The sequence below is a fragment of the Microcaecilia unicolor genome, chromosome 11, assembly GCF_901765095.1.
Source record: "Microcaecilia unicolor chromosome 11, aMicUni1.1, whole genome shotgun sequence".
Lineage (NCBI taxonomy): Eukaryota > Metazoa > Chordata > Amphibia > Gymnophiona > Siphonopidae > Microcaecilia > Microcaecilia unicolor.
The window spans coordinates 85,366,326-85,510,504 of record NC_044041.1 but is presented as its reverse complement, the minus strand read 5'-3'; the positions used below and the strand labels follow the sequence as shown (position 1 = coordinate 85,510,504).

General features: G+C 45.0%; 2 protein-coding genes and 2 non-coding genes across 6 annotated transcripts; 3 read left to right on the top strand and 1 right to left on the bottom strand.

Moving 5' to 3' along the window:
- Positions 1 to 54,246: 54,246 nt before the first annotated feature.
- TRNAV-CAC lies at positions 54,247 to 54,319 on the top strand. Its single transcript has one exon. It is a non-coding gene; the product is annotated as a tRNA-Val (tRNA).
- Positions 54,320 to 54,922: 603 nt separating this feature from the next.
- Positions 54,923 to 54,994, bottom strand: TRNAG-UCC. The gene has a single exon. It is a non-coding gene; the product is annotated as a tRNA-Gly (tRNA).
- A 315-nt stretch (positions 54,995 to 55,309) lies between these two features.
- On the top strand, positions 55,310 to 114,837 carry DPP9 (dipeptidyl peptidase 9). Of its 2 annotated transcripts, none has more exons than XM_030220174.1 (21): positions 55,310 to 55,429; positions 57,452 to 57,541; positions 59,236 to 59,489; positions 60,081 to 60,193; positions 63,357 to 63,530; positions 72,472 to 72,640; positions 72,721 to 72,834; positions 75,914 to 76,042; positions 93,326 to 93,387; positions 93,951 to 94,051; positions 100,985 to 101,162; positions 101,274 to 101,439; positions 101,542 to 101,621; positions 102,329 to 102,481; positions 102,944 to 103,079; positions 103,644 to 103,789; positions 104,287 to 104,433; positions 104,585 to 104,737; positions 105,600 to 105,742; positions 112,972 to 113,083; positions 113,523 to 114,837. In XM_030220174.1, the coding sequence occupies exons 2-21, from the start codon at positions 57,486 to 57,488 to the stop codon at positions 113,613 to 113,615; spliced, it is 2,679 nt and encodes an 892-aa protein (XP_030076034.1). In that variant the 5' UTR covers positions 55,310 to 55,429; positions 57,452 to 57,485; the 3' UTR covers positions 113,616 to 114,837. The 2 variants fall into 2 exon arrangements, with proteins under 2 accessions (XP_030076034.1, XP_030076033.1); XM_030220173.1 differs by having other exon boundaries at positions 63,354 to 63,530.
- Positions 114,838 to 116,194: 1,357 nt separating this feature from the next.
- LOC115480524 (cathepsin L1-like) lies at positions 116,195 to 141,011 on the top strand. Of its 2 annotated transcripts, none has more exons than XM_030219261.1 (8): positions 116,195 to 116,304; positions 122,473 to 122,608; positions 130,437 to 130,559; positions 131,770 to 131,919; positions 133,607 to 133,831; positions 137,247 to 137,415; positions 137,842 to 137,956; positions 140,534 to 141,011. In XM_030219261.1, the coding sequence occupies exons 2-8, from the start codon at positions 122,483 to 122,485 to the stop codon at positions 140,631 to 140,633; spliced, it is 1,008 nt and encodes a 335-aa protein (XP_030075121.1). In that variant the 5' UTR covers positions 116,195 to 116,304; positions 122,473 to 122,482; the 3' UTR covers positions 140,634 to 141,011. The 2 variants fall into 2 exon arrangements, with proteins under 2 accessions (XP_030075121.1, XP_030075120.1); XM_030219260.1 differs by having other exon boundaries at positions 116,195 to 116,321.
- The last annotated feature ends 3,168 nt before the right edge of the window (positions 141,012 to 144,179 follow it).

The window sequence follows — 144,179 nt, the reverse complement described above, 5'->3', positions numbered from 1 at the left end:
AAGACACTCGCCTCCAGTTTCTCCCTTCCCTCACACAGTGTTCCGCCTTCTGCGATGATGTATTTCCTGTTTCCATGAGGGTGGGACACTGTGAGGGGAGAAGCTGTAGGCGAGCCTGCTGTGTTGTCTTCTTCACTGCCATCACTGCGCCTGAAAGTAAAAGAGTTAAACGCATGGGGGGGGGGGGGCAGGAAGGAATGGAGAGGAGGGCTGTCGGGGAGCTGAAGAAGGGCAGGGAGAATCGCTGGACATGGATGGGAGGGCAGAGGGAGAGAAGAGATCACTGGACATGGAGAGGAGGGTAGGGGGAGAGAAGAGATCTCTGGAGAGATAGGGAGGGCAGGGGAGAGAGGAGAATTGCTGGACATGGATGGATGAATTGGGGGGGGCAGGGGAGAAAGGAAATTTGCTGGATATGGGTGGATGGAGGAGAGGGCAGGGGAGAATGGAGAGTTCCTGGGCATGGATGGAGGGGAGGGGAGGGCAGGGGAGAGAGGAGAATTGCTGAACATGGATGGATGAATGGAGGGGGCAGGGGAGAGAGGAAATTTGCTGGATATGGGTGGATGGAGGAGAGGGCAGGGGAGAATGGAGAGTTGCTGGACATGGATGGATGGAGGAGAGGGAATCAGGAAGGAGATGCACATGGATGGAGGAGAGGGAAGAGAGGAGAAATGCTGGACATGGATGGAGTGGAGGGCAGGGCAGTGAAGAGAGGAGAAATGTTGGACAAGGATGGAGGGCAGGAAAGACAAAGGAAGGAGATGCACACGGATGGAGGGGAAGGGAGAGAGGAGAAATTCTGGACATGGATGGAGGGGAGGGAAGACAGAGGAAGTAGATGCACATGGATGGAGGGAAGGGGAGGGGAGTGAGGAGAAATGCTGGATATGGATGGAGGGAAAATTGCTGAATTTAAGGGCTGGATCGGAACACTTTGAGGGCAGATACTGAAACTAGAGGAAGAATAGGGACAGGGCTACAGATGGTAGACAGAACACAGGAGGATGGTGGACATGGTGAGAGAAAAAATATCAAATGGAAAGAAGACACTGGGACCAAAGCGAATAGAAAAACTAAATGATCAGACAACAAAGGTAGAAAAAAGTATTTTATTCAGAATGTAGTAATTGGAATATGTCAGCTTTTGGAAATGTGCATCTGTGATATTTTGCATGTAAGTTTCAAATTTTCTAGTATTGCTGCATGCTGAGTCTGACTTCTTGAGGTAACTTTCCAGTTCAGTATTTTGCCTTCATATCTGTTGTGTCGTGTGTTTTTCATGTGTAATCAAGGTGCAGTATTCTACTAGTGTGTAGTATTTACAGCCCTTTTTGGTTTTTTTTTGTTTCACTAGGTTTTAGAGCCCGGTGTAATTACAGTGCTGCCTTTCCACACATAAGGTTGTAGCTCGTCCTGTCCTTGGAATTAGTGCTGTTATGGTTTGGTAAGGTTATGAGTGTGTTTTTGCACAAGTTTGTGTTTAGTGTTTTGCAGTGGAGAGATTGTATATTGGCCTTACTGAGGTGGCACCAAAACATCAGAAAGGGTTTTAGAGCCTAAATCATGACACACTACCTCTTGAAGGATCTACATATAGTCGTTAATAAAAGGAGCTCATTGTGAACACTATCCACCCTAAAAGGGTGTTTTGTGGCTCTACATGAGAATTGTGATATTATGATCCCTTGTTTCATATTGTTGACGGTCTGCATTTTCCATATGGGTGGTATATTGGTGTATTAGGGTCTGCCTAGTGTTATGGTACAGTAAGGTTCTGAGTGTGTTTTTGCACAAATTTGTGCATAGTGTTTTACAGTTGAGCGATTGTGGTTAGTATATGCTTTGAGCAACCACTTTATTCTTTGACATATGATACATATCTAATATCTAAATTTAATAAAAGGTATTAATGTGACTTTTACTTTTATTTATTTATTTTTTCTGTGTGTTATCAGACAATTATGGATTTAAGCTCCACCCCTAACCCCGCCCCCTTTAGCCTCCCCAAACAGTTGGGCCACCGACCGCCTATGGTGAAAGGTATTCCATAGTTTGTGCTGCTACTATTCCTTCTATCACCTTTATCATCAAAGGAATGGAGGCTACTGGTCTGTAGTTTGTTACATCAGTTATGGTGATCAAATTGTTTTTTGGTATTGGTTTTAGGATAAAAGAACCTTTATTATCAGACAAAGTGCCATGGAATAGTAGGAAGGAGATATACTGCTAAAGCAGATTGATGAATATATTAGGAGCTTCCTTCATAAGGTAACTGGGACAAGGATCTAGTATGCATTGTGAGGTTAAATATTTTAGGAGGTAATGTTTACTGCGTCTTGGGTTGGTGGTTGGAAGGAATACCAGAGTCTGTTAGTGGCTATTCCTGTATGTGTGTCTGACTGTTTTTTGTAAATATCATGGTTGATTTTTAATTTGAGGACTCCTTCTTTGATTTTAACTATTTTTTGTTCAAAAAAAGTAGCCAGTTGCTCTGCTGTTGATGGAGACTCTGTGGTTGTGATTATTTCTTTTGTGGATAATAGGCTTTTTGTCAGATTGAAAAGTTTACTGGTATTAAGGAAATTACCACTGATTATTTTGTTATAACATTGAGTTTTTGCAATTTTGATCTCATTTTTATATGTTTTGATGGCAATTTTCCAAGTTAATTTGTTTTCGTTTGATTTGTCTTTCGTCCATTTTCTTTCTAGTTTTCTACATTTCCTTTTGAAAAGAAGGATAAATTGATTAAACCAAAGTGAAATTTTTTGGGTTGGTTTGGACATAGATTTGAGGGGAACTATCAGGCTTATTTTCGAAAGAGAAAAACGCCTATAGTGCGACCTAAATCGGGAGATAAATGTTTGTCTCGCAAAGGCGCCCAAATCGGTATAATCGAAAGCCGATTTGGGGCGTTTCCAACTGCACTCCGTCGCGGAAACGAATAAAGTTGATGGGGACGTGTCGGAGGCATGGTGGAGGCGGAACTGGGGCGTGGTTATCAGCCGAGGAGAGATGGGCGTCTTTAGCTGATAATCGAAAAAAAAAAGGCGTTTTGACCGCGATTTTGGGTCACTTTTTTTGGACCCTTTTTTTTCACGAACTAGTCCCAAAAAAGTGCTCCAACTGCCCAGATGACCACTGGAGAGAATTGGGGATGACCTCCCTGGACTCCCCCAGTGGTCACTAACCCCCTCCCACCAAAAAAACCCCACTTTAAAAACTTTTTTTCCAGCCTGTATGCCAGTCTCAAATGCCGTACCCACCTCCATGACAGCAGAATGTGTTCGATCCTGTCACAGCCTTTCTCTGGGTCAGATGTGGCTCTCGGGAGCAGTACAGGGTCACATCAGCATTGCATTGTGGTGGGTGTAGGGTATTGGGCTCCGTGATTTCATTAGCTTGTGTTACAGTCTCACGATGTTGGTAGTTGGTAGGCTCTTCTCCCATGGTGCTTTTCCCCCTGCCTACTGGGTCAGAGTGTGCCCTGTTGTGTTTCCTGTTGCAGTCCATGCGGTAGTGGCCATTTTTGTAAGCCAGTTTTACTTCCCTTTCCTGTGGTAGCCACGTTACAGAACTTAGTTCTTACCTTGAATGTGGCTGAAAGAGGGCATTGTACAGCATTCTGCCAGCTCTGACCTACTGCTCATCTCAGTACCAGGGAGACTCGTTGCCAGTGGGGCACAACCTCTGATCTGCAGTTAACTGTGAGTAAATGCGGTTATTCCAATAAAGGACGTTTTTGGAGAGATTAGTCTTCAGGTGTCAACTGGTGTGCCAATGTTATATAGCAGCAACCAGTCCTAGAGGCCTGCGTGTATGCAGGTCCCTGGAGCATTTTTAGTGGGTCCCGCATGCACTTCAGCCAGGTGGCCCCAGGCCCATCCCCCCCCACCTGTAACACTTGTGCTGGTAAATGGGAGGCCTCCAAAACCCACTGTACCCACATGTAGGTGCCCCCTTCACCCCTAAGAGCTATGGTAGTGTTGTACATTTGTGGGTAGTGGATTTTGGAGGAGGGGGGTTGGGAGCTCAGCACCTGTGGTAAGGGAGCTATGCATGTGGGAGCTTTTCCTGAAGTCCACCGCACTGACCTAGGGTGCCCAGTTGGTGTCCTGGCACATCAGGGGGGTGAGTGTACTATGAATCGTGGCCCCTCCCACAACCAAATGGCTCGGATTAGGACGTTTTTGAGCTGGGCGTTTTTAGTTTCCATTATCGCTAAAAAAAAACAAACGCCCAGCTCAAAAACGTCCATTTTTTCGAAAATACAGTTCGGCCCGCCCCTTCACGGACCTGTTCTCGGAGATAAACGCCCATGGAGATAGGCGTTTCCGTTCGATTATGCCCCTCCACGTTATTTAAGACATTTTCGCATAAGTCATTCCATTTAATCATGAAGTTGTTATTGTCTGCTGGAGGAAGAGCAGGATTATTCAAGATGTTAGACCAGAAGGTTGTTTTATTTTTCCTCTAGTTTTGTGAGGAGTTGTATTTTTATTTTTCATTGAGTTTGTATTTTCCCTTCAATAGAGGGAGAACTTGAATTTACTGTGATCTGACCAGGGAGTTTGAGTCCAAGTATGGTTACTTAGATGAAAGTTGTTGGTGTTTGCAAATTTATAAGCTAATAGGTCAAGTAAGTGACCTTTATTGTGAGAGGTATGGCTGAACGGTTGTGTGAAGTGCCAGTAGTTTAAAAAGTCAAGTTAAATTTTTGTATTACTGTCATTCTGATTATCTAGGTGTAAATTTATGTCCTCTGTTAGTAGGACATTATCATGTTCTTCTTCTAGCCATTCTCTGATTTGTTTATTGTAGGCTAGTAAAAAAAGGCTCGTTTCTGACACAAATAAAGCGGGCGCTTGCAAGGTTTTCTTCGGCTCCCCTGCAGCCACCCATGTCCAGCGACCCTCCTCTCCCCCTGCAGCCACCCATGTCCAGCGACCCTCCTCTTCCCCTGCACCCACTGCAACCACCCATGTCCAGCAACCCTCCTCTCTCCCCTGCCCCCCCTCCAGCCACCCATGTCCAGCAACCCTCCTCTCTCCCCTGCCCCCCCTCCAGCCACCCATGTCCAGCGACCCTCCTCTGGTCATGGATCAGCTGTGAGGCATGTTTTTTTTTTTCCCGGATTCTGAAGTTGACATTATAATGGCTACAGTGATGTCAGCCTGATCTATGGAGCCTAGCAGACCAACTCGGAAGGAGCCACGGTCCCAGGCAGCAAGACAGAACGTTGGAGGTGAGAATTATTATATAGGATGTGGCATTAACATATCCATTTGGGACTGGTGTAAATGAGAGTGAATTATGAGTGTTGCATTTAACATTTATGAGATGTTTTCTTGTTGAGAAAGGGTTATTTTAGGTTGGTATTATCTACTCCCATTAAGGCTAAATCATGGGCGTAGTTTGGGGGGCGACAGGGGGCATTGCCCCCCCCAAACGCAGGGCCAGCGCGGCACAACGCAACAGGCAACTCTCGGACGGTCCCTCCTTCCCGACCGACAGCCCTCCTCTCTGTTCCTTCCCCACCACACGTTTAACCCTTTTACTTTCAGTCGCAGCAACAGCAGTGAAGAAGACACTCGCCTCCAGTTTCTCCCTTCCCTCACACAGTGTTCCGCCTTCTGCGATGATGTATTTCCTGTTTCCATGAGGGTGGGACACTGTGAGGGGAGAAGCTGTAGGCGAGCCTGCTGTGTTGTCTTCTTCACTGCCATCACTGCGCCTGAAAGTAAAAGAGTTAAACGCATGGGGGGGGGGCAGGAAGGAATGGAGAGGAGGGCTGTCGGGGAGCTGAAGAAGGGCAGGGAGAATCGCTGGACATGGATGGGAGGGCAGAGGGAGAGAAGAGATCACTGGACATGGAGAGGAGGGTAGGGGGAGAGAAGAGATCTCTGGAGAGATAGGGAGGGCAGGGGAGAGAGGAGAATTGCTGGACATGGATGGATGAATTGGGGGGGGCAGGGGAGAAAGGAAATTTGCTGGATATGGGTGGATGGAGGAGAGGGCAGGGGAGAATGGAGAGTTCCTGGGCATGGATGGAGGGGAGGGGAGGGCAGGGGAGAGAGGAGAATTGCTGAACATGGATGGATGAATGGAGGGGGCAGGGGAGAGAGGAAATTTGCTGGATATGGGTGGATGGAGGAGAGGGCAGGGGAGAATGGAGAGTTGCTGGACATGGATGGATGGAGGAGAGGGAATCAGGAAGGAGATGCACATGGATGGAGGAGAGGGAAGAGAGGAGAAATGCTGGACATGGATGGAGTGGAGGGCAGGGCAGTGAAGAGAGGAGAAATGTTGGACAAGGATGGAGGGCAGGAAAGACAAAGGAAGGAGATGCACACGGATGGAGGGGAAGGGAGAGAGGAGAAATTCTGGACATGGATGGAGGGGAGGGAAGACAGAGGAAGTAGATGCACATGGATGGAGGGAAGGGGAGGGGAGTGAGGAGAAATGCTGGATATGGATGGAGGGAAAATTGCTGAATTTAAGGGCTGGATCGGAACACTTTGAGGGCAGATACTGAAACTAGAGGAAGAATAGGGACAGGGCTACAGATGGTAGACAGAACACAGGAGGATGGTGGACATGGTGAGAGAAAAAATATCAAATGGAAAGAAGACACTGGGACCAAAGCGAATAGAAAAACTAAATGATCAGACAACAAAGGTAGAAAAAAGTATTTTATTCAGAATGTAGTAATTGGAATATGTCAGCTTTTGGAAATGTGCATCTGTGATATTTTGCATGTAAGTTTCAAATTTTCTAGTATTGCTGCATGCTGAGTCTGACTTCTTGAGGTAACTTTCCAGTTCAGTATTTTGCCTTCATATCTGTTGTGTCATGTGTTTTTCATGTGTGATCAAGGTGCAGTATTCTGCTAGTGTGTAGTATTTGTAGCCCTTTTTGTTTTGTTTTTTTTGTCACTGGGTAGTGTACTTGTGTTTTAGAGCCCAGTGTAATTACAGTGCTGCCTTTCCACGCATAAGGTTGTAGCTCATCCTGTCCTTGGAATTAGTGCTGTTATGGTTTGATAAGGTTATGAGTGGGTTTTTGCACAAGTTTGTGTATAGTGTTTTGCAGTGGAGAGATTGTGTGTTGGCCTTACTGAGGTGGCACCAAAAGATCAGAAAGGGTGTAGAGCCTAAATCATGACACACTACCTCTTGAAGGATCTACATATACTACTACTACTACTACTTAACATTTCTAGAGCGCTACTAGGGTTATGCAGCGCTGTACAGTTTAACAAAGAAGGACAGTCCCTGCTCGAAGGAGCTTACAATCTAAAGGACGAAATGTCAAGTTGGGGTAGTCAATATTTCCTGAATAGAGGTGTAGTGGTTAGGTGCCGAAGGTGGCATTGAAGAGGTGGGCTTTGAGCAAGGATTTGAAGATGGGCAGCGAGGGGGCCTGGTGTATGGGCTCAGGGAGTTTATTCCAAGCATGGGGTGAGGCGAGGCAGAAAGGGCGGAGCCTGGAGTTGGCGGTGGTGGAGAAGGGTACTGAGAGGAGGGATTTGTCTTGAGAGCGGAGGTTACGGGTTGGAACGTAAGGGGAGATGAGGGTAGAGAGGTAAGGAGGGGCTGCAGATCGAGTGCATTTGTAGGTTAGTAGGAGAAGCTTGAACTGTATGCGGTACCTGATCGGAAACCAGTGAAGTGACTTGAGGAGAGGGGTGATATGAGTATATCGGTCCAGGCGGAAGATAAGACGTGCAGCCGAGTTCTGAACAGACTGAAGGGGGGATAGATGGCTAAGTGGAGAGCTTATGCATTTCTAAGGTCTACACTAGCATGGTATGGGAAAGGGGGTGGGGAAATACTACTGGAGAGGAAGAGGGAGTTCTGGATAAGGAAGAAAGAAGGAAGGAAGGAAGGGAGAAAGAGCTGGCTTTTTTGGGAATAACCATAATGAATATGTATGAGATATCTCATACATATTCATTATGGTTATTCGCAAAAAATTCATCTCTTTCTCCCTTCTTTCCTTCCTCCATATTAGCATATTCATTTGCATATATATATGTATATGGAAATGAATATGCTAATATGCCCCACCCCATCCTTTGCCGCCCCCTCCCCCCCCCAAATGAGACAGACAAACTACGCCCATGGGCTAAATATTTATCAACATGGGAAAGTGCATTCTTTTGGCTGGCTCAGACATTATGGAATAAGTTACTGTGAGGGGAGTCTGTAGGACATTATCGCTTCCCCTTAGTGACACTTCCTCACAATAGCAGAATTGCCATAAATCTCACATTCCCACCCAGGGGGAAAGTGAAATGGGAAGGGCAGAGCCAGGAGGGCATGGCTCAAGTAGTATAAAAACTCAGAACACAGCTAAGATGATGAAGCTCAGAGGGAAGAATTGGAGCACTATTACCTATGCCTCCATTACCTAAATGTGACTTCCAGACTCTTACAGACATTACTCCCAGGTAGACCAAGTTCATCTTGGAGCCTTACAGAACTGTGTGCAAAAATCTGACCAGTGGCTAGCCGGTAATTGGTATCTAGCGAGAGACAGAACTTTATTTCAGGGTCCCAAATCCGAAACAAGCTGAATACTATTTTGACAGACAGTAATGCACCCCATGACCCTGCCAAAGCAGGCAACAGGAGGACACTTGTGAGTTAAGAACTAGCTGCTGTTTTGTTGTGTATTTTGGGCTTTTCAGTTAAGATGTATATGGGTAGACCTTGAGTATGAGAGGTTGAGTGGTTGCTCTTGTGATGTATGTACTTTCCTATCATTTTTATGGTGTTCCTTTCTTTTTTTTTTTTTAATTGAATTTTATTGTAAACCACCTTGATTATTAGAAAGGTGGCATATCAAATTTTATAAACTACAAATTTTTTATAAACTATTTTCTCCCTACCTGTGAAGCAAGCAGGGTTTTCCCCAACCCCAGCACATTAATAAATTATTTTTATATTTACCTTTAACATAGGGTTACCATATGTCTGGATTTACCTGGACATGTCCTCTTTTTGAGGACATGTTCGGGCGTCCAGGCGGGTTTTGCCAGTCCGCCCGTTTGTCCGGATTTCTGGACAAACGGGTGGGCAGACGGCGGACCTATCCTAACCTCCCCTCCCCTTCCCTTACTTACTATCTACTGCCCTGGTGGTCTAGTGACCTCTTTGGGGCAGGAAAAAGCCCCCTCTTTCCTGCCCAGGGCGCTGCCCTTGCTCTGCATCCTGTTGCTGTGTGATGGTTTCGGGATTCCAAATGGTCGCCGAGAGTTGAAGTGGCCTCGCGAGACTTCAACTCTCGGCAGCCATTTTGAATCCCGAGACCGTCACAGCAACAGGATGCAGGGCAAGAGCAGCGCTCCGGGCAGGAAAGAGGGGGCTCTTTCCTGCCCCGAAGAGGTCACTAGACTACCAGGGCAGTAGATAGTAAGTAAGGGGAGGGGAGGTGACGGGGGACAGAGGAGGGGAATATGTGACCCAGGGGAGGGGAGGGGAGGGGAATATGTGATAGGGGGTGGGGCGAGAGCGAAAAAGGGCGGGGCGAGAATGCGAAAGGGGTGTGGTGTGGGTGGGGCAGGTTGTGGTGTGGGCGAGGCAGGGGCGGGGCAGGGGCGCGACATGTGTCCTCTTTTTCCGAGGACAAAATATGGTAACCCTACCTTTAACCCATTGTGTGGCTCTGTTTACCAGGGCTCTGGGTCTACCCTCATCCATGTTCCTACAATTACTTATCTTCTTTAAGAGAAGAATTTTTATATAAGAAATTCAGAGCGCAGTTAAAGGCACATCTGTTGCCACTGCTGAGGGGGCGTTACAAGATGGCTGCCTGAGCACTGCCAGAGGGAACGAATGGTTGCTGAAAATTTTTTCCTTCAACAATATGCCACACACCAAGAGAAAAGGGGCGACGAAAAGCGTGATGCCGAAGCCTATGGCGTCGACCCCAGTGCAGCAATCGCTCGATAGACTCTGGCAGAATGTTCCACCAGTGACCGGTATGGCAAGCCCGCTGTTGAGCCCTGACGGAGGAGCGTCGGCGTTCCTGGGCTGCTAGGTATCTCTCACGCCGCCGGAGTTGGTCCCGCCTCCTTGCCCTGCTTCGTCTCGAGGGCCTGAAACCCCGCTGGATGCGGAAGGCGCTGCCGGTGGGATTTCGGTCGGCAAGGCACCTCGAAGATCGGACAGGGAGGACTTAGGGTCCCAGGAAGAACTAGGAGAGATTACCCTGATGGCGGTCTGGAAGGCAGTACAAGCACTGACGTTAGCTGTTTCAAACTCAACAAAAGAGTTTGCTGTAATAGTGAGTAAAATTGAAAAATTTGATCAATCTTTGGAAAAAATTAAGAACGATGTGGATGCCCAAACACAAAAGACACATGAGGAAATGACCGGTTTAAAATCCTCAGTGACGGCTTTAATTAAGGACAAACAAATAATTCATAGGAAAATTGAGTCAATGGAGAATTATAATAGACGTTTGAATTTGAGACTTTTGAACTTTCCCATTTCTTCTTTATTGAAAGCGAGTGAGCTATTTTCAATGTATTTGAAGGATATCCTGCAGTTACCAGATTCAACTTTACCTCCTTATACAAAAATATATTATTTACCCCAAAAGAAAGTTTCATCTGTGGACCCTGTAGGATTGTTACAAGGGGAGGCTCAGAAACCTCAAAATTTAACTGCATTTCTTGAGGACTCAAACTTTGAGATTACAGACCGAGGAACATTGTTAGTTCAATTTGTATTTGAGAAAGATTTGAATCATGTGTTTAAGTTATATTTCAAGAATTCTGTTAAATTGTTTTATGGACAAAAAATCTGGATGTATCCTGATGTTGCGAAGGCAACTCAGGAGAGAAGGAGACAATTCTTGGATTTAAGAAAGAATGTTAAAGCATTGGGAGCATCGTTCTTGTTAGCTTATCCCTGTAAGTGCAGAGTTAACTTCCAGGGAAATAAGTATGTTTTCTCTGAACCATATCAGCTAAAAGATTTTTGTGGAAGCTAAGAAGATTCAGACCCCCACGGTATAACAACATCAGACCAATTAAGATAGTATGTGGAATAAAGGCTAGCCGATTTATTCAACTAATAGTTATGTTTAAAAAAAATTTCTCCTCAATGTTTCTTAACTCCCCCTCTCTCCCACATTTGAGGTCTAAGGAAGAATGAAAATTGTCATATTTCAGACAAGGAAATGTATTGTAATTGATTCTTGAAATTATTGCCTTCTGTGTTTCCTATGCAAGTTTGTTGTACTTGTGAATTTGAAAATCAATAAAGAGATCTAAATATAAAAAAGGCACATCTGTTTACTTGTGCTGTTGGCCTCCAACCTGAGGCCTTACAGTAAGACCAGAAAGAGTAGTTTAATTATGGGATATGCCTGTTTTATTTTGATTCTAATCTGTTTTGAGAGGTTTTAATGAGTATGTTAGTTTAGTTGTGTCTGCATGATTGGAGTTTTTACTTTCCTATCTGATATCAGAGTTCCTTTTCCCTACACTACCTAGACCTATTTTTAAACTGTGTGGTTTAGCAAGTTTGAAATAAACCATTAGTCAACAACTGCATTCCAGCTTCTTGACACAGAAACATCTTACGTCAGGTGCCACTAGTAAGCCAACAGGTGAGGTTAGAATTTAGATTCCATACTGTGTCAAGCTCCTGTTTGTGCAGTTCATGAGATGTTCAACATCATTTAATGTAATTAGTAGGCAAAGCATATAGAGGAGCATGCTGGACTTTAGCCCTAGCTGACCCAGTCTGTTAGAGCACATCTGATTAAGGTACCCGATCACATGGCAGCTGCCAATGACTTGTTGCTGGGCATCCAGTTGTTTCCATGGAATTTCCATGGGAACCGCTCCTTCTCCTGCGGAACCTGTCCAACAAGAGAGAGAAGGAGAGAAAGCAGAGGTACAAAGGAGTCTGTGCTTGACCCGAGGAAAATCCAACCAAAATGCACACACACAGCCACAGAACCGAGAGGACAAAATAGGCAAAAACACATCCTGAGCTATTAGGAGAGAACAGGCAATTCCTGCCCCTTTTCATGTACTGAGCCCAAAACCCACATATACCAAGCTAAAGGGAAATAACAACAGGCAATATCCCCCTACTGCCCACATATGCACTGAGCCAAGGAACGAGAACAGGTAGACATAGAGAAACTCAGTAAAAAAAGAGGAAGTAAAACACACAGATTGAGCAAGAGCAAAGGTTACAGGTTTAAGGCCAGAGCAAAGCAAAGGAGGGCCAGACTGTTTTCATTGGTGCAGAATGGGGGAAGAAACTTTATTAAATTAGGCCTAGCCACCTATGCAGTCACTGGACTGTATTAAGTCTGCAGGTCACTTGGCAAAAAGGAAGGGAGTGCTTCCCACTGTTTCAGCAAAAGATAGTATAATCTCTAGATAAGTTACTACCTGCTGCCCCCAAACCTGATACCACACATTATCTTCCCATACTTCCTTTCATCATAGGTGCCGGTACTGCGTGTGCAGTAGCCGCTTGAGCAAATTCCTTCATTATGTCCAGAGAAGGGTGATTTGTGTTGAGTGCAGCACCCAAATGAGTTTGGAAAATTGACTTCTATGCTGCTCAGTGAACAGGGGCAGATTTTTCTATATACCAATTCACATGCATGAATTTGAAAGGAAAGCCACACGTTATTGTAATCTTTCACCTTATACACAAAGCAGTACTACTTTTCTCATGTGGCATATTTCCTTTAGAGAGGATTCTTCAGTCCTTCCCTCCTACTTGACTCTCCTACCTCCTTTTACTCTCCTCTCTGACCCACTTTCCTTCTCTCTCTAGCTTTCTGCAGTTTATCCAAAACCCAAAGTCTGGGTTCTTCTTGATAAAACTGAGGAAAGACATGCTGAGAGGTGGTGTAGCCAAGGTCTCATTCATTAAGGTAATAGTCTCCTATGCATTTAGGTAGCTTATCAGTAACACTCCAGAAGAAAATGGGGCAATTAACTGTAGGTGTTTAGTTCTTTGTTCTCCATGTGCTACCATTTACTCCCACATGATTGTGGGGATTAATAGCAGGAGTTCTGAGAATTCCCACGCATTAGCAATGAGTACTTAATTAATCTGACCCTTTCATTCTTATAAAAACAGACTTCAACTAGAGAAGAGCATACAGACAGAGGCTCTTAACCAGAAGAAAGAAATGACTATGCAAAATCCAAGAGCACCGGTCTTTCCTGTCTGGAAAAGGGCTGTGGAGATGGAGAGTCACTCAAGGAGTAGACAGGTAGCAGAGGGTAAAGAGAGAGAGAGAGAGAGAGAGAGAGAGAGAGAGAGAGAGAGAGAGAGAGAGAGATACAAACATGTAGACATCAATGGGTACAGGGAGAGACTGAGACAGAAGGAGAGCAAGTAAAAATGAATAAGAAAGACAAAGTGACAGAAAGGCAGGCAGCATAGCAGGCTTAAATTGCCTACCAGTGCTAAGACAATGCTACAATTCAACCTGCTACTGCTGAACACTGCTCTGAGGAATCTCACTGCACTGGAGTCTGAGTTCAGTACTACTGGCATGGAGATGATGGTGCTCACTCCGCTGGAGCCTCAGTTTGCTACTGCTAAGGCAGTACTAAACCTCAGTTGCTACTGCAGGACTCTGCCCTTCACAGGAGGATCACAAATAAACCAAGCAGTGAAGGGGGTGGGGCTCTAAAATAGTTGAGTGAATTAGAGACTAGTTGAGCGATAGACAACAGACGATAACTCAGGATACTGGATACTACTGATCAAGTAGACAACATGAGGACTGACCTAAGAAACCTTGAAAATCCAGTTAAAAAAATGCTGAGTCATGCATTTGGGTGCACAAATCCAAGGGTGCATTATTGGGGATGACAGGAGAAGAGATGGAATGAGATATTGGCGAGGACAGTAACCTCAGAATAATCATATTTAAAAAGCTCAAGCTAACAAAGCAGTGGCCACAACCAAGAAATGCTAAACCAGGAGCATCCAATGTGCAGACCATAGGCTAAAGGTGGCCCACCTGACCGCAGGATGTGGCCAGCTTACATTGTTAGCAAAACTAGTTTTTTGCTTGATTACTTAGCACTTGTGATTTTGAAGAACTGCAGAGCTGTTTGGTGGATAAAAGGTTCCAATTTCAAAAGAAATTCACAGATTTTGAATACTGTGAATATGCTATAAAATGCTAAAAAATGCATGCATCCTAAATACATATAGATCATAGCGAGAATTAATGTTAAAATTCCTCAGGAAGAGAAGGTGATCTGCATGTGTTTGCATGACTGACTCCAAATTTCAAATCACCCATCATCTGGAAAAAGGTGCATCCTTCAACAGCTGCAGTAAAGGTAGGTGGATTAGGATTACACAATTGCCCTGTCTGTAGGAGCAGCAGCAGCAGCAGCAGAAAAGACCTTGCAATGAGTGTCCTAGGCCTCACCAGGCAGCTGCAGCAGGAGGAGTACCAAGTACATCAACCATAAGAGTAAAATTTCTCAAAATGATTGGGGTTGCTAGATACAACACAAATGACTCCTTCCTGGACACAATGAAGGAGCTTGTTCAATATTAGGGGAGCTCAGCATTTACTGCACCCACAGAGCTGACTTCCATGGCATCAACAACCACTATAGCTACCTATTAGGTGACAGTAAATGCTGGAAATCCAAGCCACTGATCACAAACAATGACACAGATTTGGAGTGCATCCTCCAGTAGCAGTTTTCCATCCCAGCTTTCCTTTAATTTACACACCATCTACTATAATAAAACGCACCCTCAACGTTCTGAGGACACTGACGTCACTGCAGGCACTCAGACACTGGTTCGTAAGTTCATGGTGGTGAAGCCACAATACTCACCATGTCTTCATGCCCCGCCCTCGCGTCACACGTGATGACATTGAGGGCGGAACACGTACACAACAAAGCAAATGAACGCATGGGGAGCAGTAGGGAAACACGCGGAGCGTGTTTCCCTACTTCTCCCCTTCCAACAAATCGCAGCCGCTGAGGACGTGCCCATCACCCCGCCCCTTTTGCCCCATCGCCCCACCCCTTTAAAGGTACCGCCCCGCCCCCGGTCGCCCCCTCTTCCCCTCATCACCTTCTCTCCCCCCTGTCACCTCCCCTCCCCTTACACCACTATCCCTGGTGGTCTAGCGGTACCTGTTCACTCGGGCAGGAACGAAACAGCCCCCGCTTTCCTGCCCGGAGCGCTGCTGCTAGCTGCCCGGCTGCATCGTGTGTGAGTCCGGCTCTCGGCGTTTCAAAATGGCCACCGAGAGTTGAAGCTGCCTCGCGAGACTTCAACTCTCGGCAGCCATTTTGAAACGCCGAGAGCCGGACTCCCACACGATGCAGCAGGGCAGCTAGCAACACCGCTACGGGCAGGAAAGAGGGCACTCTTTCTTTCCTGCCCCGACCGAACAGGTACCTCTAGACCACCAGGGAGACTAGCGCAAGGGGAGGGGAATGGAGTCCCGTGCCCGCTATCGCCCGTTTCATCACAGGCAGGAACGGGCCTTTTTTACTAGTTCTCTAAGAAAAAGTTGTTGCTCTCCTAAAGAAAGTTCTGTAATTTTGTGTCATAAACTATGGAAATACCTAGCATATTCCTAGTTCATTTATTTTCATGAGATCCAAAGTGTCACTAACATGTGAAATAATATATATAATATAATATATTATTCTATTTTCTATTCTCCACCATTTACATATCTATATAAATAAGTCTCACCTCAAACATTCTGAAGCTCACTCTGTGCCAGGGAAACACTGAAGCCCTGCAGTGTTGGTAGGCTAGGCTGTTAGCACCACTCACTTTCACTCATGCACCACTCACTCTCACTCATAGACCCGCCCTCAGTCACGCCCCTTCTGCACATAATTCACAACCCCAACATTCTAATGCAGCTCCAACTTCCGGTTTTGAAGTGGCAGAGATCGGAATTTTGTTTTTGAGGTGACAGAGATCGGAATTTCTCCCCATGAGTGTGTGCCCCGCCCTCACGTCACAACGTGATGACGTCAAGGGTGGGGCTATCACACTCAGCGAATTGTGGCCCGCACTCCATCTCTCCCCTCCCACTTCCCCCACCCTCCGACGCTCCATCCCCCCAGGCCGCACCTAAACCCCCACACCTGACTCATCCAATCGCACCGCTCAGCCGTTGCTAAGCGACGAACCATGATGTCAGACGCAAAACGGACCCATGTGAACGACCTGCATGAAAGAAGGGAGGAGTAACAGCAAGTCACAACAACGCATTCAGAGAGTGCGAGCCGGCCCACCGAACAGGGGCGCTCCAATTGCCCATCGCTACAGCCAGAGAAACAGACGGCAGGTGCACGCCTGCGGCAGGTGAGCAGTGCACAGAGGGCTCGGGGCGGCCTCGCACAGTTGTGCTATGTCCTCGGGTCCCTGTTGAGTCTGCTGTGTGTTCAGCAGTTCGTGTAAGAGCAACATCGCCGAAGGAAGGACAGATACTCAGAAGGACGCACACAGAGCGCGAGCCGGGGCACCGACGAGCAGCGCTCCAATAGACCATCGCCGCAGCCAGAGAAACAGAGGGCAGGCGGGCGCGTCCGGCAGGTGAACAGTGCACAGAGGGCCCGGGGCGGACTCGCGCAGTTTTGGTGTCTACTCGGGCCCCTGCTGAGCCTGTTGTGTGTTCACCACTTCACCCTGTGGCTTTAAATTACATGGGGTGAGTGAAGCGTACATTACATAAACAAAAGGGGGTCGGGTAACTTGGGATAACCGATGCTTGGGATGAGGTAGTTTCTTCTCACTCCTTTCCATAGTTTCGCAATGTCCTGTGTCGCCCACTCACACGCATGGCAGAAACTCAACACCCTGCTAGCGCCCGTTTCCTTTGTTTCGGAAACGGGCCTTTTTTACTAGTGAGGTAATATGATAAGAATAAGAATATGTAAGAAAAGGGGGAATTAAATACTATATTTGTTGAATTACATTAACCTGCACTGCAAGGTTTAAGGACGTGCTCAGAACATAAAGACCATATATTTAACTTTAAAATGTTTATTTACAATACAGGTAATATAATAATGTTACAAGAGAGAGGCAGTTTTAAGAATCTTTCACAAGGGAAATGTGCTTTTCAAGATTAAAAGGTCTGAATTATAAATTATGCTGGATAATGGTAACTCACTTCGATAGAGGCTGCTGAGTGGAGTGATGAAGGAGATCCTTGCTGAAACAGAAGTCTTTTGTTGCAGAGTTGTTGTTGGAGCTTGAAAAAAATCTTATCAGGGTGTGTGTGAAGTCCAGCAGAGAGGCAGGAGGCAGAGCGAAGAGAACCAGATCCCAAGAGAGCGAGCTGGGCATTTTCCAGGCTTTTTATATTTTCTTGATGGACCATAGGCTGAAGTCAGGTGGGGTGTACTCGATCCAATGAAAACTCAGGGATAGCTGAAAACTGGTTTCATCTAGTTTTGAGATGGAGCATGGTAACTGGTCACATGTTTGATGACATCATAAGACTTTCAGTCTGGATATCTGCTGGTAGATACATCCAGAAGGCTCTGACAGGATTAAAACATAGTAACTTGGAGGGGCATAATCGAACGGCGTCGGCCATCTCTATGGGCGGCCATCTCCGGAGCCGGCACCGCAAGTGGGTGGAGCCAACCGTATTTTCGAAAAAGATGGCCGGCCATCTTTTTCTTCGCTAATACGGTTGGGCCCGGCCAAATGTCAGAGATCACCGGGTTTGAGATGGCCGGCATCAGTTTTCGGCCATAATGGAAAATAATGCCGGCGATCTCAAACCCGGCCAAATCCAAGGCATTTGGTCGTGGGAGGAACCAGCATTTGTAGTGCACTGGTCCCCCTGACATGCCAGGACACCAACCGGGCACCCTAGGGGGCACTTCTAAAAATTAAAAATAAAAATAGTTCCCAGGTGCATAGCTCCCTTACCGTGGGTGCTGAGCCCCCCAAATCCCCCCCCCCAAAACCCACTCCCCACAACTCTACACCATTACCATAGCCTTTATGGGTGAAGGGGGGCACCTACATGTGGGCACAGTGGGTTTTGGGGTTTTTTGGAGGGCTCCCATTTACCACCACAAATGTAACAGGTAGGGGGGATGGGCCTGGGTCCACCTGTCTGAAGTGCACTGCACCCACTAAAAACTGCTCCAGGGACCTGCATACTGCTGTCATGGAGCTGGGTATGACATTTCAGGCTGGCATAGAGGCTGTCAAAAAATTATTTTTTAATTTTTTTTTTGGGTGGGAGGGGGTTGGTGACCACTGGGGGAGTAAGGGGAGGTCATCCCCGATTCCCTCTGGTGGTCATTTGTTGAGTTGGGGCTACTTTTTGAAGCTTGGTCGTGAAAAAAAAGAGACCAAGTACAGCTGGCAAAATGCTCTACAAGCCTGGCTTTTTTTTCATTATTGGGCGAAGCCAGCCATCTCTTGAGCACGCCCCAGTCCCGCCCCCACTACCCTACCGATATGCCCCCTTGATGTTTCGCCAGCTCCGTGACGGAAAGCAGTTGAACCTGGCCAAAATCGGCTTTTGATTATACCGATTTGGCCGGGTTCAGGAGATCGCCAGCTATCTCCCAATTTGTGTCGGCAGATGGCTGGCGATCACTTTCGAAAATGAGCTGGATAGTAACATAGTAGATGACGGCAGAGAAAGACCTGCACGGTCCATCCAGTCTGCCCAACAAGATAACTCATATGTGCTACTTTTTGTATATACCTGACCTTGATTTGTATCTGCCATTTTCACGGCACAGACCGTAGAAGTCTGCCCAGCACTAGCTCCGCCTCCCAAACACCAGCCCCACCCCCACCACTGGCTCTGCCACCCAATCTCTGCTAAGCTTCTGAGGATCCCTTCCTTCTGAACGGGATTCCTTTATGTTTATCCCACACATTTTTGAATTCTGTTACTGTTTTCATCTCCACCACCTCCCGCGGGAGGGAATTCCAAGCATCCACCACTTTCTCCATGAAAAAATACTTCCTGACATTTTTCTTGAGTCTGCCCCCCTTCAATCTCATTTCATGTCCTCTAGTTCTACCGCCTTCCCATTTCCGGAAAAGGTTAGTTTGCGGATTAATACCTTTCAAATACAGTGGTGGAAATAAGTATTTGATCCCTTGCTGATTTTGTAAGTTTGCCCACTGACAAAGACATGATCAGCCCATAATTGAAGGGTAGGTTATTGGTAACAGTGAGAGATAGCACATCACAAATTAAATCCGGAAAATCACATTGTGGAAAGTATATGAATTTATTTGCATTCTGCAGAGGGAAATAAGTATTTGATCCCCCACCAACCAGTAAGAGATCTGGCCCCTACAGACCAGGTAGATGCTCCAAATCAACTCGTTACCTGCATGACAGACAGCTGTCGGCAATGGTCACCTGTATGAAAGACACCTGTCCACAGACTCAGTGAATCAGTCAGACTCTAACCTCTACAAAATGGCCAAGAGCAAGGAGCTGTCTAAGGATGTCAGGGACAAGATCATACACCTGCACAAGGCTGGAATGGGCTACAAAACCATCAGTAAGACGCTGGGCGAGAAGGAGACAACTGTTGGTGCCATAGTAAGAAAATGGAAGAAGTACAAAATGACTGTCAATCGACAAAGATCTGGGGCTCCACGCAAAATCTCACCTCGTGGGGTATCCTTGATCATGAGGAAGGTTAGAAATCAGCCTACAACTACAAGGGGGGAACTTGTCAATGATCTCAAGGCAGCTGGGACCACTGTCACCACGAAAACCATTGGTAACACATTACGACATAACGGATTGCAATCCTGCAGTGCCCGCAAGGTCCCCCTGCTCCGGAAGGCACATGTGACGGCCCGTCTGAAGTTTGCCAGTGAACACCTGGATGATGCCGAGAGTGATTGGGAGAAGGTGCTGTGGTCAGATGAGACAAAAATTGAGCTCTTTGGCATGAACTCAACTCGCCGTGTTTGGAGGAAGAGAAATGCTGCCTATGACCCAAAGAACACCGTCCCCACTGTCAAGCATGGAGGTGGAAATGTTATGTTTTGGGGGTGTTTCTCTGCTAAGGGCACAGGACTACTTCACCGCATCAATGGGAGAATGGATGGGGCCATGTACCGTACAATTCTGAGTGACAACCTCCTTCCCTCCGCCAGGGCCTTAAAAATGGGTCGTGGCTGGGTCTTCCAGCACGACAATGACCCAAAACATACAGCCAAGGCAACAAAGGAGTGGCTCAGGAAGAAGCACATTAGGGTCATGGAGTGGCCTAGCCAGTCACCAGACCTTAATCCCATTGAAAACTTATGGAGGGAGCTGAAGCTGCGAGTTGCCAAGCGACAGCCCAGAACTCTTAATGATTTAGAGATGATCTGCAAAGAGGAGTGGACCAAAATTCCTCCTGACATGTGTGCAAACCTCATCATCAACTACAGAAGACGTCTGACCGCTGTGCTTGCCAACAAGGGTTTTGCCACCGAGTATTAGGTCTTGTTTGCCAGAGGGATTAAATACTTATTTCCCTCTGCAGAATGCAAATAAATTCATATACTTTCCACAATGTGATTTTCCGGATTTAATTTGTGATGTGCTATCTCTCACTGTTACCAATAACCTACCCTTCAATTATGGGCTGCTCATGTCTTTGTCAGTGGGCAAACTTACAAAATCAGCAAGGGATCAAATACTTATTTCCACCACTGTATTTGAACGTCCGTATCATATCACCCCTGTTTCTCCTTTCCTCCAGGGTATACATGTTCAGGTCAGCAAGCCTCTCGTCTTGTAACGCAAATCCTAAAAGAGTCTTTGTCTGAGAGTAAGTGGGCTGCTTTTGTCAAATAGGTAGATGGGCTTTTCAGTCTGAGTCATTGTCTGAGAATAGGTGGAGTTTCACTGTCTTTAGTTAGCTCCAGTCTCTGTGATTGCTGTCCATTTTCAGAGTTTTGTTCTTTGGAGATGTGTTGATGGACTTAGGTATCCACTCAGCTAGTTTTTGTTATCAGTAGTTTCCTAGACAAATGGACTGGTAGAGTGAACCAATCAAAACCTCAAAAACGTCCTTCATATGCATGTAAACAGCAAACAGGACAACTGGTCTGCCCTTCTTCCTTGGGCTGAATTTGCATACAACAATAACCTGCACGAGTCCTCCTGCATGTCTCCATTCTATGTAGTCTATGGTCGCCATCCTCATTTACCTCTGCCCATTCCTGGAACTTCGGAACCTCCAGCAGTTCATCAAACTCTCCAACACATCCAGGACATCTGGAATCAGGTTCAGACTCATCTCCAGCAAGCTGCAGCCCGTCACAAACGCTTTACGGATCAACAACGTAGACCAGCTCCTGTCTTCCAACCTGGACAAAAGGTCTGGTTAAATACCAAATACCTGCGCCTTTGGCTACCCTCCTATAAATTTGCCCCTAGATTTATTGGACCTTTTACTATCCGGTCTCGTATTGGAGCCCTTACGTACTGACTACATCTGCCTTCCAACTCCAGGATACATAACGCATTCCATGTGTCACTCTTGAAGCCCTTTGTACCCTCCAAGTGGCATCCTGAACCTACATGACCCAATCTCCTTGACACTACACCAGACCCTGAATTTGAGGTAGCAGAGATCCTGGACTCTAAAAGCTGGGCAGGCAAGCTGTATTACTTAATATCATGGAAGCATTACGGTCCAGAAGATAATTCCTGGGAACCCGCTACTAACGTACATACTCCTCACCTGCTCAGATACTTCCACTCCTGTTACCCATCCAAGCCCGGTCTGGACCAGAGGGGGGCTGTGAAGGGGGGTGGGGGTACTATCACAATCCTGGAGTATCAGACGTGGAACTAGAGGTACATACCTGCGATGCACATAATGCTTCTCTTCTGAGTATCTACACTTTGGGCGCACCTACACTTTAGCACACCTACACTTTGGGCACGCCTACTCTGACGTCAGACGCCTTCACTTTAAAACCAGGAACTTCTCCCTACTTCAGTGCCTCAGCTACAAACTTCTTGGTGTCTGGTGTGTTTATCTGGTTGCTGTTCTGTCTGATCTGACTACTGCCTGGACCTGACCTCTGCTGTATCACTGCCTGACCTATTGCCTGGTCTTGACCACTGCTGGATAGCTGCCTGACCTGACTACTGCCTGGAACCGACTACTGGATCGCCGCCTGCCTTGACCACTGCCTGGTACTGACTTCTGCTCTGCTCTGTCTTTGCCTCCTTCTGTCTGAGCTGAGTCTTCTGCCTCACCTGACTTCCTAAGTCCTGTTGACCACCTAAACCCAGGGGCTCAACCGCTGGGGAACGGTGGCCGCCGTAGGTGAAGCGTTGGGTTTCTGACTGCTGGTCCTTGGATCAGCACAAGGGCTCACTTCTACTCCTGACATTGTGACACAAAGTGCTTTTGGCAGCTAGGTTGGTCGAAGGTGTTGCTATGAATGAGAGGATTCACTCCAAAGGTATGTGTGATAGTCAGTCCATCCATGCTGTTATCCCTATGTTCACTGCTGGAAATCTAAGGGGAGGTCTCAGGCCAGGTGCATGGGGGAGTACCAGCATGAGACAAAGTAATAGAATTCTTACCTGGTTGCCCTTTGGATGTCCTGAATTGAGAATGGCCCAGAGCTGCATGAGGTGATGTGATTATCACTAGAAATTTCTTTCCATGCTCTTGTGCAGCATCTGCTAATGGTAATTTAAGGTCTGATTCACTGAGCTTTTTCAGAATAGATACAGAATGATAGAAATTTCTTTATTTCCTTATTGGAATTTATTAACTGCCTTTATGGAGAGATTCACCCAAGCAGATCCTTAATGTGGCAGTCTTTCAGTTCATCTGAAATAATTAACATTAAAATTAGTGGACACCAACAGTGCTGCTCTTGTTGTCAAACATCCATTACAGAAAGGGGCACATCACCAGCTTCACACTCTGTTTTCTAGGGATCCACATTTATTAGTGGACGTTTGGGCCTAGATTCTATATATGGTGCCGAAACATACCCACGTAAGCAGTATTCTATAAGCTGCACCTAAAGTTCAGCATCGTTTATAGAATACACACTTAAGCGGAGAGTTGTTCATAAATTTAGGTGTGGCCATTTCCACCAATGAAAATGTGGTGCAAATGCCCGCGCCTACATTTACACGCAGAGCACTATTATTCTGTAATTATGAGAGTAACTCGAAGCCATCCACCATTCTACCTCAAAATGCCCTTGACCCTTCCATGTCTACACCCTTTTTTTGGACAATGTGGAAATCTTAGGCACGGATCCTGTACATAGCTTTACACACGTTGGTCCCAATTAAATCTAATTAGTGCCAATAATTGCTTGTTAAAAAGCCAATTATTGGCACTAATTGGCTTGTTATTCAATTAAATTGTGTATGCAAATCAAGAACATGTCTAAAGATTGCATGTGCAATTTTGGGCGACCTTTATAGAATCAGGGGGTTGATTTGTTGTTGCACCTTAAAATAGTTAACATGTACTAAGTTGACTTAACACACACTAAGTGATGAATTAATGCGCACATATATTGCACATTAAAATTTTTCTCTTAAAATGCAATGCATCAAATGAACTGAAAAAATAATCACAAAAATTTCAATTCAATTGTTGTATACCGCTAATATCCCCTTTCTAGGGTTCAGTGCGGTTTACATTCTAGGTGAGACAAAAATAGATAATGTTAGTGTGAGGCATGAGAAACATTAGAGACCATTGAGGAAAAAGCCAAACACACCAAATACACAATGGAACAAACATGTTTGGCCTGTGCATATCCCTATCATTCTCCCTAGTTACTGAATTGACATTTTTAAAAGAGTGTATTTGTCCCTTCTCTTTTCTTTGAACTCTGCCCCTTTTGGTCCTTGATGAAAAGACATATGTAATACCTGCAGGGCCAGCCCTACTATTGAGTGACTGTGTTTTACACACATAGCCCAGCTTTTCAATCCCTACTGATTTATGTAAATGAGGCTCCATAGTGAGTCTGTGCATGTGGCTCCATATCCCTCAGAGGCCACCCCTGGATGTCTGCATCTCACCCACCAGTTCATGTAGAACATTAAGCAGCAACTGGCAATTGTACAGGTCAACGACTGACAGCAGGTTAAAAAAATGTATTTATTTATTAAGATTTATTAAATGCTTTATGAAGAGATTCACCCAAAGTGGTGTACAACAGGTTTAGCTTGATAAACAACTTACATTGTGTTAACACCATAATATTAATACAATTACCAAATGTCAGCATAAAACACAGTTAAAATAATGAGGTAAACTTGAAGATAGATAAATTAAGTCCTAATAAGAGTAATAGTGTGAAACAGTGTTTGCAATATACAGATTAAAACATCACAGTGGAACATTCATATAACAGAAATATAATATATGTCAACAGAATACAAATGATATCCCATAATACCCATGATAGGTAGCTTAGTAAAACATTTGACAGGAGAATACAAGGTAACATTGTAATAGGCAGCAGAGAATGGACAAGGGCATTTGGGATATGTAGACAGACCAGATGAGTAAGACAAAGGCAATGGGATTCATAAGTGGGAGACTAGACTGAAGGCAAATTATGTGTACAGTTGAATGAGATATGTGGAAAATAAAACCTCCCAGCAGTTCACAGAAGCTTGAACTCCAGTAAGGATCAGCTTGAAGTTTTCGCCTTCTAACCTCTCTCTGCTCTGTCCCACCCCCCTCCCTTTTGTCTAGCCCTTCTCAGGATGGACATTATCCCTGCATCTTTCTTTCTGTCTGTTTCTCTCATAGACTCCAGCTCAGGAGTTCACAAGCACTCTGCTTGGAGAGGACTGATGCTCAGATGTTGGCAGAATTCATTCTGAGCAGGTACAATGAGAACATCCAGAAGAGCTCTTGAAGGAAATGAGAGGTCCCTCATCTCAGCTCAGAGCTGCAGCACTGAAAGCAGCAGGGCTCTTTGGCAAACCCAGGGAAGGTTCAACATACTGAAAGCCACAGCTGTTTCATCAAGGAGAGAAAGAGAGAAATACATAATAACAGAAAGAAACTGTTCCAGTTACTGTTAATGACAAGCACAAAGGAAGGGAGAAAGATGCAGAATAGGAAGATTGTTCTCTTTGCTGCTAGTGTCATTGCAACAAGAGGGAGGGAGAGAGAGGGAGAGAGAGAGAGAGAAGAAAAAAAGGAAAAGAGACTTTTTCCTTATCTGCCAATGACACACAATGAGAGGAAAAGCTAATACCAGTTTCTGTCTTCTTCAGTCTAATGAAACTAAATGGTAGCCAGAAGAGTCTTTCCATTTACTGCCCATAGGTCGATTACATTGAATTGACAGTCGGTGCCCCAAGCCCTGTCCTTGGTGTATAAAGCCCCAGTGGGAGACACTAGTGTGAGGATCCGTGCCCTGCTCTTATCAGAAGCCGTTAGCACAATGTCTGCCAGAGCCAAATGAAGGGAAGCATGAGGCACGCACAAGGTTGGAGTCTGCAATAGCAGCTTAAACTGTCTCTAAATGCACACGTCTCTTCAGCATAAAGCTACTATCCAGTCACTTCCCCCACCTCCCGGAACATGCCCTACTACCATTGTGTATCTACTGAACAATAACACCCCCCTCACTTTTAACAGAGAAGGGAACCGTTCACCAGAGAAGACATTAGAGCAAGTCTTAATATATTGATTTTAGATCTGGTTAAAAACCATAATCAATTGCTGCTTAAGGATAAGATGTGACCAGAAGCAAAGGTAAAGTAACATCAGTGACAGTTGTGCACTGTCATGTGGAGGGACCTGAATTTGATTAGCAGCTCAGGTTATCCACTCTATAAGTCAACTGGAACTGAGGATGCTGCAGAAATAGTGTTTTTTTCACAGCCTCTGACATGAAGGGAGTCAAAGTTATCATGCAGTGGCGACACTTAGTGGCCAGATTTAGTGACTCATGACTGCAGAGTTCTGGAAATAGCCTTGTTGCATGGCGGTCAAGCCAGGACTGTTGCTGTGATAACTAACATGAGCAAGGAATATAACATACAAAGACAATCCTAAGGTAGTTGCAAATGAAGTCTCATAGTTCCTGATTCCATCCTCAATTCCTATTGAGCTGGAAGACCAAAGCAGCAGGAAGAAAACTACGGAGTCAAAAATAATAGCAATCAGATTAAGGGGTGTAAACCAAGAAATGAGCTTATCCATAATTTTGTCCAAGATATCTGAACAATGAACAGATCACATCAAGGGGCTTAAGATGAGCTGTAATGACCAAGCCTATAAACAAGAACCAGAGGGATCATGCTAGAGTATGTGATAAATTAAGATGTAGGAGTGAAGAAACACTCACGCCAACCTGCAGTGAGGAAGAGGAACAAGAGAGGAAAAGAGACAGTACAGACTAAGGATCAAGAACCCAAAATAAAATATAGAGGTTATGGGAGAGACAAAGTAGATGCAGCAAAACAGTGAAGATGTTTTGCTGCATACTGTGTATCCTGTGGAGATTTGTTTCTTCTGTGTATACAGAGACAAAGAAGACACAGAACAAATAAAGAGAATGACAGCAAAAAGCTTTCTACAATTAAATACATGACCATGGCTGGCTAAAGATTCAGAGACCACTCAAGGTCAATAACTCTCATCAGTTATCCTGAGAAGTGACCAACACTTGGAGAGCAACTGAAAAGAGGGGAACTGAAGATGGTGTAATCAAGTTACCACAGCAGAACAAAAATGTAGAGGAAGGGGACAGACTACCCAGAAGTTGTAAAGGAGAGAAAGAAATAGGCTGGATTTGTGCCTCTACAGGGATTGCTGGTGGTGTTGATGTAGAAAGATTAGCTCTGTTACTGGTGTCCAGCAGAAAATGAAACCCAGCAACAGACTAAGTCTTCTCTGGATGAGGCAGAGTGGCACAGCATCTTTTTTTTCTTTGTTGTCTCCAGTGCTTTCCCTCTTTTCTCCTTCATGCGCTTCTCTCCCTTCAGCTGTTCACATGCCCAGGAGCGCACTGGATCCAGTCTCCATGGCTGCGCTCCGGCTGCGCAAACACACAGGTCCCATTATCTGCAGACAGTGGGACAATAATGTTTCTTTCCCCCTACCCTGTCCTCCCCCTATCATCATTCACCCTGACAAAAAGCAGGAAAGCTCTTCCAATAAATCAACCTCCTGCTTCCCTTGCAGACAGCATACACAAATTCTGAACCTGTTCAAAGCAAGGCTGCCTATGCAAATTCAAAGACCAAGACCTGGGAGGGGGTAGATCTGCTGTTCCTGTTCCCTGCTCTTCTCTCTATCAGATGGAGTGTCCACAAGGATCACTCCCACAAACTGGGCTCTTGTCCTGCACCATCTGTGCTGAGTTGAACTCTGAGGTACCTACATCCAGTGCACCTGCATTAGTGAGGCGGCAAGGAAGGACTGACCATTTGGGCAACTGGGCAGTGCCCAAGGGCCCAGAGGCTCTAGAAGGCACAGAGGTTCTGCCTAGATGCCCACCGCACACTACAGCTCTCCCTGATCCTACCTTTAAAGGCACATCACTGGTGGTCTAGTGGCCTCTGTGGGGGGGAACATGTTCTTTCCTGCCTGTTGTGCTGCTGCTATTCCCCCTGCCTGGCACTGCCGTATTTTTAAAATGGTGGCCAAGACTCCCTGAGGATGTCTTACGAGACTGTCAAGACCTGCGAGACTACTGCAGGAAGTCTCGGCTGCCATTTTGAAAACACGGCAGCACCGGCAGGCGGGGGAATAGTGGCAGTGCAGTGGGCAGGAAAGAACACCAGGGCCCTTCAGATAGGATCGGGGCAGTGGGGGCATTGGCTGCGACGGTAGGAGAGGGAAGCAGCGCGGCGGTAGAGAGGTGTTGGGCAGCGGCCAGGTGAGGAGGCCCAGACCACCCTCATTGCCCTGGGGCACAGACCACTCTCAGTCCACCACTGTGAGGCAGAACTTAGGATATCAGTGCCTAGAGTAACCATTTCTACTGGCACCCAAGAGGCATAACTCCCAATAAAAAGGGAATGGAATTCTTACCATTGCCTTTGCCTTTTTAGATATTTGAAAGGTTTTCTCTTGGTGATCTGCCTAACTTTTTAGAGCCCTGAGCTGCTAATCCATGGGGCACTGAAAGTTCCCTCCAAAGTCTACCCCAGCAAGTCTCCACAAGCTCCATTTGGATAAAAGTTATGAGAGCGGGAGTTTAAGCTGCTCCACTTCCGTCCCTTTTACAGTGGCACAGTGTCCAGCATTTGTCTCCAGTCCCCTCACTGTATCATGCTGTTTAGAATAAATAAAGAATAAGAAAGAAAAAAACATCCCTGATTGTTCTGATCCTAGTTGAGATGGGTTTTTTTTGTAACAATGCAGTTGGGTAATATGTTTGTTTATTTTTCATAATTAACAGTACGCTATTGTTTTGGTAGGTCAGGATAGATCCAGTCATGAATAAACTGGACAGACCTTGGATATTAACAACCAAAAAAAAGCTGACTCTCTGAAATCTCCCTTATGGCTCTGCCATTCTAAAATCAAGTAGCCCACAGCTCTCTTGGCTATTGCATCTACATAGGTCCTGTCCGAAGAGCCTCTTCCCTGTCTCAGCCTTGCAGCATCTGAAGTTGCCTTGTCCTATCTTCCCTTTTGTCCCCTCCATCTGTCTGAGGGTCAGTAATTGGCTTCTGCTGCCATTGTGCCGCCTCAGCGATACAGCAGCTCTTCTGACCTAATTTGAATCAATGGCCCCTTTGTGCAGTCTCAGTTTATCTACTAGCATAAGAGAGCAACTCAGGGCTCTACAGGCACCGCAAATGAGCGTCTAATGGGGGTTATTGTCAGGGCCAGCCAGCTTTCATTGTCACCCAGCCTCCTGCTTTGTATCAAGTTCCTGGGTTTCTTTAATGATTGTCTTAATTGCTTCTCTGTCACAATCACACTAACTGGTTCCTAACTGCTGCCCACATTATGGCCACAAAAAAGGGACAGTTTGAAGTAGCCCGGGCAGTTTAGTTTATTTTGAAAATGCAGACTATTGAGGGCAGAAGGAAGATGAAGTGAAAATGGATTGTTTCTCTTTCTACCCAGGCATCTGAGAACAATCCTCACTACCTATTTTCCAGTCTGCCCTGCTTTTATTGTGCTTTATTTTGAATATTCTAGGGGTTGCACCTGTAACTGACTGTTTTATTGGCAAAATGACTAAAATTAGATATCTAGGACTAGATCATATATATATGGTGCCTAAAATTTCTGCACAGAAAGGTTATCAATAGAAATCAAACAAAATAAAACATGGAAAAGAAAATAAGATGATACCTTTTTTATTGGACATAACTTAATACATTTCACCTGCACAGAAAGAAAACTCGCCTAAGCATATTCTATAAAAGTTAGGCACAGTTTACAGCTAGGCACCAGCCCTTTGACTAAATATATGTATAATGCACGATTTCCCACCTATGCACATAAAATTCTACGCCTGCCCTGTTCCACGCAGTATATAGAATATGCCTGGAATTGTGTGCATTGGATAGAAATCGGTCAGTGCTGATTTGACATCAATGTGTAAACATGTCATGATGTCACAATGTCATCATCATCATCATCACCATCACAATGTCATATCCATGGGGACATTTTGCAGCTATGCCTTCCTGCAGGAGAATGCCTAACTTTGGAGATGCAGACTCCAAAATACTGGCCAGGCTGTTTTTCTGCAAGAAGAAAAGCTACTTTGTCCTCCCAGGCCACAGAAGATCGCATCTAAGGTACAGAAGGGCCTGGGAGAGACTCACAGTGGCATACAACTCCCAAGCCTCAATCACTAGGGATGTAAGTATACTAAGTACTTTACCCAAGTTATGTTTATGATTGTATGGTTTCCTTCCTCCCCAGCTTAGGGATGCCTATTAGGCATGATGCATCAATCCCAACAAAGTATATTCTGCAACATCAACTGAATGCTTCATATACTTATTACTGTTCTCACAGATCCTCAGAATGAATGGCGTACTTAAAGCGCAAAATTCTTTTTATTACAGTAGTAATTAAGTACTTAAGTTCTGCAGTAAGATTTAAATGGCTGTTATCAAGACCGGATCTTCTGCCAGCATGGCAGGGTTTCGTGCTGCGGTTATGTTATTTGGACTGCTACCCTGATGAAAAGCACAAAACCTGGCCATGTTGGCAAGGTCAGGTCTCGAGAACAGCCATTTAAATCTTACTGCAAAAGGTAAAAAGTATGTTTGAGGTCTGAAAACAAAGGATAAGACAAGTGTTCTAACCACTCCACCACCTCCTTCCTTGAGTACCAAACCCTCTGATTGCCACCTCCTTCCTTGAGTACCAAACCCTCTGATTGCCACCTCCTTCCTTGAGTAACCATCTGACCATGGGCAAGGCTGTGTCCATGAAGAGGGATGATCAAAATAAATGCAGAATGGGGGTATGCAGGCACCAGTGACAGGATTTGAACTCCCAACCACAAAGGGCTAAGGAAGGTATTCTAACCACTCCTCCGCCTCTGACCAGGGAGAAGGTTGTGTCCATGAGGAGGGGTGAACAAAGTAAATGCAGGTCTGGCTCCTAGTGCTGGGACTTGAACCTGCCGCCCTGGACTGGTAAACCTTCTGTTCTAACCTACCTCCTGTAAGGCATAGCAATGCCTCTCAGAATGGTGAGGTTTAACTCCCTGGGGGGGGGGGGGGGGGGGGGGGGGGGGGGGGGGGGTGGGGGAGGGGAGGAAAGTGCTAAATGCAACCAGGACAAGTAAACAGCTCTGGGTCATAGTTCACAGTGGTGGGATTTGAACTGGCCAAGCTGGACTGATCAATCATGTGTTCTAACTACTAATCTATCTCCTTTAAGGTGTCTCTCAGAAATTGTGAAATGTCATTCCCTGGGGTGGGGGTGGGGGGGGGGGAGGAAAGTGCTAAATGCAATAAGGTCAAGTTAACAGCTCTGGGTCATAGTGCTGAGATTTGAACAGACCACCCTGGCCTAAATCAATCATGTGTTCTAACCACTAGCCAACCTCCTCTAGTGTGTAGAGATGCCTCTCAGAATGGTAAAGTTTACCTCTCTGAGTGGAGGAGGGGGGATGAAAGTGAAGTGCTAAATGCCACCAGGTCAAGTAAATAGCTAGCTCTTTGTTATAGTGACTAGGACAAGGCTTTGAATTAGCCACCCCTGAATAAGTCATGTGCTTTTTTAACCACTAGCCAGGAGAATGAGGAGAAAGGGGAAAGTGAAGAGGACAGCACCTCTCCTGCCCTGATGGCCATAATTTTGCCTACTGCCACCTGCCCATTCTGGACCCCATCTCCCACCTCAGAAGCAGCTGGACTAGCCTCAGGAGAGGCTTTGAGACCCTGCTGGAGGAGTAAATGGCTTCCTGCATCCTCCTCCCTCCTCTCTAATACAGAGAGCTGAGTCTCTGGCGCTTCCAGGAGCAGATACAGCTGCACCTTGCCCTGCACGCTGCACCTGTCCCTAGAACTCAGGCTGCTGTATTAGAGAGGGTGGAGGTGATGCATGAGGCCATTGCTTGGTGACTAGGTGCACTGGAAGCTGGTCTGGCCAGGATGGAGCACACAAGAGTGCATCTTATCTGTCCTTGAGCATGCTGGCTTCCTGGGCTCAGGCCCCTTGCAGGACCTTTAGTCTGTCCCACCTCCTGAGGCAGCTCCAGCAACTCTTGGGTGGGGGCCTTCCTGCACACAATGGTCCTATCCTCTTCCCTCACCCTTTGGGTTTTTAATCTTCTTTATTATTTTGGTTTTCCCTCTGTAAATATGGTGCCCTCAGGGTTTGTATTTGGCCCTCTTCATCTCATATTTATACTGATATGTTGTGCTTTAGAATCCAAACCTCCTTTATAGTTATAACATTTTATAGTTGAAGCGTACACGGGTGTCCTGTGTTTTTATTTTGATGGCCATGGCCGTGCCCCTGCATCCAGACTCACCTTTTTCCAGTGATCTGGCTCTGTGACTTCTCCAGACTGCCTTTTTCCTGTATTGATTCATCTGCTACCTATTTCCCTGTTATCCAAGCCTCACTCTGGCGTTGTGACATTATCAGCAAAGTCTTGTCATGAAACATCTAGCCACCTGCCTGGGGTTACCCTGCAGCCACTCAGAAGGTCTATCCCCAGCACAGCTCAGCTCCACCTGCACCTGCCACTTGTGCTCTACTGTAACACCCTCCTCCCACCGACTGGGTGACAACCACCTCTGGGTGAGTCTCCTGCTCTCCAATTATCCCCAGTGATTTCTAGGTTACTGGAGCCACACTCCCAATGGTCCCAAAGTTCCCAGAAAGCACTCACAGACCCAACACACAATCCACCAGGATTCTATATCAGTCCAGACAGGCAGAATGAAAAAACAAATGAGTTTATTCTCACACTGGAACAATGAACAAAAAAAACATGCAATTAACATACAATAACAGGTAACTGAAATATGGATCAATTATAATCAGTGCTTTTTTTGTGCCCGTACACGCCGGTACGGTGTACCGGCACCTTTTTTCTGTTTTTCCATTTTGCCCCCTGCAAATCTAATATTTACCGAAGTCGCAGCACGAACTGGCGGTAGTGAAACCAGCAAGCAGGCAGGCTCGCCTCCTCGTCGCTTCCCTGTCCTCTTTCAGCACAGCGTCTCGCCTTCGTCGCTTCCCTGCCCTCTTCAACACAGCATCCTGCCTTCGTCGCTTCCCTGCCCCCTCAGCACAGCGTCCCACCCTCGCGGAAAGGAAATTACATCAGAGGAAGGCGGACCGCTGTGCTGAGAGGGCAGGGAAGCGATAAAGGTGGGACGCTGTGCTGAAAGAGGGCAGGGAAGTGATGAAGGCAGGACACTGTGCTGAGAGAGAGAGCAGGGAGGCGATGAGGAGGCGAGCCTGCCTGCTTGCTGGTTTCACTAGCGCCGGTTCACGCTGAGACTTCGGTAAATAATAGATTTGCAGGGGGTAGAACAGAAAGTTGGTGAGCTGAAGGCGGGCAGGTGGGGATTGGGTTGGAACGATCTATGGGGGCAGATGGAGGCTGGGGTGAGTCACTGGACATGGAAGGGAGGGGGAGGATGGGGGGAAAGGAGAATCGCTGGACATGGAGGGGAGGGCAGAGAATCGGTGAACATGGTGTCACATCCATCGCTCCCTCCAGCTGCTCCTCTGCGGGAAGCAGGAGCCGGCGTCCGCCACGACGAAGGCCGGCTTTCTTGAGGCCACGGCGGGGAGCCGGGGCTCGCCGTGGTGATGGCCGCCCTGTCCGGGGCCGAGGCCGGAGGCCGGCGATCGCGGCTGCCGGACTCTCGATCGCCGGCTATGGGGGCTGTGTTTGCGCCAGTAGGGGAAATGGTGCCGAGGCACGATGGCCAGTGTCTCCTTCACTCTCGGGCGCGGGAACCCGAAGCTCCGCCTCAGAGGAGTTAGATTGGGAGGCCAGTATGGTAGTCCAGCCTGGGAGGTCGGACAGAGCCAATCAGAAGGGTTCTGTCGATAACCAGGTTCTGATTGGCCGGCTATGTCTACGGGGGCTGGGCGGTTGAATGCTGAACAGTATTTAAGGAGCGGGCCTGAGATAGGACATTGCTTCAGGTTCTGTTTCCCAAGGCCAGTCTCTGTTTGTTCCTGTGCTCAGTTGGTTTCCTTGTGCTTCTGGTTTTGACTTTTGGACTGTTCCTGGTTTACTCTGCTAGCCGCCTGCCTTGACCTCTTGCCTGATTCTGACTACGCTGTTAGCTGCCTGCCCTGAACTGTTGCCTGTTATTGGACGTCTCCATTTTCCATCTGCCCTCTTCTCTCCTGGTCCCAGTCCTGGTCAGTTCGTCAACCTCGCTGTTCCTGAAGTCTCGTTGACCGCCTGCAGCTGGGGGCTCTACCCTTGGTGAACGGCGGTCGCCGCGGGTGAAGACTTGGGGTTGCACGGCTGTCCTTTGAGGTCCTTCGGGGCCTTGCGGGACCTAAGGGCTCACCTTCCTTGCAGACAAGACACATGGATGGGAGGGAAGGATAGGGGCAAAGGAGAATCGCTGGACATGGAGGGGACGACAGGGGAGAGAGGAGAATTGCTGGACATGGATGGGAGGGAACAATAGGGGCAAAGGAGAATTGCTGGACATGGATGGAGGGGAGGGCAGGGGAGAGAGGAGAGTTGCTGGACATGGATGGAGGGGAGGGCAGGAGAAATGTTGGACATGGATGGATGAGAGGGAAGACAGGAAGGAGATGCACATGGATGGAGGGGAGGGGAGAAAGGAGTAATGCTGGACATGGATGGGATGGGAGGGCAGGGGAGAGGAGAATTGCTGGACATGGAGGGGAGGGCAGGGGAGAGAGGAGAATCACTGGACATGGATAGGAGAGAAGAATAGGGGCAAAGGAGAATTGCTGGACATGGATGGAGGGGAGGGCAGGGGAGAGAGGAGAGTTGCTGGACATGGATGGATGGAGGGGAGGGCAGGAGAAATGTTGGACATGGATGGAGGAGAGTGAAGACTGGAAGGAGATGCACATGGATGGAGGGGAGGAGAGAGAGGAGTAATGCTGGACATGGATGGAGTGGATGGCAAGGAAGAGAAATGTTGGGGAGAAGGAAAGACAGAGGAAGGAGATGTACACGGATGGAGGGGAAGGGAGGGAGGAGAAATGCTGGATGGAGCAGAGGGAAGACATAGAAAGGAGATGCACATGGATGGTAGGGAGGGGAGAGAGTTGAAATGCTGGACATGGATGGAAAGGAGGAAAGAGAGAGGAAGTGAGATGAACATGGATGGAGGGGAGGGGGAGAGGAGAAATGACTACCCCAACTTGTCATTTCGTCCTTTAGATTGTAAGCTCCTTTGAGCAGGGACTGCCCTCTTTTATTAAATTGTACAGCGCTGCGTAACCCTAGTAGCGCTATTGAAATGTCAAGTAGTAGTAGTAGTAGTAAATGCTGTACATGGATGGAGGAAAGGGAAGACAGAGGAGGAGATGCACATGGATTTAGGGGAGATGAGAAATTCTGGACACGGATGGAGGGGAGAGAATTGAAATGCTGGACATGGATGGAGGAGAGAGAAGAGAGAGGAAGTGAGATGAACATGGATGGAGGGGAGGAAGAGAGAGGAAGTGAAATGAACATGGATAAGAGGCGAGGACAGAGGAGAAATGCTGGACATGGATGGATGAGAGGGAAGTGAGAGGAAGGACAGGAGATGCATATGAATGGAGGGGAGGGAAGAATAGGAAGGGGATGCATACTGACGGAGATGAGGGAAAGGGAAAAGAGGAGAAAAACTGCACATGGATGGAGAAAATAGGCAAAACCTGGATCCACTCTGTACCTCCTCCAGTCAAGTCTGCGGAGGACCCAGCTTTTACCTATGGATGTAGAGCAAGAAATGAAGAAGAAAGGAGGAAAGTAAAGAAATAAATGGAAAGGAATCCCTGGAAACAGAGTTAAGGGAACAGATAGAGAGAAGCAGAATCAGAGACTGGGACCGCCATGATCAGAAAAACAAAGTCACCAGACAAAGGTAGAAAAAAAATCTTTTTATTTTCATTTTAGTGTTTGGAATATGTCCAATTTGAGAATTTACAATCTGCTGTCTTATTTTGCACTGGGTGTAACATCTTACAGAAATTATTTATAATGAAAAAAATTCAAGTTATTTTTTTCTCCTATACTGGTATAATATTTTCAATGATGCCTGTTTATATGCACCATGGTTGGTGTAAGGGGTGTGGCTAACACGGGTGTGGCTGTCCTAGGGGTGGAGCCATAGGTGGTGGCCCCGCCCATAATGAGTACCAGTACCCTTTTTCCTACAAAAAAAGCACTGATTATAATACTAACTAAACATTTGCATACTGGCTAAACAGAGCCTTAGCAAAAAGATCTGTCTCTTCTTCTTCCAGGCTAAGACTGAAACAACAGTCAGCATCTGCTGGGTAATTTCCAAACCTCCAGGCCAATCAGAGCCCACAACAGTCATGTTTCAAATAAAAACTGGTTCCATCTGCAGTGCCAATTAGTGCTGCTAATTGCTTGTTAGCATCCAATTAGTAGTGCTGATTGACCAGTTAACCAATTAGGTTAGGAGCATTATATAGAACATGCTTTGATTTCCACGCAGAATATTTGGTGCACTATATAGAATCTGGGGGTTAACAAAGGGTGTAGTTTGGCTCATGCCTTTTTAATGTAGCTCAAGAAACAGTTACATTCAGGTACAGTAGATAGTTTCACTATCCCTGGAAGGCTTATAATCTGGAGCTTGATGCTCAAAACTCTGGTGCTAGAGGCAAGAGTGCACATCCCATAGAGCAAGAACAGCACTGAAAACTAGCCCCCCAATGTTCAAAGCAAATGGGATGCAAAATTTATGCACTCTAGTAAAGCGAAAGCAAGGGAGAGGAATGTGACTGATGCATGCGGACATGATCTATGCATAACGCGAAACTCATGTGTGCATGCGCCATGCAAAACAGGAAGTGCAAGAGCACATCAGCACCCTTCCCCTGCACCATGAAATATAAGCCCACCCTAAAAGTTTTGCAGTTTAAATCCCCTAAGCGCAGGAAAACAGGTGCCAATGCCTGACCACATCACCAACTTTGCTTGGACTCGCAGATATGTTTTTATTTTCACTATCAGCAGTATAGGCTGCACAGACTTCATTCTCCTTTCAAAAGAAGCCAAAACCCAGCAATTTAATGTAAAAAATGCAGAAAAAAATCCTCTCCTTAAAACCCAAACGCCATCCCCGACCTGGCGGTGTGTTTTCAGTGTTAAGGCCAGCATTAGTTTCTGCACTGTCTTCTGATCGTCGGAGTGAATACATAATCTCCTGATTTGAATCCATTTCAATGCATTTAAATACAATTTGCACTGATCTTTAGTGCACAGATTAGCACACACGCTGGAGGGTTTTTTGCATGCTGCACACATTTACATGTGTGCAGTTCTGGCGCTAATTGTTCCTAGTGCTGGCATTAGGTTTTGAGCATATGGACCTAGGGTTGTAATTGAGGCAATGGAGGATTAAGCAAATTAACCCAAGTCTCAAAGAGCCACAGACTTGTCATGGTTTTTAGAATTTTTATTTAATAGATGCTATACAGTGAAGATGAAGGAAACTTTCTCTGAGAACTGGATCCCGCCTTGTGGAGTTTCACAGGGCTCACCATTATCTCCCATTTTATTTAATGTCTATATGGTGTGTTTTGATTCTGAGTTTTCACCCTTAAAAGTTAAGTGTTATTGATACGCAGAAAGGAACATATAAAAATAGCAAAGTGATGCTCAAAAGAAATTTTATGCAAATGATATGCATGGTTAATAATTGGCACTAACAAATTGAGGGGTCCTTTTACTAAGCCGCGATAAAAAGTGGCCTGTGGTAGTGTGGGCATGTGTTTTGGGCGCGCACTGGGCCATTTTTATCGCAACTGGGAAAAAGGGCTTCTTTTAATGGGACGGGCAATGGGCGTGCACTGAAATTAAAAATAGCACGTGCCTATTTACGGCCTAAGCCCTTACCGTCACCCATTGACTTAGCGGTAAGGGCTCACACCCTACCCACATGGTATCCATGCAGCACACGCCACCTGCTGATTACCGCTACCCCTGTGGTAGAAAATCGAAAATTATTTTCTACTGTGGGATTCAGTGCACGCCAAACTCAGAATTACTGCTGGGCACACATGCTAGCCTGGCAGTGGTGCTGATTTGGCTCATGCTACCCATGTGCGTTAGCCCTCCTGCTGCACTTTAGTAAAAGGGCCCCTGAATGCAAGGGCACATGCACACAAAGGATTTGTGGTAAGCATGGCTCTTGTGCACATGACCAGACAAACCTGAAAGTGCAAGTACACAACTGCACTTTTTCCTTTGCACTTTAATTTTCCCTTTGCATTTTCATTTTTTGAAAGGCTCATATTTAAGTGCAGTGAAAGAGGTGCCACTGTTTGCTTTCACTTTCGGTTTTTCTCAGACTCATGCACATGCTTGTTTCTCATCATCAGCGCTCAAACATACATGGGCTTCCTGCCTCTTGCAAAAGAAGGTTTTAAAAACTACAATGAAATGTGAAAAACTGACAAGAAATCTCCTGAAAACCTTCTATGCTGCCTCTGAGTTAGTGATAAATTCTTGGCGTTATGGGCCATCATTTCCTTCTGGGCATTACAGCACTTTTGTTTGTGCATTTGGAAGGAATACTAACTGACCTCATTAGCATTATTTAAATGCAATTCAATACAATTTACTGCAATGTTTATCGCACGCGTCAAAGTTCACTATTAAAGGATTTTTTTAATGAAAAAATTGTGTTCCCTTTTGTTTTTAAAGGCTCTTTGTGCTGTTTTTTTTGTGCGTGTGCTGTAAATGAACCACTTGCCGCATGGCCATTTCAAGGGGAGCACTTACAGGCACCCATTGGTTGGCAGTAAGGTCTCCCACACTAACCCAGTGGTAACCAGGCAGCACACAGCTTCCCGATTACCACTGGATAAGCACTGGCGCCACAAAAAAAGAAAGTTCTTTGTAGCACAGGAAATGGCACACACTGGGGATGGGACCTACTGCTGGGTTCCTGCAGTAGCCCGGCAGTAGTTCTGGATTGGCGCGCAGCAAGCCTGTTGCCGCGAGCCAACCCTTTAGTAAAAGGGCCCCGTGGAGGGGCATAATCGAATGAAGATGACGTCCTGGCGAAGGGGCGGGGAAACCGCTATTATCGAAACAAGATGGGCGTCCATCTTTCGTTTCGATAATACGGTCGGGGACGCCCAAATCTCAACATTTAGGTTGACCTTAGAGATGGTCGTCCTTAGGTCGTCCTTAGATGGTCGTCCCCGGTTTTCGGCAATAATGGAAACCGAGGACACCCATTTCAAAAACGACCAAATCCAAGGCATTTGGTCATGGGAGGAGCCAGCATTCGTAGTGCACTGGTCCCCCTCACATGCCAGGACACCAACCGGGCACCCTAGGGGGCACTACAGTGGACTTCACAAATTGCTCCCAGCTGCATAGCTCCCTTACCTTCAGTGCTGAGCCCCCCAACCCCCCCAATCCCCAATCCCCACAACTGTACACCACTACCATAGCCCTAAGGGGTGAAGGGGGGCACCTACATGTGGGTACAGTGGGTTTCAGGTGGGTTTTGAAGGGCTCACATTTACCAGCACAAGTGTAACAGGTAGGGGGGGGGAATGGGCCTGGGTACGCCTACCTGAAGTGTACTGCACCCACTAAAACTGCTCTAGGGACCTACATACTGCTGTCATGGAGCTGGGTATGACATTTGAGGCTGGCAAAAAATTAAAAAAAACCATTTTTTTAGGGTGGGGAGGGGGTTGGTGGACCACTGGGGAGTAAGGGGAGGTCATCCCCCATTCCCTCTGGTGGTCATCTGGTCAGTTAGGGCACCTTTTTGAGGCTTGGTCGTGAAAAAAAATGGACCAAGTAAAGTCGACAAAATGCTCGTCAGGGACGCCCTTCTTTTTTCCATTATTGGCCGAGGACGCCCATCTCTTAAGCACGCCCCAGTCCCACCTTCGCTACGCCTCAGACACCCCCCCGTGAACTTTGGTCATCCCCGCGATGGACTGCAGTTGAGGACGCCCAAAATCGGCTTTCGATTATGCCGATTTGGGCGACCCTGAGAGAAGGACGCCCATCTCCCGCTTTGTGTCGGAAGATGGGCGCCCTTCTATTTCGAAAATGCCCCTGTTAGTGAGTAAAAGAATCTGAACCTTTAAAATCTTTCATTGAAATAAAGTCTGGGAAACCTTAGGAGAAAAACAAGGGAAAAAAATACAGTTTTTGTCATTAAAAAAAAGAAAAGAGCTGCTAACCCACAAGCATGCTGCTTTTCTCCAAGAACGTAGGCTATCTGGACAAATAGGAGGAATTATGCTCTGAGCAGGACTCTTCAGGTGCAGTAACACTGTGACTGTGGCACAAGTCATAGGCATATATGCACAGTTCATGTCAGCGAACACTTTACACAATATGAATCCATGTGGTAGGCCTACAAATATCTGTAAATATGAAGTACAACATTGTTTATCCTGTCTTCAGGTCTAAGCTAAACACCTTTTTTTTCAGGCAGGCTCTTGAAATACATTTAACCTTTGGCTGAATTGCTGAGGTTTGATTAGGTTATGCTAAAGAATGTGATTCTGCTGTTTGGTTTCTAATTGTTGCTATGATGTATAATTTAGCTGTTATGTTAATTTTAGGGACCCTTTTACTAAGCGATGGTAAGCACTAACACTTGCATACCACTCACTAAAAGGCACTACCGCGGGACATGCTCAGGCATCCAATGGTAGTTCTGGAATCGGCATGTGCCAATCCCACTGTAAAAAATATAAAAATATAAAATATTTTTTAGCGCAGGGAGCATATTTGAGGGCAGAGGGTAGGCGTGCCCTGAGCTAATCGGCAAATCACCATGCACAGTCAATTAGCGCCAGTGGTGTAGCCACAGGTGGCCCTGGGTGGGCCAGGGCCCACCCACTTAGGGCCCACCCAACAGTAACACACGTTTAGTGGTAGCTGGTGGGGAGCCCAAGCTCCGCCAGCTGAAGACATCCCCCTGATAGTAATTAAAACGCTGCTCTCCACGATACTGGCATGTGCATGCTCAGTTTTCAGCGCATGCCTATTGCAGACTGCCAAGGTGGAAAGAAGCGTTTTCCTGCCAGATATTTTTCTGGTGGGCATTGGGAAGAACACTTGGTGCCCACCCACTTCTTGCCTATGCCCACCCAAAATCTGTTGTCTGGCTACGCCCCTGATTAGTGCGGGCTTAGTGTGGGAGCCCTTACCACCTGGTAAATAGGTGGCAGGAAGGGCTAATTGGGAAATGGAAAAAATGAAATTGCAGCCATTTACCGTCACACTAAAAGTGGCCTCAGCGTGTGGGAAATCCTCATGCTAAAAATAGCATAGGCCACTTAAAGCCCTGTTTACCAAGGAGCACTAAGGGCACATTAGCATTTTTAGAGTGTGCTGATTAGCACGTGCTAAATGCTATGTCATCCATAGGAATATATGGGCAACTCTAGCATGCGCTAAAAATGCTAGCGTGGCTTAGTAAACAGGGTCCTTTGTTGATATACTGCAATCTGCTTCTTGCTGGCCTCCCACTTAGTCACCTCTCCCCTCTCCAGTCAGTTCAAAACTCTGCTGCCCGTCTCGTCTTCCGCCAGGGTCGCTTTACTTATACTACCCCTCTCCTCAAGACCCTTCACTGGCTCCCTATCCGTTTTCGCATCCTGTTCAAACTTCTTCTACTAACCTATAAATGTACTCACTCTGCTGCTCCCCAGTATCTCTCCACACTCGTCCTTTCCTACACCCCTTCCCGTGCACTCCGCTCCATGGATAAATCCTTCTTATCTGTTCCCTTCTCCACTACTGCCAACTCCAGACTTCGCGCCTTCTGTCTCGCTGCACCCTACGCCTGGAATAAACTTCCTGAGCCCCTACGTCTTGCCCCATCCTTGGCCACCTTTAAATCTAGACTGAAAGCCCACCTCTTTAGCATTGCTTTTGACTCGTAACCACTCGCCTCCACCTACCCTCCTCTCTTCCTTCCCGTTCACATTAATTGATTTGATTTGCTTACTTTATTTATTTTTTGTCTATTAGATTGTAAGCTCTTTGAGCAGGGACTGTCTTTCTTCTATGTTTGTGCAGCGCTGCGTACGCCTTGTAGCGCTATAGAAATGCTAAATAGTAGTAGTAGTAGTAGATATAATTCTTGGTTCTATGTTTATATTGTGTGTATGTTTATTTTTAAGTTTTTAATTTATTTTAAGTTTATATTGTTTTCAGAAGCCTTTTACTAAAGGGTGTAAAGCCCTTAAAGTGTGGAAACATGCTATCACGTGGCCAAAAAAAGGCACGGTTTATAGAATACACGTGGGCGCATTTCCCATCTGTGCTGATTTTGTTCAGCGTCAAATATAGAATCAGGCCCTAAGTGTTTTCATGGTAATTTGCCTGTTTCCACATGTTAAATTGTGGGTTACTGCATTTTTCAGATTTTTTCCCTGAGATGGTGTGGCATGGGGCAGGGCGGACTGATCATTTGGCCAACCAGGCAGTGCCCGGGGGCCCAGGGGCTCTGCTCGGTTGCCCGCCACCACCACAGCACATTGCAACCCTTCCCAGACCTACTTTGAAGGGCTTGGTGGTCTAGTGGCCTCTATGGGGCAGGAAAAAATCCCACTCTTTCCTGCCTGCTGCTACTACCCTGCATGGTGGCACCGGTACCACCGTGTTTTAAAAATGGCTGCAGAGACTGCTGAGACCCATGAGACTACCGTGGTAAGTCTTGGAAGACATTTTGAAAAACACACTGCCGCGGAACACAGTAGCAATAGTGGACAAGACAAGAGTGGGGTTCTTTCCTGCTCCCAAAGAAGCAACTAGACCAACAGGTCCTTCAAGGTAGGACTGGGGTGGGCGGGGCAATGGCGCGGGAGGGCGGTGGTGGCACACCCGGGGGCCCCGACCACTGTCAGTCCACCCCTGGCAAGGGCATAGAGTCGGCATTGAAGCATTAGCAAGCTAGCATGACACACTTACTGTGTGCTAACTGGCTAATGCAGAGTTAACTTGGGATCACTTACTGCAAAAGGGAACATGAATACATGACCCACAATAAAGATAATAGGAACGTCCCAAAAGGTGCTTCATGAAATTTGTAGCTACTGCTTGGTAAAATCCTGCATTAAGCCACAAAGTACATAAGTACATAAGTAGTGCCATACTGGGAAAGACCAAAGGTCCATCTAGCCCAGCATCCTGTCACCGACAGTGGCCAATCCAGGTCAAGGGCACCTGGCACGCTCCCCAAACGTAAAAACATTCCAGACAAGTTATACCTAAAAATGCGGAATTTTTCCAAGTCCATTTAATAGCGGTCTATGGACTTGTCCTTTAGGAATCTATCTAACCCCTTTTTAAACTCCGTCAAGCTAACCGCCCGTACCACGTTCTCCGGCAACGAATTCCAGAGTCTAATTACACGTTGGGTGAAGAAAAATTTTCTCCGATTCGTTTTAAATTTACCACACTGTAGCTTCAACTCATGCCCTCTAGTCCTAGTATTTTTGGATAGCGTGAACAGTCGCTTCACATCCACCCGATCCATTCCACTCATTATTTTATACACTTCTATCATATCTCCCCTCAGCCGTCTCTTCTCCAAGCTGAAAAGCCCTAGCCTTCTCAGCCTCTCTTCATAGGAAAGTCGTCCCATCCCCACTATCATTTTCGTCGCCCTTCGCTGTACCTTTTCCAATTCTACTATATCTTTTTTGAGATACGGAGACCAGTACTGAACACAATACTCCAGGTGCGGTCGCACCATGGAGCGATACAACGGCATTATAACATCCGCACACCTGGACTCCATACCCTTCCTAATAACACCCAACATTCTATTCGCTTTCCTAGCCGCAGCAGCACACTGAGCAGAAGGTTTCAGCGTATCATCGACGACGACACCCAGATCCCTTTCTTGATCCGTAACTCCTAACGCGGAACCTTGCAAGACGTAGCTATAATTCGGGTTCCTCTTACCCACATGCATCACTTTGCACTTGTCAACATTGAACTTCATCTGCCACTTGCACGCCCATTCTCCCAGTCTCGCAAGGTCCTCCTGTAATTGTTCACATTCCTCCTGCGACTTGACGACCCTGAATAATTTTGTGTCATCGGCGAATTTAATTACCTCACTAGTTATTCCCATCTCTAGGTCATTTATAAATACATTAAAAAGCAACGGACCCAGCACAGACCCCTGCGGGACCCCACTAACTACCCTCCTCCACTGAGAATACTGGCCACGCAATCCTACTCTCTGCTTCCTATCTTTCAACCAGTTCTTAATCCATAATAATACCCTACCTCCGATTCCATGACTCTGCAATTTCTTCAGGAGTCTTCGTGCGGCACTTTGTCAAACGCCTTCTGAAAATCCAGATATACAATATCAACCGGCTCCCCATTGTCCACATGTTTGCTTACCCCCTCAAAAAAATGCATTAGATTGGTGAGGCAAGACTTCCCTTCACTAAATCCGTGCTGACTTTGTCTCATCAGTCCATGTTTTTGTATATGCTCTGCAATTTTATTCTTAATAATAGCCTCCACCATCTTGCCCGGCACCGACGTCAGACTCACCGGTCTATAATTTCCCGGATCTCCTCTGGAACCCTTCTTAAAAATCGGAGTAACATTGGCTACCCTCCAGTCTTCCGGTACTACACTCGATTTTAGGGACAAGATTGCATATTTCTAACAGTAGCTCCGCAAGTTCATTTTTTAGTTCTATTAATACTCTGGGATGAATACCATCAGGTCCCGGTGATTTACTACTCTTCAGCTTGCTGAACTGACCCATTACATCCTCCAAGGTTACAGAGAATTTGTTTAGTTTCTCCGACTCCCCCGCTTCAAATATTCTTTCCGGCACCGGTGTCCCCCCCAAATCCTCCTCGGTGAAGACCGAAGCAAAGAATTCATTTAATTTCTCCGCTACGGCTTTGTCCTCCTTGATCGCCCCTTTAACACCATTTTCGTCCAGCGGCCCAACCGACTCTTTGGCCGGTTTCCTGCTTTTAATGTATCTAAAAAAATTTTTACTATGTATTTTTGCTTCCAACGCTAATTTCTTCTCAAAGTCCTTTTTTGCCCTCCTTATCTCCGCTTTGCATTTGGCTTGGCATTCCTTATGATCTATCCTGTTACTTTCAGTTGGTTCTCTTCTCCACTTTCTGAAGGATTGTTTTTTGGCTCTAATGATTTCCTTTATCTTACTGTTTAGCCACGCCGGCTGACGTTTAGTCTTTTTTCCCTTTTTTCTAATACGTGGAATATATTTGTCCTGAACCTCCAGGATGGTGTTTTTAAACAGCATCCACGCCTGATGCAAGTTTTTTACTCTGCGAGCTGCTCCTTTCAGTCTTTTTTTCACCATTTTTCTCATTTTGTCGTAATCACCTTTTCTATAGTTAAACGCTAGCGTACTTGATTTCCTAGTTTCACTTCCTTCAATGCCAATATCAAAACCGATCATATTATGATCACTGTTATCAAGCGGCCCTCGTATCGTTACCCCCTGCACTAGATCATGAGCACCACTAAGGACTAAGTCTAGTATTTTTCCTTCTCTTGTCGGCTCCTGAACTAGCTGTTCCATGAAGCTGTCCTTGATTTCATCAAGAAATCCTATGTCCCTTGCGTGTACAGATGTTACATTAACCCAGTCTATATGCGGGTAATTGAAATCCCCCATTATTATTGTGTTGCCCAGTTTGTTTGCGTCCCTGATTTCCTTTAACATTTCCGCATCCGTCTGTTCGTCCTGGCCAGGCGGACGGTAGTACACTCCTATCACTATCCTTTTCCCCTTTGCACATGGAATTTCAATCCACAGTGATTCCAAGGAGTGTTTTGTTTCCTGCAGAATTTTCAATCTATTTGATTCAAGGCTCTCGTTAATATACAATGCTACCCCTCCACCAATCCGATTCACCCTATCACTACGATATAATTTGTACCCCGGTATGACAGTGTCCCACTGGTTATCCTCCTTCCACCAGGTCTCAGAGATGCCTATTATATCTAATTTTTCATTTAGTGCAATATATTCCAACTCCCCCATCTTATTTCTTAGGCTCCTGGCATTCGCATATAGACATTTCAAACTATGTTTGTTGTTCCTAAGTACATCATGCTTAGTACTTGACAGTATTAATTGGCAATTTTTTGTCTGATTTTTATTGTTATTTAAAGATACCCGATCTACTACAATCTCTTTTGCAACCTCACTATCAGGATACTCTATCTTCCCTGTTATGGTGATATCTTTGAAAGATACCTTATCCCGAACCATGCTCTTTTGAGCGACTGTCGGCCTTCCCCCCATTTCTAGTTTAAAAGCTGCTCTATCTCCTTCTTAAACGCCGATGCCAGCAGCCTGGTCCCACTCTGGTTAAGATGGAGCCCATCCTTTCGGAATAGGCTCCCCCTTCCCCAGAATGTTGCCCAGTTCCTAACAAATCTAAAGCCCTCCTCCCTGCACCATCGTCTCATCCACGCATTGAGACTCTGGAGCTCTGCCTGTCTCTTGGGCCCTGCGCGTGGCACAGGTAGCATTTCAGAAAATGCTACCCTGGAGGATCTGGATTTCAGCTTTCTACCTAAGAGCCTAAATTTTGCTTCCAGAACCTCTCTCCCACATTTTCCTATGTCATTAGTACCCACATGTACCAAGACAGCCGTCTCCTCCCCAGCACTATATAAAATCCTATCTAGGTGACGCGTGAGGTCCGCCACCTTCGCACCAGGCAGGCAAGTCACCAGGCGATCCTCACGTCCACCAGCCACCCAGCTATCTATATGCCTAATGATCGAATCACCAAGTACAACAGCTGGCCTAACCTTTCCCTCCCGGGCAACATTTGGAGATATATCCTCGGTGCGAAAGGATAATACATCCCCTGGTGGGCAGGTCCTGGCTACAGGAGTACTTCCTACTTCACCAGGGTGATGCTCTCCTTCTAGGGCCCCTTAATTTGTTCTTTTAATTTATATTCAAGTATTGTTCATAATACATTTTCTGATATTCTTAGTTTTATTGTGAACTGCATTCATTGTTTGTGAAAGGCAGTATATCAAATGAATAAACCGAACTGAAGTGACTGTGTCAGAGCTCATGCAGAATTCCCAGGTTACCTAGTTCCATTTTTGGCCAGTCCACCACAGCAATGTGGGATTTCTGGCCCCTGATTCTTCCCATTGAATTCAGTACTGCTGATCCCATAATGTATCAGGATAGGTTTGTTGGAAATTCGGGACTGATCTAAAATCTTCTTCCTGGAGCTGAGTAATTTATTTAAGACATTTGTAGTCTGCTCATCATAACATCAGAGTAGAGTACAACCAAAATACACATATATTCTGACAACATGGCAACTCTGCACATGGTGCACTGCATTCTTCTAGGGCATATTTCTATTCCTGGGGAACCTTTCTCTGGAGATTGATGTCATTGATCTCACACTGGAAAAAGAAAAGAAAAAAAAGTGCCATCCCCAATTTCTGTGCCTCTGCTGACACTTACTGGAAGCTATGTCGAGTTGCAATTGAAGTGATACTGGGCAGAAACACAGGGAAGCATCGTGTAAAAACAAAAACAAACCTCGCTAAAGAGAAAAATGACAAAAGATACATTATAGTTATTTATTGTGATTTATTAACCTCCTTGATGAAGAGATTCACCCAAGGCGGTGTACAGCAGGTACAGTTTAACAAAAAACTTACAATTTTGTTAACAGCATAGCAATAGTACAATGACCAAATATAATAAGAGGTCTTTCACTAAGGTGCACTAGCGTTTTTAGCTCTTGCTAAAAATCAGCTGGCGCTAAATGCTGAGATGCCCATAGGAATATAATGGACATCTCAGCATTTAGCGCCAGCTAAAAACGCTAACACACCTTAGTAAAAGACCCCCCCCTAAATGAGGTAAACTTGAGAACAGCAAATTAAAACCTAATAATAGGACTACCACAAAAAAGTATCAAAATTATACACATTTAATATCATTAAAATTCAAATAACAGAGACATAGTGCAATGTCAGCATAATACTAATGAAACATCTAATAAGCACACATTAGAACCTTCAAATAACATATGCTAATGATTTTCTATAATATAGCTTACCATGCAGCTGAGGGGCGAAGTGCAGATATACAGATGGGGACAAGATGGGTGGTTCAGAGTCAGTTGGGATAAATAGATGGGTGGCAAAACTCAAGGCAAGTTCTTTGTACAGTTAAACAAGATATAAGGAACTGTTCTAAGCTGCAGTGTGTTTAGCAAACTAGTCCAGGTACAGAGTGGTGTATAATCAGTCATCCTATTTATTAAAGCCTTGGGAGAAGAGCCAGGCTTTCACCATCCATTCCTTGTCCCGCAATTACAACTTATACAAAATACAACCATTAAGTTGCTCTAACATGCAAAGAGGTGGCTCACTTGATAGTATCTGAGGATTTGAAGGCGACGAAACAGTGTGACAAGGCGGTGGCCGTAGCTAGAAGGTTGTTAGGCTGTATATAGAGAGGTGTGACCAGCAGAAGAAAGGGGGTGTTGAAGTCCCTGTATAAGTTGTTGGTGAATTGTGTTCAGTTTTGGAGGCCTTTTCTGGCTAAGGATGTAAAAAGAATTGAAGCAGTGCAAAGAAAAGCTACGAGAATGGTATGGGATTTGCGTTACAAGACGTATGAGGAGAGACTTGCGGACCTAAACATGTATACTCTGGAGGAAAGGAGAAACAGGGGTGATATGATACAGACGTTCAAATATTTGAAAGGTATTAATCCGCAAATGAACCTTTTCCGGAGATGCAAAGGCGGTAGAACGAGAGTACATGAAATGAGATTGAAGGGGGGCAGATTCAAGAAAAATGTCAGGAAGTATTTTTTCACGGAGAGAGTAGTGGATGCTTGGAATGCCCTCCCGCGGTAGGTGGTGGAAATGAAAACAGTAACGGAATTCAAACATGCATGGGATAAACATAAAGGAATCCTGTGCAGAAGGAATGGATCCTCAGGAGCTTAGCCGAGATTGGGTGGCAGAGCCGGTGGTGGGAGGCGGGACTGGTGGTTTGGCGGTGGGGATAGTGCTGGGCAGGCTTATATGGTCTGTGCCAGAGCCGGTGGTGGGAGGCGGGACTGGTGATTGGGAGGCGGGGATAGTGCTGGGCAGACTTAAACGGTCTGTGCCCTGAAGAGGACAGGTACAAATCAAAGTAGGGTATACACAAAAAGTAGCACATATGAGTTTATCTTGTTGGGCAGACTGGATGGACCATGCAGGTCTTTTTCTGCCGTCATCTACTATGTTACTATGTTACTTCCTGAAGTAGAGGTAGTCTCGAGTTATATGTAGCCCCCAGGGAGTAAATTCCAGAGCGTGGAGGCTACTTCTGAGAAGACTTGCTGGCAAGTATCACATCGTACAATTTCTTTTGTTGAGGGGACAGATAGTGATGCTCCTTGAGAGGACCTTAGAGGTCTCAAAGGTGTGTAGAGGGCCTGGACCATATTTTACTGTGGTGGGATAAAGGTCTTTTTAAAAATGGGGCAGTAAATGGCCATGTGATAATATTAAAATTAGCATGCGGCTATTTACTGCCTGAGCCCTTATCACCACCTATTTAGAAGGTGGTAAGGGCTCACGTGCTACTCGTGTGGTAATCAGACAATGTGCAGCAATGTGGTCGCACTGCTGATTACTGCCAGGAACGCCCCCTGTGATAGAAAATTATATTCTACCGTGGGAAACTGGGCGTGCCAACTTGGGAACTACCACCTTGTGCCCGTGCTATCCCTGCAATAGGCTCAATTTGGCATGTGCTACCCATGCAGTAGCCCTACCGTGGCTTAGTAAAAGGGCCCCTTAGAACATAAGAACTTAAGAGTAGCCATACTGGGTCAGACCAATGGTCCATCTAGCCCAGTATTCTGCTTCTAACAGTGGCCAAGACAGGTCACAAGTACCTGGCAGAAACCCAAATCGTGGCAACACTCCATGCTGCCAATGCCAGTGCAAGCAGTTGCTTCCTCATGTCTATCTCATTAGCAGACTATGGATTTATCTTCCAAGAACTTGTCCAAACCTTTTTTAAACCCAGATATGCTAACCGCTGTTACTACATCCTCTAGCAAAGAGTTCCAGAGCTTAACTATTCATTGAGTGAAAAAATATTTCTTCCTATTTGTTTTAAAAGTATTTCCATGCAACTTCCTTGAGTGTCCCCCAGTCTTTGTACTTTTGGAACGACTAAAAAATCAATTTACTTCTACTCGTTCTATACCACTCAGGATTTTGTGTAGACCTCAATCATATCTTCCCTCATCCTTCTTTTTTTCCAAGCTGAAGAGCCCTAACCACTTTAGCCTTTCCTCATATGAAAGGAGTTCCATCCCCCTTTTCATTTGAGTTGCTCTTCTTTGAACTTTTTCTAATTCCGCTATATCTTTTTTGAGATACAGTGACCAGTACTGAATGCAGTATCAAGGTGAGGTCGCACCATGGAGCGATATAGAGGCATTATAGTAGTTTTGGTCTTATTCACAATCTCTTTCCTAATAATTCCTAGCATCCTGTTTGCTTTTTTGGCCGCCGTCACACACTGAGCAGAAGATTTCAGTGTATTTTCTACAATGACACTTAGATCTTTTTCTTGCTTGTTGTCCCCCAAGATGGACTCTAGCATCAGGTAACTATGATTCAGATTATTCTTTCCAATGTGCATCACCTTGCAATTGTCCGATTTAAATTTCATCCGTCATTTGGATGCCCAGTCTTCCAATTTCCTAAGGTTTTCCTGCAATAGTTCACAGTCTGCATGTGTTTTAACAACCTTGAATAGTTTTGTGTCATCTGCAAATGTAATCACCTCACTCATCACTCCGATTTCCATATCATTTATAAATGTGTTAAATAGCACCGGTCCCTTATTCTTTAAGTACTCTGGCCCATTTTGTCTGAGGACCTTGAAAGTCAAACATAGAGTTTTAAGTTTAGCCCTCTAAGGTACTGGTAGCCAGTGTACTTTTTGCAGGAAGGGTGTGATGTAGTCACCCTGCTTGCAGCCTTCTATCAGTCCTGCAGCAGCATTCTGAATTAGTTGGAGCTGATGCAAGCTCTTCTTGGTTTGACCAGTGTACAGGGCATTACAGTACGGAAGGCAGGACCAGCATGCTAGATAAGTGAAATGCTTCAACATACTAAGGAGTCCTTTTACAAAGCTGTGGTAGAAAGTGATCTTAGTGTGCTCTTATGTGGGTTTTTCCTGTGCAAAAAGGCCATTTTTGACGCTGCTGGAAAATGCTCAATTTTCCGTTTTCCAAATTAATGGCCACACCCTAGCATTGCCATAAATGTATGACCATTACCAAAAATTAGCTTGTGAGCTCTTACTTACCACCTATTTTGTAGGTGGTAAAAACTCATGCGCTAATCCAGCGCTAATCAGTTAGTGTGCAGTAATGTAGATGCACTAACTGATCAGTGCAGAAATGCCCACTCTATGCTGGCAGATCCGCTCCTTCCCCAAAAAATGTTTTAAAAATATTTTTAGCACTTGGTCTGTGTGCGTAGATTTAGAACTTACTATGGGATGCCTCAGCATATCCCATGGTAAGCCCTTTTAAGCTACGGTAAGCATGCACTAATAAAAGGAGATCCTTAGTAAAAGGAGAGCTAAGTGTTTGAATCCCATCCATGGATTGGTGTCGATTACTTCTATAAAATTCCATGAGATCTGCAATGATATAGCCAGATGCCTTACTAACTTGCGTATCTTAAAACGGTCAGTTGTTTATTTTATAATTTTTAAAGGCACATAGAAGTCAAAGCAACAATCTGGATTGAAGCAAAGGAAATGGAGGGCAATTTTTATTTATTTATTTGCTGCACTTGTATCACACATTTTCCCACCTATTTGCAGGCTCATTGTGGCTTACAAAATGTTACAATGGCATTCACATTAATAGAATAAGAATTTCAGAATATAAAGCATATAAGATGCATAAGAATATCACAGCAATCATCTTAACGGAATAATAATTTCAGAATTATTACAAATAAAGGTGCATAGGTATATCATGTAGGATTGGAAGTGGATAAACAGATATAACATAATGATATCAGGACAAGATATAATATTCAGTAGTAATATTCAGTAATGAGGATGTAATAAAATAAACAAATTAGAAGATTTCCATAATAGTTGTTTTTGGAGTAATTTGGGAGTCAAAACGTTATGGGGAATCTTTTTTGTATGTCTGTGTGAATAAGTAAGTCTTCAGTAATTTCCGAAGGTTGTCAAGTCGTGAATAACATATTTTTGTAATGCATTACATTATAGCCAAATCTAATCGAAGATGGACATTTCTATTCCGCTTTACCAATTGGCTCAAGGCAGATCATAAAATAAAAGAGTACAGATCCGGGGATATACCTCCAAATTACAATAAAAATAATTTTCTAATTCTAATGTCTCTAGACATTTAAATCTAGTCTGTATGCCTAGATTTAACTACCCTCCTAAAAGAATAATAGCATTTGATATCTTGTATAGTATGCGGCAGCTTATTCCACAGATCAGGACCACTACCTATTAGAGATCTCCGCCTGGTAACCAATTTTCAGCAGCTTGATATTGGCAGTATATTCAATCTAACTTCCTGAATAGACCATAACTCTCCAGGAGCCGAATATTTTAAAAGATTCATAATTGGAAATGATCTGGAACTTGTCCATACAAAAACTTAAAATAAAATTTTGCCTTCACCAGCAACTCAATGCAACTTCACCAGAAAAGGACTTGCATGAGCAGTAGAACTTCCACCTAATATTAGCTTTTCTGCCACATTCTGAATTATCTGAATTCAATGCACTTGTGTACTTGGTAAACCTAATAGAGCAATATCACAATATTCAATATGACTTAAAATCACAGATTGCAAAATCGTTCTAAATTGAGGAGGATCTAATAGTGGCTTAATGTGACAAAATATCTTCAATTTAAAAAACGCCTTCTTCACAATTTATTTGCTTTTCCATTCCTAGCGTAGAATCCAGAAACACCCCTAAACTTTTAATGTACTCCTCTAGAGAGATTTCGCTATAGCTAATTTAATTTTTGCCTGTGGAATATCCACATCTTTACCTTTTTTGTAAGCTCTTTTGAGCAGGGACTGTCTTTTCTTCATGTTAAATTTGTGAAGCGCAGCGTACGACTGGTAGCGCTTTAGAGATGATTTGTAGTAGTAGTAGTAGTTACCTGCAAACCACAAAATATTTGTTTTACTGGGATTGATATTCAGACCATTCAGAAGCATCCATTGAGAAATCTTTTCAAACACTTGCATCATCACCTCTGTTGTCTCCCGAAAGCTCTTTACTATGGGGAACAACAGCAAAATGCGGTCAGCATAAGAAAAATATACTACAACAAAAGGCCTCAACCCCTGCTGCAATTCACTCAAATCCACATTGAAAAGAATAGGGGAAATCGGAGAGCCCTGTGATATTCCACATTCCACTACCTTGAAAGTGTCTTATTCCACATAACTTGTAAATGTTTGTGTTTTAAGAATCCAGAAAACCACAGCAGTACTTTATCAGAAACACCAAACTTAGCCAATGGTTCCAGTAAACTTTAATGATTAATCAGATCAAATTCAGCTGACAAATCCAGCTGCATGACCATAGTTGGAACACCCTTGTGCAGGTTCATTTTCAAGGTTGTCATCAACCCAGCAAAACTGTTTCTGTGCTATAGTTGGGTCGACTAGTTAAAGACTAATATTTGATACTGAAAAAGATTCTCTTGTTGTAGTTGCAACCCTACCACAGCCTCCACCATCTTAGCCAAAAATGGATTATTAGCCACTAGTCTATAGTTAGAACAGAGGTTAGGGTTCACATTAGAACCCTTCAGTAAAAGCATCAATAGAATGTGCCCAATTGTTCTGGCATACACCCTTCTGATAGCAGTTGATTAACCAAGCTGGTAAGTATAAGCAAAAAATAAGGAGGCATAAATTTCAAAATTTTTGTTGGACCAGGATCTGACAGGACCCTTTAGCAACCTTTCTAAGACGTTTGCCAATCAGGTCCCCCATCTACCATACAGAAGGAGTTCCAAATACGATCCATGGGTGTTTACAATCAATTCCCCTCCATTTCCTCAACTACTGAATCCAACTCAACATTTCCTTGGTGAATTCTCTCTTTATCCATTTTAATTAGAATATTGGAAATCTTATTCTGAAAATAAGTTGCCAAATAACCTTGCTCATCGACACAGGTAAAGACAAACTTTAGACTATTTTTAAAAGTTCTTCAGAGGAATTACCATTATCAATTATTTTCTCTGAACGAAATATTTCCTTTTCTTTTGAAAAGAAGCCCCCACAAACTGCATGCTGTAAACTCTTTGCAAGTACCGTATTCTGCAGTTATCTGTGCAAGTGGTCAAGTTGGTAAATTGGTTTGCTTTCTTGACCCCTGAAATACACATTCGTAGAACATATGTTTAACTGTATTAGAAACACACCCATACTTATAGCTAGGTGGATTGTTGTAATTCACTGGGTGGGTGATAAATGCTAATAATACACATGTGAGTTTCCGTAGTGTAGCGGTTATCACGTTCGCCTCACACGCGAAAGGTCCCCGGTTCGATCCCGGGCGGAAACACTCTTTTTCTCTATCTTCCCCATTTTAGTTTTAAGATTTAATTCTAACGATCTTAGTTGTTCCATGAATTATAAAGCCACTTCCGTGTCTACATAATACGAGTCGAAAATTATTCAAATCAATAAATACTAGGAGCTTATAGTTATTGTTTACTTCCCTCCATTGCCCCAGGTACAAAATAAGTATCTTTATATATGTAAACCGCTTTGAATGTAGTTGCAAAGTCCCATTTCCCTTTCCTAGTTATACCGCTCTTCTTTAGGATAAGTGCTGCAAAGTGTAAACACAAGATTAAAATCAAAGAAAAGAACGCCATGCACTGACAGGAAAGCACACTTAAGACTGTAAGTGAAAAAACAAAGGATAATATCAACAATAGCGATATCAGGCACACTGACAGTAAAAGCACATTAGACAAAAGAACCTTGCGGAAATCAGCGAATCCCGGGAAGAGCCGACCACCCAACTGTAGCTTAAAAGCTTTCTTCAATAAGTAGGTTTCTATGACCTATTTATTTATCTGAGGCAGTGAAGAATGACATAGTATTACAAATTAAGGTACAACGTTTTAAAAATTTCTTCGAAATAAATAAAAATACCAGTTGCGTTGGCCGGGAATCGAACCCGGGTCAACTGCTTGGAAGGCAGCTATGCTAACCACTATACCACCAACGCCTAGCTTGCATTGTGCTCTATTTTAGCCACTCTAATAAATCTACGGCTTCTACTGGGATTCTTTCATTCTCACCAGAAGAATGGGGGAGGAAGGGTAGAAAAAGATTTAATTCCTAGCTTTTCTTTTTTTGCCTGCTGCTCTTCGACAGATTTCTGCACCTAAAGATTTGCCATCGTACACTTGATCTGATATTTTCTGTTTTATCTCATCCCATTCTTCCCCCTCCCCCCATCGATGGTAGCCTTGGACTCTTCCGGCCCTGCAGGGGTGGCTGTGTCATGGCCCCGGGGACTGCGTCCGGGTTAAAGGTAGTGGCTGGCCGGTTTCTGCTCGCCTGTTTCCGGGCTGTTGGCTGACTGATTGTTTCCCCCTTTCCCTGTCCCCTCCCCTCCCTTCCCCCGGTGCGGGCCATGGAGCGAGAGTGACGGAGCCTGGTAAGGATCCGCCGCCGCCGGTGTCTCTCGTGCGCACAGCCCGCGGTGAGTAGCGGCTGCCTGTCTGCCGCGGGTCGGAGGAGCTCCGGGAGAGACTGGGCCGGAAAAGCGGGAGGCCCTGCCGGGTTGCGGTGCCTCACTAACCCCCTCCTCCTCCCGGATCTTTCTTTCCTTCCTGAACTGGGCTGCCGCCGAGCCGCGCCTCAAACAAGATGGGGCGGGGGACCAGCAGTCCAGGCCTGGGCCCCCATCTCTAAACTAACCCCTGGCGGAACCTTTCACCACAGGCCGCACCCCGCTCTTCTCCTTTGGAGAGTTTGTGGTCGCCTGATATGATCTAAAACCAGAACAGGCTGCCTTGTTTCCAGCCTGACCTGGAAAAGCAGAAAAAGATCGAGGGGAGGCAGGCATAGGGCAAGCTAAGGCAGGGGCTGCGAAACTAGCTTTGTTTCTTGATGATGTGTTCCCTATAATCTGATCTTGTCTGTGCCTATATTCCTGCCTGCTATATGGGTGAGGGGATGGTGTTCTTAAAAGAGGCAGAAAGATTTAAAATATTTTGTGACTAGTTCCCAAACTTGATAATTCTTAAATCAATCCAAACGTGCAGAGGATACTCTCTTGAGTGTTCACAAGTTCTTGTACAAGAGCGTTAAATGTAAACGGAAACAAAATATTGCAGTGTACCTACACACATGACTTGCTTAAAATTTAAGGATCCTCTCTGACGGGGCTTTTTTTTTTCTCAATTCCGGTTCCTCATGCTACAAACCATTCCAAACGGTGAACAAAATACAAACAGGATACATCCAGTTAGAAATTCATCAGAACCAAAAAGGCCAATAGCAGCATAACTACACTTAGAAAAACACTACCTTCCTTTGCACTCTGCTATAGAGAGAAGAGCCCCCCCGCCAAATATCATGTGACTGTAACTACCATGATTCAGGGTTCTGAATGACAGAAGTGCCAACTGCACACTAGATTTTGACCCAAAATTTTACCTGATCTTCCACTACTTAAAAGTCCTTCAGTGCTAGTGCATTTTTAGATCTCTCTCCTTTGCATGCCAAATTACCCCTCTTAGGAGCTAAGAAACGCCAGCTGGCATGAGGAATGTTCATTGATTTAGTAGAACTGAGTCACAGGGAAAAAGCATGTGTGTTCCAAAACCCCAATAAACCCTATATGTTACTAGGAGGAATTTAATAAATCTTAGAGAAGGAGGGAAGATATTTATATGTTAAAGGTATTTGAATTTCCCTATTATAATACAAATGACACAGACCTTGTTCTATCTAGGGCAAGAAAGGGATTATGGTATGAGACTGTTAAGGGATAGATTCAGGCATAACATATTCAAATATATTTTTTGCATAAAGGACGGTGGATGCATGGATTGACTACCCAATGAAGACAAAGACAATAATTTTAAAAAGCCTGGGATAGGCACAGAGGATTCCTAATCACAGAGAAGTAAAGGGAAAACCAGAGATTGTCTAGGGTGTGTGGCACTGTTAAAGGAAGTCAGTTGGACAGACTATATGTAGGACTGTTGCTGGACCAACCAATACCTTGGGTAGGGCCAGTGAAGTTCCCCATCCAAAGCTGTAACTAAAATCAATGAAGTGGCCTTTGAGTGATGCAGGCAGCCAGCCTGCCCATAGGGATTGGGTAGGGGAGGGAATCCACCTCTGAGGATGCAGCCAGGTACAGAAGTGCAGGAACTTGTTGACTCCAGTAGCTGTCCAGGCTTGTCTACGCATCCTGATGACTGACTAGTTCTGGTCTTCAAGGTCCTTATCTACCACCACAGTTTGTGTTGCTATATGGTAGTATTTGTCACCCTGTATATCTTTCCATTTCAGAAAAAATGAAGTAACATAACTCTTCATTTTTCTTTCATATTTCCTTTTTTTTCCACTGTTGCATTTTCTTCTTGCTCTCTTCTTTTGTTCCTGTCTCTCTTCCCTTTATTGTCTGCTTTTTCTCCTTTGCTTGCTTCCTTCCTCCTCTCTCTAGTTTCCTGTGCTGCCCTAGGCCTGTTGGATAGTTAATGCAGAGAGTAAAGAGGCTACGCCTGGAAAACACGACTGCAGGGAGTTGGAGAAGGTAATATTTCTTTCCCAAGACTGTTGTGGTGGAAACCCTATAACCCAGGTCAGCTTGCTCAGGTCATATGTGCAACAACTGATTTGACACAACTTCTAATTTTTGCTACAATATATAGGTAGCCATAAGCCACTTCTGCTGGTGTGACTTTCTCTTACTTAACACATGTAACTGTCACTACAGAGAAAGGAGTGATTTAGAAAGCTCTAATCCAATATTAGGTTTGGAAATTTTTTTTTGCTGTAGTTAAGCAATAGTATTCTAGTGAGATTTCCCTCGCTGCTGTTTAAGCAGTTGTCTTGGAGCTAGCAAGTAGTGATGCATCATTTCCTGCCTGGTCTGTACTATAGGTGCACAAAGGGATCATGTTTGCTGAGAAACCACTTCCTCAGATAAATGTCATTTAGAAAATGCTTTTTTAAAAAAATAAAATTTGCATGGTCCTGTTTCTGAGAACGTAGCACATTAGGAAGAATGAGAAAAGGGGCCGAGAAGCTAAAAAGTGAGAAAGATAGACATGGTGATCAGACTTGCTGCAGAAAAATGGGGATGTGAGTTGTCTTTCTATCAGTGGTGGGTATGCCAATGAGAATCTCATAAGCTGGAAGAGGGGTGGGTTGTGTATTACTCTGAGGAACACAGTGCAAATGAATTGGGTCTATGTCACAATCACTGTCACAATTTGGACAGGTTGTGCTGTCAGTCACTTCTATTTTGGCACTAGCGCTGTGCATCACTATAGCACAATGTGCTTTTGGCAGCAATGAAAAAAACTGAGTCACACTTCCCACTGGGACAGGATAAATGTTCAAGGGTCATATTTTGTCTTTTATTCTCCGCCTTGTAGCCCACAGTGCAATGTGTTTTGCACTTCTAGCTGGCATATAAGGTTATCTTTATTAAAACAATGGTATCTTTTAAGGAATGGGTAAGAAGATCATGTAGTTAGTGATTTTATTTACCATGTGTATTCTCAGAAATGTAAGGCAGGAGATAGGAAATATTATGAGCAGCTTTGAGTGTGCTTCAGAATAAATGGAGATGTTGAACTTATATTATTCATATAGTGCAGAGATCCATGCTTCCTGAGATACTGTATTATTTTATTAGGATGTCTGTAAGTCCTTGTGTGTGTAATTAGCATCACATCCCACTTGCGATGTGCTGAGCATGTCATGGATCCTGTGTCCCTTTTGTAGCCCTTTGTAGTATATCCTTGTAGACCATCAATGTTAGGATGCTGCAAGAACTGTTATGCACACTGCAGACTCATCCTGTGTTTTTTTTGTGAAATATTCAGTCTTTTGACCCCCCCCTCCCCCAGTGGTGGGAGCCTGTATTGGAACCTAAAAGAAAACTTTGAAAAACATGTAACCTAGAAATTTATGTGAGAAGTTAGTCCAAACTGAGCAAAACTGTTGTAGAGAGAATGCTCCCCTGACACTATGCCAGTCAGGAAAAACAACCTGACTTTAAAATGTTTGGCTTGAGTGCCACATAAGGAATAGGGAAACTTAAAATACGCAAACCCAAAGTGCATAGGAGAAATTAGTTCTCTGAAAAATTCCTCTGACTTTTTTGGTGGTTGCTTTGGAATGTTTCATTATGCCCCTCTCTTATTACAGTGAAATATTGGTATATCATTACGCTGGTATATTTTTCATCATTACTGAAAGGCATTTGTTCTCTTACAGTTGCTCCACAAGCACCGAAGGAGAAGACAGGATGACTGCAGTGGAGGTTCTGTCAGACAGCAGTGAAGTGGTTGACATGGATGATGTGCCCTCACATTATTTTGTGGAAAAGCACACGTGGGAGGGGCTTCGTGAAATCATTCACAGCAGCAGGAAGTACTCTGGGATGATCGTGAATAAGGCGCCCCACGATTTCCATTTTGTTCAGAAAACAGATGAGTCCAGCCCTCACTCACATCGACTGTACTACCTTGGTAAGACTAGTCCGTTGATTTCCTGACCTGGTTCCTCACAGGCTGCTTCTTATGGCTAAGGATGTCCACTGTCTCTTTCTGGGGATTTCCTACAGTGTGCAGTCCCAGATGGTCTTTAGATTAAATCAGTCTTGATCAGTTGTTTTCTGCATGTGATTGCTTTTATTTCATACCTGGGTTTTAGGGCTTGTATGTAGCTGTATAAATAATAACGCACTGATTTATACACTGACTGTGCCTTAATACCAGGAGTCTGATAGACGGTTCAGCAAATGACCCAAGGTGATAACACATGCCAGCTCCCCTCATCCTGCACAGGTGGTGGAGTTGGAGTTCCTCATAGTAATGCTAAATATCCGTCCTTAGATCACTGCTGAAATGTTTGTATTGAAGCGAAACTCAAAGTAAAGTGATGTATGTCTGCTGTTCATCTCATCTCTCACCCTTTGAATCTCAGTATATGTAGCGGGAGGGAGAGAAGGGAAGTGCTTATTAGAATCATTCTAGTGTGAGATGCTGTGAAACCTGTTGCTTTTCTTCTCTCACATGCCTTCAGAATTTTCCATTGTATGCTTTTCATTGTCCCTGCAGGGATGCCCTATGGCAGTCGGGAGAATTCTCTCCTTTATTCAGAGATTCCCAAGAAGGTGCGAAAGGAGACATTGCTGCTGTTGTCATGGAAACAGATGCTGGAGCATTTTCAGGTGAGAGGATGGAAGGAAGCAGAGAAGGGCCCCTGGAAAAGTAGGGAGGGAAGGTGGTAAGGTGGCTGGGAAGCAAATAGGAATAGGTTTGAACTATCATGCAAGTGCTTCTTTGGCTGATTCATAATCATATTGTTATTGGAATAAATCAAGAGGCTAAATCAAATATTTTTTGCTATAAACATCTATATATATAAAAGGCACTTTGAAGCCTCAAGCTGGAAACTAGAGGCGCCCGAGATATACGGTTTGGCCTGCAGGCTCCAGTCACTGTAGCTCCGCCCTCGCGTCAAAACGCGATGATGTTGAGGGTGGGGTGGCCCTCGCATCAAAACGCGATGACGTTGAGGGTGGGGCGGCCCTCGCAACCACGTCACTGAGGGACGAAGAGGAGAGGTGTGCAACTCGGCACGGAGGGGGTGTCTGCAACTCGGGAGGGAGGACGGGGGGGGGGGGGGGGGGGAATTACCTTGCTAGCACCCGTTTCATTTTTGCCAGAAACGGGCATTTCTTACTAGTTGCCTAATAATTCAGTTCAGTTTATTTTGGTATACTGTTTTTCACAACATACCAAATGTAAATTACATTTGAGGAGAGCATGAATAAATCCCCTTATTTTGAATGTTTCCCCCATGTAGGTATCTGTGGGGTATTGTAATATGTGATGCCACAGTTTTTAGCCATCTAGTATATATTATTCAGTGCAGACGGTGTGGTATGTGGGAGAGACAGGCCAGATGGTGGTGCCTATGTGAGTCAAGACTGACCCACTGCTCTATTGGTGCTCGGTGTCCTAGTATTTGTATGTTCTGCTCTATTGGTGCTCTGTGTCATAATCTTTGTATCTTTCTCTATTTGAAGTGGTGGTCCTTTTTTATGTTTTTCCAATTTGATGTGTAAACCACCTTGCTGTGTTTCAAGGAAAGGCGGTATATAATGCCAAATAAACCATCAGCTATTTGGAGAGAGAGAAGATCCTCAAGTACTAAGAAATGCAGTCTGAGACCAAGAAAATGTGGAAGAGAGAAATATTTCCTGTCATTCTGGGTGCCGCAGGCTTGATTAAAAAGAATTTTGTACACCTGGATAGGTTGCCTATACATGTTACATCTTATGAACTCCAGAGGAAGGCTTTCTTGGGTACAGTGCAAGTACTACAGTGAAAATTAGTACATTTAAGTGAAGTCATACTTTACATACCCTGGCTAGGACTGAGGTTCATTACTGTCGCAGTATGCATGATACTAATCTTTTTGAAGACATTGCTCCTGAGACAAATTAGGGTTATGCAGTAGCACAGCGATAAATGTATTTCTGGGTGAAGCATTTCCTCTTTGCCTCCTTACCCATATTAAAAATGAATATTTTGGCTGGTGGGGATCCCCAAGCCCCGCTAGCTGAATAAGTCCTTTACAGAGTTCTCTGGGCTGTCTGAACAGCAGGGAAGTCAGCTGTGCACTTCCAGCTGCTGACGCCAGCACCCCTCTCCACCTTGTGTAGTCAGTTCACGTGCATGAACTGAGCTTGCATGAGAAGGTACCGGCATTGGTGGCTGGAAGCATGCTGGCAACTTTCCTGCTGTTCATATGGCCTAGGGCGCTCCACAGATGACATCTTCAGCTTGTGGGGCTTGAGGATCCCCAACACCAACAGGGTGTGTCACTGCTGGGTGGACCCACCTGTGGCTATGCCACTGGAGTGATGCCTCTGTGGGTGAACATTTTTTGGGTCGAGAGCACTGCATCAATGATCGTATGGTCAGTATACTAAGAGGAAAATAATCTAGGAATGTAAGACCTTTGAAGTGAAAATGATAAAATACTTCAGCATCAACAAGAAAGGACTTAATGAAGATCTGAGTTCCTTATTGCTTTGTCACTTTCTGATCACTCACCCATCTCTCCCTGTTTCTCAGCCCCTCCCCACCCCTACCTTCCCTCTTGAGATTGTCATTGGAATGTTTTTCTGTTTAACTTATGTTCAGTATACTGAATGTCATCATTTGCTCATGCTGTCCTGACCTGAGGAAGGTGCCTTTAGGCTCCTAAAGCTAGTCAAAAATGTAATGTTAGTCTTTATTTTACTATTTTTTATTTTATTTTTATTTATTAATCTTTAAAGTGGAGTAACACAGTTACCAACTTACTTATTCATGAAAAAACTCTGCACACAGCTGCAGAAGCCAGAACTTCTAACTACTGTTTTTGTTGTACTCTAGCGTTCTTGTAATCATATTTAGCCGGGGTGGGGGGAAGAATGGATATTTTGAATGTTGTGGTTAGCCTAAAATTTAATCCAGAGAATAGTATCTGTGAGATGCCATAGCCAAATACTAAACAGTTCTGAAAGCTTGCGCTTATCTTCAGTTAAATATTTCTTATGAACTAGTGTGGCGTGGTGATGATGATGGCAGAGAACATACTCTATGGTCCCCCCCTGCAACTGCCTCTTTGCTGCTCTGATATGATGGACTTTATTTTTTGCTGTAATTGATGCTGCTCCTTTTTTGGCTAGATTTCCACTGTTAGCAGGGCAGGCAGCAGTGGTGTGCCTGAGGGCTTCCCTGCCAAAAGGAGGATGATAGAAGCCAGAGGCCTTTGGACTGAATCTATTGAAGGCTTGGAAATATTTTAGCAAATGATGCAGGGCTCTCTACATCTGGGGGCTGAGCCTTCAGAGCAGTGGTTCCCAAATAGTCAGGACCCCCAAAAGAGTCACATCATCAGACAGGGGGGGGGGGGGCACAGAAACAGGGCTGCCCATCAGCATAGGGACTGAGAATCAGTGAACATTCATAGACCCTGTCCCTCTTCCTGTAGTGTTTTGGGCTCTGTGAGCGCACACACACTGAAACATGGGTTCCTTTACTGACTTCAGCCTTCATGCTTTGGATAAGTTGGGGGGGGGGGGAGGGGAGATGGATGACAAAGGGGAGTGAGTGGTCTGCTACTTTGTTTTCCTCATCTGGAATTGCATGAATTTTTAAGTGTTAAAATGGGCTCATGTTGGATAAGTTTGGGAAGCACTGTGCTAGAGTGTCAGATCAAGAACTGCTTACCTGAATGTGTTGAGTAGATGACGCCCAAAGCCAGGGAATTCACTAGGTTGGTCTTAATGGCCATCAAGTGAACTGTTGCTTACCCTCTCTGACTTTCCTAAGCAGGCGACACCTCACCACGGTATGTACTCCAGAGAAGAGGAGCTCCTTCGAGAACGTAAGCGGCTGGGTGTCTTCGGCATCACTTCATATGATTTTCACAATGAGAGTGGCCTGTTTCTCTTCCAGGCCAGCAACAGCCTCTTCTTCTGCCGAGATGGTGGCAGGAATGGTTTCATGGTGAGTGGTTAGAGGGGTTATGGCTATTATTGAATAATGATGGCATGCTGACTTTGCCCATGTCAAAAACGTAAACTGCTTTAATAATTCATTAAGCATGATCACCCCCATTGCATTTAATTTCTATTGGCCTTTAGAAGAATAAAAAAATGTTCCATAGTATCCTGTCAGTCCAGTCCAGACCAATGGATTGTGTCCCATACAAGTGGATGGAGACAGAGGAAGAAAATAGTTCTTGTGACTTGCCCTTAAGGGTGTTATGCAGCATAGAATGTTCAGTATTTCCTCTGACTCCCAAGTGGATGGATGATGGGCGAACGAGCAAAGTTAACTTTCTAGTCGGAGAAAATTGGATGGGAAAAATTGGATTTTAAAGCCCTCTACAAGTTAGTGATTCACTAAAGTAACAAACTTTAAAATCAAATACTAAACCTACAGTGCAAGCTATAGCACATTATTTTAAGAGTGAAATAGAAAAGATCAGAGATTTGCTGCTACCATTTAGTCAGGCTGAAGAATTAATTAAGAAAAAAGATGACGGTGATGATGATAATTTAGTGATAGCAGCAGTTGGGATTTGGAGTACATACAGTCTGAACAGTAAATATAGTGAATATTCCTCTTCATATGTTAGATAGTTGTTTACCCAGTATGATGAAAGCAGCCTACCCTAAGTTTTAGTTGCCTGAGTCAGCTTATTAATATGTTATTGGGTAATTTTTAGGGAGAAGAAGGGAAAATAACATTGACACCTATTCTAAAACCCTAGTATTTCTCTTGAGGAAATTAAAAACTATAGACCTATAGCCTTAATACCACTCTAGACTAAGATTATGGTGGGAATAGCAGCAAGTCAGAATTCTTAAATAAGCATAATATATTGCATAACTCGCAATCAAATTTTACAAGTGGTTTCATCACAGAGACAGTGTTGTCTACATTAATATCTAATATAAAGAGCGAGAGTAGTGCGGGCAGAAAGTTATTGATCCTTCAGATTGATATGTCCAGCACATTTGACCTGGTGGACCCATGCTATCCTGCTGAGTTTGATGAGTGGTTCTGGAATATCAGGAACTGTACTAGAAAGGTTTAAGGGCTTCCTCACTCAGAGGTCATGCCAAGTGAAAATGCAGGGGAAGTTCTATCAGCCATGGCTACCAGCAGTGTGTTTTTTCTAGCAAAAAAAGTGTCGGTACTCAAATGTTAGGCCACCCTTCAGGGGTGGGGTGATCACTGACAGACCCACCCCACAATGGCCAGGCCCCCTGAAACCAGTCACAGAATGTATGACAAGGCAGAATTGGTGTGTAGAGCCTGAGCTCTTTCATTAAAACATGGGGTCCATGGGTCAATTTCAGCAGATAAGGAAAAGGTGCTGGTACTCAGTACCCCCAAGTACCCCCTCAAAAAAAGCCCTGGTTACCAGTTTGTGGAGTCCTGCAGGGCTCCCCACTGTCTCCTATCTTATTAACATACTAATGTCCCCCTGGACTTTAGATTGGAGTCATTGTGGATGCACTCTTTCATTTAGGTGGATGATGTAACCATCTGCATTTTTTTTAGATAGAGATATATAGAATGCCCTGTTCAGGATTAAGCAGGGATTAGAATGTCTAGAATCATGGATGAAAGCAGCTAAATTGAAATTAAACTTCGATAAAGCAAAGTTTCTGCTTATTAGCCACCCCTGAAGGCCAAACCTTATGGATAGCCTTATTAATGGTGTAAGTTTTATAAGCTAGTCTCTCAAATGATAAATATTGGGGTGATTTTGGATAGTTCACTGACTTTTCAACCACACATAGATGCTGACATCAAAGATGTTTAAATTATTATGGAAACTAAGGTGAATTAGATATTGCTTTCATTCTGGAGTCTTTCAATTGATAGTTCAAACTTTACTGATGATGCACTTAGATTACTGTAATAGCATTTATGTTTGGACGCTTGCAGATGTTGCAAAGTACTTTGGCTTGCCTAATTTTTCGCGTTTCAAACTTTGAAAGTGCCAGACCTTTATTGTGAGGTCTCCACTGGTTATCAGTGGAGACCTGCTCAGTATTTAAACTATGCTGCTTTGCCTCTTTGATACTCCAAGGTCAAGCACCACAGTATATGGTATCTCTTGTCATCGTGCTCAATAAGAATTATGAGAGCAATTCAAGGCATTTTCTAAAATTTCAATATCCATCACCCCTGGGGGTTGTTTACAAGAAAGAGCTGGAACTGACATTCCTATATCAGATCACCAAGTGGTGAAATGAATTACCCTTATATATATATATATATATATATATATATATATATATATACAGTCAAACCAGTTATATGTTGTTTTGGAAATCACTGAAAACTTGGTTGTTCTGTAAACTTACCTAAACTCTTGAATTGCGTTTATCTAGGGAACTACTTTATTCCTTTGTATTACTGTTCTTAACTTGTGTTTTTCTAGGAAATTGCCCTACTTTTTTTTACTGTAAGCCACTTTGATCTAGTTATGGCTTGAGCAGCATATAAGTAATTAACGTAATGTAATACGTAGTTTCAGTTGAGCTTTAACTACTCTTTTGGAGTTTTCTGCTCCTGACCCAGTTTTCAACTAAGACTCGGTTGAGTTTGGGGGTGCCTATTTGGCTTGTTCTCTTGAACCAGCTTCTCAGCTGTGTTCCAGTTGACTTGGGGGTGCCCTCCTGAGCTTTTTCTCCTAACCCAGTTTAACACCTGGGGTTCAGTTGATTCCTGTTAAAAAAAAAAAAAAAAAAAGGCAGCTGTTCTATGGATCTGAGGTATATCTTGGAGGTCTCTGATATCCAGTGCTTTTTTTGTGCCGGTACGCACTAGTATGATGTACTAGCACCTTTTTTGTGAGGTCCGGCTCACCTGCCCGCTCCCTTCGTTCGTGCACCTGTGCTCCCCCCCCCCCCTCAGCTACTGGCCGCCCTCCCTCCCTCCCCAACTTTCCTTGAAATCTTTAATTTACCCGAGGTCACGGCGAACTGGCAATAAAAACAGCTGGCTGGCAGACAGGCAGGCTTGCCTCCTCGTCGCTTCCCTTCCCTCTCAGTGTGACCCGCCTTCCTCTGATGTAATTTCCTTTCCGTGAGGGCGGGTCGTGCTGAGAGGGAAGGGAAGCGACGAGGGGGCAAGCCTGCCTGCCTGCCAGCTGTTTTCACTACCGGTTCGCCGCGACTTCAGGTAAATTAAAGATTTCAAGGAAAGTTGGGGAGGGCGGGGGGGGGGCTGGGGTTTGAACGAATCGCTGGACATGGAGGGAACGGAGGACAGGGGAGATAGGAGAATTGCTGGACATGGAGGGGAAGGAGAATTGCTGGACATGGAGGGGAGGGGAGAAAGGAGAATCACTGGACATGGAGGGGAGGGGAAGGCAGGGAAGAGAGAATTGCTGGACATGGATGGCAGGGGAGGACAGGAGGCAGAGGAGAATCGTTGGACATGGATGAGAGGGGAGGTCAGGGGAGAGCGATTCGCTGGATGTGGATGGCAGAGGACAGAGGAGAATCGCTGGACATGGATGAAAGGGGAGGGCAGGGGAGAGAGGAGACATGCTGGATATGGAGGGGAGGGTAGGGTAGGGAAGAGAGAATTGCTGGACATGGATGGGAGGGCAGGGGAGAGAGGAGAATCGCTCGACATGGATGGCAGGAGAGGAAAGGGGGCAGAGGGGAATCACTGGACATGGATGAGAGGGAAGGGCAGGGGAGAGAGGAGACATGCCAGACATGGATGGGAGGGGAGGGCAGGGAAGAGAGAATTGCTGGACATGGATGGGAGGGGAGGGCAGGGGAGAGGAGAATCGCTGGACATGGATGGGAGGGGAGGGCAGGGGTGAGAGGAGAATTGCTGGACATGGATGGGAGGACACGGGAGAGGAGAACCGCTGGACATGGATGCAAGGGGAGGACGGGGCAGAGGAGAGAGGAGAATTGCTGGAAATGGATGGGAGGACACGGGAGAGGAGAACCGCTGGACATGGATGCAAGGGGAGGACGAGGCAGAGGAGAATCGCTGCACATGGATGAGGGGAGGGCAAAGGAGAGAGGAGACATACTGGACATGGATGGGAGGGGAGGTCAGTGAAGAGAGATTTGCTGGACATGGATGGAAGGAGAGGGCAGGGGAGAGAAGAGATTCGCTGGACATGAAGGGGAGTTCAGGGGAGAGAGGAGAATCATTGGACATAGATGAGAGGGAAGGGGAGAGGAGAATCGCTGGACATGAGAGAGGAGACCTGTTGGACATGGATGGAGGGGAGGGAAGACAGGAAGGAGATGCACATGGGTGTGAAGGGAGGGCAGGGGAGAGAGGAGAAATGCTGGAAATGGATGGATGGAGGAGTTGGTGAAGAGAACGGAGAAATGCTGGACTTGGATGGAGGAGAGGGGAGAGAGAATTATTGCTTTATATGGATACAGGGGAGGGAAGAGAGATGAGAAATGCTGGACATTGATGGAGGGGAGGAAAGAGGATAAGTGCTGGACATGGATGGAGGGGAGGGAAGACAGGAAGGAGATGCACATGGATGTGAGGGGAGGGCAGGGGAGAGAGGAGAAATGCTGGAAATGGATGGAGAGGGGAGCAGGAGATAGAGGAGAATTGCTGGACATGGATAGATAGAGGAGTTGGCGGGGAGAGAGGAGAAGTGCTGGACATGGATGGAGGGAGGGGAAAGAAGAAAGAAGATGCACATGAATGGAGATGAGGGAAAAGGGAAGAGAGGAGAAAAACTGCACATGGATGGAGAAAATAGGCAAAAGGCTGGATCCACATTATACCTCCTCCAGTCAATTCCACGGAGGAGGACCCAGCTTTTACTTATGGATGTAGGGCAAGAAATGAAGAAGAAAAGAGGAAAGTAAAGAAATATATGGAAAGGAAGCCCTGGAAACGGAGTTAAGAGAACAGATAGAGAGCAGCAGAATCAGAGATTGGGACCAATATGGATAGAAAAACAGTCACCAGACAACAAAGGTAGAAAAAATTGTTTTATTTTCATTTTAGTGTTTGGAATATGTCCAATTTGAGAATTTACATCTGCTGTCTTATTTTGCACTGGGTATACTGGAGCTGTAACAGCTTACAGAAATTATTTATAATGAAAAAAAATCACATTTTTTTCTCCTATACTAGTATAATATTTTCAGTGATGTCTGTTTATATGCACCGTGGCTAATGTGGGTGTGGCTATAATAGGGGTGGAGTCATATGTGGTGGCCCCCGCCCATAATGAGTACTGGCACATTTTTTTCTGCAAAAAAAGCACTGCTGATATCTCTACCACCTCTTCCCTCCCACGGCCACCAACATTTCCTGTGGAAGTCAGCCTGCATTGGATGAGCCTATTCTGATTTATTTAGGTTATTTCAGCACTCTGGTGTTTGTGCCTCTGTTCCTTACCAAGCTCTCACTGGTTTTTGGCTTGACTTTTTTCTCAAAGCAGACATTACTGACAGGAACCTTTGTCTTCCAGTTTCTATAAGCAGTGAAATGTTCTGTGTGACTATCCATAAGCAGCAAATGTTTCTTTAACTCATATGTGTGGGATTAGCTACTCCTATTTGTGTGGACATTAAATTTTCCAGTGTTCCAGTCTCCAGACTGTTAAAAGATTTTTCCCGCCAAAATTATTTTTCTGTTTCAGCTGGTGTTTTTTTTTTCCAAGTTCTTCCTGGCTGTTTGATTCACAGTAAGCAAATTCAGTCATTTTTTAGCGCTCCAAGTTAAAAAAAAAAAAAAAAAAAAAAGGATTTTACCCTTTACTAGGATATGTGCTCTATTCTTTGGCTGATTGCTGTATGCTGCAATTTCATTTAATTTAATAATTTCTGGTGCAGTCACCTTAATAGTTACAATAGCTGCCTGAAATATAGATACTGATTCTACTACTTTTCTCTCTGTTTAATTTGAATATCAATTAGGCTAAGTCTCATCTTATGTGCAGCAGTCTTTAATTGCAGTTGACTGTATTTAGTTTTTCTTGCATAGAGTTCCTAAGAATTAACTGTTCTTATCTTCAGCCAGCTGGCTATATTTTGGCATAAATAGCCAAACTTGCTTTTTTTCCCTATCTGCTCAAAGCTGTACAATGCAACTTTTGGCTATGTTCTACCAAATGTGATAGGTGCACTCTGTTTCAACATGAGTTACTGATCTGGTTTGCCGGATTCAGGATCGTTGCATTAGTTTTTTCAGGTATGGAAATAGTGCAGCTGAAGAAGTTTAATAGCCACTGGCCCAATTGCACAGTTTTTCCATTCACCTGTGGTTCACCTCCACATATAGTGTACAGTTCTTTCTATATCTTCCTGGGCTTCTCAGCCCCTTCTGTGTGTGGTTATCCACCTGGGTTGCACACTTCCGTTCAGTGGCACTGGAATTGCACACCAACTGTACCCACTGGTATTTCACAGTGGTGACATCAGCTAGCTTGCACGATTGCAGGAACAACCACTTGCATTGCTCTTTTAAAGCTGTTGCCGTTGTAGCTGTCCTGCAGCATCTACCTATGCCGCCCCTGCTACCATCACTTCTGTTGTTTAGTTGCATCAGTCACTGTTTGCTTACCTGCACTATCTCAGTTGTTCCATAGTTGCAACAACCACCAGTACTACTCGGCATAAGCTGCTGCTTATTCTCTGTGCCTGCAACCACCACACGGGTTGCATAGTACTAGTATTTCATGGATACTTCAACCAGCTGTCTTATATAGTTGCACAACCAGCTATGCTGTGCAGCTGAAATAGCTGAATTTCTTCTTTGCCTTCAGCAGAGCCTACATGTCCTAGTGTTCCAAGTCTGTTATACAATACTGTTCTAGTAGCCAGCTGTTTAGCACGGTTGCTCTTGTCACCATGTATGTTCAACTGCTGCAGCAGTAGCTATGGCACTAGCTGCCTATATAGTACAGTTCCAGAAACTGTCTAGCTGCATGTATGGCACAGTTTCAAACCTGCTTATGTGGCATCAGATGTTCCAGCTGTCTGCAGTACATTGGATGGATGATATGTGGCATCCCGTTCAGCAGTTGGCTGCATGTCATTGCCCTACTTGTTAGGGCATCAGAGTTAGCATCCACACAAATGTCAGCTATGGTAAGTCATCATAGTGCATGCAGCATTGGCTGATGTGGCTTCAGTTGCAGCATGCAAGCGTATGACTTCAGAGAAAGCAGCCACCCGTGTGCTCCCAGTTACCACAGCTACCTCTATAGCACGGCCCCTTGTATGGCACCAGCCAGCGCGACTGCCTCTTAACTCCTGCTCAAGCCACATCTATAGCTGTAGCTACTGTGCCTACACATATAAAATTTTTTGATGCATTTACTTATGATGCATTACTGTTTCAGTAGACTTTGCTGGTTTTGGTGGGTGACTAGGTGCCTCATCTACTCTGCACGACTATTTAGTTCAGTTTTGCCGGTCACTCATATGGCTCAAGCTATACAAGCCACCCTTATGTGATTCTACAGTCTAGCTGTTTTGTGCAGCTAGCTCGATTTTTCTGTCATTATCCACCATCAGGATGTCTTTAATATTGTGGGGGTTTTCTGAAACTAATAGGCTCCTATCACGGGTTGTCCTGGCTGAGTGTCTCGTGTCTCAGGGCCCTTATGCCCTCTTCTTGCTCTTACAATGACATTTGGGTTTTCATGTATGAATAGAGCATTCTTTGACACCAGGTCAGTCAATAGCTATTCTCATTGGTCTCCTTTTTTTTTTACTTTCAGTGAAGGGTGCTTCTTAATTTTCTTTGGTTGTCATAGATGTAGATAGGGAAGCACGGTGTTTTTTCATCCCCTGATAGCTTTCTTCCTATATTTTCTTCTCTGGATATTCAACTTCTCCAGGACTTTCATTTTGTATTTGCAATATTACCTTCATAGATGTACCTTAGTCTTAGGCTCTTTCAAGGAGAACATCAGTTGGATTTGTTTCTTGGTCTGTGCATCTCTTCCATGGTTTATCAGTGCTATTTTCTAGTATTCCTTCTTATCATGGGAATCACATCCTTCTCCTCTTCTATACCTTTTGTCTTTCCAGAGCCCTTCTGATTGCTCTTGGTTCTCTCTACTAGGTACTGCTGGAAAGGATTTATAAGGCTATTCCAATTTATTTTTATCTCTCTGTTTATTAGACTGGGGAGATTAATAATGCATTTATTTGCAGAATTCTTTCTCTCTTTTTTTTGTAAGTGTTTAGATCTTTTAGTCATGCCCTATGTTGGGGACACTGCTTTGCTTCATCCCATTGGTCTGGACTGGTCTGATTGGATGCTGTGGAAGGAAAAGTTATGTCTTATCTGATAACTTTCTTTCCTTTAGTCCTTTCAGACCAGTCCAGAATCCCTCACTGGTTGACTAATTTTAGTTTGCTTACAAGCTATATTTTTCAGATGATATGGATTCTACTTGTGTGACATACAGTAGGTTAGCAAAAATGTACATCTCCTGACTTGGTGAAATATCTTCATGTCAGTAGAATATATGCCTCACTATCTGGTAAGGTTATTACTGAATTACTTGATCTTGAAGTTTCTGTATTGGCCATCAGGCACATTTTGAGCACCATTTTCTTAATATTCGAAATACTGAATATTCTGTGCTGCATAATAACCTTAAGGGGCAAGTCACAAGAACTGTTTTTGTCCTCCATCCGCTGGTAGAGGCACACAGTCTGGACTGGTCTGATAGGACTAAAGGAAAGAAAGTTATCAGGTACGGCCTAACTTTTCCATTTTGACTAGGCTGGGATCTGAGCCCATGAGTTTCAGGTTTTACCCAGACTGATGTTACAGAATATCCATTTCGCTGAGCCTTCTGTGACAACTGAAGCTTGGATTTTAAACTTCACACCCTTTTCCCCTTTGGTTTTTTGGTTATGAGCCCAGCACTGCTGTGCATTTCATTTTTTTTTTCTTTCAGATGTCTCCCATGAAGCCTGTGGAAATCAAGACTGACTGTTCAGGTCCTCGCATGGATCCTAAGATCTGTCCCGCTGACCCTGCTTTCATCTCTTTTATCAATAACAATGATCTCTGGGTAGCAAACATTGAAACTGGAGAGGAGAGGCGCCTGACCTTCTGCCACAAAGGTGAGTCACGTTTAACTCCTAATGGCCCACTCCTCACCTCCATAGATTGTCAGCTTGCTAAGCCTCTGCTCTTCCCACAGGTTTAGACAATGTGACGGAAGATCCCAGATCTGCTGGCATCGCCACTTTTGTTATCCAAGAAGAATTTGATCGCTTCACAGGATACTGGTGGTGCCCCACTGCATCCTCAGAAGGTGTGTATCAAAGCTGGCTACATCTACATTGAGATTTTTCCTGTCACAAATATCTCTCTTCGGATGCAACAGCATGTCCTATATAATAATTCTCACCTCCAATGTTCTAATGTGCCTGGGACCGTGGCTCCCTCGGAGGTGGTCTGCTAGGCAGTTTAGAATGCACTGACGTCAGTGATGTCACTGACAGCTGATTCCAAGGCAAGGGGAGGAGTAGTTTCCCTACTCCTCCCCCTGCCTGGGAAACAGCTGTCAGTGCCCCCCCCTCCTCGGCGCAACACCCAAGCCCCTGCCCTGCAAAACTGCGAGCCAGGCAGGAGGTTTCCCTACTTCTCCCCCCTGCCTACCAATCAGCTCTCAGTGCCCCCCCCCTTGGCGCAACACCCAAGCCCCTACCCCCCTCTCGACGCATCATTCGACCCTCCCCCTGGCGCATCACCAAAGCCCCTACCCCCCCCCCTCGGGCACATCAACTCCCTCGCCACCCGCAGCCGCCAGTACTAACGCTGTCCGGCCGCTGCTGCTTCCCCTTTGGAGCAGCAGCGGCCGGTACAAAAAGAAAAAAGCCAAAAAAAGATTTTTAACCTGAAACATGGCTCCGTAGACAGCCATCTGGCATTGGCTGTCGTCACTGCAGCCGCTCCTCCTCTCCCCTCCACGTCACTGCCCCTGCAGGAAGACCCCGGAGGAGCGCAGCGACGTTAAGAGGGGAGAGGAGGAGCGGCTGCAGAGATGACAGCCAATGCCAGATGGCTGTCTACGGAGCCGTGTTTCAGGTTTAAAATCTTTTTTTGGCTTTTTTCTTTTTGTACCGGCTGCTGCTGCTCAACAGGAGATGCAGCAGCAGCCGGACAGCGTTAGTATTGGCGGCTGCGGGTGGCGAGGGGGTTGATGTGCCCGAGGGGGGGGGGGTAGGGGCTGGGGTGATGCGCTGGGGGGGTAGGGGTTTGGGTGATGGGCCGAGGGGGGAGGGAGGGTCGCTGGACATGGGTGGCTGCAGGGGGAGAGGAGGGTCGCTGGACATGGATGGCTGCAGGGGGGCAGGGGAGAGGAGGGTCGCTGGACATGGGTAGCTGCAGGGGGAGAGGAGGGTTGCTGGACATGGGTGGCTGCAGGGGGGGCAGGAGGAGAGGAGAGTCGCTGGACATGGGTGGCTGCAGGGGCAGAGGAGGGTTGGTGGGGAGGGGGTCCTGAGACCAGATGGGTGGCTGCAGGGGAGACAGGAAGGACGCTGCGGGGGGGGGGGGATTACCTTGCTAGTGCCTGTTTCATTGCCTACTGAAACGGGCCTTTTATACTAGTTTATTATTATATTTTTGATGAAGGTTCAGGCAATGATAGATGGTAGATTTCCTCTTTCATGGTCTAGCAGGATTTTTTTTTCCTTTTTCTTTGTAGCAAGTTCACTATCAAATGTGTCTGTGGTCATAAGAACATAAGAATAACCTTACTCGGTCAGACCAATGGTCCATCTAGCCTAGTATCCTGCTTCCAACAGTGGCCAATCCAGGTCACAAGTACCTGGCAGAAACCCAGTTAGTAGTAACATTCCATGCTACCAATCCCAGGGCAAACAGTGGCTTCCCCCATGTCCATCTCAATAACAGACTATGGACTTTTCCTCCAGGAACTTGTCTAACCCTTTTTTAAATCCAGATATGCTAACTGCTGTTATCACATCTTCTGGTAGCTTTGATTTTATAATATCAAATGTAACAGCGTCTTAGTGTTGTATGTTGACTTAAAGTTGGGTGTTTTTTTTTTAATGCTTACCTGCCTTTCCATGTTAGCTGAAGCTAAGAAACGAGCTACCAGGCTCTCATAAAAGAAAAAGGGGAATACAGTTGAAGTCTGTAAAAGACAAGACCCTTGATAAAATCAGAATTAAACAGGCCTAGAAGGGATGAAATTGGATTCTAGATCCTAAATAAATTCTGAAGGGCTGACCAAACCAGTTGGCGTTTTGGAAGTCTTGCTCCAGGGAATAGTGAGATGTGAATGCATGGGCTGAAGTCAGCATTGTAGCTCTGCAGATCTCCTCTATGGAAACTGACCTCAAGTGAGCTACCAATGCAGCCGTGACATGACCCTCTGTAGTCAGACCAGCCTTGGTCGTAAGTAAAGGAAATGCAGTCTGCTAACCAGTTTTAAAGAGTGTTATTACCCTTGGCAGCCTCCATCCTGTTTGGGTCAAAAGAAATAAAAAAGCTGGGTGCACTTTCTATGGGGTTTAGTCCACTCCAGATAGGTGGTCAAGGATTTCCTGCAGTCCAAAGTGCGTAGTGTGCTTTCACTAGGATGGGCATGTGGCTCTGTGAAAAATTTTGTCAGAACAATTGACTGGTTAAAATGTAATTCTGACACTGCCTTATGAAGGAGCTTAGAATGCGTGCATAGAACCACTCTAATCTAGGTGTTTCCATTCTGCTTTATCTAAATAGCCACCAATAATGTCCGTCCGTTTCCCCCTCCCCCCACACCCCCCAACCCACTAAAACCCAGCCACACTGGAGCATGATCAGATATATCTGAATACTCCCAATCCCACAATCTCTCAACCAACCCCAAAGGTTCTTATGCAGCCATAACCCGTCAATGCGCATGTAAGTCTGACTTGCGTGAGAATAAAATGTATACTTTAGCTGGACTCCATGTATCGTGCGCCAGCCATCTAACAATTCGAACCTGCACATCAAATCCCTCAAACACCTTTCTGTGTCCTGTACGATACTGCCCCCTCTCTTAGAATGGTCCAATCTAGCATCAGGTACTACATTTAAAAATCTCCTCCCAGAATCACTTCCTCCTCACACACAAAATATTGAAGCTCCTACTTAATAGAGGAAAAAAAATCGGATTGGCCAGAATTCATTGTGTAGATATTGATAAAGGTCATTGACCTCCCTTGATACTTCCCTCCCGAATATTTAAAAATATTGTCATTCTGCTGCTTATCCTTGGAGAATGATGAAAACTGAGGGACATCGTAGTAATAGAAGCCACACATGATAGGTTTACAGTTTGCAATGCACTAGGTCAGTATGTGAGATAACAGCCCTGCTGGGCTTTCTCTTTTCAGGCTCCAGTGGATGGAAGACACTGAGAATCTTGTATGAGGAAGTAGATGAGTCAGAAGTAGAGGTGATTCATGTTCCTTCTCCAGCTCTGGAGGAGAGAAAAACGGACTCCTATCGCTATCCGAGGACAGGTGAGTGAAGTGCCCAAAGAGAGGCACATGATGCTATATAGTGCCAATGTCATTCCTCTCCTCAGTTCATGCCAGTAACAGGGTGGTGATAGGTTTGTGCCTAACCTCAGACTGTGAGCCCCAGACCTCCAGTTTTGGTATTTGGAAATCATTCTTAATAAGTCATTTATCTTTGAAATTCTTTAAGCTGTTCCTATGCAATCACTCAAATCTCATGGGAGCAGCCAGACAATGAGGTAATTTGAACTCCCTGGATTTGCCTGGCCTGTACTTCTATGATTGTTGTCTGATTCACTTGACTTGACCCACTGAAGTCCTGCTCGGTTCCATTGTTGTGAACAAGAGTGAGCATTCTGGTCCTCAACTGGCCAGGTTTTCTGCATAACCCAAAACAATATGCATGAAATTTGCATACACTGGAAACAGTAGGGCTATGGAGTCAGAACACCAAACCTTAGACTCCTACTGGTATTAAGCTCTGCATTTTTTGTTCTGTAGCTAGAGTACTGGTAAATACAACTTTAGATCTAGGACAAATATGTTGTAATTTTTTATTTTGAAGCTGGAGTCAGTACATTTTTACAGACTCTGACTCCACCCAAAATTGCTTCTGACTCCACAGTTTTGGGAAAAAGTGCATGTAAACCTATATAATTAGTATTTGTTATGGATGGCTGTTACCTGCAGAAAACAAGCGTTTCCACCCCTGGTGAGGTATATTGCTTAAAGAATTTCTAAGTGAATGACTTGTTAGTAGGATTTTTAATAGATGCTGCAGCAAGGTCATTCCTGGCTGTGTCTTGTATAGAGTGAGAACTGTTTTTACTGGCTGTTAGTACAGAAATTCTCATTACTTTCCCCAAGTCTGTTTTGTCAGGTGCTGTTTGACCTGTGGGTATAAATGTTATAAACCCACCAAAGATGTAGAAGTGAAGGAAGAGGATTTGAGGGAAGATTGGTGTACTATAGATTGTTTTAAATAAATAAAAAACAAGCTTCTGTGTTCAGCTTGGACATGACTGCTCCAAATATGATGTAATCTGTAGATATTCATTTGGATCTCCCATTGTAGTCAGTGTGGGATGGGCTGCTGCCCTCTCCATGGTATATACTAGAAAGAGGTTTCTTTTCAAACAATTCTAACCGGGTAACTGAGTAGTTTACTGAATAAAACCTCAGCTGAAAATGACTACTTTGCCTGTCCTGCAAAGAGAGGGTGGTACTGGCAGTCAGTGTGCAGAGATGTTATGTTGAAATTATCCTGTGTGATTTACATCACCAATCATCTATTGCAGAGCAGATGTGAAGTATACAGGTAGGAAGATGCTGATGGCAATTATAGCCCTGAATTTTCAAAGGGGAATGTCACGGGACGTTTTCCATGTGAAAATCAATTTGCAAGGTGGTTGCAGGGTTTAAAATTACCCCCTAAAAGTTACAAATAAAAAAAATATGTATTTTCCAGCCCATATCCTATATAATAAAAAGCACCTCCAGCGTTCTGAAGCTGACTCCGAGAAAGTGAAGCCTGAAGCATTCATGCTCCTGCTATATCCATCTCCTGAAATGATGTCACTACTTCCGTGTTCGTAAAGACCAATCACTGCAAGGGAACGCTGCAGAGTTTGCTAGTCAACAGAACGCGACGTCACACGCATGAGGGTGTTGTCGTCCCTCCCTCCCTTCCAGTTCCAGGCCCCCTACCTCCAAATTTTAAAAGTCAACTTCACTTACAAAGTAGGGTTTACAGCGGCCGACATCAGCAGCAGTAACAGGAGTGCAGGCTCGACCCTTCTTTCAGCTCTGGTCCCGCTCTCATTTCCTGTTTCTGCAAGGGCGGGACCAGAGTTGAGAGAGAAGGGTCGAGCCTGCATGCCTGTTACCACTGCAGCTGTCGGCTGCCGTAAACCCGAATTTGTAAGTGAAGTTGACTTTTAAAATTAGGAGGTAGGGGGCCTGGAACTGGAAGGGAGGGACGACGACACCCTCATGCGTGTGACGTCATGTTCCGAGGGGGACCCTGAAACTCGGAGGGAGAGGGGGGGCCTGGAACAGGGAGGGAGGGACGACGACACCCTCATGCGTGTGACGTCGCGTTCTGAGGGGGGGACCCTGAAACTCGGAGGGAGGGAGGGACCCTGAAACTTGGAGGGAAGGAGGGAACCTGAAACTCAGAGGGAGGGAGGCGGGACTCTGAAACTTGGAGGGAGGAACCCTGGAACTTGGAGGGAGGGAGGAAGGAGGGAACCTGAAACTCGGAGGGAGAGAGGGGGGAACCTGAAACTCGGTCCCCTGGAACTCGGAGGGAGGGAGGGGACCAGTCTCTCTCACTCTCTGTCACACAGTCACTCTCACACACGCTCAAACATACACACTCCGAGGAAAACCTTGCTAGCGCCTGTTTCATTTGTGTCAGAACAGGCCTTTTATAGTAGTTGGTCATATTACCCTTCTGAAAAGATGCTTCTTGTGTAGAAAATAACACACCACCGTATATTCTGGCTTCTGTAGTTCATGTGAATTCTGAAAAAAATATGGAGAAATGAGATCTTGACTGCTAATTTTCTTTTCTTTCCTTTCCTTTATTTGCACCAGACAAGTTCAGGACTTGTGGGTTTGTTTCTGTCTACCAGCAGAATTCTGCTGTGCCTTAATAGAACCCTGTGCAACTCAAAGAATTCAGTATTAGATGAATGTGACAAAATGGGATTTATTTGTGTTTATTGGTCAAAACGATGGAGAGTCTAGTCCATTCGCAGCTCATGGACTATCTGACTAAATTTGATATCTTACACTACTCTCAATCTGGGTTTCGTCCACAATTTAGCACCGAAACAGTCCGAGGTCCAGGGTCGTCCGTCCCCTCCCTCCTTCCCTCCAAGTTTCATATGTGCATGAAAAGGCAAGTGTCTGTCTCTGTCCCCATTCTCATATATGCACCAAGGGCAAGTCATTGTCTCTCTTTCTCTGTCTCTGTCCTGAATCTCATTTGTGCTCAAAAGGCAGGTGTCTTCCTCTGCCTCTGTCTCTGTCCTTGACCTGAGTCTCATATGAGAATCAAAGGCATGTCTCTGTCTCTCTCTCTCCCCCCTCATATTTGCACCAATGGCAGGTCTCTGCCGTCCCGAGTCTCATATATGCCGTAAAGGCATCTCTCTCTCTCCATGGGACCAAGTTTCAGGTTCCCCCCTCCCTCTCTCCCTCCGAGTTTGTTTCCCTCCTCCCTCCCTCTGAGTTTCAGGTTCCCCCTCCCTCTCTCCCTCCCTCCCAGTTCCAGGACCCACCCTCCCTTTCTCCCTCCCAGTTCCAGGGTCGTTGTCCCTCCCTTCCTCCCATTTCCAGCACCCCTCTCTTCGAATTTTAGAAGTCATCTTCACTTACCAAGTCGGGGTTACGGCGGCCGGCGGCAGCAGCGGTAACAGGCGTGTAGGCTCGGCCCTTCTTTCTCTCTCAGCTCTGGTCCCACCCTCATTTCCTGTTTCCGCAAGGGCGGGACCAGAGCTGAGAGAGAGAAGGGCCGAGCCTGCACGCCTTTTACCGCTGCTGCCGGCCGCTGTAACCCCGACTTGGTAAGTGAAGATGACTTTTAAAATTTGGAGGTAGGGGGCCTGGAACTGGGAGGGAGGAAGGGAGGGACGACGACACCCTCATGCGTGTGATGTCGCGTTCCGTTGCCTGGCATCTGTGCAGCGTTCACTTCCAGTGATTGGTCACTGCTGTTTGTGACGAACCCGGAAGTACGTGACGTCAATTCAGGAGATGGATACAGCCTTCCAGAGAGCATGAATGCTTCAAGGCTTCACTTTAACGGAGTCAGCTTCAGAACGTTGGAGGTGCTTTTTATTATATAGGATTTGTTCCCTAGTGCATTTCCTTGTTTAGCCAGCAGATGGTGACTGTCTTTTTTTAATTTTTTTTGTAAAGTTGTTACAGAAGTGACAGTTTTTGTTCCAGCCTAAACTGTGAGGTAATCTTTAGTCTCGGATAGGGAGAGGAGATCTCTTCACTGAGGCCCTGTGAGCAGTTATATTTTATAACCTGTGAGCAGCTATATTTCCTGAACTCCCCAGGTTCTACTCAGGTAGTAAGCAAATGTTTAGTTAGTTTTAATATTGATACCTGTTTGGTTTACCTGTTATTGTTGCTATATTTACACCATTTTTTCCTCTTATCGTTCACTGTTCAATTTCCTGACAATAAACCTTATTTATTGACTCTGCTGTCTTGGACTGAGTAAGAATCCTGGTGGTTTGTGTTTTGGTCTGTGGGTGCTTTCTGGGAACTGTGGGCCCAGTGTCCTTAGAAACCACCGGGGAAATAACTTGGTGTGTGAATTGTCCAGAGGCAAGTGGGACCCAACAGGCGGGTGGAAGGTTATGCCAGTGTAGAGCACGTATGCAGGTGGTAGCGGACCTGAACAGTGCTGGGACAGACCCTTTAGGAGACCACAGGGTTAACCCTTAGGTGGGCTCTAGGCATTTCGTGACAATGGTAAAGCAATGGAAAATGGTTTCTGAACTAATGCAAAAACATTTGCTGGTCATAATGTTGGCATAATGCGAAAGCAGTTGCTCAACAAGAGAAATTAGAAATTAGCAAAAATAAAGACCCTGCTTTAATGATATGGAGAAACAAATAAGGACAAGTAGCTGGACATGTTTTATGTGGCTAAAGGAAAGAAAATTAGCAGGTAGGATCTAGTTTCTCCTTCTTTGTCAAGTGCACCAGGAAAGTTCAGGATTTGTGGAATGTGAAAAAGCAGCCTTGAATATAGGAAGGGATCAGTCATGCCTGTTTTGAGAACTGAAGCTCCAAAGGTGGCTTTCTTCCACCAAAATATATACTGAAGAAATAATATTTTTAACCAGCGAGTAATAGTAGCTTTAGATGCTGTCTCGTCTTTCTCAGTCTTACCAAAGAAGATAATTTATCTGATCTACAGAAATCATTGGGTAAAGCATGAGAGATCTATTGGCATCTCACAGGTGCGAAGAGGAAAACTCTGAAGGATGGACCACTCTTCAAAAGGAAGGAAGATGCAAACTTTGATTATTTCCAGTACCTACTGGTCATATGTACCCAGGTCCACTTCTGGAGGAAGTCATTAAGGTACCCTCCTATCATCAAGCTTTGAAGAGTGGACCCACTTCATCATTAGCCAGCTCTAGGTGCATTTTTTTGAATGAGATCCCCAAAAGCTGACCTGTTAGGTCTAAAAGAGGCTTGCTTTGTTTGAAAATGTGGCCGCTGGGTATAATTAGAACAACTGGGCCTAAAGCACTTGAGGTCTTTAAATTTTTGTCTACCAGCAAAGGCCTTAGATGATACGGTATTTTTTGGACTATAAGACGCACTCCCCCCCCCCCCCCCAAATTTGGGAGGAAAATGTGGATGCGTCTTATAGTCTGAATGTAACGTACCCGCTCGCTGGGGGGGGGGGGGGGGGGGGGCCAAGGACGGTCTTAGGCCGAGGAGAGCGTTGTGACTGCATAGGGCCTCGCGCTCAAAGGGGCCCCGTGCGGCGTGCCTCAACTCCGCCCAGTGATTTTTTTGTGAGGTCCGGCTCACCCCGCTTCCTTCCGTTTGTGCACCCATGCTCCCTGTTTTGAAATCTTTAATTTACCCGAAGTCGCGGCGAACCAGCAGTAAAAGCAGCAGGCAGGCTGGCCTTCTCGTTGCTTCCCTTCCCTCTCAGCGCATCCTGCCTTCCTCTGATGTAACTTCCTTTCCGCGAGAGCGGGACGCACTGGGAGGGAAGGGAAGTGACGAGGAGGCAAGCCTGCCTGCTGCTTTTACTGCTGGTTCGCCACGACTTCGGGTATGTAAATTAAAGATTTCAAGGCAGGGAGCACGGTTGCACAAACGGAAAGTTGGGGAGCTGAGGGGCGGACAGGCAGGTGGGTGGGGGTTTGAACGAATCTCTGGACATGGGGAGGGGAGGAGAATTGCTGGACATGGAAGGGAGGGCAGGGGAGAGAGGAGAATCGTTGGACATGGATGGCAGGGGAGGACAAATTCCACTGTAGAGCCACACAGTTTGTGCAAAACTGCTGTCCCCATACAAGAGTGTTGCACAACCTGTGGTCCTCCAGCAGATCTCTGCCACACTTTTTGCTTCAAAAATTTTTTTCCTATTTTCCTCCTCTAAAACCTAGGTGCGTCTTATGGTCCGGTGTGTCTTATAGTCCGAAAAATATGGTAATTTAGGCTAAAGTCTGAGGTTTAGCCTCTCCTAAATTCTTAAGTCTTATCAAACTCATCACCAATGAGCAAGGTATCCTTAATGGATGTTTGCTTGAGACAAGATTTAAATGCCACTTCCACTATGTAGCTTCCCACTATTCCAGAACCTATGGATAGTTGTGTCCATCAACCAACTAGTGGAGATAGAGAACTGAAAACTGAGCTGAGACATCTCTCTTGGCTTCCAGTTCAGCTCCAGCAGATGGATGGACACACTTTTTAATCTCTGGTTCTGAATGATTTGCTCTTGGTCCAGTTGGTAAACTGGTCCCCAGTCAAGCTTTGTGAGTGGCTTGAGTCTGCAGAATCATATCTGTCTGTGGTGCCCTGCAAATTTACTTCCCTTCTTTAAGCTATCCCCCGTTTTCTGTAGAGTTCTCCTTCCCAACAAAACAACCTTAAAAAAAAAAAAAAAAAGATTACTGGAGAGCATGGGACAGATAATCAGTCCAGATTCTGTCTCATCTGCAGTAAGACTTGTGGAGACTGTGAGTTTGGGGGGAGCAGCCGGCAGTGGTAAGTCTGACTAAAGTTTGACTCGGAACCACTTGGAGGGCTGCAAGTTCTGCTTGGTGTACGGGGAGGGTCCTGACTCACCGCTTGGGACCATGTGGTGTTTGCATTTGTGATATTCAGGATGAATGGCGACTCCCACTGAGGCAGTTAAGCAGTGTTCCTGCGTGGGACACACTGGCCAGCATTGGGGCGTTGCAGTGCATGCAAGCTAGGAATAGTGCAGGACATGGAGGAAAACGGTCAATGGCAGTACTTTTCTGATTTGGCGCAGCGTCCGAATATGCCAGGGACTTTGGGGCTATTTTATTGGGACCGACTGGCTATGAAGAACAGCCTCTGATCACATGTGGAGCACAGCCGCCATTTTACAACCTCTACTACTACTACTATTTAGCATTTCTATAGCGCTACAAAGCGTACGCAGCGCTGTACAAATATAGAAGAAAGACAGTCCCTGCTCAAAGAGCTTACAATCTAATAGACAAAAAAAATAAAGCAAGCAAATCAATTAATGTGTAGAGGAAAGAGAGGAGGGTAGATGGAGGCGAGTGGTTACAAGTCAAAAGCAATGTTAAAGAGGTGGGCTTTCAATCTAGATTTAAAGTTGGGCAAGGATGGGGCAAGATGTAGGGGCTCAGGAAGTCTATTTCAGATGTAGAGTGCAGCGAGACAGAAGGAGCGAAGTCTGGAGTTGGCAGTAGTGGAGAAGGGAACAGACAAGAAGGATTTATCCATGGAATGGAGTGCACGGGAAGGGGTATAGGGAAGGGCGAGTGTGGAGAGATACTGGGGAGCAGCCGAGTGAGTACATTTATAGGTTAGTAGAAGAAGTTTAAACAGGATGCGAAAATGGATGGGGCGCCAGTGAAGTGACCTGAGGAGAGGGGTAGTATGAGTAAAGCGACCCTGGCGGAAGACGAGATGGGCAGCAGAGTTTTGAACCGACTGAAGAGGGGAGAGGTGACTAAGTGGGAGGCCAGCAAGAAGCAGATTGCAATAGTCTAAACGAGAGGTGACAAGGGTGTGGATAAGGGTTCTGGTAGAGTGTTCGGAAAGAAAGGGGCGGATTTTACGGATGTTGTAAAGAAAGAAACGACAGGTCTTGGCGATCTGCTGGATATGAGTAGAGAAGGAGAGAGAGGAGTTAAAGATGACACCAAGGTTACGAGCTGAAGAGACAGGGAGAATGAGAGAGCCATCAACAGAAATAGAAAATGGGGGGAGCGGGGAGGTGGGTTTGGGGGGAAAATGAGCAGCTCGGTTTTGGTCATGTTTAATTTCAGGTGGCGTTGAGACATCCAGATAGCAATGTCAGACAAGCACGCTGAAACTTTGGTTTGGATGCAAGGTGTGATAGCAAGGGTAGAAAGGTAGATTTGGGAGTCATCAGCATAGAGATGGTAGAAAAAGCCATGGGATGAGATTAATGAACCAAGAGAAGAAGTGTAGACAGAAAAGAGGAGAGGACCATGAACAGAACCCTGCGGTACGCCAACAGGCAGAGGGATAGAGGTAGAAGAGGATCCACCAGAGTGAACACTGAAGGTGCGGAGGGAGAGGTAGGAAGAGAACCAGAAAAGGACAGAGCCCTGGAATCCAAGTGAGGACAGGGTATTGAGGAGTATGCTGTGATTGACAGTGTCAAAAGCGGCGGAAAGATCAAGAAGAATGAGGATGGAATAGAGACCTCTGGATTTAGCCAGTAATAGATCATTGGAGACTTTAGTGAGCGCAGTTTCGGTTGAGTGGAGAGGGCGAAAACCAGATTGTAGTGGGTCAAGAATAGCATATGAGGAGAGAAAATCAAGGCAGCGGTGGTGAACAGCATGCTCAAGTAATTTGGAGAGAAAAGGGAGGAGGGAGATGGGTTGGTAATGGAGATGGGTTGGGACTAGTAGAGTCGAGTGAAGGCTTCTTAAGGAGAGGTGTGACCACAGCATGTTTAAAGGCAGCAGGGACAGTCGCAGTGGAAAGTGAGAGGTTGAGAATGTGACAGATAAAAGGAATAAGAGCAGGAGAGATGGCATTAAGAAGGTGGGTGGGAATGGGATCAGAGGAACAGGTAGTACATTTTGAGGAAGAAAGGAGAAGTGTAGTTTCCTCAATAGTAACTTCAGGAAAGGAGGAAAAGGAATGAGGGGAAGGAGAGAGAGGGGAACGGACTAGTAGAGGGAGAGGTGGCGAGGTAGAGAATTCAAGGTTTATCTTTTGAACCTTGTTGTGAAAGAATTCAGCAAGGGTCTGAGTTGGAGGGGGAGTTGGGGGAGGGGGCACCTTGAGGAGAGAGTTCAATGTGGTGAAGAGAAATCGAGGGTTAGAGCCAAGAGAGTTAGTCAGTTGGATATAATAATCCTGTTTGGCGCGTAAAAGAGCAGATTGGAAGGAGGTCAGCATGAACTTAAAGTGTAAGAATTCAGCAAGGGCCTGAGATTTCAGCCAGAGGCGTTCGGCAGAGCGGATACAGGAACCTAGGTAGTGCATATTAGAAGTCAGCCAAGGTTGGGGTTTTGTACGCTTTATAGGGCGGGTCATCAAAGGTGCAAGAGTGTCTAAGGCAGAGGATAGAATATTGTTGTAAGAAGAAACAGCCTCGTTGACAGACGTGGATGGTGCCACAGTAGAGAGGAGGATAGAGATGAAGGGTCAATATCATGAAGATTCCTAGAGAAATTAGATAAGATAGGATGGGACTGGGAGGGAGGAGATTTAAGTGTGAAAGTTATAAGATGGTGATCAGAGAGGAGAAGATCAGAGGCAAGGAAACTAGAGGGTGAACAGTTGGAGGAGAAGGTAAGATCAAGACACTGACCATTTTGATAAGTGGGGGAAGTGGAGCATAGTTGGAGATTAAAGGAGGATGTTAAAGCAAGTAACTTGGAAATATAAGAGTTAGAAGGATTATTAGCAGGAATATTAAAGTCACCAAGGATGAGAGAGGGGGAGGAAGGATCATGGAAGAAGACAAGCCAAGCATCAAAGTCACTGAGAAAGGATGAAAGGGACTTATCAGGGGGACGATAAATGACCGCTATTCGAAGAGGCAGAGGAGAGAAAAGGCGGATAGGGTGGACTTCAAAGGAGGAAAAACAGTGAGATTGAGGTGGAAGAAGGGGTTGAAATCTGAAGGAGGGAGAGAGAAGTAATCCAACACCGCCCCCGCGACCAGCAGGGCGAGGAGTATGTGAAAAAAGATAACTGCCATGGCAGAGGGCTGCTACTGAAGCAGAATCATCAGGGCAGAGCCAGGTTTCTGTTATGGCGAGCAGATGGAGGTGACACGAGATAAAGAGGTCATGGATATAGGGGAGTTTGTTGCAGATAGAGCGGACATTCCATAGGGCGCAAGAGAAGGGCAGAGAAGAGGAGGGGAGTAGAGGAATAGGGATGAGGTTAGAGAGGTCATGGTGCGGTCTGTAGTGTTGGGATAATGGTTGGTGAGGAGGGCCAGGATTGGGATTGATGTCACCGGCTGAGAGTAAGAGAAGGAGTAAAAGAGAGCGGAGGGGAGTAGGAGAGGTGTGGCCACGAAGGCGTCGAAGGCGAGAGGTATTTAGGTGGAAAGGGGAAGGCAAAATGGAGGGAAGAAAGAGATAAAAGCTAAGAGGGAGGAAGAGGGTAGGAGAGAAGGTGAGGTGATGAAGTCGATGGATGGGCAGTGAGTTCCTGTAGCGGATAGAGGTAGGGGGTGAGGGAAAAGATTAGGAAGGGACAGGGCCCAACAGAGCATCCAGCTGCTTTGCGATCTTTGTTTTCTCCGGAGTTTATATGCTCTTACACCAGGCCTATTGACTGAAGCAGGGACAGTAGGAGTTGCTGCATAGTGCTTCAGTTGCTTGCCTGGCTGCCCCTCTGGCTCCTAAAAGATCTCATTTAGACCACCAGGAGTGGACAGATGAGGCTCTCTGCTTCTCCCTCCTTATTTAATGTGGCCTCAATCTATTCAGACGAGCCATCATTGAAGGAGCTGTTAGAGGAGGGAGAGTGCCCTCCTAAAGAGGGGGATGACCTAAAAGTACTGAGGTTACTTGATAAATAAGGAGCTCAGTACTCTTATTTCTGAGGCACTGTCAGTGCTTTCCATTGAGGAGCTTTCTGCTTTGGCATCAGGAGTTCCATCTTCATCGATCATGAGGGGGCTTAGAGGTTCTTCTAAGGCCTTCCAGATGCATCCTGACATTCAGGACCTGATTATGGCAAAATGGGTTTCGACGTGGGGCTGAGAGTGGGAAGAGTCATTGCTCACCTCTACCTGTTGGTTCTGGAGGAGAAAGAGAAATTGTAGCTCCCTTGGACTCCCTTGTTATGGCTGTGACTAAGAAGACCACCTTGCTGGTGGAAGGGTATTTGCCCTAAAAGACCTACAGGATAGGAAGCTAGAAGGCTCACTGAAACAAGCCTTTGAAGTGGCCTCTTTGGGTCTTCAAGCAAGTGCGCTGCTCATTCTTGGCAAGAGCATGCGTGAAGTGGCCTCAGCAATCTGCAGCACAAGATCGGCACCATAACATCTAGCTGGAAGTGGGGTTGGCCTACTTGGCGGATGTTATTTATGACATCCTATGGGTTATGGCCCGCAGTATGTGTTTGGCTGTCCCTGCACGACGACAGCTCTGGTAGTGGATGCAGTATCAAAGTCACATCTAGTAAAACTATGCTTTTGGGACAATTGACTATTTGGAGAAGATCTCAGTAACTTGGTGAAAGATCTGGGGGAAACTAAGCCTCATCAGTTGCCAGAGGATAAACCGAAAGCTTCTGCTCGTCTGTTTTTAGGGGGCTGTCAATCTTAATTTTGAGATAGCAGATGGCACTGGCCTGGTTTCAGCAATATGGTCAGAAGTCCCGTTTTCAGGCACGACAGTCTTCCTTTTGTGTGGACAGGAAGTCCTCTTCTGTCTAGGGAGCCCAGTGCTTCCTGGGCTGTTCAGTGATGTGAGGCTGGTCCACTCTTCTCTTCCTCCAGTGAGAGGACGTCTTGAAGTGTTTCAGGAGGTCTGGACCAAATCATGTCAGACCAGTGGGTTATGGATATTCTTACAGAAGGTTAAAAGTTGGCGTTCTCTCACCCGATTGCTCCTTTCTTCTTGCAATCTCCTTGTCGAAAGGGAACCAAAACGGTTGAGATACAGGCCACCATAGATCTTGCTGGCAATCCGGACCATTGTTCCAGTTCCCCAGGCCGAACAGGGACAAGGCAGATCTCCGCCTACTTCATTGTCCCAAGGAAGGGAAGGCACCTTTTGTCCAGTCTTGGATCTGAACGGTGTAAACCGCTTTTGCTTGGAAATGCTAAGGGCAGTCATAGCCTCTGTTCAAGCGGGAGAATTTCTCACCACCCTTGATCTCAAGGAGACCTACTTACATATACCCTTATGGCGACTGCATCAGAGGTTTTTACGTTTTGCAGTGCTGGGCTGTCACTTCCAGTTCAGGGTTTTGCCCTTCGGTCTCACCACGGCACCAAGATAGTTTATCAAGGTTATGGTGGTGGTTGCAGCCTTCCTTCGGTGCTAAGGAATCATTGTTCACCCGCATCTCGACGACTGGTTCATTCATGTGTCGTTCTGTTCAGACAGTGTGGTGGCAACAAGCAGTTGTCCATCTTCTGCAGTCGTTGGTTTGGATGATCAGTTTTGAGAAGAGCAGACTAACTCCATTGCAGTCGCTGGCGTATCTGGGTATTCAATTCAACACAACACAACAAGGGAGAGGATCTTTCTCATGGAATTTCAGGAGGTCGAAGCTTGTTGAACAGATTTCTCTTCTCAGTCATTGCAGGTCTAGGACTATATCCAGGTTCTGGGGTCAGTGATGGAGGTGATGGAAGTGGTGCTGTGGCAAGGGCAAACAAGCAACAACTTAGTAATAAAATGTTTAAATCATAATGTGTATGTGCTTCAGCCATTGGAAAGAAACGGGCTCAGTGGGGATTAATGCCTTACTGCAGCCCTGGCCAGGGACTCATCTACTGTATGTCTTCCGTCCTTGGCCTGTGGTAATCCACGTGTTGAAAAGCAGGGTGGAATAATTCTCATAGCCCTGGATTTGCCACAGAGGCCATGGTACATAGACCTGGTTCCACTGGTGGATGGGGATTCTCTCCATCTTCTGCATGTACATGGCCTACTGATGCGAGGTCCGATGCCCCTGGAGGATCTGTGCTTCTTTGGTCTTGTGGCTTGATGTTGAAAGGGCTCGGTTGAGACAAAAAGGTTATTCTGATTTGATCACTGCTACCTTGCCTCAGGCTTCAGAAAAGCTCTACATCAATGGCATATATGAGGGTGTGGAGGACATTTGAGAGCTGGTATTCTGAGTGTGGACTTTCTCCCTTCTCTGCTCAGATCACACGTATCCTAGCGTTTCTCAAGGCAGGCCTTCAGAAAGGATTGGAATTGGGTTTTCTAAATGTTCAGGTTGCGGCTTTTGCCTGTTTTAGAGACCAACTACAGAAGACATCTGCTGCGGCTCACCCAGATATAATTCGATTTTTGCAGGGAGCAGGCCGCTTACGACATCCATTTTGTATGCCGTGTCCAGAGTGGAACCATAATTTAGTCCTTCGGGCTCTGCAGAAGCCTCCTCTTGAGCTGGAAGGCCTCCTTAAAATGTCTTGTGCTAAAGACGATGTTCCTGGTGGCTGTTGTGTCAACAAGTACAGTTTTGGAGCTACAGGCTCTCTCTTTTCAGGATCCCTTTTTCTGCTTTTTTTTTGGGGGGGGGGGGGGAGTGGGGCGGTCTCCCTGTGCAAAGTTCTACCTTCTGAAAGTGGTATCAGCATGTCATCTAAGCCAATCTGTGGAGCTTCCGCCCTTTCACAGAGAGGACGAAGAGGCTCATTGTTATTCTTTGAAACTTCTCTATATGCATAAAAACCCTTATTCGATATCTGGAAGTCACAAATGAGTTTTGGCAAATTGGACAGACTGTGTGCTTTTTGGTAAACAGAGGTTTAGCCTCATAGCTTCCAAGCCCACAATTGCTAGATGGCTGATGGCTGAAGGAGACTATCATGTTAGCTTATTTGCTTGCAGGGAAGCAGGATGGACATCGTGGTGTGCTCTGAAGCCAATTTTGGGTCTTCGTTTTTCAGGGCTGTGACGCCAGGATCCCACCCACTCTGGAGATTGCTTTTATACATTCTACAGATTCTGGAATAGTGGGAAGCTACGTAATAGAAGGATGAATTAGGTCTTGCCTGGTAATTTTCTTTCAATTAGTTCTTTCTGTTATTCCAGAGGCCTGCCCAAGGTTTTTGACATGTTTAGTCAGAGCGAAGTAACTGGCCAAATAACTGTCACCTAGCATGGTGCTTTCTGCATATCTCTTGTTCTCTACAAGTTGTCCAGAGATGAGAGAGGTCCACACATGTTTGCTCGTCTGGTTAGTGTTAGATTAGTGAGTTGTTTAAGGTTGTTGTGTTTGTTCTGAATATTATCCTTACTGCTTACCTACATAAATGCTGAGGAGCTGGACTGGATGCCAAAAGAGATATATCTCAGTTCAGTTTTCAGTTCTCTATCTCCACCTGCTGGTTGATGGACACAACTATCCCACAGGTTCTGGAATAGTCGAAAGGACTAATGGAAAGAAAATTATCAGGTAAAACCTAATTTCTCCATCCATTGATTAGTTTCTCGGCCAGAGAAACCAGCGAGCAGTAATGGTGTATGCCATACTTCTAGCAAGAACTGTTATGAGATCATAAAGGTCATCAGCCAGTATGCAAGACTTGCCTCTAAGTGAGGTTGCTGACTCAGACAAATCTAGACTCTGATCTTAGTCTAAATCCTCTGAATCCAACGAAAACAGTCTCTTGCTGCATAGGGCTTCACACTCTTATTTCTTGCTCTTAAGACATCCACTTCAACTATACCATCCTGCAGAACCTTCAAAGCGATACCACCACCTTCCAAGTTATTGTAGTATTGTTACTGACCACAGTGACCAAAGAGTCCATCTTCAGCTGCAGAAACCATTCTTTCTCAGCTGGAAGCAGAAATTACAATTTTGACACAGCCCTGCCTAGTTTAAAACCTGCATTGGGGGAGTCCCATTTAGAATAGCTCCATGAATCAGGAAGGTTTTTGGTGGACCCTTATGACCTTGCATAATGGAATCCACCTACAGTGAAGGGGGCTGAGAAGATGTTGAAATATCCAAGGCTTCCAAAAACTGAGTAATTAAGAGTAGGAGTTCTTTTTTTAAATAACCTAAAGATCTTAGGGTCCATCTCCCTCCTTGGGAGGAAGCTATCTGTCCTTTAGGAGCTCTGGGAATAATTGAAGGAGCTTACTACAAGACCCCTGAATGTAAGGACTCTGTTACAAAAATTTAGGCTGTTCCAAACAGATCCTTTTTGGAGGTACTGTGTCAGAGGGAGACAATCTGAAACTGATTTCTCTTCAACAAATAAGCTTGATGGATGACAAAATTAAAATCTGGAGAGAACACCCTCTATAAAAAGTAATCCCAAAGTGCCTGCTTGTTAGAAATAAGGCACTTCAGATATCACTGTTGTTCTTCTTAGGTGAGGAAGCAACTTCCCATTTAATAACCTTTTCTAGGAGAAAAGGAGAAGACAGCGGTGAACAAGAGGGCTAGAAAGGGAGGGAGGGAGAAGAACTTGGACTCTTCCTAGCATCATCCTTGCTGCAGATCCGATTCAATTGTTTTACGCCTCTTTTTTGTTTTTCCATTTTGTTTTTGTAATGGAGTATAAAACCTCAGTACCCTTCTGCCCATCTGATCTCCAATTCTTCAGCTCGGTCAGAAGCTGCCTCGGTAACCAGTCCAGAAGCTGCATGGTCTGATCATCCGCTGGAGACAGAGGGATACTCAAAGCACACAGAAATTCTTCCAACTAGGGCAAATGCAGTTCTTACCAGCAAATGCCCTCTGAGACAGCCCCACCTTTCCTTTCAGTCACTACTCTTCTGACAGCAAGTGTTTTCTTTAGCAAACAAGGCAGAAGAAGAAATGGAGAGCCTCTAGGGGGTAAGGGGAGACATCGAGCATCATCAGTTATACCCCCAAAGGACCAATTATTTTGCAATATCAGCAACCTTTCTCCACAGAAATTCACTGGTCCTATCCTATAACTTCTGTTAAACTAGTCAGTACCCAGTTCAGAAGTTAAAAGTTAAATCCAAACCAGGTGCTGCACAGCGACCATCTACCAACTGAAGATAGAAGAATATTGAATTGTCTGAGCTGCAGATGGTGCTATTAAGGCACAGCACATTTCTGTACTCTGTCTCCACCTGTTGGTAGATGGGCACAAACCCACATGTCCTGAACGTGTTTGGTGCCCATAGCAAGGATTTCTTTTTCTTTTCACAACACACAGCTACTGATAACAGCTCTGAGAAGGTGGTAATCTGATAAGAAATTCTGATTTTTGTGACCCAGCATATGCAGTTTGAGTCAGAAGACAGGGTAATTGGAATGTGAGATGGGCAAACATCTGGGGCATCAGGTAGGGCAGAGGATACCAAGACTCTAGGTCACTGTTGTCATGACAGCGATGGTAGGGACTCCTCAGAGCTGATGCAGCCTACTGGCTCTGTCATCTAAGCAAGACCCTGCTGTTTGTGACCACAGAGAGGACATCAGCTCTCACTCCTGTATACATCAGCTAGAGCATTGGAGGGGGACCTCTTCCCCCTTTTCCATCACCCCAACCCACTTTGTCCAGGATGTTGGTTGGTCCAACAGTGGGTCCAGCCAGAAGCCTGGTTATGCCAGTGACACTTTCTATAGAAACCAACGTTCTTTATGCTTTCACATCCCTCAAGTCTTTAGTCTCTCATTTATGTTATATTATTTCAGGTCATCTAGTTCGCCTCTACCTGAAAAGTTCAGGGTGGATTACAATTAAGAGAACCAGATCAGAAAATTTGGGAATTAGTATTACAAAAATATTAAGAGTCAAAACATATTAATTGCAATTAGAAGATGTAAGACCATACCTCTGAAAAAGAAAAGTTTTCAGAAATTTCCTAAATCTTACAAAATGCTGGCAAGACCTTAAAGATAAAGGTAAGGCGTTCCAACATGTAATAAGTTGGTACTGTAATGAAGTTGTAAACTGTTTGACTGATTTTAGCTTGAGAATATCTGGAAAACTTAACATAAACCGATTACGAGTAGCTTGCCGAGAAACAGCATCTTGTAGAGGTGTAATGCTAGATTTCTCATATGACTAAGAGAATCTCCATAGATAATTAAAAAAAACTGTGTTATTCAACTTAAACTGTATACAAGCTAGTATTGGTAGCCAGTGTAACTTCAAATATTAGCTTCTAACAGACTCATATTTTGATAGACCAAAAATGAATCTAACTGCGGTATTTTGCATTACCTGTAAACAATTAATTAATGCCTTAAAACAACAGATCAAGACTGAAATAATCGAACTGAGATAATACAAGAGATTGAACCAATATCCAGAAAGTTTCCCTTGTAAAGTATTATATTCTTAAGAATATAATAAGGTTTCATTCACTTTTTTTTTGTACTCTGCAGGTAGCAAGAATCCCAAGATTACTTTAAAATTGGCAGAACTTCAGAAGGATAGCCAGGGAATGGTGAGTGCGCAACCCTGTCGTGGGGCCTTGGGGAAGTGAGAGGCAGTGAGTCTAGAAAGGGTTTCATGTCCTAAACAGAAAAATGATTACAGTCAGGACTGAGGGCACAGTATGTCGCAGAATCAAAGATGCCTTCCAGTGAAAGTGGTGGGGAGAAAATAGTGTCTGAGCTTAATGCCAGTGATTAGTCAGTCTGCATTATTTATTCTTTCAATTTTACAAATGTTTGACCAAAAGATGGCTCCTGTGCAGACTGGATGGGCCAGGTAGTCTCACTATTATCCTTTTCTGTTTCTTTGTTGAATGAAGGAAGTTCAAACCCAGTGCTGGGGAGAGTGAGCTTTCTCTGTTTTGGTTTTGTTAATTGTGGACTTGAGTGAACACTTCTTCCTGAGTGCTAAGAAACTCCTAATCCTCATTGGATTAGGAGTTTCTTCAGAGCCAGAGGAAAGATCTTATTTTTTCTTCCTGTCTTTATGCCATTTCATGGTTGATATTTTGAGTGCTTGTGCAGCTTCTTGCCCTACACTTCCATTTGAATGTTGGTTCCTATTTTTGTGTAGATTGTGTATGCACAGGATAAGGAACTAGTCCTGCCCTTCACCACGCTTTTCCCCACCGTGGAGTATATTGCACGGGCTGGCTGGACACGGGATGGCAAATTGTAAGTGACTCTCTCCCTTCATCCATGTATGTGTTTGTGTGTGTGCTTGTAGGGGCCTCTCTGTGGTAATTGTCAGGACCTATTACTTTCTTCTCCTTATCAAGTCAGAAGGTGCCTTGAGAAGTAGCTCAGGTGGGGCAGGACCTTTAGTTGTTGTTCAAGGTGTTTGTGAATCATCCCATGCACTTGAAAGAAGTTCCATGCAAACTTCACTCCTGGTACCAGCTCTAGTCTCTTCCTTTTCATTCACCAGACCAGTCCAGACTGAATGGATTATGCCCCTCAGCCAGTAGATGGATACAGGAACTTAAGTACTGTAATCCCTGCCTTATAAAATTCACCATGTGGGCCCGGTTCTTCAGTATTCTCTCTCTCTCTAGCAGATGGTGAGGGGCATTCTGTGCAGCAGAGGACTGGTTTGATGGGGAGCTCCCTAGGTCCAGTTGGAGAACTGGTAACCCAGTTGAGCCTGGACAATTGGAAGGGGATCGAGGGTCCTATCAGGGACCGCTGCACTTTCAAGAGATAAATGGAGGAGTCCAGGTCACTCTCATACTGGGGTGGATCTCATGAGGATTGCTTCAGTCCCCTCCTCTACTTCCTTCTCTCGGTCTTTTTCTCTTCAGGGATAAATTGTTTAAAAAAGAAAAGACAAGTAAATTAAAATAATAGAAAGGATCTGTGGGGTGAATGGGCCTGTATAGATGTTTTAATGTGTATTGTGTTGGCGTTGTAAGTAACAAAATGTGTACTATTTAAATATTTTTACTACTGCAACTGTCCATTGCCTATGTCCAGCTTATTCTTGCTGTATACCACCTTAGGTGAATTTCTTCACAAAAATGGTGAATAAATCCTATTGTTAAATAAATACAGCAAGGATACACTTGAACCAGATTGGCAGCACTGTGATTTAGCTGAAGGAAGGAGCTCTAATGCTTTTCTTCTCTTCCCCTACTTCAGAGCAACACCACGCCAGGAGCTGCGCAAATAGGAGTCCCCTTAATCAGTGGTGACTTGATGGGGCTCGGGGCAGTGTGTTTGGAGTGGTTGTTTTTGCTGGGGCAGACACTTTGTGGGAGTAATGAGAAAGTGTTCCAAGGCCAATCTGTATTTGCCTCTCTTTCTGTGCACATTTGGATCAGGAGCAGCATGAAATGGGTAAGCCAAAGAAGCGCTTGGTGCTAGGTCTGGTGTATGTAGGAAGAGCCTGGAAAACAGAAGCTCAGTGAGGCACAGCACAACCATTTCTGTCCTGATGATGGTCTAATGGAATCAACTTTGGAGCATGCCAAATGCTGTTCCTAGTGAAGAGGCCACTGGAGCATTAAAGGACCTTGCAGCTGTTGCTGTGGAGAAGCTTCAGGATGGTTGTCTCAGGCTTCTACTGTGTTGGTGGCAAGATCTGAGGTGGTGGATGAACAAATTTTTATGGAGGCAACTAGTGCTTCAGTTTCCTCTCAGGGTCGCATATTCACTGACAAAAGCACGGGTGAGGTAGCCATTTTGTCTCCTCGGAACCTGGAAGTACAGCTCTCTGTCTCTGCTCCCCCACTGGTCTTGGAGAACATCATAGCTATGTGAGAAATCTCCCTGCAGGGTCCCCCAAGCAGGTCTTAAGAGTATTCTGCATTGCTGATGCAGTCCAGAGCCTTTTTCTCCTGAGTATGTATTGCTGCTGCAGTACAGTCTTTTTGTTGGCAGGCCCAGGGGTCCATTTTGGGCCAGGAGATCAGAGAGCAGCCTAGAGCTTTGGAGCAGTCTTCACACACAGAGAGGCTTACAAAGATTGGGAGGAGCAGTTGGTGACTTCTGGTGTTGGACCCAAATGTTGCACTGCAGCCATTTTTATTGGCAAGGGGGTTTCTGTGGCAAACTCTTCTTTGGGGAAAGTGGTGACCCCATAGTCGTCAATCTATTCTGCAATGAAGAGCTTTTCAGTTATGATAGCTCAGGCACTTGAATATCTCTGAGCCCCCAGTGCAGGAGACGGGTCATCGGGATATCCATTTTGGAGGGTATCCATAAACCTACCAAACACTTTTCACCAGGTGATACAGGCTCTCATCTCAGCAGAATGGGATATTCCGGAGGCCGGTCTCAAAGTTTGTAGGACCATGGGTAAGGTTTACCTATTGGTCTGGGGAAAAAATGAAAAACTGATGTGCTGAAAGTGGATGCCTTGGTCCATAGTCAGCAGAATTGGATGGGCCACTGGGGCCACGGCTTGATGAATATTTTGCCCAACACAGCATCAGCAACTTGAACATTTGGGAGCAGGACTGGATATTGGTTTGTTTAGCCCCTTCAACTAAAATGGTGTTCTGCCATGCCTGGCCTTGGTGACAGCAGTAACCAAAAAGATGACATAGTAACATAGTAGATGACGGCAGAAAAAGACCTGCACGGTCCATCCAGTCTGCCCAACAAGATAACTCATATGTGCTACTTTTTGTGTATACCCTATTTTGATTTGTACCTGTGCTCTTCAGGGCACAGACCGTATAAGTCTGCCCAGCACTATCCCCGCCTCCCAACCACCGGCTCTGCCACAGACCGTATAAGTCTGCCCAGCACTATCCCCGCCTCCCAACCACCGGCTCTGCCACAGACCGTATAAGTCTACCCAGCTCTATCCTCGCCTCCCAACCACCAGCCCCGCCTCCCAACCACCGGCTCTGGCACAGACCGTACAAGTCTGCCCAGCACTATCCCCGCCTCCCTACTACCAGCCCCGCCTCCCGATCTTGACTAAGCTCCTGAGGATCCATTCCTTTGGCACAGGATTCCTTTATGCTTATCCCACGCATGTTTGAATTCCGTTACTGTTTTCATTTCCACCACCTCCCGCGGGAGGGCATTCCAAGCATCCACAACTCTCTCCGTGAAAAAATACTTCCTGACATTTTTCTTGAGTCTGCCCCCCTTCAATCTCATTTCATGTCCTCTCGTTCTACCATCTTCCCATCTCCGGAAAAGGTTTGTTTGCAGATTAATACCTTTCAAATATTTGAACATCTGTATCATATCACCCCTGTTTCTCCTTTCTCTGACTATTCCCATGGAGGGTGGAATGGCCAATCTTTGCTGAATTAGACCTCGGAAGTGGCAGTGTTAGGACTCCAGACTGCTGTTTACAGTATTTACATGTCCAAGGCTTGCTTACACTAGGTTCAGCATGTGTACGAAGTCTTGGAAGCTGATGAGTGTGATCCAAAGGAAATTGTCTGCTTGGAGGCTGCCATGGCAGATATCTTGTATGACGTCGTTAGGACTTCGGCCAGGACCATGACAGTAGCTGTTTCTTCAAGGCACTGTTTTCTCTAAATTGAGCGGAGTTGTCCAACTGAATTGTTGCCAGTGGAGGGTGGTACTTCATTATTGTGTTTCAATTGCTAGGGACAGGCAGGTTCCCTGGAATTCTGTAGAGCTTGCCTGTCCTTCACTATTGAAAATGTGGTAGTGAAACAGCACTCCCGACTGGCAGGACTGTAGGTGGAGGACTCCCACTCAGCTTAGAGGAAACAGTGCCACAAGGTGCTTCTTGTGGCTCAAGAATTGAGTCACAGACATGGCCTCTAAAACCTGGGTTAGCAGGCTTCTCTTTCAAAAGGAAAGTTTCTCTTTGGAGAACATAGTAAAGCCTCAAATTTTAGTGAAAGACAAGCCAAGAGGTTCTGCTTGTTCACGCTCGAATAGGGCTAGATTCAGAAAGGATAAATGTTATTGTCCAGGCAAGGGAAGTTCCTCCCAGCACTTCAGTTTTTTTAATAATTCATCATCCCATTTGTTTTAATTGGAAAAAGAATTCCCATGGTCAAGAGACCACAGTAGCCTATAGAAGAACCCAAAGAGACTTTGGGGGTCCAAGCCTCAACAATGCGGCTAGAGGGTTGGTTGTAACTAGTGGGTTCTAGAAGTAGTGTAAAGAGGCATTCTGGCAAAATGGGCAGCGGTGATGGCCATACTGGAAATATTACAAGCCTTGGGAGCAGTGGTTCATGTGCTCAAAGAAGAGTGGAGAATGGGACATAACTTAATTTATTTTGTAGTCCCGAAGAAAGAAGATTAATTTTAGCCCATCCTAGATTGAAGGATGTGAATCTAGTCTTCCAAATTCCACTCTTTTGTATGGAGATGTTAATCGGTGATTTCAGTGTTGCACAAGGGGAGAGTTCCTCATGGGATTGAATTTCAGAGAGGCATACTTACATATACCAATTTGGAAACCATACCAAAACTTTTTAAGGTTTGCTGATGCTGGGTTGCCACTTCCAATTGCAAGTTCTGTCTTTTAGGCTAGCCATGAGTCCTCAGACGTCCTCTAGAGTTATGAATGGTGGGGGGGCTACTCCTCTTCAGAGAGGGAGTTCTAGTTTACCCCTATTTAGATCATTGGCTTATTAGGTCAAAGTTAGAGGTGGAGAGTCGTCAGGTTACTGTTTGGGTGATCAGATCTTGTAGTCTCTAAATTGGAGCTCACTCAATACTTAGACTATCCGAGAGCATGTTGCAAACCCCAGAAGTGAAAGTGTTCTGCCCAACCAGAGAACGCTAAAGCTCCAAGCTCGGATGTGGGCTCTTGCAGTGAGGAGTGTGCTACATACCTGGAATTATGTGCAGGTTTTCTGCTCAGTGGTGGCAATATTTAATTTGGTCCTATGGGCTAAGGTTAATACGTAACCGCTGCAGTTGCCGATGCTGGAGTTTCCATGTTTTGTCAGTTTGGGAGTTTCAGGTTGCTCAGGAACGATGGTCAGTGATTGAAGTGTCATAGACATTCAGTCGTTCACTGGGCTCTGCTGGCCTTCCTTTACTGTTCAAGGTAAAGCAGTCAGACTTTTTTTTCAGACAGTGACACAGCTATGAGGTATATCAACCAGCAGGAAGGGACAAAGAGTGGCGTACCCAAGGAGACCTTTCTATTGCTGAATTGGGACACGACATACATTAAGGCATTGTCTGCAGTTCACATTGCAGGAGCTGAGAATGTGTGGGAATACTACTTGAGCAGGCACTCCCTAGATGCAGGAGAATGGGAGTTGTCAAAGAAGGCCTTTGTCCTAATCCAAAACCGTTAGGGGACAATGGATTTGATGGCGATAAGTCACGATGCAAGCGTATCACTATTTTTCAGCCTGTGAAAAGAGTAGCAGGGTTGGATGACCACCTACAGCAGTGACCTTTGAAGGGATTCTTTTATGTATTTCCCCTGTGGCCCTGTCATGTCACAAAGGTTAGCATTGCATGAGGGATCAGTGGTACTGGTAGCTCTGGATTGGTCCAGATGTTGCTCGTCTGCAGGTGGGGGAGAATATGAGGCTTCTGCAAGAGAAGGATGGTCTTGTCCAAGGCCTAGTCCTAATGGATGATTCCTTTTGTCTTGCAGCAAGGCTGTTAAAAGGGCACTCCTAACACATAAAAGTTATGTAGATTTGGTTAGTACAACTCTCTTGTAAGCAAGGAACAGATCTACATCCTTAATCTATGCTAGGATCTGGAGAGTGTCTTGATGTGCAATGTGAGGTTTGTCCCCATTTTAAGTTTTGATTGCTTAGATTTTCTTGTTTAAGATGTCCTGAAGAATGACTTAGCATTAGTCTGGAGAGGGTCTTCTTAAAGGCTGCACCCAGATGATGTTTGTTCCTTAAAGGTGTCACATGTTTATGTCCACCAGTCTGTTCGGTGGTTTCTGCATAGAACCTAAATTTGGTACTTGTGCTCTTGAGTCTCTGCTCTTTGAACCTTTAAAAAAGGTGACCTTGAAAGATCTGATCCTAAAGGTGGTGGTCTTGGCTGCTATCTGTTGGGCAAGGCAGATTTTAGAATCCAAACCTTATCCTGCCCAGAACCCTTTTTGCATTTTGCTGAGGCAGGGGTTTCTGAGCAACCCCTCCTTTCTTCTGAAAGTGGTGCCGGTCCTCCATGTTAATCAGTAATATAGTAAATATGGTCCATCCAGTCTGCCCAACAAGGTGATGCTATTGCTGGCCTTTCAACAATAAGACTGTGGTGATGAGTTTGTATTTCCACCTTTCTGACATGCTTAGAGCATTGTTATGGTATCTGGAGGAAAGCAGTGAATCCTGCAGGTTGTACTACGTATTTGTACTGCTCAGAGGTATAAGAAAAGGTGAAGCCTCTACAAAGTCTACTATTGCATTTTCACTTAGAGGCAGTGGTTGTCAACATTTGCTTTGTTAAAGGAATACTGAAGAGTAGGTGGCTGCATGGTGCCTTTTATAGGGCAGGTTTACAGAAATTGTCTGTCTCCATCTGCTGGCTGATGAGGTGCCTAAAAGTAAAAACAAAAAAAGGTGGGAATATAAAAGCCAGGCTATCCAAAGATTGGAACCAAACTGAAATTAAAATAACCAGCGTTTAATAATTTTCAAACAAATATTAATAAAACAATTACACATAAATATTGTTTTATTAATATTTGTTTGAAAATTATTAAACGCTGGTTATTTTAATTTCAGTTTGGTTCCAATCTTTGGGTAGCCTGGCTTTTATATTCCCACCTTTTTTTGTTTTTTACTTTTACGCCTCGTGGGATCTATTGGGTTCTCCACTTTTGTGGATTCTCTCTTGAGGTGCCTAACCCATTTGTTCTGGACTGGTCTGTTTGGACTTGAGGAAAGAAAATTAGCAGGTAAGAGCACATTTTTCCTTTCTTCTGCACTTGTTTGGCATCTCTCCATTGTGATCCCCACCTATGTTGTAATCTTGGGAGCCCAAAATTGTAGTAATGAGGATACCAGAACTTGGGTGGGTTGAGTTTTTGTTGTATAGAGATTGAGTGTATATAACGTTGGGATCCCTCAACTGCTAATTGCAAATGACTGGTATGGTTCATGCCCATCTGAGATGACAGGATGTGATGCTGAGTGTGGTGCTGTTTCACTGTCTCTGCTGCTATCCTTTCCCTAGTGCTTGGGCCATGTTCCTTGATCGACCTCAGCAGCGGTTGCAGCTTGTTCTCCTCCCTCCGGCACTATTCATTCCAGTCCCTGATAGTGAGGAGCAGCGTTTGGAGTTTGCTAAAACTGTGCCAGAAGATGTTCAACCATACATCATATATGAAGAAGTCACTGATGTGTGGATAAATGTACGGAGGAAAGATTGTTTTGGGGGCACAGTATGATGTCATTGTCTTATCTCCTTCCTTAGCTTTCTCTCCTGTCCTATTGGTTCTGACTCTACTTATGTTTCCGTATAGATTCATGACATCTTTTATCCCTTTGTCCAACCTGAGGGAGAGGAGGAGGAGATTTGCTTCATCAAAGCCAATGAATGTAAAACTGGCTTTTGCCATCTTTACCTTGTCACAGCTGTCTTAAAGAAGGGCGGGTACGACTGGACACAGCCGCACCTTCCTGGGGAAGGTGAGACCTGCACTGCCATTAACATCATTGGTTCATTTAATTTCTCCTCCTCTAACTGGCTTCTTGCCCTGCTTTATTTCCGACTCTCCTCTTCCCTTCCAGACGATTTCAAATGTCCTATCGCAGAGGAGATTGCACTGACCAGCGGCGAATGGGAAGTTTTGGCTCGACACGGATCAAAGGTACCCACTATTCACTTCAGTGGGGTGCAATACTTTTCCTCAGCTCATAGGATCAGACTCGGCTGCTGACAAATACCAGAAAACTTCATTTGCATCCACTTGGGGTGTTTTTTTGTTTGTTTGTTTTATTTATTTATTTATTTATTTATTTTCTTTTGTGACCATTGAAAATTACAGCTCTGGTTTTCAAAGGAGGATGCGACACAATAAAATACCCAACACTGCCTTCTGAAAAGCAGGCAGCGGGAGAGAGACTTGAAGACTGGTGCAGAAAGCTACTGCCCCTTTTATTCTGTATTTAAATTTTTTTTTTATTTTTTTAGTTGGTAGAGCACACTGCATCAGGAAGTTATGTTTTCAAGTACACATATTAATTCATAAACAATCAATAAATATATTAAGTTAGTCGAATAAAAAAGTGTCACATTATATATTTGTTGAACTTTGTCCTTGCATTCAGGTATGAACTAACAAAGCACGTGATTAATGCAAAGGACTATAAATACAGGCGTTACTATTCACAGTATGTCCATGATAGGGAGTTTAAAGACTTGCAGTTTTAATTCTTAAGAAAAAAAAAAAAAGAAACCTAGAGGAGATTCAATGGCATGAAATGCAAACTTCAATGAGAATTGTGTGCACATGAAATTGTTGTCCTTGGCCCTGAATAGTAAACTGATGGATTTTTTTTTTTGTCTTTTTCAAAGATCTGGGTGAATGAGAAAACAAAGCTGGTGTATTTTCAGGGCACTAAGGATACACCATTGGAGCATCACCTTTATGTGACAAGTTATGAGTCTCCTGGGGAGACAGTGAGGCTCACCACGTCTGGATTTTCTCACAGCTGCTCTTTGAGCCAGGTCAGTGTGGATTTGTAGTAGGTAGCCTGTAAGCCTTCTGGTGCAGGGAACAAAGGGTTAGTTACTAATGCACATTATTTTTAGTGGGCCCTGTTTACTGAATAACATGCATTAAGTGCATAAACATAGCTTAGTAAATCTAGCTCTTTGTTTTTACCTATGGCAATGGAGAGTGAAGTGACGTGCCTGGGGTCACAGAGGAAATTCAGTTAGACAACCCAAGTAGTTGATGCATGTGTGCAGGCATGGTGGCAGTTCTAAAATTAGATGGGAGAGTATGGACCTGTGCCAATCTCACAAGGCTAAATGCAAGTCCGTGCCAAGAGTTGCACATCTTCCCTTGTATTGAATACACTTTGGGGCCATAGCGAGAGCAAGGTGAGCAGAACTTTCCACTCATCATTTGCTTTCTGTACATCATGCTAGAATCTGGTCTGGATTCACTTTGTCTTGTGTCCACAGAACTTCGATATGTTCATCAGTCACTACAGCAGTGTCAGTGCCCCTCCCTGCGTGCACGTCTACAGGTTGAGCGGTTCTGATGATGACCCACTGCACAAACAGCCGGAATTCTGGGCCAGTATGATGGAGGCAGCTGGTTAGTATTCTTGCTGGTGAGAGCAGGCAAAAACCTAGAGAGGAATGGGGGCAATGTGTAGTTCGCTACAAGCTGCTGTGTACAGTGAGGAATCCAGTGACACTAGCCAAATCTCCAAGCACAGCGTTTGAGGGGGTTCATGAAGTGGCTTGCTTTTTGCATTGGAACCGATAGTAATGAATTCCTGTTGGTTTATAATACCTGGATGCTTTCAGATGTGTCAATATGTTGTCCTATGCTGCAGCAGCTTCTGCCTTATTTCATACTCTTTCTGCATTTGGGCATCCTTTTGTCATAATGGAGGAAGCCCAGGTTTCACAGGAATGACACAGTACCTGTGAATTGTGTTGGTTGCTTCTGTTGTGTTTAGGTCCAGTTGCAGTCCTTATCCAGCAGATGGAACTGGTTCAAAGTTACCTTATCTCTTCTGTGTCCAAATGCTGCTTGGTTTTCTCCTGGTTCTCTATTGTCTGGCAATGGTGTCTTTAATATTTATGAGGTCAGACGGGGCCTAACACATTCTGCTTTAGGAGACCTCTCTTCTGATGCTCTCCTCGTTTCCAGGTTGTCCTCCCTACTACGTTCCCCCTGAAGTCTTTGATTTCCACACACAGTCTGATGTAAAGCTCTATGGAATGGTTTATAAACCCCACAACTTCCTTCCTGGTAGGAAGCATCCCACAGTGCTCTTCGTATATGGAGGACCCCAGGTAGGGGAGACATTTATAAGTTGATGCTTGCTCTTTTTGCCTTTCCATGCTCCATTCTTTGTGACCGTTGTTGCTCCCCCTTAATTTATTCTATAGCTTAAACAACAACTGTAAAGGGAGGTGGGAGGGACCATGTGGCTGATTTATCCTGCTGTCCGTAGAGAACCCCTTGTTTACAGATAAATAAGCTTTCTTATTCCACTCAATCCATTCACCATCCAGTACATGTCTTTGTTCTGTGGCCTTATCACTTGCCTCATAGATTCTTCCATTTCCTTGATTTCTTGCAGTTACATCTAGTGAACCTATGTGGCATAACTTATGTGAGTTCCTCATTAGACTGTATAGAGTCTGCTCAGAATGAGTGAAATTAATTAACCTACCTGAATATTCTGCTAATTTACCCAGGATAGCCTAGGATGAACCTATCCACACCATCACTTGTCTACCTATTGGTTCTACGGCAGAAATATTCCTGTTCCTCTTTTCCTTTTCAGGTCCAGCTAGTAAATAATTCCTTTAAGGGTATCAAGTATCTGAGGCTGAACACGTTGGCACATCTTGGCTATGCAGTGGTAGTGATAGATGGCAGGGGATCATGCCAGCGAGGACTTACATTTGAAGGCGCACTTAAAAACCAAATGGTAACATTGCTTGTTTTACTTCTTTCATTCCTTTCTCTAGTTATAATCTCATTCATTATGTTGATTTTAGAGAACTCTGCAGGTGATTGTATTATGTCCCTTCCCCACTAGACAGTGGATAATTGGTCATTATTTTGCTCATTCTATGCAGGGCCAGGTGGAAATTGAGGACCAGGTGGAAGGTTTACATTTTGTGGCACAGAAGTATGGGTTTGTAGACCTGAATCGTGTGGCGATACATGGCTGGTCGTATGGAGGCTTCCTCTCCCTCATGGGGCTCATTCACAAACCCAGTGTTTTCAAGGTAGGTGCCCATAAATCTCTTTGCCTTGCTGCCTAGAACTTCCACTGTAAGAACATGAGTAGCCATACTGGGTCAGAGTCTAGCCCAGTATCCTGTTTTCCAAACAGTGGCCAAGCCAGGTCACAAGTACTTGGCAGAAATCCAAATCGTGGCAACACTCCACTCTACAAATCCCAGGGCAAGCAGTTGCTTCCCATGTTTGCCTCAATAGCAGACTATGAGCTTTTCCTCCAGGAATGTGTCCAAACCTTTTTAAAACCCAGATATGCTAATTGCTGTTACCACATCGCCCAGCAAAGAGTTCCAGAGCTTAACTATTCGTTGAGTGAAAAAATATTTCCTCCTATTTGTTTTAAAAGTATTTCCATGTAACTTCCTCGAGTGTCCCCTAGTCTTTGTACTTTTGGAACGAGTAAAAAATTGATTTACTTCTACTCGTTCTACACCACTCAGGATTTTGTAGACCTCAATCATATCTCCCCTCATCCATCTCTTTTCCAAGCTGAAGAGCCCTAACCTCTTTAGCCTTTCCTCATACGAGCAATATATTGGACTATGATCTAGTCCAATGTATTGCTGTGTTGCCCTTGCTTGCTTACTTTTGATTGTGCCGTACCGGATTGTGGTGATCCGGGGCCACATCCAATGGATGCTCTACTTCATTCTGCCTTTGCAGCAACATAGTGTTCCACTGGCAAGGTAATCCAGGGTTCTGATGATTGAGCTGCATAGGCCTGGGTGAGGTGCTAGCTTCTGGACTTAGTTTTCCCCTTTTCCATCTTGATGTGCCTGCAATGTGGGGGAGGGAGTTGGACAGGGCATTGTTTAAAGTGGTAACGCAGTCTTTCCCTTTGATTGGCAGGTTGCTATTGCTGGTGCCCCTGTAACAGTGTGGATGGCCTACGACACTGGGTATACTGAACGGTACATGGATGTTCCAGAGAACAACCAGCAAGGCTACGAGGCTGGCTCAGTGGCACTGCATGTAGACAAACTGCCCAATGAGTGAGTGCAGGAGTAGTGGATATGTTTTTTTGACCATTAGGATTCAGCTTAACTTGCACCCATTGGGTGGGGGGGGCGGCATTTTCCAGTGCTGGCTAGCTCTCAGCTCTTGATGAGGGAGTTTGATGAGGAATGTTTGTGAGCGCCGAATTATGGTAGACTCTGTTGGTGCTTTTTAACATGTTCCATGTCTCAACAAGCTGGATTTTGGAATAGTCTCTGAGAATGCTAAGGTTTTTGTATGTCCTGAGATTGTATTAGCATGTTTTGTTAAGACCATCTGGAAGTGCTGCCCACGATGTACAGATGATATAGCATCAATGACACTTGCACTGTCTTTTTATTTTTTAACTCTAAATTTTTATTGAAAATAATAATACAGTGGACCAAAACGACAATTAGCCCATTAACACACAAGTTGTCCTCAGCGGCCCTCAATGGAGTCATCGCTTAATAACAGGAGAGAGAGTTTTTATTCCCCCTCATCACTTTCAAAACCTGTCTACTTGCAGTTCCTTCCTGACTACATGCACAGCACAGCTCTGCTTCCTTCCCAGTCAAATATATTCCATAGCTACATTAAGTACAGGAAGCACCAGCAAATCTGTCTCCACCGCAGAAAACACTGGAGAATAAGAGCAATTCTGGCTGTTAATATTACAGGACTTCTTATCCATTCGAGAAACACTGGATTTTATCACCATTCTTCTAATGACTGTATCCAATGCCCCCTAATTTAAATTTTTATTGAAAATAATAACAGTGGACCAAATCGACAATTAGCCCATTAACACACAAGTTGTCCTCAGCGGCCCTCAATGGAGTCATCGCTTACAACAGTCCATAACAGGCTCACATAACCCAATATTAATAACAAGGACAATACCCACAACCTGTGCTCCCCCCATCAACCCCTCCACATTATTACTAACATTCATATCCCCTAATGCCAAACATTCCAGTTTCCCCAACCCATCTCCCCTCCACCCCAGACCCTCCCCCCAGCTTCTCCTCCCCCCACCCCCTCGCCCCCCAAAGGTAAGTACCTATAATTTCTTTATCCCTGCTCTTAAACGAGCCCACCCCCCTCTGCATCTCAAAGATCCCACCCTTCTATACGCCGTCAGATATTCCATATGCATTAATTGTCCCAATTTGTCCTTCCACTCCTCCAGTGTAGGAGAATTCGGAGATTTCCACCTTAAGGCTATAAGACATTTGGCCGCCGCAAAACCCCATCGAGGCCATTTACTAACCCCAGGATTCCCTCTCATTGTACAAGCCCAAAAGGCATTTCCGGGGTCCACACACCAATAAAGTATTCGTCAACTTAACCAATCCTTTCACCACCCCTTGCCAAAAATCCACCACCCTAGTGCATGTCCACCAAATGTGAAGAAAGGAACCCTTATGTACCCCGCACCTCCAACATCTATCTGATGTATCTGGATACATTTTATGCAATCTTTCAGTCGTATAATACCATCTAGTGAGAACTTTATAAGCATTCTCTTGTATCAGGACTCACACTGATGCTTTATATACTTCGCCACAAATAACTTCCCATTCCTGTTCAGTAAATTTAAATCCCAAGTCCACTTCCCATGCCCCACCAAACTGCCTAGGATCACTGCCCCGAAAGAATCTATAACGAACAGATATAGATCTAGGGACCCATCTCAAAATTATCCACAAATTTTCTAAACATTCCCTCTCTTGAGGATTTGTCCCCCTCCATCCCATAGTCCCCACAAAATGCTGAACCTGGATATAAGCAAACCTATCACCTTCTGTCAAATCATATCTAGAACACAATGTCTCAAAACTCAACAATTGTCCACCCTGCAAAACATTACGAAAAGTTATCAATCCCTTCCACTCCCACCTCAGGGGCGCTAGTGTAGAAACCTCTCCCTCCTGACCCCACCTCCTCTTAACCTCCTTCCACACACCTATCAGATGCTTCACATATGGGTTACACAACCCTTCAAGTAACCTTCCCACTCCCTCTGTAGTCCACAAATAAGAGTTAAGCTCTCTACCAGGGGTGTAATACCTTTCTATTTGACTTCCAGGTTTTTTATTCTCACCCTCCCAATCCATAATCATCCGCACCTGCGCCGCATAATAATACCATTCAGTGTTAGGAACCGCCCTTCCTCCCCTCTCAGGCACCCCCCACAGCACCCTGCTTCCCAATCTAGGGTGCTTCCCGTTCCAAATAAACTGCGTTACCAATCTCTGAATCTGCTTAATAGTTCCTTGAGGAAGCTCCACTGGCAAGGCCTGAAACAGAAAAAGCAAGCATGGCAAAATATTCATCTTGATCACTGCCATGCGCCCCCACCAAGACAACCATAACCCTTTCCAACTGGACAACTCTGATCTGATTTGACCTGCTATCTTACCATAATTGATACTGCTCACCCTATTAAGATCACTCGGAATTTGAATCCCCAAATAACGGAATTTGCCTTTAGCCCATTTAAAGGGAAATCTCCCACCCAGCCTGAATGCCACCCCTGGAGGTAATGATACATCCAATATCTCACTTTTATCCATATTTACCTTAAAGCCCGCCCAATCCTCAAACTCATTCAAAATCTCCAGTATCTTGGGCAGCGTTTGTTCTGGATCAACCACGTACATTAACACATCATCAGCAAATAATGCTATTCTATGTTCCCTCCCCCCAACCCTAACTCCTCTCAAGTCTGGATGTTGGCGAATAACTTCTGCCAAGGGCTCCATATACATCGCAAACAGGAGAGGAGAAAGCGGGCAGCCCTGTCAGGTCCCTCTCACCACAGAAAAGAATTTCGTATATCCCCCGTTTATTCGAAGACAAGCCCTTGGATTCTCATATAAGGCTGTCAGCCACTTACAAGAATTTTCCCCCAAACCCATCCACTCCAACACTGCCCACAAAAATCCCCAACTAACCCTATCAAAAGCCTTTTCCGCATCAATGGCCAACAAAAGCATCTCCCTACCACCCCTCTGCGCTTCCCACATCAAATTCAAAGTGCGCCTAATATTATCCCCTACCTACCTCCCAGGTATAAATCCTGCCTGATCCGCATTCACCAGCTTGGGCAACTCTCTAGCCAGCCTATTAGCCAGTACCTTCCACATTCAATAACGAAATTGGCCTATACAATCCACAATTCCCTGGGTCTTTCCCTGGCTTAGGGATAACCACCACCCCTGCCTCAGACATAGATTTGGGAAACCCTCCCCCTTTAAGACTCCATTTCCCACCCTCATTAATAAATCACGCACTTCATCTACATAACATTTATAAAATTTCCCTGTATATCCATCTAACCCTGGAGCCTTCCCATTCGGCAACCTCTTGATCACACCCTGTACCTCTTGCAATCTAATAGGCTCCCTAATTCTAGCTTTCTCGACATCATCCAACTGCTGCAGAGGAATCCTGTCCAGATACTGGGCCCAACCCTCCTCCCTAACCCCCCCCCCCCCCTTCTGCTCTGTACAATTTTCCGTAATATTTCAAAAAACATTCCTCTATCTCATTTTACTAGACTTATTTGCAAATTCAAAAAATTCTTGCTTTAATTTAGATTTTTATTTTTTTTTATTTTTTGTTACATTTGTACCCCGCATTTTCCCACTCATGGCAGGCTCAATGCGGCTTACATGGGGCAATGGAGGGTAAAGTGACTTTCCCAGAGTCACAAGGAGCTGCCTGTGCCTGAAGTGGGAATCAAACTCAGTTCCTCAGTTCCCCAGGACCAAAGTCCACCACCCTAACCACTAGATCTCATGAACTCCACCTCCTCCATCTGCATTTGCATCAGTGCTCCCCTCACCTCCCTTAATTCTTTCCCGACTCGCTCACAAGAATTCCTCTTATGCAACTGTTCCAGATAGAGCAACCTCTGCCGCAGTTCCAAGGAACACTTTCCCCACTCCCGTTTCCTCCCAGCTCCCCATTTTATCAAAACCCCCCCATACCACCACCTTCAAAGCATCCCAGAGAGTTCCATCAGACACTTCCCCATTATCATTAAACCGCCTAAACTACTGAATAGTCTGTCTAACATCCTCCCTAATACCCTCGTCCCCCAATAGCGTTTCTCCAACGCCCCCTATAAACCTCCAATCCCAAACCCTGTAGTTTAACCCAGGTTGGCGCATGATCCGAAACACTAATTGTTTCTATTTCCGCCTTCACCATATGCCATGCATTGCAATGGATCCATAGCCCATCCAATCTTGAATAGGACTGTGCTTCATGGGAATAAAAAGTATAGTCTCGCTGGGTGCCATGTAACAATCTCCAGCAATCCAACACCTCAAACCATTTCATAAGTTGCAACAAGGCTTTTCTCCCATGCCCACTATGGTAACTTTCCCCTTTTGAATGATCCATCCTGGCATCAGGGCCCAAATTGAAATCCCCCCCCCCTCCCCGCTACTACATGACCCCCCACAAAACCCAACAGCTCCTCCTTTAGCTTCTGAAAAAATTTCGTCTGATAATCATTTGGAGCATAGATATTAATCAGCGTAAATTCCCTACCCTGTAACCAACCTTTAAGGGCCACACACTTCCCTTCCTTATCCCTAAACACCCGCTTAGTGACAAACCCACAGTTTTGCCTAATTAGAATAGCTATTCCCCCCACCTTTTTTGCCCCTTCCCCCTGATGTGTCACTACTTCTTGATATTGTCTACGGCGTAACATATGAGTATCCTGAGATCGCAGATGAGTTTCGTGCAGAAATGTAATCTCCCATTTCAATCTCTCCAATTCTTTAAACACTCTACTAAGCTTCCCATGGTTATTTAATCCATTCACATTCCATCTACCTACCACCAATGATATTCCCTTCTCCTTGCCCTCCTTCCCCCTCCCCCATCCCCCCTCCTGTTCCCCTCCCCCCCAATGAGTACCGGACCCACCTACCCGCAGACCTGCCTTTCTCAAGGAAATGGCTCGCAGACCCAGGGCCTAAAAACATCCCTTTTTAATGACCCACTCCCTATCTATTCACTTCCCCCCCCCTTCCCCCTTACTCCACCTACACTCCTTAAACTACCCCTTCTCTTCTGACCCCCCCCCTTCAAACCCCTCCCCAAAATCCCATCAGCCATTCCCTTTATACTACCCCAGTCCTCTTTTAGAGGATGCCATTCGTATGGTGTTCATCTCTGCTCCTCCGCCTTTCAAGAAATGGACTTCACAGTTGACTTTCCTCTTGCCCCTCCTTCTGCCATCTCGTGACCGGGATAGAATCTTTGACCCGCTCAGCCGTCTCCATCTGATTCGGAATTCTTTTGCACCCCAAGGTGCTCAAAGCCAACCACACCTCTGCTGGGGTCTTGATCTTGCGGGATTTACCCTCCACTGTGAGCCACATAGCAAAGGGAAACAGCCACCTATACCGTATCCCTTTAGCTCTCATAAAAACTGTAACTTCCCTAAAGGATCTGCGTTTCTGCAGAGTGCTCCAGGCCAAGTCTTGATACACCCCAATTTTACAGTTCTTTCACCTGATTTCTCCTTGTCTCGCCTTGGCCAAAATCTTCTCTTTTATAGGGAAATCTGCAAAACAAACCACAATATCCCTCGGAGCAAAGTCCTGCTGTGGTCCCGGCGTCCTGTGAGCTCGCTGTATTTGCAGATCAGACCGTCCACTCCTCCCATCTGGATATAAAATGAACTCACACAGCTCCTCTATCACTGCCGAACAATTGACAAAGAGATCAGGCTCCGGAATTCCCTTAAAACGTAGATTATTCCTTTGGGACCTGTTTTCCAGGTCTTCCAACTGCTCCTTGACACTTTGGAGATCTTCCTGTTCAGCTGTAAGCACTTGACGCACCAAACCCACTTCAGTCTTAAGGGTCTCTACTTCCTCCTTCACCTCACCAACCCGAGACCATAAATCTCTCAACTCAGCATGGATGTCTCTCATCGCCATATGAATATCCTTCTGAACTCCAGCGAAATCCTCCCTCAGATCCCGGAACCATGCTTGAACCGCTTTATGCACCGGCTCCCCCATCCCATAGTGTCTCTCCTCCAGCTGATCAGTCCTCACCGGTTCTTCTTACCCCACCATTTTATTTCTTCCAACTGCGTCCCGTGCCCTGCAGCTCCCTCTGAGCACTGACCCCCCAAGGGCACCAGATCCACACACCTGTCTGCATCCTTCTCCAAAGAATCTCCTTCGGCCCGCACCGCTGACTGAGTCTCTAGGTGTTCCGGGCCCCTCTGGTCACCCTGATCTTTGGGCTGCTCCCCTTGCCTTACAGCTCCTCCTGTCGTGCCCTCCTCTGGATCTCTTCCTGAATCACTCGGCTCTCCCCTCACCTTTGAAGATGTCGCCGATCTGCCTACACGGTGTCCTTGCCCCTGCTCTGCCGACTCGCCAAACGGCATCTCCGGGGTCTTCTCGTTGTCCACGGAGCACTTCTCCACTCCAGCCTCACCGGAGTGCTCCACGCATCGTTCGGCTTCCGGCGCCGCCATTTTAGCTGCGCACCGCTCCGACCTCACCATTGAAGACGCTGCCGTTCTACCTACGCGGTGTCCTTGTCCCTGCTCCTCTGCCAGCTCTCCAAACATCCTCCCTGGGGCCTCCTCATTATCCAAGGAGCACTTCTCCACTCCAGCCTCTCCCGACTGCTCCATGCTTTGTGCAGCTGCCAGCGCTGCCATTTTGGCTGAGCCCCTCTCCGAACCCACCGACATCGCCGCCGCTTTCACTCCAGGGGTCACAGAGAACTTGAATTTCTCTAACCCCTTCTTCAGGGGCATCCTTCCCAACTCTTCTTGTCCCTTTTTCCCCCCTCAGAACCACAGCGGGTGAGGGTTTAAAGCACTTTTATTAGCTTGCCCTGATGGAGCTTGTTTTTCAAGCTCCCGTCTCTCTGCATGACGTCACTTCCTCCCGCCCAATTGCGCTGTCTTAGCTAAACATCTTTTGGTCTTGCTTGGGTTAGTGGATGTTAAGTTACCACCAACTGCTTTGACTTGGTTCTCTTTGTGTTGCCAGATGATAGAACTAGGATCTCAATGGATTAATGCTGGTATGGGAGATGCCTGGTTAGGATCCATTCCTAGTAGGTGGTGCCAGTGTTTGAACAGTGATAGCAGTGGGTAGTGGTTCCTGTATAAAGATGGTTAAGTGTGGTCTCTTGGAAAAGTTAATTTGTACACCGTACTTTGTCTTCTCTCTCCTCTCACATGCAGGCCGAACCGCTTGCTCATCCTCCATGGATTCCTGGATGAAAATGTGCACTTTTTTCACACCAACTTCTTGGTCTCCCAATTGATCAGGGCTGGAAAACCTTATCAGCTGCAGGTAAGAGGCTCACCGGAAGAGAGAGGGCAGGTCTTGTAAGCTGATGGGTTTCGTATTAGAAAGGTTATTCAGTTTATTTTCCAGTTAAACTTCAAATTGTGGGTTCCGCTTGCTAATCTCATTTCACATTGTATTAAGAATCTCAGATTTTTTTTCAGTATCTTTGATTTCCAGACCAGTGAACCAGGAGAAGTTAATGGTTTATTTGAAGGGGGAGGAAGGTATATTGATAAATGCATATTAGATTTGCATGTGTTTGAGCCTAGGGTGGTTGTGCAGGGATTATAAATTAGGTTTCCTAGTCTATCTGTGAGATAGTAGCCAGCAATTAGATTGTGGAAAGGTCTCCCTTGGGTTCCCAGTAGTTCCCCCAATGGATGGAGATAAGAAATCACTGCCCTCCAAATAATGTTTCTCTTTTTATTCTTTTTCTCCACAGATTTACCCCAACGAGAGGCACAGTATTCGCTGCCCAGAGTCAGGCGAGCACTATGAAATAACGCTGCTGCACTTTCTACAAGAATACCTCTGAAATTATGAGCCTTGGTCAGCCTTTGGACACTGACAGTTCGCTGTTGAACCCTAACCCTATCCCTACCCCTCTTCACAGCTTTCTTATCCAGAACACAAACTGCAGTGTGCCCATTGCATCTCTTTCCTCTTCCTTGAAACTGTTTGAGACAAGTGTGGGGGCAAACCATTCCCCTTGTTTGGATCGTGGTGCTGTACTTTCTCCCACCTGGTTTGGGGTCTGGTGCCTCTCTTTTCCTGTGCTGGCAGTCAGACTGTTTGTGGCCTGCTTTATGCTGTTGCTGCTGGTGCTCCCTTCTGACTAGGAAATCTTGTAGGTTGCCTTACAACACACGCTGATATGTGAAGGTGGACCTGTACATGGCGTTCATCACACTTCTTCCTGCCATTACCAGAAAGCATTTGGGGGCCCTTGTTAAGGCATGTATAGACTGCACAGGTATTCAAGAAAGAAAAGTGGGAGGGCAGCAACTGGGCAGAATTATCCACCCCATCCCTTTCTCTCAGATTCCCATCTGCTGGTCTTGAGTCCACACAACAGCCAGGATGTTGTAAGTGGGGCCAGTCTAGGAGAGGGAGTAGAGGAAAAGCATGTGAAAGCAGGGGTTAGAGGTAGTGTTTAGATATGATCAGTGGTAGAAAGAGGAGCAAGATGTCCACACCCATTTCCTTCAGAGTCTAGTCTGCACTATGCCAGTGGAGTGCATGGTGATTTGAATTAAGTGGCTGCAGCAGTGTTACCCCAGTATCAGTTTCTGATGGCAAAGATTATTTTATGTTTTAAGGGATGGCTAATTTCATCTTCCCTTTCCACATGGCCTCAGTCCTAAGATGTACCTAGGCTTCAACATGGTTTACACATCCCCCCCTCCCCCCCGACTTAAGTAATACCTGTCTCAGTTCTCTGCGGGTCAGTGACTGCTACCCTTCCTTCTCCACAATCTCTGCTCTCTCCCTGCCCCCCCCCCCCCCCCCTCACATTCAAGTGTATTTACTCTTGTGTGGGAGGATGGGAGGCATGGAGAGCTCTGAGAATTTCACCTCAGAGACCCCTCTCCCCTCCGTCCCTTCCCCTGCAAGGGGTTAGTGGGGGCCACAACAAACCACATCCACTTGCCCAAGTATTTTAATTGCGTATTATGAAAAGAAAATATTTTTATGGATTCTTATTTTGTAATTATGAGTGTAAAATGTAGTAGCTCATTAAAGTATTGGAAACTGAATTTGCATCCGTTCAGAGACGGTTGTCCTCATTTTTAAAATGTGACTTGTAAAGATGGCTAATAATAATAATTATTATTATTTGTTTATTTTGCCAGTAGTCCCTCTTGTGTTTTTTTTTCTTCAGGCACATTCAGAAATAGTTACAGGATCCTGGTTTCATGAACTTTTCATACCCATCTGCCTGGGATCCCCCCTCCCCCCATCTTAGTAGACCCTTCTGTTCCCAGTCTGATCATTGCAACAAAGCTGGGAATCCTGCATCAGGATTCCTTCCAAAATCCTGTTCTGCAGACTCTAAATCCAGCTTCAGGCTGTGGACACTACATCTGCAGTATCCTCATCCATCCTGTGGTGCGAGGGAGCACAAGAAGTGTTACATCCATGTGTAAAATGTCTGGTACCTATGAGAGAGCAGCCCTGTACACCTGTGTGGGCTATAACCCATGTGTTCTCTCTGACTGTGGCCTAGAAACATCAGGAACTCCTTTCTGCACCCCAGTTTTGTATTACTTGGTTTATACACACCTGTTCTGCAGTGTAACCGCCCTGACATTTGGGTATATCTTTACCATCATAGGATACCTTATATAACACTGTATGGTGTGGTCATTTTCATGTCATGAAGCAGCAGCAAGCCAAACTAAGCCTGATTTTGCCCTATTGAGTCAGTGGAATTACACATCCCAATTTCTCCAAGTGAAGCAGGAATTGCAGATGAAACTAAACTGCTTTAGTCTGTCCCTTTATGCCATGAAGCTATCTGATCACCTTAGCTTATAACACTTTTAAAGGGGTAATTGTCAAAAGCATTTTCACAGGCAAACAGGACTTTAGGTAAATTGCCTGTCTGATGTGTAGGGCTTGTGTAACACATGTACTTTTGCATATTCAAGCCAATGCGATTATATTACCCCTAAAAGTTTGTGCTTGCAGAAGGCCTGGTGTAAATGTAAGTGCATAGTTTCCTTGCAGTAATTTTCATATTGCATATTTTCATTTTGAAAATGTGGCCAAGTCCGCATGTGTGTATTATGCATTTGCAGAGTTATAAAGTATGTCTCAGTGACCACTAGTCTCTTAGTTGATGCTACGGGCAACACAACCCTGTCTCTGTAGCAGATGATGTGGAGACTAATACACTTGTTTGAGGAGGAGGGACTCTTACAGTGAAAAATACCATACAAGGTATATATCTTGAGTCCGGGGATGGGGAAACTGTACTCCTGGGTTCTTTTTTTTCTTTCACAAGGGGAAGTGGGATGGTGGGAGGTGCAGACAGGAAGTCCTTGTCCTCTTAAAAGGGCTTCTGTGTGTTAAGTGACAAGCCGGAAAATGCTTGTGGTGTGACGTAAAGTCTACATAACTGCTTCTCTGAGGCTAGGTCTAGCTCCTTCCTGTATACACTTCAAAGTAGCAGAGAGCACAATTTCACAGACGATCTGGTCCTTGCAACTTCTGAGGCAAAGGTGACTGTCAGCAATAGGTGGGTGGAAGAGACGATATCTAAATGTCAGGATTTAGTTCGAGTTAAATTTAGGTATGCTAGGTATTTCCCTATGCCTGGAGGGCTTACAAACTTAATTTGAACTTGGGCAGTGGAGAATTAAAAGACTTGCCCAAGGTCACAAGGCGCATCGGTGAGATTTGACCTGTATCTTCCCTGTATTACAGCTTACTGTTTCAACCACTAAACTGCTCCACCTCCCACAGTTTAGTATGTCCTCCGATGCTTTCTTCCTCTTCGCTCTCCTGTGTCTGGCAGTGGGACAAAGTCTGATGCCTAAAAAATTAGGCAAGAAGCATCCCTACCCCAGTCCTTTGCTGAAGGGCTTTTCTCTAAGAAGGGGCATGTACTGCAGGGGCTATGATGTTTTATTCCTATCGTGTCCATCTGTAAATACTGCAGGAATAATCCAACGATTGGAGGGAGGGAGGTTAAGAAGCAATATGAGGAAACACATCTATTAGTGTTTGGAAGATCTTCCAGCATGACTTGGTCTGAGCACAGTTGGGACAAATTCAGTGGCTAATGAGAAAATCAGGGGAAGAGAATCCAAGATCTAGGGAACTATAGCAATGAGTAGTTGCAGTGAAGAGCCGATAACTGAGAAAGTATCCTGAGCTAGTGAGGTGTAGGCAGCAGCTAGGTGGACAAAATGGTCCCTCTTTATATCTGGGACTTTTTCAATAATTGACCATTGTGTTACCAAGGTAAAATTATTGCCTCATAATCATTTCCTTAAACTAAATGCAGACAAAACTAATCTTTTGTAGTTCAGTGATTCTCTGGCTGATATCCCTTCAACTGTCCTTTTATTGGATGGGGTATTATCGGTAACTCAACAACGTTAAGTACATGGAGTTCTTTTGGACTCAACTTTGTTCTTTAATATGGTTAAGAAAACATTTAAAGCTTAACTGAGAACAATCTATTCTAGTTTCCATGATGAACATTTCGCTTTGGTAGATTTACATATCATATTGCTTTTGCAAATGGAAAAAGAAAGCTGAATAAAATGATAGTTACTTTACTTTGGTGCCTCTGAAAAGATGGAAACAGAGAAAAGGCAGTATTAGAGAATTTTCAAAAAAATTTGCTCAAGTAACTAAGAGTTACCTGCATAATATTTTTCAGATTGAAAAGTTTTCTCGATTCAGTGGCTAAAATAGGTTTCAGAGCACATGTATGTATAGGTACAGGAAAAAGGGATAGGCAAAATACATCGAAAGGTGGGCTCCAATTTTTGTACTGGTTAGGGTGAGAGTAGAGTGGGGCTTTAAGAGGAAAAAGTCTTCAAATGAGTATGACCCGGCTCCTAATGAGCGAGACATGGCATCTCTGTTCTACTGGAGCAAAGGAGGTGATGGTACAACCTACTGCAGTAAATATGTGTGTGTGTGTGTGTGGGGGGGGGGGGGGGGGGGGGGATAATCCCCTCTGACTCCTTCTGGAAGGAACAATTCTTTAGGGTTTTTTGCCTTCCTAAAGCATCTCTTATTCTCACCAAACCTTATTTCATACAGTGTTTTCTTTTAGGGGGCGTTTTGAACTGCCTGAGAGGGCAACGTACATCACCACATGAATTTAATAAAGAAACCAGAGGACTTGGTTGAACTATGTTTGTTTATTTTTATTTATTTAGGAGCATTTGATGTGCCACAAGGGGGCCACCTATGCAGTTACTTAAAATGAGGAGCTTAAAAAAAAAGCACTTTTAAAATCTGAGGGGTCCTTTTACTAAGGTGCACTGAAAAATGTCCAGCAGTAGCGCAGATGCGTGTTTTGGGCGCGTGCAGAATAATTTTTCAGCGCAGCTGCAAAAAATGCCTTTTTAAAATTTTTGCCGAAAATGGACATGCGGTAAAATGAAAATTGCCATGTGTCCATTTTGGGTCTGAGACCTTACCGCCAACCACTGACCTAGCGGTAAAGTCTCACACGGTAACCAGGCAGTAATGGCATATGTGCACCAAATGCCACTTGGCGTGCATAACTGATGCGCACCAGAAAATAAAGAATATTTTTCAGGTGTGCGTAGTGGACATGTGCCAAAAATGAAATTACCACAAGGGTCACACGGTAGCAGTGCGGTAACTCCATTTTGGCGCGTGTTGGATGTGCGTAGGTGCTTACATGGCTTAGTAAAAGAGACCCTTAAGGTACAGGGAAGGTGAGGTGTCAAAGAAGAGAGGGGGGAGTGAGGTAAAGGCATTCTGAAAAAAGTAGCAAGGGAAAATGCAAGCCTGATATGAGGTGGAAGTGAGTTCCAAAATTGAGAGCTCAGGTAGCTAAAAGCGGTTTCTCTCGAGATTGTCAAAGGAAGAGAAATAAGATTTTGCTGAGTGTAATGGAGTGCACTGGAGGGAAGGTAGGGAACGAGTTTATTGATATAGGTAGGAGCAATGGGAAGACGACCTATAAAGACAAGTAAAAGGACTTTGATATGAAATGAGACAACCAATGTTCAGAATGAAGGAACGGGGAAATGTGATCAAAGCAATGAGCATGTTGAAGAAGCTTTACAGCTGTACATTGAACGAGCTGAAGACATTTAAGTGACTGAAGAGGGAGGCCAGCATAGAGAGAATTACAGTAATCCAGGTGAGGAATGACAAGAGCAAGGAGTGTAAAAAATGGAGGGGGAGAATGGAAATATGTTGCAGTGCAAAGAAAAATAAACAAGCTGTGAACTCCCTCGTTGTGTAGCTTTCTCCTGGGTTCATACAGCTGACACAACCAGTGCTGGGGGAGGGAGTGGTTCTGATAGTAGAGCACTGTTAAAGCTTCACTGTTAAAGCTGCTGAGGCATTATATAAAATAAACTAATGGTATAAGTGATACATTACTTTGAGGATGAACAGTCTACTGAACACACCATCTCTCAATGTACAACAACCACATCCTTTTCATTTTTCTGTTCTAGTTGAGGCATGCATACAGAGCTGTCATGATGCCCAGTGCCAGAAGTGACATTTTACACTAGTCTTGTATCTGCATCATGGAATCTTCAGCACTGATTTCATTAGGCATGGGCTGTCATTTGAATCGAATGTCATTTTCCGATAATAGTGTGTACTATTGGGAAATTCTATAGTCTTAGTGCTTAAATGTAAGCACTGCTTGCTAAAATTATAAAATACTAACACCTCGCATATGAATGTAACATTCACTTGTTTGTAAGACTTGATTGGTTACCAGTAGAGGCCTGCATACGATTTAAATTGTGTACAATGATCTATATGATATTACATAGATGTGCCCCACGATACATGTTACAATGCATTTGTCACTCGAGAGTAACAAGTCTAATATTCAATGTGATACTTTATCTTTACACTTTACAAATCCTATGGGATTCCTTTTGAAAAGAATGTTTTCAATGGATTCCCTTATCTGGCATCAACTGTTTGGAATGTGATTCTATATCAAGTTAGGATGTTGCAGGATTATCTGTTATTTAGAAAGCTGTTAAAGGCTTATTATTTTAGAAAATAACTAGATGCTTGATGTTAGTTCTTTAAAATGCTGGTTGTCCCAGAAGATGTCTGACTTATTGAGTACTGAAATAAGAACATAAGAATAGTCATACTGGGTCAGACCAATAGTCCATCTAGCCCACTGTCCTGTTTCCAACAGTATCCAATCCAGGTCACAAATACCTGGTAGAAACCCAAATAGTAGCAATATTCCATGTTACCAATCCCAGGACAAGCAGTGGCTTCCCCATGTCTGTCTCAATAGCAGACTATGGACTTTTCCTCCAGTCACTTGTCCAAAACATTTTTAAACCCAGATAAGCTCCGACAGAGTTCCAGAGCATAACTATTCGTTGAGTGAAAAAATATTTCCTCCTATTTGTTTTAAAAGTATTTCAATGTAACTTCCTTGAGTGTCCCTAGTCTTTGTACTTTTTGAAAGAATAAAAAAATTGATTCACTTCTACACGTTCTACACCACTCAGGCTTTTGTAGACCTCAATCATATCCCCCTTCAGCCATTTCTTTTCCAAGCTGAAGAGCCCTAACCTCTTTTCCTCATATGAGAGGAGTTCCATCCCCTTTATCATTTTGGTTGCTCTTCTTTGAACCTTTTCTAGTTCTGCTATATCTGAGATATGGCAACCAAAAGTGAATGCAATAGTCAAGGTGAGGTTGCACCATGGAGCAATACATAGGCGGCATAGTATTCTTGATCTCATTTCCCATCTCTTTCCTAATAATTCCTAGCATCCTAATTGCTTTTTTGGCCACCACCACACACTGGGCAGAAGATTTCAGCATATTGTCTACAACAATACCTAAATCTTTTTCTTGGGTGCTGCCTGGGAAGGTGGACCCTAGCATCAAGTAATTATGATTTGGAGTGTTCTTCCCAATGTGGATTAGTTTGCATTTGCCCACATTAAATTTCATCTGCCATTTGCATGCCCAGTCTTCCAATTTCCTAAGGTCTTTCTGCAATTTTTCAGAGTCCTCGTGTGTTTTAACAAATTTGGATAGTTTTGTGTTATCAGGAAATGTAATCATCTCACTTGTCATTCTGATTTCCAAATGAAATTTGGCCTGAGCAAGTTTGGTGATTCTTTTGTAATGCCTGAGTCTTACTGTGTGTTCACAGGACCAAAATGGTTCCAGCAGTAGCTCTTCCTGGTTTATCTCAGTTTATCTTAAGTTCCTTTGCCCACAAGCCTGTCTCAGTGTTCCATGGCATGGGCTTCACTGGGGCTGTTCCTCATTGTTAATTGGGTATATTCTAGGGATGAGCACTCTGCCTGGAATGACCTGTTAACCTCTCTCTCTCCCCCCACCCCCTCCACACACAGGGATAAGGTAGAGGACATTATGCAGTGGCTTTATTATTTCACAGAGTGTAAAATCTTTTCCTTGCTGAGACCTTCCTTTTATCTCTAGATGTAGATACCTCATTTAAAGAACAAGTTTAACTCCTGCCTCTTCTTTCCACCTCCTTCCCCATCTTTCTTGGATTTTCATTGTATTTATCACTGAGGTTTTACAACATTGTGGGTGGATTTGCCATATGCTGAACATGACAAAATGAAGAAGACCAGAAAGATAAGATCAAGCTGTGGTCTGAAAGTATTGCTGCTCTATCTGAAGCTGCCTACAGAGACATATGTGGTTTTAAGTCTTCAAACTAATAGGTTACCTTACAAAGCTATGGTTTTTAAACTTTCCTCTTTATTAATTATACAAATACACGTTAAACTTACACCAGCAAATATAGTGAAATATACAGCATCTGAGCACTATTTTGTGTTTGATTCCAGATCTTATCTCTTCCTGGTTCAGTCCATGGTTTCTAGGGTCTTTTTCTGCCAGAGGCACTTTGCTCAGGTTCTGCACCCTCACATCTATACTCTCCCCTCATTTTTACTGGTTAGTCAGTGGGAGCATATATTTCATGAGGCAGAAGAGTAGAGGTGGCAATAAACAGAAAACATCTTAATATTGCATTGTCATATTTCTCTATTGGAAGGTTCCTAGAAGTCTGTAATTCAGCTATTTTGCATATGTGTTTTAAAGCTGGATATATTGTGACAATGTTTCACAAGCACATTCTATATTATCCTATACAAAGCCAGGTAAGTAGGAAAAAGGAACCATCACACATTAATATGTCTGAGATAGATTTGCATGCACTACTTCTACTATTGTATGCAAATCTATCTCATGCATATTAATTGTGGATATCCTGAAAATGAGACTATGTGCAAAGCTGTCAATTTACCCAGTTCCAAGAGGAAGACATTTTGGTCAGTTTTGTGTTTGAATTCACATCCCAAAGCAAGGGTGGTATTTGTAGTCCTTGAGTCTACCTATTGAAATCTAGGGCTGGGCAGCCAGAACGTTTTCATATTGTTTTTTTTTTATGTTGTTTTAAAATTATGCACTTTTCAAAATTCCAGAGTATTTATGTAAGAACAAGTGAAGGAATGCAGCTGAGGGAACCTCTAAACTTGAGTGCATAATAGGTTTTCCAGGATCCAGTCCACAAATGTTGACTGTTGTACAATTTGAATCCATTCCTTGCAAGCAATGCAAATAAGTCTTGCATATCCAAAAAGAAAACCTAGAATAATGCCTTTCCTTACTCAAAATATCTCCCTGCCTAGATCGAAGGAAATGCTGAAGCTGGATTTGGCTTTTGCCTTTGTGGCTTTATTGGTGACTCTGTCTCATTCGCTGGATTCAGCCTTGGAAGAAGGATGGAGGAGCTGGAAGATATTCCACAGAAAAACATATCCACAAGTATGTCATGAGCAAGAAATAAAGAGAAGTGTTCCTGGGCTGAGCAAAATGATCATCATTACAAGGAGGGAGGAGGGAGGAGGGAGGGAGGGAGGGAAGGAGGGAAGGATGACTTGTTAATTGTTGCCTGGGAGCTGACTCCATTGTTAGAAGGTGAGAGGGAAATGGATTTAGCTCATATCGTTCTCAGCAGTTGTAAGTACTACATTAGGTATGGCAGAATGCTGTTACCATATTCCTTCTGAGGTATACTTCTCTTAGGAGTATGTTTAGAAACACAGTAATGCCTCTTCCATCTGCTACATTAATTGGGATTATTTGGAGATTAAAAACTCATTGCATTGATGTCCTCCTCCAAGAATACTAGGTATATGTAGCCTATAACTTATACAAACTCCACTGCTTATTTCTGGGATAAGCAGCATAAAATGTTTTGTATTTTTGGGGGAGGATCTTGTCAGCAGGTATTTGTGACCTGGATTGGCCACTGTTGGAAACAGGATGCTGGGCTTGATGGACCTTTGGTCTGTAAACAGGTAGGTAATCCACCAGGGTGGAAGAACACAAAATCCCACGGATGTTGGAATGAAAAAAAGAAGGACCAAGGGTCCATCTAGCCCAGTATCCTGTTTCCAACAATGGCCAAGCCAGATCACAAGCACCTGGCAGAGTCTATCCAGCTTATTTTCGAAAGTTATCACCGGCCATTTCCCGACATAAATCGGGAGATGGCCGACGATTTCGGAAAAGCAGCAAAATAGGTATAATGGAAAGCGGCATTTTTGACAGCATTGCCGCTTTCCCATTGCTTCGCCGGTGAAAGTTCAAGGGGGCATGTTGGTAGATTAGCGAAGGCGGGACATGGGCGGGCATAGGCATGGCTACCAGATGGCCGGCTTTCACCGATAATGGAAAAAAAAAGTGGCGTTAAGCAGTATTTCGCCGGCTTTACTTGGTCCTTTTATTTTCACGACCAAGCCTCAAAAAGGTGCCCCAACTGACCAAATGACCATTGGAGGGAATGGGGGATGACCTCCCCATACTCCCCCAGTGGTCACCAACCCCCTTCCAAACTAAAAAAATAAAACTAAAAACCTTTTTTGCCAGCCTGTATGCCAGCCTCAAATGCCGTACCCACCTCCATGACAGCAGAATGTGTTGTATCCTCCGACAGCCTTTCCTGGTTGCGATGTGGCTCTCGGGTGAGTGTGACCCCTTTTCTGTTAGGTGCACTGCAGAGTCACATTACCAATGCATTGTATTGGGTGTAGGGTACTGGGCTCTACTCCCATGGTGCTTTCCCCCCCTACCAACCAGGTCAGAGTGTGCCCTGTTTTGTTTCCTGTTGTAGTCCATGCGGTAGTGGCCATTTTTGTAAGCCAGTTTTAGTTCCCTTTCCTGTGTTACCCACGTTAGAGAACGTAGTTCTTACCTTGCATGGTGCTGAAAGAGGGCATTGTACACCATTGTGCCAGCTTTGACCTACTGCTAATCTTAGTACCAGGGGACTCTTTGCCAGTGGGGCACAACCTCTGATCTGCAGTTAACTGTGAGTAAACGTGGTTATTTCAAGAAAGGACTTTTCAGAGAGATTAGTCTTCAGGTGTGAACTGGTGTGCCAAAGTTATACAGCAGCAATAAGTCCTAGAGGCTGTATGCAGGTCCCTGGAGCAATTTTAGTGGGTGCAGTACATTTGTGGGTAGTGGGTTTGGGGGGCTCAGCTCCCAAAGTAAGGGAGCTATGCACGAGGGAGCTTTTCTGAAGTCCACCGCAGTGACCCCTAAGGTGGCTGGTTGGTGTCCTGGCATGTCAGGGGGGCCAGTACACTAAAAATGCTGGCTCCTCCCACGGCCAAATGCCTTGAATTTGACCGGGGTTTGAGATGGCCGACATAACTTTCCATTATCGCTAAAAAACGAAGCCGGCCATCTCAAACCCCGGCCGGTCATCTTTTTTGAAAATACGGGTCTGGCCAGCTGTTTGCGGTGCCGCCAAAATACATAGCCGGCCATGTATTTCGTCAGCACCGTTCGATTATGCCCCTCTATGTTACCTACCACAGGGGATAAGCAATGGCTTTCCCCAAGTCTACCCTAATACAATTTTATGGACATTACTTCCAGGAATTTTTCCAAACCTTTAAATAGAGGGGAAAGGGAATGGGACTTGATTATATTGCCTTTCTGTGGCTACAATCCAAGTAGTTTACATTTTATATGTAGGCGTTTATTTTGTACCTGGGGCAATGGAGGGTTAAGTGATTTGCTTAAAGCCACAAGCAGCTGCAGTGGGAATCAACCCAGGTTCTCAGGTCACTGTACAAACCAGTAGGATACAGTCCTCTGGCAACAAGTTCTATAGCTTATCTGTATTGAGTGCAAACTTTGTTTTAAATAGGGCCACATTCTAATTGCAGTTTTAACTCTGTGATTAATACATTAATCATTATTTTAAAAATTAATCACATTGCAGCATTGCCTGTCTCCTCCAAACATCTCTTCTGCTCTCTTCCACTGCCAACCTCTGTCCTTGCTGCAATCTGACATCTCCCCCCCCCCCCCCCCCACCATCTGTGATTCATCATTCGCTCTCCCCATGCCAGTCTACCTTAAAGGTGGTCTTCTGTTGATCCTTGCCAGCAGCTGCCCATATGTTGCCTGAAGCCTGGTCCAAAGCTTACCCTCTGACATCCACCCCCCCACCCAGGCAGAAAAAGAAAGTGATGGAAACTATGGCCGAGGCAGTGAGCTCCAGCAACCAAGAGAAGAGCTCGAGTCTTTTTTGTTTGATGAGAAAGATGTTTTTTAGTTTCAATATATTAGATGTGCAACTGTAATTAATGTTTGAGATATGCAATTGTAAATTCTCCTGAAGGACTTATTGTTTGTAATCAGCTTAGAATCTCTTTTGAACTTAGTGGAATATAAGAATCATCATATAACATCATAGCATAACATAGCACCCCAAGTTTGTGTCACTGCTCATGTGGGTGGAGGGGAAGAGAGAGATAATGGACTTGAGGGAAGGAAGGGAGATATGTTGGATCTGGGGGTGGGAGGGAGGAAGATTATCAGTCCTTTAGGGACGGTAAGGGGGATAGGATTTGATATACCGCCTTTCTGTGATTAAAGTCAAAGTGGTTTACATATTATATACAGGTACTTATTTTGTACCTGAGGCATTAGAGGGTTAAGTGACTTGCTCAGAGTCACAAGAAGCTGTGATGGGAAATAAATAAATAAAATACCTTTAATTGTGTGATTAATCACAATAAAAAATTTTAATCAAAAAGCAGCCCTAGTTTTAAATGTACTACTATGTAACTTCATGGCATGACCCCTAGTCCTACTTTTTGAAAGAATAAACAATTGATTTGCATTTACCTGTTTCACTTCATTCAGGATTTTGTAAACCTCTATCATATCTCTCTTTAGCCACGTCTTTTCTCCAAACTGAAGTGCCCTAACCTCTTTAGCCTTTCCTCATTTGAGAGGAATTCCATCCTCTTGATCCTTTTGGTCACTCTTTTCTGTGCCTTTTCTAATTCCATTATATATATTTTTTTGAGACATGGTGATCAATACTGACCATGGAGTGATACAGAGGCAGCATGCTATTCTTCTGTTCCTCTCCTCCCCCCTTCTTCCCTGCCTTTCTCATGTGTTCTGTGGAATGCCCACTTTGTCTGCAACAAACTTTCATACCTCCACGTATTCTCCATCTGCTTGCCCTGAAACTTGGCTTTGCCCTGAAGACTCTGCTTCAGCCACGTCCCTGTGTCATGGAGGTCACCTTTTTCCCATACTCCTCGCACAGTTGGCCGTGGAGGTGGTATCGGGCTACTACTTTCACCCTCCTGTAGATTTCAACCTCTTCTTCCACCTTAGTTTCACTGCTTTTCTTCCTTCGAAGTCCACTCCATCTATTCACGCCTGTGCCTCCATGAGTAACAGTCATTTATCGACTCCCTGATAAGTCTCTTTCTTCCTTTCTCACTGACTTTAATGCCTGGCTTTCCTTCTTTCTTGAACCTTCATCTCCTTCCCTAATTTTTGTGGATTTTAACATTTATGCTAATGCTTCTCAGTTTCTCTCTTTAACATCCTCTTTCAGTCTTCAACTGTGCTCCACTACCCCCACTCACCAGAACGTCCACTGCCTTGATTTTATCTTCTTCTCAAACTGCTTACTCTCCAGTTTCTGCACTTCAGCACTTCCCCTCTCTGACCATCATCTGATAACTTTCACACTTAAACATCCTCCCCCCCCCAGTCCCATCCAATCTCAACCAATACATTGAGGAATCTTCAGGCTATTGACCCTTCTAGTCCAATGTTTCAAATCTCTTCTCAACCACTATGTAATCCAAGTCTGTCAATGAGGCTGTCTCTTCCTATAATATGACTCTCTCCTCTGCTCTGGATGCTGTCGCTCCTCCCATTCCCCATTCTGTAATGCGTACCACACCCCAGCCTTAGCTGACCTCTAGAATCCGCTACCTACATTCCTGTGCCTGATCTGCCGAACGCCTTTGGTCGAAATCCCATGCCCATGCTAACTTCATTCATTTCAACTTCTAGCTGACCTCCTTCCAGTCTGCTCTTTCACTTGCCAAACAGGACAACTACATCCAGTTGACAAATTCTCTTGGCTCAAACCCTCGACGTCTCTTTGCCACACTGAACTCTCTCCTCAAAGTGCCTTCACCTCCAACTCCCCCTTCACTTTCTTCCCAGACTCTGGCTGAATACTTTCATAATAAGGTTCACAAGATTAAACTTGAATTCTCAACTAAGTCACCTCCACCTCTCCTTCTCTTAGTCCATTCTCTCAACCCTTCTTCACCCCCCCCCCCCCGCCTCCTTTTCTTCCTTTTCTGAAATCACTGAAGAGGAAACTGCACGTCTTCTTTCCTCCTCAAAACTAACTACCTGTTCCTCTGATCCTATTCCCACCCATCTACTTAACACTATCTCTCCTACTGTCATCCCTTTTATCTGTCATATCCTCAATCTTTCACTTTCCCCTGCGACTGTTCCTGATGCCTTCAATCATGCCGTAGTCACACCACTCCTCAAAAATCCTTCATTGGTCCCTACCTGTCCTTCCAACTATCGCCCCATCTCCCTCCTCCCTTTCCTATCCAAGATACTTGAATGTGCTGTTCACCGCCATTGTCTTGACTTTCTTTCATCCCAAGTTATTCTTGATCCACTTCAATCTGGATTTCGCCCTCTTCATTCAATTGAAACAGCACTTGCTAAAGTCTCCAATGACCTGTTCCTGGCCAGATCCAAAGGTCTCTATTCTATCCTCATCCTTCTCAATCTATCTGCTGCTTTTGACACTGTTGATCACTGCCTACAATAGCTTCCTTTTCCTCCTGCAGCCCATTGGTCAGACAGAGCTAGCCAACAGGGCTGCAAGAGGAGGCAGGAACAGTAGCTGATGTGATACAGACACACTTCCTTCTTGACTTCCGTTGCTGTTCTGCAACATGGGGCTTTCTGCTCCAAAAGTAATAAAGTACAGCATAGAGTATTGGGTGTGCCTTAGCACTCATAGAACCTACAGAGTAGGATCATCTCTACTGAATCTCACCTTCCTCCAAAGATCCTTAGGGATGTAAGACTGCAAAGTTAGTGAAGGTGCCTGCTCAGAATGTATAGAAGAATGCAGGGATTCTGATGCCCAGGACTCCAGCTGTTCCAACCACATCTGCTTAGAAGAGGATGCTTCTTGCAAGTTCTAACTGTAGGAGATCCCTCCTGAGTCCTCTGTTTCCAGCCCTTATCCTTCTCCAGTTCCCTGCATTACCAATTCGGAATTGTTTGCAGAGCATAGCAGCACAATTTGTGAAGAGGCTTGGGGAGTCAAAAACAGACACAGTTTCCATGTTGGCACTGTGGGCTGAGTCAGCCGACACAGACAAGTCTCCCTACAGTGCTGAATCGCACCTAGAAGAGATCACTGATTCCCCTGCACTCTCTGTGCTCTGGGTCAATAAAAGCAGGCATGACCTGAAGCAGCCTGGTGAGTGTTGCATTGGGAGCAGTGTTTCACTCTCTCTGCTGGTGCCACCATAAGAAGAGTGCTTAAGAGAAATTTTCTGGTTCCACTGAAGGAATTTGGGTAGAGCACAGGCATGGAAAACAAAATGGCACGCACTACACAACAGATATGCTAATACTGGAAGAACAGCACAGCAGTACTTCCTGCCCTCCACGTAACCCTGATGGTACCAAGGGCTCAAAGGAGAAAAACAAACCAGCCTTACAGACAACATATCATTTCTTCAGAATTCAACACTTCTCTTTCTGAAGCAGGAATGAAGGACACAAGAGAGGGCATGGGGGGGGGGGGGGTAAGGAATACAGGCTCCTCTGGGTGTACCCCGTAAGCCCACAGTCACACTCAAATTTATACCTCCCTGCTCCACTGAGTTCCTTTCAGCAAACTGGGTACATGAGCGGGCATTAAGAAACCAGTTCAGGAGCTATATAGGACGCCATCTTCCACCTGCTGGACATAGAAAAATACTGAAGTGCTGGAACTGCACAATGTCTTTATAGGTCAGAGCATACTTCTGTGTTTTTCTGTCTCTGCCAGCTGGTTGATGGATGCATGACCTGCAGGTTCTGGACTTAGTTTGGTGAGGACTACAAGGAAATGAGTTTATTAAAGATGGTGAGTGGGTGTGTACATGCTGGAAGTGCTAAAATAAGGATATGGTGGAGGTAAAATCTTTAAAAGAATTCAGAAAAATATGGGATAAACACAGAGGATGGAAACAAAGCACTAAACTAGGGGTTCCCAGCTCAGTTCTTGGGCCACACCCAGCCAGTCAGGTTTTCAGAATATCCACAGTGTGCAAGGACTGAGTTGAAAACCACTGCACTAAAATAACCTGCAGAGGGCACCAGTTCTAAGAATGACACTTCTGTTCTTTCAAGAAGGCATAAAAACAAACATAAATATAAAATGTGGGGAATAACTTGCAAGGAGTGGCAATGGGTCATTTTGGTGTTTATCTGCCATCATCCACTATGTAATAAAGTTTTCAACCCAGTCCTTAAGGCACACTCAGCCAGTCGGGGTTTTCAGGCTATCCCCATTGAATTTAATGGGGATTTCCTAAAAACCCGGACTGACTGAGTGTGCCCCAAGGACTGGGTTGAAAACCTTAATTTATAAAATAACTCCACAAGCTTTCTCTCTCTTTTCCAGAATGATGTAGGTTTAACATCCTGTGTTCTCATGTCTGGTTTCCAGGTATAGTGATGCCACACTGGCATTACCTAGTTAATATCAGCAGACTTGTATTTGGGGGAAAGAAAGAAAGAAAGAAAGAAAGAATCCACAAGGTGTCACTGTCACCAAGTGTAAAAGCAGAATGGCTATTATGCTGATCCATTTAGTTCAACACAATAAAAGTTAACAAAAATAGATACACATGTACAAATCCAAGTGAATCATAAGATGCAATACAATGAGATATCAAACCTCCTGCCATCCCCTCTTCCATGCTCACTTGTACTTTTAGGAAATGTTGTATTTTGCTCATAAGGAGTGCCGGCTCCCAAAAGGTACTTCAATAAAAAGGTAACACTTTTTTTTTTTAACCTATAACCAAAGTTTGAGAAGTGTCTTGAAATGTCTTCACTGGGTTGTCCTTATCATTCTGAGCCAGCCTTCAGGTCTTTCTGGCACTAGGCCTTTTCTCTTTTCTCCATTTCAACTAACCCCCCCCCCCCCCATGCCTCTTTACAGACTCCACACAACAGAACCCCATTTACCATGCTTATGAGTCTTTTAAACTTTGTGCAGGTGACGGAGGCTTTCCGCAGGACTATTTGGGAAAAGAACCTGCGGAAGATCGAGCAGCACAACCTGGAGCATTCTCTGGGAAAGCACAGTTACCTCCTGCAGATGAACCACTTCGGTGATATGGTAACTGTAGCCTTAACCGATAAGAAATGTCATCTTTTTCAAGGGCGGTAGGGAGTTAGAAAAATCTGTTTCTGGCAAACACGAAGGAGGTAATGCTAAACTTTATTCCACGGCTCCCTAAAAGAATTTCTCAAAGGTTACAAAGCATAGCCGGTCCTGTTGACCATTCTTGTTGGTGTCAAGCAAGTTTCTCTTTAATACAGAAAACACATGAAGAAATCTTTGTGGGGCCCTTTTACAAAGTGGTGGTAAGCCCAATGCATGCTTACTGCTCACTAAAAGGGAAGTACCGCTGGACTACTGCAGCAGCCAGGCGGTACTTGCCACCCCTCTCCAGCACACACCATTTCAGGCGCTACAAAAAAAATATATATATATATATTTTTTTTTAATTTAAAGATTTTTATTCAACTTTCAAATATTGGTGTGGTTTACATAACAATTAAGATCATGGATTATAAATTCCATTTGTGGAAACTTATCAATTATCAACTAGGTTACATTCTCCATTTCTTTCCTCCCTCCCTTTTCCCTCCCTTAGCCCCTAAAAATATTTGTATTTTTGTAGTGCTGGTGTGTATCCAGCAGTAATTGGGCAATGCTGCACACTGTCCGGTAACCGCCGGGGTAGTGTGGGAGCCCTTACCGCCACCTCAATGGGTGGTGGTAAGTGCTTCCACCCAAAATGGGTGCACAGCAAGTGCTTCACTTGCTGCATGATCCATTTCTTAACAAAAAGAAAACCAAAAACCTGCCTTTTGTCCACTGCAGGAAAATGGGACTTCAGCGTGCATCCAAAACACACGCCGATGCCAACGCAGGCCCCCTTTTGTCATGGCTTCATACAAGGATCCTGTTCATTTGTAAACACTTGTCTGGAGTTTATAGAAACTGGAACTTTGTGCTGATTTTGTATACATTGTGATTTTTTTCTAAAAATAATTGAAGTTAATTAAAGAACTTAAATCCGCCTTTTCACTCTCCAGAGTGTACAAAACAGTTTACATGATGACAACATAAAATAGACAATTAATATAACAGAAATACAATGAACCTACTAACTGATCACAATGCAGTTTCCAGAGCTGATCTATTTTACCAAGTGCACCCCTAAGAAATTCTTGTTTGTCTGTGTGCAAGAGGAACACAACTAGAAGTGTGAGGTCTTCCACAAGCCACAGGTGATGAAAACACCATTTATTCTCCCTAGACGGATGAGGAGTTTCATCAGCTGATAAATGGTTTCATCTTGGAGCGGGAGGAGGAGAAGGTACCCTTGTTCCAGCATTCAGATACTTTTGAAGTTCCGAAGGAGGTGGATTGGCGTACAAAAGGTTATGTAACCCCCGTGAAGAATCAGGTGAGCAGAGGTTATAGAGAAATTCCAGACCATTCTACAATAATTCAATTTAAATAGTAATATCAGTGTACAAAGAACCTTTGAAGAGTTTAACATCAATACCTTCCGAATCAACTTATCTGTAAAAAAAAAAAAAAAATATATATATATATATAAATAATTAAACCTTGGAGTCTATGTTTGAGCACGGGGTGGGGGGTGTTAAGTGTCTTCCTTTAGGTCACACTGTAACATATAAGGGATGATCAATGCTATGTTGTCAGACTGTTGACGGATGAGGCAGCTAGTATAAGAACATAAAAGTTGTATTGGGTCAGACTAAGGATCTATATGGTATGGCCTAGTATCCTGTTTCCAGCAGTGGCCAGTGCCAAAACATAGCAAGATCCATCCTGCTTAACCTCGGGGATAAGTAGAAGCTTTCCCCAGGTCTATCTTAATAATAGTATATGGACTTTTCCTCCAGGAATTTGTCCAAACTCTTTTTTTTAACCCAGCTACACTAACTGCTTTTACCACTTGCTCTGGTGATGAGTTCAGAGCTTAACTAAATACTCAGTGAAAAAAATATGTTCTGTTTGTTTTAAATGTGCTACTATGTAACTTTTTGAAAAGTGTAAAAATCTTAATAATAAATAAATACATTGATTTGCATTTACTCATTCTGCTCTATTCAGGATTTTATAGACCTCTATCATATCCCCCTCAGGTGTCTCTTCTCCAAGCTGAAGAGCCCTAACTTCTTTCGTCTTTTCTCATATTAAAGTCTTTGTACCTTTTCTTGTTCCACTACATCTTTTTTGAAATGTGGTGACCAGAATAACACACAGTACTCAAGGTGTTGTCTCACCATGGAGCGATACAGAGGCATTATGGTATTCTCTGTTTAATTCTCTATTCCTTTCCTAATAATTCCTGGCAGTGGCATAGCCCAAATGGGAGGAGAGCCTTGGGGGCCTGGGCCCCCCCATTTGGGCTCAGGCCCCCTCCAAAACCCAAAGTACCTGTTGAATGTCTGGCAGTGGTGCCCAATCCCCACCAGCCAATGAGATCCACTGCCCAGAATTGCCCCAGTGCTGCCTTAGCAGCAAAGAAGTAGATGGCCTCCTTTCCAGCCACTGACATCAGTATTCCTCACACATGCTCAGTTCGTCCATGAATTGAGCATGCGTGAGGAATGCTAGTGTTGGCGGCTGGAAAAGAGGCCACCAATTTCTTCATTGGTGAGGCAGCACTGGGGCAGTTCCGAGCAGTGGATCCCATCAGCTGGCGAGGATTGGACATCCTCGCTGGCAAAGATAAAATTATTAATGCAATGGGGGTAGAGATAAAATATATTGGCACCCAGTCCACCTCGAGCACCCCCCAAAAATTGAATCCTGGCTATGCCCCTGATTCCTGGGCCCCCAAACCTGTTAGTAAGTTATATCTCCTTCAGGCTTTCATAGGGAGCTCCCTCTAATGTTTGTCCCGGCCACTATTACACAGTGACTTCCTCCCTCCCAAGGGCAGTGAATGCCATCTCACAGCATTCCAAGCCTCAGCTAACCATAAGAGTGGAAAATCTGGCCTAGAAATTGAACCTAACTTCTTTCATTGACACAGTACATTGCTGTCACTGAGCCATCAGGCTAACCCATAAGTATGTATTTCCTTTATGTGCATCTCTTTCTTCTGTTGTTTCCAGGGTCATTGCGGTTCCTGCTGGGCATTCAGTGCCACTGGTGCTCTGGAGGGACAGGTCTTCAAGAAAACAGGCCAGCTGATCTCTCTGAGTGAGCAAAACCTTGTGGACTGCTCCAAGCCACAGGGGAACCATGGTTGCAGTGGTGGATATATAACAAGAGCATTCAGATATGTACAGATTAACAGAGGGATAAATTCAGAAGCCACCTACCCTTACCTAGAAAGGGTAAGATAATATATATTCCTTGCAACAGCAATATACTTATGAGTGGGTCCTCTTTGTACAGCATGCTTGAAACTACCGAATGTGATTGTAAGAGGTTTTATTACAAGGAGTTGTTTATTAAAACGAACCCTACACAAATTTCTCTTTGGGGGGGGGGGGGGGGGGGGGGGGGGGGGGGGGGGGGGGAGCATGGGCCAGTTCATCATAATTTGCAACTTAGAACCAAAGTTTGCTGTCAATTAATTTCTTGTAAAGGGGAGAGGTGTGGTAGCCGTGTTAGACCACTCTTAAAGGTTATCAATAGAAATCAAACCAAATAAACCATGGAAAAGAAAATAAGATGATACCTTTTATATTGGACATAACTTAATACATTTCTTGATTAGCTTTCGAAGGTTGCCCTTCTTCGTCAGATCGGAAATAAGCAAATGTGGTAGCAGATAGTATATATAAGAGAAACATCAAAGCATCACTTTGACAGTCTGGGTGGGGGTATGCATGGGGACATCAAAGCATTTCATTGATATTCTAACAGGATGGGTGTTGGTAGGTGAGAGGAGGGTAATAAACAGAGAAATACAGCTTTATGGTTTATAATGAGTTAGAAAACCCAGATCCTTATTAAGTCCTGTTTGTTGGGTGTCAAAATATTCAATCATTCTTATTTCAAAGGTCTTACATTGCTGTATTGTTTTAAAATTACCTTTCAGTATTCTTACTGTGAAATCACTGGTGCAGTGTTCTGGTCTTGTAAAGTGTTGGCCCACAGGGGTGGGGGTTGACTGGCACCGGCTATTTTCATGTGATGTCTGTGCAGATTGAATCTTGTCTTAAGCATCTGGCCTGTTTCTCCAATATAGCATCCTTCGTTACATTTTTTACACTGAATGATATATACCACATTGGAAGATGAGCATGTAAAATAGTCCTGGCATTATTTTTTGCAGCGGTAAGGCTTTTTTGTTTTGGGAGTTCTTTTCTAAGCATTGAGGAGGAATACAAAATGAATGAGCTTGACTACATTTGAATGCTATCTACGCTAGTGCCTGGTGTGCTCATTTCCTGCGCTAGACCCCTCTGAACATTCTGCACAGGTAAATTCGGGAGCTAGCATGGCGCTACTGGCCTCTAGCACTCACGTTTATTTTTGAGCATCGGGTCCTCAATCATTGTGTCTCTCCCTGCAGTTTGAGCCAATCCGACTTTCACTGTAAGTTTACTTGGATTGGGCCTGATGGTTTGGTTCGGGATTTGTTTTTTTCAATTGCAAAGGTAAAGCTAAGGGCTTCTTTCCTGTTGGGTGGGCCTGCAGTCAAAGCTGAGTGACACAAATTGCTACACACAGGGAGTTTCAAAATATTTCCAGGCAACAGATGAGGCATGAAAGGGCTGTAGTTCTGGATCAGGCTGTCTGCTTTAAATCCTAAAAATATGCAGTAACACTGGAAAGTTTTTTATTTTTTTAAATTTTTTTTATTTATAACCATTTAAATTTTTACAAGCGATAAAACAACTTGACGGAAATACAGAGAAAGTAATATATAGGAATTATTTCAGTCAGGTAATTCTATTTTCTTCCTTAGACCACTAAATAGGGAGAGTGAAACAAGACAAGGAGATCAATTAAAAAGTAAACAGAAAAAAACCCCATAGTATTAACCTGATTATCCCCAGATATTACTCGTCTAATTTATTATTCCACATTGATCATCTGGTTGGCTTCTTCAAGGCCAATACGGTATATAGTCAAATCATTTCATTGAAAACATACTTATTGTCCAATATTAATTAGAAATAATACATCTGATTACATTCTCTCTCTTTTAAAAAAACAGAAGTTATTTAACAATACATATACTTAAGTCTCTAATTCAAATCCCACTGATTAAAGTAATCCCAGTTTTCACAGGCTTCACTCCTTTTAAAGTAATAATTGAGGAACTATTTCTGAGGAAAACTTTAGGAGTCATACCCGGAACTCTGGGATAAACAATAATCTCGATATTAAATCATCTATAATAATATTCATTTTATTGTTCAAAGTTTCTGGTCTATTATCATTTTCAAAATATCATAACCTCTTCTTGCTCGTGTAGAATCATTTCTTATATCAATTTTTCACTCTCAAAGGGTTCAGTTAAATTGTCCATGTAACTCTTTAATAAAATTATATCTGAAACAAAATTATTTACTGCCACCGTTAGGTCCCGAAGCGCCTTCCAGATGGTATTCAATGTAACCTCCACGGAAGCCAAAAACTCCAAGGTGATTTCTCTTGAGGTGTTTAGGAGTGGTTCCGCCGATTCGGTTTCTGCTGTAAACGTCCTCCGTTTCAGCATATGCCTCTAACTCACTCCTCCATTCCTTTGGACATGGTGGTTGAATAATTCGGGAGCGATGGAGTTGTTTTTTTCCAGGTCCAAGAGCGTCAACGCTCCTTTGCTGGTCTAATCAAAGGACTCGCCAACATTTTCATCTGTGGGCAGTTCGTCGCGCAGCGGTCCCGCACTTGCTTCTCAGGGGACAAAACGCTGGCCATCGGCAGCTGACTGCTGGTTGTCCCTTTCTTCTCAGTTAAGGTATCTGCAATTGCAGAGAGGAAATTTACGTAAAGAAAACGAAACTTCAGAGGGCAGCTGGGCTATTGGGCATACGAACTTCAGGTCGCCATCTTACCACTCTCCCAGTTTAGGACACTCTTTGTCTGGTTTCTCCTCAGAGGCCTGTCTGATATGGGTAACCCTTCAGCATAGCCCTCTGAGTCATTGAAACACAGAAGCCCCTCCACCACTACAAGGTGGTGCCCCTTTGGAGGGGGGAAAGTTTTTTCAAGAGAGACTCCATCTTTACTGCTTCCTGAGCTATTTCATCAATGAGCTGGATCTCAAGGAATCAACACAAGGCTCCCTATAGTGTAATCTGGAAACTAAATTATTAGTTTCATTTGATTCCGCGGTACTGTATTTTAAGAATTTGATGTGAAACATAGTACATTGGGCCCTGCCTACTTAAATCACTCTCAGTGGGCCAATGCCAATATTCAGCAGCACCTAACCGGGCAGTGCCACTGAATATTGGCACTAACCAGCTCTATTGAAAGAGGGTAGGAGTGGGGTGTCCTGGGGGCAGAGTTGGGAAGGAGCCAGGAGTTATGCAGGTGCTGGCACTAAATATTTAATATACAATGATCTACTTTAGGGTTCAAAATACTACAAGATGGTATTTGTTAACTTGAAATATGATTTACAATTAACACCAGTATCCTAAATAATAATCTTAGAAGACCTGGTGGTCTAGTGGGCCTCATTGGGGCAGAAGCGATCCCTAGTTGCTCCTGCCCATTCTGGCTTCACTGTCCTGCTGTCTTTTAGAATCTGAACTGATGGATCTATATTGCCCTTTGTCTCTTGCACAGGACGATGGACTGTGCCATTATAATCCCCTTAACAAAGCTGGCAACTGTACTTCCTTTGTGAGGATTCCACGGGGCAGTGAAGAAACTCTGGAGCAGGCCGTGGCCTCAGTTGGTCCGGTTTCCGTCGCTGTGGATGCTAGAGCCTTCACCTTCCGCTTCTACCATTCAGGTAACAAATTCTTCTGTTCTTACTCAGCTGAAGTGAAGCCCAGGTGAATGTTGTCAAAGTTCAGACTTATTATTTATTATTTATTGCATTTGTATCCCACATTCCCCCACCTATTTGCAGCCTCAATGTGGCTTACATAGATTTGATAACATTGTCATAACAGGATATCGGATACAATTAGTAGTGTGTAGCGTTTAGGAAGGGGTGAGGGAAGAGAGTTGTTAGGGTAATTATCCCCCTTATAGCTTCTATGTTATTAACATACAGCTCTGTGATTCTTCAAGTCCAGTTGAAGTGATTTAGCAGTCCCCTCTGTGTTGCTGGCTGCATCTTAGTGTGGATACCACCTTGAAATATTCCCCTTCCAAACCAAAGCAGACAGTATTTGTAAAGTTTGTGGAATGATTTCACTATCCCTTTATGTAGGTGTCTACTCTGGCAGCTGTTGCAGTCAGATGGTGAACCATGCCATGCTGGCTGTTGGCTACGGTACATCTCAGCAGAATGGGAAAAACACTGATTACTGGCTGATAAAGAACAGGTGAGTTTGGGGGTCTGGGTTAGCAACAGTCTTTAAAGAGTAACATACCAACATAGCAGCCGTCAGTGGTTAAGGATCCCTGGCCCACCATCTCCTCAGTTGGCTCCACCTATTTTGTCACTGCAGATATCACTCAGTCTGGGCTTTTATCAGCGCTATTCGTATCTGTCCCAGGCATACTTGAATCCTGCCTAGGGATGGAATTAGCTGGTATTCAGCCGGCCTGGCCGGTATTTCAGTGTCCAGGCTGGCTGCCAGCAGACCCTCGAAACCGGCAGTAGAAAAGCCGGGTTTTTGTCCGATGCCAAGGCATTTCGACATCTCCTGCTCTCCCTTCCTCTCCTGGTGCAGCCACGTTGCCTTTGTCTCCACCTCGTGCCCCCCCCCCCCCCCCAGGTCCATCCAATATCTCTCCCTCTCCCTATGCACCTCCTGGGTCCTGAAACGTGCTTTTGCTGACAAGCCACAGCCAGAGTGATTCAAGCAAACGACTTCTGCCTGCATTTGGGGTCTTCCCTCAGCCATGTTCTGCCAGAGCAGCAACAGGAAGTTGAATCACAGGAGGCGGAATGCGGCCAAGGGAAGACTCCAAATGCAGGCAGATGCCGCTTGCTTGAATCACTGTGGCTATTGCTTGTCAGCAAAGGCACATTTCAGGACCTGAGAGGGAGAGATGCTGGAAGGATTTGTGGGGAAGAAAGACTGAGGCAGCGGGAGAGTGCTGTCTGGACCAGGAGTGGGTCTTAAGATCTGTTGAACTCATCCAGGGGGGAGAGATGGAGAAGGAGAGATCCTTGATTTGCTGGGGAAGGAGAGAGAGAGAGAGGAGGAGGAGGAAAAATGCTGCATATGCCAGAAACGACTCAAGAAATGCTGAACGTATCAGGGAGAGATGCTGGATCCATTGGGGAAAGGTGCGGGTGTGGGGAGAGATGCTGAATCTGCCAGGTAGGGGTGGGAGGGAGACAAATACTGGATCTGCCCAGAGAGGGGAGAGAAAGAAACCAGACTGAGGGACAGAGAGAGAGAGACTAGACCTGGGTGTGGGGGATAGGAGGGGGTGGAGAGAAATTAGTTGGGGGGAGGGGTTGGAAGAGGGAGAGACACAGGACCTAGGGAGGGAGAAAGAGATGCCAGCAGACCATGGGGGGAGCAGGGGAAGAGAAAGGGGAGGGACAGGGACACAGAAAAGAGATGCTGGGCATGGAGGCAGTGTTGCCAGGTGGGCGGTTTTACCACCCAATTGGGCGGTTTTCCGCGACCTGCCGCGGGAAATTTTTGCCCGCAGCGGGTTGTGGTTTTTTGGGCTCCTTTTGGGCGGTTTTAAAAGCGGTTTTTTTGGCTGCGGGGGGCGGGGTTAGTGACGGGGAGGCGGGACAAAAAATTTCCACCTGGCAACCCTGCATGGAGGTAGTATAGGGACAAGGACATAGAAAGGCAGTTCTGGAAAAGGGAGGCATAGGGACAGGGGGAAAATTCTGGAAACAGAGGACAAGGACTTTGAGGGGGCAGATAGGGACGCAGAGGGCAAATACTGGGAGGGGGTGAAAAGGGATAATGTATAGAAAGGAGATGAGATGTTGGACAGGACGGATAAGGGACACAGATTGGAGATTGATGGTGGACATGGAGAGAGAAGAAATGTTAAGTGAACAGGAGACCCTACAAAGACAGAAAAAGAGAAATGCAAAAAAGGGACAGTCGGTTGTAGAGGGGTGGGGGGAAGTCTGTGACAATGGGTATGGCAAGAGACAGGGTGGGGGCATGGGGCGGAACAAAGGAGAGGCATGAAGCAGGGCAGATGTCAGGCTTTTCTCTGTCGAAAAGTTGGCAACCCTGATCCTGCTACTGTTTTGTCTTTTATTGTCTTTCTTGGTAGATTATTCCAGGCATCTTCCACCCTTTCAGTAAAACAATATCGCTTTCTGTTTCCTGCAAACTTCCCTCCTTCCACAGTCTTATCATGCCTTCTTGTTCCTGCAGTTTTTCATTTTGCTGTAATATTACATTTCATCCAGTTTAACTATTATTTCATGCATAAAGGTGGGGTGTGGGGTGTTCCATCCACAGTGAAACCTTCATGAAGATGGCTAATAGCACTGTATCTGTTTTGAGCAGAGGTCTCTAGTGTTACATACATACGTTTGGACCTGTTTCTATGTGAGGCTGCTGCTGGAGCCCTGTGTCTATGCCAGGGGTTCTCAAACCAGTCCTTGATACACACCCAGCTAGTTAGATTTCCTTCATATCCACAATTAAAATGAGAGAAACTTGCAGTGAAGGCAGTGCATGCAAATGTATCTCATGCATATTCATTGAAATCTAATTTGGTTGAAAACCCCTGTTCTATGCAAATAGTGTCCCTAAAAGTTAAGAATATTTATTTCTTCAGCCCTATAAATTCAACATTGGGCTCCTCCCCCCACAGAAATACTTTCGGCATTATGATTGACACAAATCTTCATGGCATCTCCAAGCTCAATTTTCTATTTTACCTTGAGTTGTTTTCCCAACTAAAATGATTCTTCTGAATCTGAACACTCCCTTCACACTCTTTTATGTCATTCCTCCCAACAGCTGGACTGAGAAGTGGGGTGAACAAGGTTACTTACGTCTGTTGAAAGGTGCAGGGAATCAGTGTGGTGTGGCCAATCGAGCCAGCTACCCATTCCTGTGAACACTGATCCTCTCCAGCCATTGCTTTTTACCCTTTCACTGCTGGTCATTCCATCACTATACGAACAATTCTCTGAACACTGCAAATCAGGTTTTCTATTTATAAAGAAAGAATAAAATGGTTTTAGAATAGAGAATTTTCTTTTCTTTCACACTTGTAACTGTAGTTAGCCCTGTTGATATTATGTGTGATCTCCTTACTTTCAGCAAGCAGCTAACTCATATGTTAAAACCGAGGGTGAAGATCTGTTGGATGTTTTTTTCAAATGTGCAAATGAGCTTTTATGGACCTTCTTAGCTAAGTGCTACATTTCTCTGTACCAGGTTGAATTATTGTATGGAACATATTTAGAATAAATGTCTTCAGTTTTCAAAACTAGACTTTGGCTATTCCTTGGTGGCTGCTTTGATACCATTCCTCATTCACATGCAGAACGGCACTTCTCCCCACGGACATGAGAAGCAGGCAGCGGAGGAAGCAGAGCCTGCCACCATGGTGATGTCTCCATTATTTCAGATTTCATCGGTTACCAGGAAAGCACTAGCGCTGGAGTATCCGTAATTGTGCGCCACTTCTGAATCCACTAGGGAAGTAAAGAATGGGGGGTGGGGGTGGTAACCAACAATATATCACAATTCACAAAAAATGGTCCCACTTATTTACATCAAAAAGGAAGGAAAAGGCCTCAAAGAGCTCCAAGTCAAAACTGACCTATAGAGCTGTAACAGGGTGTAGCCAGACTTCGGCGTGAGGGGGGTCCAGAGCCCGAGGTGAGGAGGCACATTTTAGCCACCACCACCACGAACAACTTTGACCCCCCCCCCCCTGCCGATGACCCTCTCCACCCCCCTCCCGCCGCCAACCAGGATGTCAGACTCACAGAAACAGAACGAAGCATTGCGCCAGAAGAAGAGGACCTCAGCTGGTGGGGGTTGGGTCCCCCGCCAGCAAAGGTAGTGGATGGCAATGGCGGCGGGGGAGGATTGGCGGTGGGAGGGGGGGTTGAGAAGGTCGTCGGCAGGGGGGTCCAGGGCCAAATCTACGGGGACCCAGGCCCCTGTGGCCCCACGTAGCTACGCCACTGAGCTGCTGTAATGATCAAACTGATCTGCTCATCATCATTGGCAAAATAAAAAAAAAAAAAAAACTTCCATAGGGCAAAATAACAAACTTAAAATGTCCAGCCACAAAAATAGTGAACTTAAATACAGTCCAGAATCACCAATCCAAACTTCAAAATTGAATGTAAACAAACACACTTATCTTTTTGTGTGCTTGAATGCAAGTAAACCAGCTTCTCAAAGTCCCCAGGGCCAACAGTGGCCAACGTTTCGCATGGTAACTTTTCCAAAAAGCTGCATCAGGGTCCACAAAACCTGGGGTTTCTCTGCAGCATTACAGATTCTAGCTGCTACTGAATCCTTCATGATTTCATTGCTGATCATATCCTCCAAGCCCAATACCTTTTCAAAGCTCCAGAGATCTGCACAAGTGGAACTGCATATGCCTCACTGCGTGGATGTGCGGGCATGTGGCTATAGTGGGCCCTTTGTATCCTTGAATTCAGATGATTTTGTTCATGGAGAGGATCCTGGGTTAGACCAAAAAGCTGCTCATTGTTAGTTTCAACATGATGGGCCTGATACTCAAACCGATTTAAGTGGACAAGAGAGGCTGCCAATATTCAGCAGTACTTAATCAGGTACCGCCGTTGAATACTGGCACTAACCAGTCATTTTCAAATTGGGCAGGAGCTGGGCATTCTGGAGTAAGAGTTTGGGAGAAGCCAGGAGTTATGCAGATGCTGACAATATTTAGTGCCAACTTGAAAGGCCTGATGGTCTAGTGGAGTGAAGCAGGAATGAATCCCACTCAGTGGAGTTCCTTGGTCGTCTATCACCTGGGGCAGATCGCCGCTGCGCACCCCTTCCCCGGGTGCAGCATGACACCCCTCACGGGTGTATTCCCTCCCAGAGGCATCACTGCCCCCCCCCCCCAGGTGTATTCTTCCTACCTGCTGGGGTGCAGGGAGTAGCTGCACGGCTGTTGGCTCCGCTGGTTCTCTGCCCCAGAACAGGAAGTAACAGCAGAGGGAGCAGGGAACCTGTGGAGCCAACAGCCGTGCGGCTGTACCCTGCACCCCTCCTGCAGCGCATCGCCCCCACCGCCCCACCCTTGGTACGCCACTGACCCCACTCGCTCCTGCCTCTTGCGGCTCCTGACTGAAAATGGCCACTGTGACCTCTAGTGGTAGTCTAGAGTTTGAACTACTACTGCTTCAACAACCACTAGATCACCAGGCCTTTCAAGGTAGGCTGGGCAGGGCTGCCGAGAGACTGAACCGGGCCCGGGCCGCCACCGCCTCCCCCCTGTTTGCGGCATCCCCCCCCCCCCCCCCACAATCATCACTGCTGCCCCCCCCCCCCCAGATCACTGGCAAAATACCTTGTTGCCTGGTGGGGATCCCAAGGCCCCGCCAGCAGAAGACGTCTTCCTCCAGCACTATTGTTCTGATGATTACCTGCTTCTGCTTTTTCTCTCAGGGCATGCTCAGTTTCATGTGCCTTGAGAGGAAAAGCTGCTGCTCAGTTGGGCAGAAAAGCAGCACTGGAGTTGCTCCTCTGGGTCCTCCCCAGCCACCAAGGGGGGCCCGGCTGCGGCGCCAGGGTATTCTCTCTCCTGCTCCTGTTGGGACGTGATCACTTAGGTCCTGGCAGGAGAGAGAGAGAGATATTCCAGCATCGGGCCCCCCCTTAGGGTCCGGTCCTGGGGAATTTTGCCCACCTCTCTCGGTGGCCCTGAGGCTGGGGGGGGGGGGGCTGCTGCATCTTGGGCAGTGGTAAGGGAAGGCTAATGGTACTCAGATCAAGGAAGTTGGGAGAGAGGGGGATGGCACTCTGTTCAGAAGATGGTGTGATATCCCCCTTCTCACTCAGGGTGACCTGGTTCTCAATATGCAAATCATATGCCGATTAGTGTGCTACCCCTTCTCACTCAGGGTGACCTGGTTTCCCCTCAGCAAATTAAGCAGGTCTCACCAACTGCATATTTCTCAGGCAACTCTTTATTCCAGCCCCTGGGCACACTTCTTCTAGCTTAATACTTTATACTTTCATAGATCTTCACACTGAGCCTCCCCACACAGATACATGGGCTCAGTACCACACCAATACTTTGGGGACTCTCAACCCCAGGCTTTGCAGCCTGCTTCTCTCAGTACTTTAGACACACAGTCCCCCCCCTTTGAACACACAGTTCTAGACACACAGTCTTTTCTTCTTTGGACACACAGTCCCCCCCCTTTGAACACACAGTTCTAGACACACAGTCTTTTCTTCTTCGGACACACAATCCCTCCACTGAACACACAGTTCCTATAAGTACTGAGGACACACAGTCAAACACTAATGCTCTAGGGACTTCTTACCCCAGGATTTTCAGCCTGCTGATCTCCTTTGGACACCCAGTCCACCCCAAGTCCATCAGGTTAGCCAGTATCTTTCAGGGGCTCTCTCTTCTTCTGCTGCTAGCTCACTTCCCTCCTTT

Excerpts from the sequence above, each read along its gene's own strand:
- LOC115480524 (XM_030219261.1), top strand. The coding sequence starts at position 122,483 with ATGCTGAAGCTGGATTTGGCTTTTGCCTTTGTGGCTTTATTGGTGACT. Across the intron at positions 133,832-137,246 it reads CCTACCCTTACCTAGAAAGG|GACGATGGACTGTGCCATTA; the intron begins GTAAGATAATAT and ends TCTCTTGCACAG. Across the intron at positions 137,416-137,841 it reads CTTCCGCTTCTACCATTCAG|GTGTCTACTCTGGCAGCTGT; the intron begins GTAACAAATTCT and ends CCCTTTATGTAG.
- DPP9 (XM_030220173.1), top strand. The coding sequence starts at position 57,486 with ATGCAGAGAGTAAAGAGGCTACGCCTGGAAAACACGACTGCAGGGAGT. Across the intron at positions 72,835-75,913 it reads CCCCACTGCATCCTCAGAAG|GCTCCAGTGGATGGAAGACA; the intron begins GTGTGTATCAAA and ends TTCTCTTTTCAG. Across the intron at positions 102,482-102,943 it reads ACAGCTGCTCTTTGAGCCAG|AACTTCGATATGTTCATCAG; the intron begins GTCAGTGTGGAT and ends TTGTGTCCACAG.